Source organism: Micromys minutus (assembly GCF_963924665.1).
Source record: "Micromys minutus genome assembly, chromosome: 1".
Lineage (NCBI taxonomy): Eukaryota > Metazoa > Chordata > Mammalia > Rodentia > Muridae > Micromys > Micromys minutus.
Genome location: NC_137969.1, coordinates 58,820,823 through 58,960,471, shown reverse-complemented (window position 1 = coordinate 58,960,471; position 139,649 = coordinate 58,820,823). Strand labels below are relative to the sequence as shown.

Genomic DNA, 139,649 nt, shown 5'->3' with positions numbered 1-139,649 from the left:
ACTCACCCTGGCTTTGCAGAACCAGTAAAAGAGGTGTGGCCCGTCAACTCAATGTCTGCCCAGTCCGATGGCTCTGATGGTTATTGAATTAATCTACTAATCTGTTTTAAGAAGCCAAGTCAGTCCTCAAGGTGCAGAATGGGCTCCCTCTGGAACTGAAGACAAAGATTGGAACTTGAAGCCCCCAGGGGCTCAGATTTAGCACAGGCCCTGCCAACAAGCCTTTGTTCTTCTGCCCTGCCCCCTGCGCTCTGCATGGCCAGTGTTCCTGCCAGGGTTTGGCACTGGGCCCTGTGAGAGATCTTAAGATCTGCTTTCCCTTTGGCTGGGATGTGCACTGAAGTGATTTGGCTCAAGAACAACTTTGCCTCCAAATTTAAAAACAAAATCCAGTATTTATTTCTCCACATTTCTCTAAAAATTATTAAGGAAGCTAGAGACTTTTTTTTTTCCCTAGCTCAGAAGCCATTTTGGCTTTTGAAAAACAAAACAAAACAGGGAACCTCCAAAATAGAACCTTGATAAGGATACTGAGCGTGTCCTTTCCTACACCTTGAACCTGACCTACATCTACATTTTATCACAAAATAAACTTCCCAGCAAGCGCTGTTCAAGCTCCAGATACTGTCTTTTCTATTTCTCTGCTCTCTTGCAGAGGCAGAACCAGGAAAGAGAGTCTAAACTCTGAACTGGGACTGCCTAATTTGAGGTTGCAACCCCACAAGGGGGTCAAAAGACCCTTTCATGGGGGTTGCTTAAGACCATTGGAAAGCACAGATATTTATTACTAAGAAACACAAAAGTTCATAGCAGTAGCAAAATTTTAGTTATGGAATCACAATGAAAATTTTACCGTGGGGGCTGGGGGGTCACCACAGCATGAGGAACTGTATTAAAGGGTCACAGCATTGGGAAGGTTGAGAACCAGTTGACTAATGGACTTGAAACATGGTTCCCTGGACACAGTGATCCCTGAGTCAAGATCTGAGTTCCAGTCCTGTTTCTTGATCACAGATGCCATTTTGATACTTCTCTGAGCAGACACAGGTTCTGGGCAGAGAAACAGCACGCAGGGGTGGCGGTGGGGCAGTCCAAGGTAGTAGAGGACTCACTTCGTTGTCCTGCCTCTTCAACGCTGAGACATTAGATGTGTGCTTCTATGCACAACTCCAATGGTAACATTTCACTTCCCCTGCATGAGAGTCATGTCCTAAATTCTTACTCCCCTCTCCCCCTACAGATGGAATCTAGAGTTCCTATGGTAAGAATTCTGCCATAGATCTTTGCCATCCCCAACAGGCAGAAAATAGTTACTATAAACTTGCCTTACCAGATAATCTGATGGCTACCCAGAATCTAGTGCTTGCTTCACCCCTACCATTGCTTCTGCAAGAATATACCGAGCAGGGGTATGTCAGCATGCCAGTACAGACTGACACTCAAGGACCCACTCGGCTGTTCCAGCCTTCCTCTCTGGGGGCCCAGTTAGCAGAGGTATTTCCCAACCAAGACAGAGACCAGAGGCTTCTTAGCTTGTGGGAAATGCAGACTCCTGGCTCCACATTTAAGTCAAAGGTTCTGGAAAGTTCTCATTGGTAACAGATGGGAAGGCTGTGGTTCCCCACCCTATAGCCTGTTCTGAGGGATTCTAGAGAATGTAGCCTTTAACACTGCAGGTGTGTGTGTGTGTGTGTGTGTGTGTGTGTGTGTGTGTGTGTGTGCGCGCGCTAGGGTGGGGGCTCCCTCCCCCTGAAGACAGAACAAGAGAAGGTATAGCCTTTTACACAGAAAAATTAGACAAGCTGCCGGGACCTTTTTATTCACACCAAAGGCTAAGGAGGGATACAACGGAAGGGTCTAGAAGCCACTAATGGGAAAGCTAAGCTCTTAAACTCAGTTGCAGTGGGGTATGGGCCCAGCTCTGCTGGAAAGCAAAACCAGAAAAGCAAAAAAAAAAAAAAAAAAAAAAAAAAAAAAGCAGTCTGCAGCAGGAACCAGGTCTGGAAAGTCCCCTACAGGGATGTGACCACACAGCATACTTCAGGGGCTGAAGTCCACCTTGTAGCAAACCTGGCAGAGTCCCAGGACAGCCCCTGAGAGACTTTGACTTTGGACATTTTGAGTTAATTCTTAGCCAGATTTTGAGAGACACCGGGCCAGATGGTGCTTTGCTTTGTTGCTTTTACAGTTTGGGAGGTGGGGAAGAAGAGACCCCAGGGAAGGAAACGTTGATTGCTCACCCCTTTCTTGAGCCACACCTCTATCTGGCAGCATGTTGTTGGCTCCCTGGGGCTCAAGGGATCCGGTGGCAGGGAAGGCAACCTGCAACCCTGCCTTTCTGCAGCTAACTGCATGTGGTCCTTTCTCCTATTCACCTTTCCACTCCCCATCCTAGGGCTAGCCAGCAAGCATCACTCTCCCAGGAGTGAGCCCTAAGCAGCTAGTGCTACTGAGCTAAGTGGAGACTATTTCCCTAGGGACTGGGCATATTCAGGACTCTCCAGAGTAGAGGTGTGTCTAAATAGGCAATTGGTACTGTCTTTTCCACCTGTCCCTCTGTCCATCTTCCCACCCTACCCACCCACCAGTGCCTAATGGTTGGAGTCAGTGAGTGATATATGAGCATCATTGGCTTTGTGTGTCCCAGGAAGCCTCAGGCCAATAAGCTGACACAGATGCTGAAGAGTGGTCCCAAAACCTTCTCTGGATCTTGAATATTCTAGAAGCAAAGCTGGAATCCTGGTCTGCTGCTTGGGGTTGGCCAACGGTCATGATGAGAGGAACCTCTCTGTGAGGTACTTTAAAAACAGGTGTAACACACTAGTACAACTTTAAGAGTTTCTTCTCTACTTCTCCCAGCATTCCATGGTAGTCCATGAACCATCCTTGGTGTGTGCCAAGCCTGGGACTCTTGCCTACACTAATCTTCGAATCCAAGAGAGATACAGGCCTGAGAGGTGTGAACTCAACCACCATGATGACTCTGGTCCTCCAGCTTTCTCTGGTCCTACATACAACTAGCCCAGCCCTCCCAAGAAAATCCCCATCGCAAGCAGACATGCCTAGCTCTCAACCTTCATTGCTTTTCCAAAGTCTTTCTTGGCCTTTTCCTTTCTTCATGCCTACCTTTTACTTACTGGTTCCTTCTCTAAATATACAAGTCAGTTCTCATTCAGAGTCTGTCTGTCGCTTTGTCTCTGTCTCTCTTGTCTCTGTATCTGTCTGTCTCTCTCTCTCCTCAAACAGTGAACTTGTGTGACCAGCCACATCTGCAGGAGTCCAGAGAGTCCAGGAATACAATAGCTGGCCCAGACCCCTGCTGGCCCAGGTTCCATCTCTAAAAGCACCTGTTGCTGTCTTCCAGCTTGTTTCTGACCCTGACCCCTCCCTCCTTGCTAGCTGCATGCTTATGAGGATGGGTGAAAATGATACACTTTGACCTTCTTTCAATTGTCCCACACAGCTGTGAACTCGGGTTACAAAGCATCATGGTCTTTAAAGATGGTTTCTTTGCATATTTTTTTTCCTCAGACTTGTATTTAAAACTCCCAGGTGAGTTTGAGTAGAGAAAAGAGATGGGGGAGATAGACTTCCGAAACAAACAGCACCCTCGCTGTATTCGGTAAAAGGATTAAGGGAGGCCTAGGCTACTGCCATCAGCCCCAAAACCTTTTCAGAAACTAGCAACCATCACATTAGAGGTCTATGTCCTCCTCCCTTAAATTCACCCACTACCCACATGACTCAGACCCTAGACCTGCCATTGGCCTGCCTGCCTATATCCCCAGAAGGCTCTAACTAGCTAGCACAGGAAGCAAACTAATCCTAACCCCAACCAGACCATGGTCTAATTCTCTGCAGAACTCCTGGATCTCCCGAAGTCCAAGAGCTGTTCAGCGGATGAGTGGGGACGGCTCCTGCCACATAGTCAACCAGTCCAACAATAGCACGCGAAGCAGGGTTCCTCTTCTGAGTTCCCATGAGTCCCAGTCTCAAGTGCTGGTGGATTCACACTGTCCCCTGGCCAGAAGCATTCTGGTGTCACCTGCTCCTGCAGCTCTGGTTAGCGCACAAAGGACACCACACTGGTGGCCACTCCAAATGGGGCGGAGTAAGCTGCGGCAAATCCTTGCAGGCCAATGACAATGTACCGGCATCCTTTGCTGATGGCCTTCCCGAAATTCTATTTTTAGGAAAAGAAAAGGCAAACGTTAGGAGAGGCAAACTGCTGAATCTTGCATGGGTCATCGTGACGGGCAAAGAGAATCATTAGAATCGTTTACCCTCGGGTATCCACCAATCTATCGAGCCCCAGTGTCTTCACATCTGTAGCATCCTAGGTCCTGACCCCCGCTTACAACAGGCTTTCTCCTTGCACAGCATGTGCAAGCACAGCACATTTCCAGATAATTTGCAAGCCTTCTTAGAAACAGAATGGACGCTGCCAGCCCCAGAACTAAAACGACTTTGTTGTTTTAAACTAAGACTCACCCCACTGCTGCGCCATTGTAGGCCGGTTCGAATTTTCCTTCAGGCATGTTGTCAGACAGCCCAGTAGGTCTTTCCTATGTACCTAGTTCCTACTCTGGTCTGACCCACTTTTGTAACCTGGAAGCCTTTTCGTGCTTCCAGATCAATCTAGCATTTCTTGAGGGTAAGGGCCAGGCACTGTTTTCTGTCTTCTGTTCCTCTTTGGTCAGGGTGCTGCCGGGAGAGGGGACATCCCAGGAAATCAAATGGAATCACATCAAAACTTTGAGACCCCTAAGCCTTCAGGCCTGTGATTTTTTTTCTGAATACAAAAATCTACAGCCTGGTTCCACTGAAGATCCCCAATCGCAATCACACGATACAGTGATACCCCGGGCTACCTGATGAAGCCAGCCCCCTTGCCCAGGCTAGCTGATCTCTTTTGGATACAGCCCCAACCTCGAAACACACACAGATGTTTATTGCCTGAATTTACATATCTTTGGAAAATGTCCATCTTTGCCCATTGTCTCCATAAAGCCCAGCGCTCCGCTCCATAGGGAATCAGCCGGTTTTCTCTGGTCTTCCCCATACTTGCTCTCGGTACCATTCCTTGCTTTCTCTTCTCCGGTAGCATCCTTCTGTTCCTCTAGGTCAGCCACATCCCCTTAGCCTGTAGCACTCTGGGGGTCACCTTGACACTATTTCCTGCCCCGTGTCACTGCTCTCCGAGTGGAAAAGCCACCAGGTGCTGACTGCACTCCACACTTCTTCCCTGGCATACTGGCTGCTCCCCACATCCATTCAGGGACTGCCTGGTCAAGGGTGCCTACAACCCCAATGTTGCCTGATCCAGAGAGGGTTCTGTCCCCCCCCCCCCCAGGAGCTCACTCTCAGTGTTTTACTCTGTGGTCACTTAATCCTAGCTCCTCCTGGTTCTCTCCTATGTCACAGGGCACTCCTCCTAAATGCTCTGTTGATTTTTATCTCCTCGAAGAGTTTAAATCATACAAGTCTTTGTATCTCAACCCTGGGTCCTCTTTTGCTCTCTACCTAGAACACCTCTGACTTGGAATGTTTCTTAGATGCTCTTTGGCTCAGTCAGATTCATGCATTCAGCTCTCTGTTCGGGGTATCCATGTTTTGGTGCCCCATAATTCCTGTCTTTCCTTTACATGAAGCTGGTCTAACTCAAGTGATGGCTACATCCTAAAGGGATCGGCAAGAAGAAAGCCCTGGGAATTAGAGATCTTTGAGATCACATGGCCAGCCAGTATGGTGTAGAGCTAAATCCTCCCCCAAAGAAATCTGAGTTCAGAGTCGGAGGCCTTCACCCAATGTTGCACTTCTCTGTCTAATGAAGGCAGTCTGTAAGTGACCAAGTGCTCACAGCAGGAGTGGATTCCAGTCCCACCCCTTCCTGAGTGGTCCTTGGCCTCAGTTTCCTTGTGTATATAATGGGAATATGTGGTAGCCTTTTTGTGTGGAAAAGAGGACCACCGAGGAGTTTTTTCAAGGGAAGGACTGGGAATAGTGCTATCACATGCTGCAGACAGGGCTAGTGCACGTGTCAGCTCCTCAGAGAACAAGGACTTCTCTCTGCTACAGAGTAACTTAGGTTTGTGGTGGTAATACACTAGTCTGACATATTTCTTATTTCTCAGCAAACTTTTATTTCTCTTTTATCTTTATCTATTTATTTATTCGCTTATTTATTACTTTTGAGAAAGGATCTCACCCAGTGGCTAAGCTGGCATGGAACATACTATGTAACCCAGGCTGGCTTTCAACACGTTGATTCTCCTGCTTTGGGTCACTCAGTGCTGGGATTATAGGTGTGAGCCACAATGCCTGGCTAGGAAAAGTTTCTATAGAGCATCTAGACTTGCTTCTCAGTTGTCTTGAGTTTTTCACAGTGTGGATGTCAGTCTCCGTACCACAGAGTGTGCCCGATGCGGCGCCCCTGGCCTGGAGAGACTCTTTCCCTCAATTCCTGACTAGGTCATGACAAACTTTGGAAGAAACTGGTACATCTAAATCTTCTCAATACCATTGTATCCACTTCTCAAGGAGAGAGAGAGAGAGAGAGAGAGAGAGAGAGAGAGAGAGAGAGAGAGAGAGAGAGAGGGAGAAATGTGTTAGTGGGAGATTTTTACATGTTTAAAACAACAAATACTATGTCCTCAGGGAAAAATTGCAGCCAACACTTTATAAACAGTGACACCAAAATCAAACCGCTTGCCTGAAGCTTGATATTAGTGGTCTTTGTATTTGTACATACATTTGTATGCTTTCCCATAACAGATTTTTTTAAAACTACTTATCTTTACAACTCTTGACTACCACAGCAGTGCTATTCAAGGGAATGGACTTAGTATAAAACAAATCTCTCAGAGGGGTGCTGAGGACGGGAGTGTGGGAGAGGGTGCCAGGCTAGCCCGCCAGATTCACACCTTACTTTCAGAGCCTGTGGCTGTATTTCCCTGGAATAAAGGACTTTGGCAGATGAGTCAACCAAGGCTCTTGAGATGGGTGGATCTCCGGCATTTTAGGCCAAAAAGTGGCTCTACCTGGGTAAGTATCCTAATGCAGAGGGATGCAGGGGGAGTCAGGCAGAAGATGGAGCAGAGAGAGGGAAGGAAGAGACTGGGGTTCAGGGGTGATGGTGGTGGGACACTTCTGGCTTTGACAGGAAAGATGGGCTCTAAGAGCCATGAAGGAACAGCCCTGACGATTTTAGCTCAGGACTGCAGAGGACATTACATCCAGTCTCCAGTGGTACTAAGGACTCCTTGTCTGGTTTAGAAGAGGAAACCATCTCTCCTCAGACACCACTGTCTGGTCACAAAGGTCAGTCCTTCTGTTAAGCTGCTCTCAGGTCTGGTGCTAACCTGAGGTGGGTGGTCAGATACAGATATGAGTGGATGAGAACCCACCCATCTCAAAGGGTCACAGCCCACAGCTCCAGGACCTCAGCCAGGTGCCCTGGCACCCAGAATTTCCATATGGATCAATTTATTGACTCTGGATACTGCCTGCTATGTGTTGGTAAGGTAGTGTGTGCTGGGGGGGGGGCAGACTCAATGTCCACCGTCTTCCTAAATTACTTATTGATTTATTAGAGACACGATCACCCTGTATATCTGAGTTCACAGATTCTTCTACCTGTCCGCCCTCCTGTCTTCCTCCCCAGCACTAGAATTATAAAGTACCACCATGCCAAGCTTTTACTGGATTCTGGAGGCTAAAGCATAGGTTCTCATGCTCAATTGGCAGGCACTCTCTAAAACCCAGCCTCTTTGTTGTTGTTTGGTTGCTTGGTTAGTTTTTGTCCTCCTTAACCCCTACCAAGACAGGGTGGGTTTCCCTGTGTAGCTCTTGTTATCCTGTAACTCACTCTGTACACCAGGCTGGCCTTGAACTCAGAGATCCTCTTGCCTCTGTCTCCCTCTGTCCACCACCACCACTCAGCCAATGCCCTCATCATCATCAGATGGTGTAGAGGAAGAAATGGAGACAATTCAGGAAGGCCAAGCCCAGGGTCACAGGCTGTTGTGACAGTCATGCAGCTCGTACATCTGGTAGACCAGCTATTGGCCCCTACTTACATTTCTCCTACTCCCCCACTCTTTTTTTTTTTTTTTTTTTTTTTTTTTTTTTTTTTTTTTTTTGCCAAAACGTACATGCTAAGCAAGTGTTCTACCAGTTAGTTCCACCCCCAATGCTCACATGTTTTTGTTCTTGTTGGTATTTTTGTTTGTTTGTTTCTGAGGGTTCTACTATGTAGCCCAGGTTAACCCTGAACTCTTTCCTGATTCTCTTGCCTGTTGCAGTAAATATTAAAAACTAGATGCTTATCTCTATCAGCACAGTGCGCTGATTTTAGTATGGAGCCATGCGCACAGACTCTGTGAAACAGTCTGAAAGCCGTATCCCCGGCATGGCTCCCTTCCCTGGCGGTTCACTCTGCCCCGGCCCTGGTGCTTCTGCCCCTGTCCCGGGTGGAATTACCACCCTGGCGTCTTCTTTTCTCCATCGCCTGGCACAAACATGACTCTAGGGCCCAAAAGCTTTTCATACAGGTTTATATATTCAATTCACAGTCCACAAACCCTCTATTCAATAAGATTTCATCCAATAGGCAAAGATACAAACTGTCCTTCCATATGAGATAAAGAACCTATAAATTCCTTCAAATGTTCATAGCTATCTAATGCCAATTAAGTCCACCTGGATCCAGCTCATCCTTACTGAACTCCATCTTGGTCCTTATCTCAGTCCCCTTCTCTTCCCTTCTTCTCCTCCTCTCTCCACCTCCCTTCCCCCTGCCCAATCACCAGCTCTCACCTTTATTTTACTAATTAAAATGGAAAGAAGGTTCTGAAGAAGTCACCGGAATATGTATGTGACCAGGTGGCCCTTCTTAGGGAAGTGGAATTAACATCAAAATTCAAAGGGCTTCAGGACAATCTACAACACTTACCTAAGGTATCCCACACCGGTTTTATCCTCAACCATCTCTTAGCTTCCTGATTAACAGGACTTAGTTCTTTTTCCTACCATACTTCCCTTGTGCCCCTCAAGGGTGCCTGCAAGGGCGGGCCATGATTCTCAGCTAACTTCTGAGGCACATTCCATCCTTCTCACCCACAGATCTGCAGAGGAGGGGGTCAGGCCAGCCTCCCTCCCCCTCCTTCCCAGCTCTTAGCTGTCTGACTGTGCAGCCTCAATCTCTTTAACCCCAGTCTCCTTCACTGCAAAGGGGTCACAAACCCAGCTTCCCAAGGTTGCTGAGGGGGCTGAGGCATGGAACATAAAGAAGTTAACAGCTCTTCATCTTCCTGGCAGAACCCTTCCATTCCCCAGCGTCCCGCAGACAGCATTTAAACAGTAATAGGTGCACTGTAGGAATGCAATTATTACTTTACAATCAACTGGGAACATTGGTCTCTACAAGAGGCCTAAGCACAAAGGCTTCCAGAATGCTGGGCCAGAGCATTGGGGGCTGGGCCCCTGGTAGGCAGGACCATGCTGGTGGGAGTGGGTGGGGCAGCAGGGGAGTTAGCCTGCTCTTTCATGTTGCACAAAAGCCAACAACTTTCCTTAAATAGAAGCAGGAAAGGGCTTGTGTGAAGGATCTGAGAAGTTAACAGGAATGAGAACTAAAAACACATTCCGTAATAACTGATAACTGGAGCAATTCATTTTTAAAAGAAAGCTTTGCCTGGCAACGGAGAGGAGCACACATCACCTCCCATCCTCTGAAGGAGCCTTGGCTGCTCCTGTCGGCTTTTCAGAAAAGGGGTTCTTTGGTTTTCTTCCTTCTTGTTGAAGCCTGGTACCCTCTCAGCTGGCCAGAGAGAGTGGAGGCCAAGCTGACCCTTTTGACTCCTTGCTTGGGGCTCTAATCTCAGACTTCTTGGGTATACTGAGCTAGTACACAAGATTCCAGAGCTTTCCCATAGCTCTCTTCTCTCTATTCTAGCCAAAAACCCCTTTCCGTGTCAAAATCTGTGTCTTTCTCTTTCTGTTTATCACACACATGCACACACACACACACACACACACACACACACACACACACACGTAACATAAAACCAACCAGTTTGCTGGAGAGTTGGCTCAGCAGTTAAGAGCTTTAACTACTCTTTCTAGACGACCTGGTTGAGTTTCCAGCACCCACATGGTGGCTCAGACCATATGCAGCTCCATTCCCAGGGGGAGTGATGCCCTCTTCTTCCCGTCTCTGTAGCCATAAGGCAAGTGACACAGACATACATGTAGGCCAAACACCTCTATACATATTTAAATAAATGATCTTAAGGGTCTGTCCATCTCCCAAGCATTCTTATTCCGGAAGGAAGCCACAGACACAGCAGTCCTCTTTCTGCCTCTGCCCAGTCCCTTAAAACCACCAAGCTATGTCTTGTCTAGATTTTTCTAGTTCATATAAAGGGACTCATGGAAACCATATATAGCCTGTGGATCTGGCTTTCCTAACCACATGTTGAGGCACATGGCTAATATGTGCTTCATTCCTTGTTATGAGTATTGAAGGTCCATGGTGAATGTCCATGGTGTGTCTCACTCACACTGGTTCATCTGCCCATAGACACTGGGTCATTTTCACTTTGTGGCCATTGGTGATACTTCTGCAAAACTATTTCCTTCACAAACACTTATGAAGGCAAAACACCCACACACATGGAAAACTAAAAATATTTGCTCGAGTAGCCATTTTCAGTTTTTGTTTTAAAGTGAGGGTCTCATGGAGCCCAGGCTCTAGGGTAACCAAAAATCATTCTGAACTATTTTTCCAGATTTGTTTGTTTGTTTTCGTTTTGACAGAGGATTTCTCTGTGTAGCCCTGGCTCTTTTGGAACTCACTCCGTAGGCCAGGCTGGCCTTGAACTCAGAGATCCTCCTTCATCTGCCTCACAAGTGCTGGGATTAAAGGCATGTGTAGCGCCACCACCTCCCAGCTATTTTGCCAAAAAGTGTGAGTTACATTTATTTAGTGCATTTATTGTGCATGCATATGAGTGCACACACACTAATAGGTGCCCACAGTCAAGTACAGTTTGTGGGAGTCAGCTTTGGAAGGCTCTGAGGATTGAACTCAGGTGATTAGGTTTGGCCATGAGCACTGTTACCCACAGAGCCAGATCTTGAGCCAGATCTTGCCTCCACTTCCAAAGTGCTGAGATGACAGGTGTGTCTCCCTCATGCATATTCCCCTAGAGCTCCAACCAGGATTTCAGACACGCTAGGCCAGCACCCAACCACCAGAACCACATCCTCAGCCCAGCCTTTTACTTCGTTTGTTTGTTTGTTTATAAACAGGATTTCTCTGTATAGCCCTGGCTGTCCTGGAACTTGCTGTCAGAGATCCGACTGCTGCTGCCTCCCCAGTGCTGGGATTTAAGGTGCGCACCGCCACCACCAGCCGACTGACTTAAGTCTTTTGTAGAGTAGCCGTCCTGATGAATGGAGTTTGGTACCTCAAGTTTCAGCCAGCGTGAGCTCTTTGTTAATAGGCCCTTGTTATATAGCCCAGGCTGGCCCTGTATTATCAATCATCCTGTCCCACCTGGGGTTACAGGTGTGGGTTTCCTAGCTTTGGCTTCATGCTGAAGCCTTATCGTGTTCTGCCCAGTGTCCATGTCAGGGCGATTTGAAAGTGTCACTAACTCTACTTGCCTCACCCGGATGAGTAATTGCTAATATTAATACTCTGTTATTGAGTGAGGGAGCAGGGTGTTCCAGCTCTGCCAGCTATCCCTGGGGTGGGGGTGGGGTGGGAGGTCTCCCCACCCGCTGTTAGGAATCCTATTTGCACCTCTAGTGTATGCACAATGCCTGGCACAAAATGGCCACTCCCAAAACTTCTCTAAATGCAATCGGCCAATTAAGGAACCCGAGTGTCATCGGTTCCCTTTCAAATGGCTTCGTGACTCCCAAAAGTCCTACTTCACATCAACAGTGTATTTTATCATTGCCGGCTTGTGAGGAAGATCGAGCCACATCTTTTAGAATGATAACCTAAACTCCTGGCAAGGGACCGAGTGTCTCAGGTATGACAAAGGTCACCGGCCAGAGACTGATAACTGGACAACAACTCTGGAGAGTCCAGAGGACTTTGGCCAGGACACACACAATCAATGTGTTTTGTGATTCCCCTCCACCCCACCTCCCTAGTCTTGTCTAGGTCAAGAGCTCAATTCTGCTCTTCCAGGGCAGAGGCGCCTAGAAGCCAGAACCATGTGCCCTGAAAATGAAACTCATTCCATTTCCCATCCTTCCTACCTCTCGCCTTCCACCAAAGTACAAAAGGCAGGCAGAACATCTTAAGTTTCGGGGTGCAGAGATAGTTGATTAGACAAGGGGAGGGGCAATAGGTTCTAGGTATGTACTGGCCGAGTTAATAGGCCCTGCGGGTTAACCTCGGTTGTCTAGGACTGAATCACCCAACTTTCCCCTGTGGCGGGGTGCCCTGGAGCGAGCCTGGGAAATAGACGGACCTAGACTGCAACTTGCTGAGTCCGGGGCTCCACGTCAACTAGCCTCACCACAGCTTCAGCATTATCACCAGCTCCAACTGGGAGCCAGGGAGGGTCCTGCCCGCCTAAGCCTGCGCGCTCCGCGACACCTTCCTAGTGACGGTCCGGGGTCAGCGGGGATGCGGGCACAACTCCACCCAGCGCAACTCCCGGTTCTCTCTGGACCGAGACGGCCTGGCTGTGGGGACCTACCTTGCCGTACTTCTTCAGTTTTCGCCGGTACCTCTTCTTGGGCTTGTCACCTGGCGCAGGCTCCTCCAGGGCGTCGTAGCGCTCCGGTAGCGCAGCCAGGTGTACTCTGCGTGCGCTCGGGGTCCCCGCTCTCCGTCCGCTCTCTTCGCGCTCACAGTCCTGGCTCTCCGGGTCCTCGTCCTCGCCCTCCAGGTGCTCCACGATGGCATCTGTCTCCTCGTCACCGGCGCGGCGCGATCGCCCCAGAAGCCCTCGGCCCGCCAAGCTGCTCGCCGCCTTGCTTCGGAGCCGGGCGCCCACCGTCATGATGCCGCGGAGATGCGGGGAAGAGTCCGCGCTATCAGGCAACCTTTGCTCCACGCCCCGCCCCGCTCCTGCCCCTGCGGACCGCCCAGGCACGGGGCGCTCCGGGAACCAGCGGTCACAGCACACCCAAGCGGTGGGGTCCAGGACTACTACGGGCGCAGAGACAGGAGCGGGCTTAGCCAGACCGGACATAAGGCTTTCCGGAGAGGAACTCTGCAGCAGCAGTCAGAGCTCAGGGCAGGCAAGGCCGGCTGTACTGGGAAGAGACTCCAAACAACAGACCTACAGGTTCCCGCACTTAAAACTGGTTTTAGCACACACCTTTAATCCCTGCACTTGGGAGGCTGAGGCAGGCAGATCCTGGCTATCCCGGTGGACAAAGCATGTTCCAGGATAGCCAAGGCTACAAAACAAAACAAAAACAAACAAATGGTAGAGATGGTATCATTGATCATGAAGATTCCTCAGTGCTGGCGAGGATGTACCGACCTGATCATGAAAATATATTCAGGCCTGGGGACGTAGCTCAGTTAGGAGAATGCTTGCTTAGCATGCACAAAATCCTGGGCTCCATCTCCAGCGCCACAGAAGCCTCAGCAAGGTGGCACATGCTTGTAATCTCAGAACCTAGGGAATGGAGGCAGGAGGATTAGGGGTTTATAGTCACTCTTGGCTACAGTGAGTCTGAGGTCAGCCTGGGCTACAGTGATGCCCTGTCTCAAGCACAAATAAGAAGCGCCGTAATTAAGAAGACGTTAAAATGCTGAGTTTATTTCACGCATGTTTTTGTCTTCCCACTGTTTCCATGCCTGACTATCACCATTTCTGTCTCCTAGCAAAACATTCCATACATACTTACAACTTACTAAGTAAAGGGTGGAGTCCGCCCTTGAAAAGCCGAGCAGGCGTTTAGACAGCACGTCCTTGGCAGTGGAACTTCCCCAAAAAACTCATGAGTTTTATATTTTCTTCATATTCTGTTTGTGCAGCTTTCATAGCTACTGTGTGCTGACCACTTACATGTGTAGAAAAACCGAAAGAAAGAAAGAAAGAAAGGAAAGAAAGAAAGGAAGAAAGGAAGGAAGGAAGGAAGAGGAGGAAGGGAGGGAGGGAGGGAGGAAGGAAGGAAGGAAGAAAAGAAAGAAAGAAAGAAAGAAAGAAAGAAAGAAAGAGGAGGGAGGAAGAGAAATGCAGTGGGTTTTTTGTTTATTTATTTGTTTTGTTCTTTTAGTTTTTACAGACAGGGTCTCACTATGTAGCTCTGGCTGCCCTAGAACTCACGGTGTAGACCAGACTGGTCTGGAACTGAAACCAATGGGTTCACAGAGGTGGACCACTCACCTCTGGCATCCTGAAAGCTGAGATTAAAGGCATAGGCTCCACGCCCGGCTAGGGTAGGTTTGTTGTTGTTGTTTTAGAAAAAAAAAACATACATTATATTTACCATTCTAGGAGTGGTAGCCCACACACACCTTCAATTCACAGCACTGGAAAAGCAGAGGCAGGTGGATCTGAACTGTTGTCCAGCCTTATCTACACAGGGAGTTCTTGGGAAGCCAGGGCTACATATTGCATAATGAAACACTTTCTAACATGTACATATGCACATATGTGTGTGTGTGTGTGTGTGTGTGTGTGTGTATAATAAAATCATCTATATTTTTCTAGGAAGTTCCTAAAAATGCAAGGCCATGTGTTCACAGTGACAGTGAGAAAGTGAAGCAGCATCATGGGGGCAGGAGAGAGGATTTCTGGAGCATACATATGATATCATACAGTACAATTGTAAAACCTGGGATTTGCACATAGCATCTCCAGAGTGCACCAACTCTTAACATGCTTGGTGTTTGCTTACTGGGTGGGTTTTGTTGTAGTTGTTTGTTTTTAACACAGGGTCTCACTATGTACTTCTGACTTACATGCAACTCACTGTGTAGAACAGGCTACCTCAAACTCATAGAAATCCTCCTGCCTCTGCTTTCTGGGTGCTGCTTGTCTGCTTTCTTCTTATTGTTACTGTTTTTTCACTTTCTGGTTTGTTTAACTCAGGGTGTCTTACTTAGGGTTTTACTGATGTGAACAGACACCATGACCAAGTCAAGTCTTAAAAAAGATAACATTTAACTGGGGCAGGCTTACAGGTTCAGGGTTCAGTCCATTATCATCAAGGTGGGAACATGGCAGCATCAGGGCAGGCATGGTGCAGGCAGAGCTGAGAATTCTACATCTTCATCTGAAGGCCACGAGAAGACTGGCTCTCTCATGGCTATGAAGAGGGTCTCATTGCCCACCCCCCACAGTGACACACATCTTCCAACAAGGTCACACCTCCTAATAGTGCTGCTCCCTGGGCCAACCTTATTCAAACCACCACTCAGGGTCTCTCTGGAGAGCTCTGGCTTTCCTAGGATTTCTTAAGTATCCCAGATTGGTTTCGAACTCACAGTAAACTGTGCCTCTGCCCGCAACCAGGTGCTGAGACGAGCAGTATGTGCCACTCCACCTGGTTGCTTGTTTGCCTTTGAGATTTCAGTCTTGCTATGCCCAAGCTGGCCTTGCATGTCTAGGCTCATCCGCTCTCTCACTTCCACCTCCTTGGTAGCCAGGACCTAGTTTTTCCTTTTTTAAACTTTTAATTGATTGATTGATTGATTAATTAATTAATTAGTGTGACTTTCACATCATCCACCCAATCCCACTCATTTTCCCATCCCTTCATATCTGCACTCTGTGAAACTCTACCCCCCCACCATTCCCCCCGCCAAAAATATCTTGCTGTGGAGGTCTCAATGTAAAATCTTGCTTGGAGGCTTCATCGTGACCCACAGTATACCCTTTGCCCAAACAACTTTTCTTGCAAGTGGTCATTGCAGTGAGGCATTGGTCTGGCTAGAGGTTTTTGCTACACCATCAATGCCGGATCCTCACTGGACTCCTCTCAGATATCCTGTTGTTGCCCTGTATCATGGAGATCTTGCAGCATTGGTTCTGTAGGACTGGCCACTTACTCCAGCAGTTCCATAGATGGGTAGATGTTGGGGTGAACCAACTCAGAGCCCTGGATGTAGGCCTGGGTGGAAACTGAGTTGGTCAGCTAATCAGCTCTCCTGTGTCACCAGGGCCAGCTCTCCCATACTTCCCAGAGAATGTGCCAGGCCTGCTCTGCTGTAGCTGGTGAGGGGTGGGGCCAGCTCTCCCTTGCTCATGCCCTGTGGTCAGCTCACCTTCCTCCCATCTCCCAGGGCCCTCTACTGTGCTGCTCAGGTAAGGTTCAGGCCTGGACCTCTGCATCCCATGAGGGGCAGGGCCAGCTCTCCTTCACTCACACTTCAGATCCAGCTCTTCATACTGCTCATGAAAGGGACAGGTTAGCTCTCCCCAGTGTGGTGGCCTGTAAGGGGTGGAGCCCACTCAGCACAGTGCTCAGACACCAACATGGCCTCAGGAGGCAGCCTAGACCAGCAATGGCCTTTGTTGGTAATGTGAGCCTTGGACATCAACTCAGACACTGGCTGTGATACAGGACCATGGACCATGGATCCAGACATGGCTCTTGGTGGCAGCCCAGGCCAGGCCATCCCATGGCTTCAGGTGGTTGTGCAGGCTCCTCATAACTGCCTGTTTCTGACTGTTGTCACTGCCCAGTCTTCAGTTCCACCTCTCCACTGTACAGGAAACACTCACCTTTGCTTTCTCTCCCATCTCTCCACGGCTCACCCCATCTTTCTGTTCTCTCCACGGCTCACCCCATCTTTCTGTTCTCTCCACCACATATTTCCTCACTGAAGTGGTGCCCACCTTGGGATTGGACTGGGCACTTGGGTATCTTTCCTCTGGGACCATGGGATGCACATCGTTTTTTATGTGGGTGTTTATCTCTGAATTCTGGGGAATGCAGAATTAAGTATGACACAATCACACAAGAGAAAGCAAGAGATATGAAAAGAGGAAAAGAGACGTAATATTCACACTTATAAGTGACATGCTCCTCTGTTTACAAGACCTGGGATGGTCCATCCCAGACTTTGGACAGTCATCTATAAAAGACTGGAACTAGATCCACATCTGTCCCTGTGTGTGTATATATACATATACATATACATATGCATATACATATGTGTATATGTATACATACGTACATCTACACACACACGCATATATGTACATATATATCAACTCAATGTAAGTAACGTAACCCTGAAATTGCTACAAGAAAACAGTTCAAGATAAAGGCATAGGGGCAGGAGAGGTGGCTCAGTGATTTAAAACACTGGCTGCTCTTATGGAGAGCAGGTTTAGTTACCAGCACTTGCCTTGAGGCTCACAACTCGACAGCTCTGTGGTCTTATATTCGTTCCTTGCACTCTTACAGTTCCCACTTTCACAGTGTTCAGAGGGTCTCAAGACAGACCCTCTGAAACTGTAAGCAAGCAACCAAACCAACAAACAAACCCAATTTCCCCTCTATGTTATTTCCATCAGCGAGTAGCCACAGAGCAAAAAGGAAAGCCCAAAGTACCAGAGAAAGAATCCTCAGGATCTAGCCAGTGAGTGTCTGGAAGAAAGACACAAAGAGGAAAAGAACTCAGAACAGCAGGGAGACTTCACAGAGGCTAAGGTTTCTGCAGGAAGATAGCGCATCATCCGCATATAGGATAATTATTCCTCCCTGCTCTGTGGTAAGGCAGCCATCACGAGGGGAGTCTCCTAGCCAGATGATTGACGAGTGCACTTGGATTAACTATTACATTTTGGGTAACTTGGAATGTTAGAGCTCCACCCAAGGGCAGACGTAGGTTCTGTGCTTTTGATCAGGAGGAAATAGCTGTCCCTTAGTGTGGCTCACCAAACCTCCACCAAGGCTACTGTATCCCTGCCCACTTTGAAGAGGTAACCCCAGCATCATTTAGGAGATGGGCTGAGACTGAGGAATAGATATATTAACTTGTGGACAGAAGGAACACTCAGAGATCCATTCCCAATGATGTTTACCCAGAAGGATAACGTCTGGCCTAGAGCATCTCTGCTCCGTACTGGCAGGGCTCGTGCTAGGAGATGAGAGATCGGAGCTCCCTCTGTCCTTCGTGGCTAGAGAATCACAGACATTCCTCAAATCGTTGCTTGCAGGGTTCTTGCTGGTCTTGTCTGTCAGTGTCAGCAGGTTTGGGGTCCCTGTGAGACTTCTGGTTTTGGCTTAGGTAGCCGATTGCTTTCCCTGTTCACATGTGGCCAGTCCTCAGTGTTTCTTTCTCTTAGAAGGGACTCTCACCCTGTTGCCTCAGGGTCCTGCCTCTGTATTCTCATCTACTCTTAACTACCTCTCTTCAGTTCCCTCCTCTGAACAGAATTGCATCCTTAGGTACTGAGGGTTCTGGCCTTTGTACATGAATCTGAATGGGATCCCGTTGAGTTCCTTACAACCTTGGCAAAACTTGGGCACATTTGTCATGTCTTGGTATCGTTGACACTTGAGACCAGAGACTATTAACGTTCCAGCACAGAGGACCCTGGGAAATATACCCATTATCAGAAGCATGGCCGTTGTGTGCCCTGCCTTTCACATCTTAGAGAGCTCCAGGTTGATTTATGTTAACTTACTCGAGGCGCCTGGTGCAAGCTGCCCACTCCTCCTAGCCTCTCACATTAGACAGGTAGCAAGGATACGTAGGGGAAAACACATTGTTCACCACTCTGAGAATCTCTTCTCCTTACTAATATGAAAACTGTTCTCCAAAGAATCCCGGACATTGCACAGCTAATTCAAATAGAAACAATTTCTGTATAAAAACTTCATGTTTCAATCTTTATAATAAAGTCATAGGTTTAGAAGGAGAAAGATAACACAGCCTTGAAGTTACATTGCTTATGAGCTTATTCTTATAGGATAGAATTCAGAAAAAATTGCATCTGTGGAGCTGATAAAAGAAGGTTATACGGTTGGAGAGATGGCTCAGCAGTTAAGAGCACTGACTGCTCTTCCAGAGGTCCTGAATTCAATTCCCAGCAACCACATGGTGGCTCACAACCATCTGTAATGGGATCTGATGCCCTCTTCTGGTGTGTCTGAAGACAGCTACAGTGTACGAAAATACATAAAATAAATACATTTTAAAAAGGTTATAATGACACAGAATAATGGATTTAATTTTGTGGAAACTGAAACTGAAGGCACACACACACACACACACACAAACACACACACACACACCCAGGGGAGGGTATTATGATCAGAATCTCAAGGCTGAGTGATTTTTGTTTTTTTTTTTTTTTTTTTTTTTTACTGGCTGTCTTTCCAGAGCACAGTCTATTCTTTTTTTTTAAAGAATTATTTATTTTATGTATATGAGTACACTATAGCTGTCTTCAGATACACCAGAAGAGGGTATCAGATCCCGTTACAGATGTTTGTGAACCACCATGTGCCTCCTGAAAATTGAACTCAGGACCTCTGGAAGAACAGTCAGTGCTCTTAACCACTGAGCCACTTCTCTAGCCCGAGTCCAGTCTATTCTGCTAGCCCACACTGTAGCTAAAGCTGCCTCCTTATCAGGAAAAAGCACTAGTTTCTAGTTAGACTCACTCTTCATATCCTACACCCAGACCAGTAGGTATGACAACAGCCCAGGACCGCTTTGCAAGGTCCCACCATCACTGGAACTGCATTTCTCAAGGCTTCCTTAGGACTGCTACATCCTTTGACACCATTCTGGACTTGATTTTTATGGGTGAGGATTTACCTCTGCGTTGTTCCTGAACTGAGGAATCCTCAGTGCAACCATTCGATTCCAGAAACAGACCCGACACTAGTGGTTCTCAACATTCCTAATGCTGTGGCCCTTTGAGACACAGTCCCTTAGGTTGTGGTGACCCCCCCACCATAAAAATTTTTTTTGATATTTCATAACTGTAGTTTTGCTACTGGAATGAATCACAATGTGAATATCTGATGTGCATGGTTATTAATAGACCTGTGCACACGCACTGGGAATGTAGTGCAGAGGGAAGCGATCGATTGGTCTTTATAAACAACATGGTTCAGATAAAGCACGAACATGTCTGAGACATTTACTGCCTGTGAGGAAGGGCACAGGAGAGGCTAGTGCAGAAGGGTCCCAGGCTCGGCTTGTGTGTGGGCCCACCTGGGCCAGCCCAGGCTCCAGCCCGGGGCAAATATTAGGAAAGGACAACGGTTCCATGTACCACGCCACTCTACCTTTGCTACTTTCTATCCCCAGCAGTGGCAGCCCTCTTGGCTTGTCTCTGTTGCAGACTCTGCTCACATTGCCAGCATCTGCCCCCTGTGGTTATTATCACAATTCCCAGTAACTCGAAAACATCAAAACTCTGGAAGCTTGTAATTTATCAATCAGATTTACATCAGTAAATTCTCACCCCACAAAATGCCCACACAATAAACTCAGACCCAGTAGACATTGATATAAACTGCCCACCTAGATAAGACAGATTGTCCTGAAATTATCCATCCCTTATAAGATATCCATAGCTACACGTGACTATTTAAAGCCAATTGAGGGTAGATCTTTTCCTTCCCCCTCCATCTTCTCTTCTTCCCCTCCCTCCTTTCCAAAACTCTGCCCTCACCTATCTTTTTAACTGCTCAATCACAGGTCTTGCCTTATCTTGTGCCCGCCGTCACCTGCATCTTGACCTTGACTACACAGGAGATTGACAGGAGAGGACCACTCTTGCACTTAGGTTTGGCTGGGATATGTATTTGTGTGGCCCTTGCTAACCTGTGGCCTATGCTACTCCTAGAAATCAGTGTTGTCATCCTGTTACAGTTGCCCAGGGACAGTGGAATAAAGAAAGGTCAGCGGGTGAGGAAAAGTGCATTTTATGATTAAAAACATCAACATTGCCCTGGCAATGGGCAAAGGGACATCTTGTTGGTGGTGTTGTTCTTATATCAGTCAGGGGCAGGCAGATGGCAGTTCTGGGTTCATCCTAGCTAAATGCCTGGCTTGGTCGCATTCACTTGGCCATTTACCTACCAGTGGGATCACCGGATTATATGAATTATATAGCAGTTCTTTTAACATCTGAAGAGCATTCAAACCGTTTTCCAAAATAGCTGCATGAATTTCCAGACCCCACCAACAGTGTGAAGGAGTTCTCTTTCTCAACAACCTTACCCACACTCACTCAAGGTCTTGCATCTTTTTGGCAATGCTCAGATAGGATCCTCTTGTTTTCACTTCCCTGGGACCGAGATTACAGGCTTGCCTCCATACTGCTTCCTCCATAGTGTGGCTTGTAAGTGCATTTCTGATCTGTGATTTTCAGCACTTTCTCCATTTGAGCACTTGTTGGCCATTTGGGTGCCTTTTGAGCAGTGGTTAACTTAGGTTTCTTGCACATCTGTAAGCTGAGCTTTCTTGCTATTGAGCTATCTGAGTTCTTGTATATTTTAGATACTATCAGATAAATTATTTACCAACACTTTCTACCGTGTTGTAGACCATCTCTTCATCCTGTCAACTACTGCTTCTCTGTCCGCTGGCTTCTTACACTAGTACAATACTTGAAGCATCATTTTCAAAACATTTCTTTCTACCCCCTGCTGGTTCACTAGCTGTAACTGCTGTGTTTAATGGTTGTGTTGAATGCACATTATACCTCTAACCTACTCTACTCCATCTTAAAGTGATAGCAAACCATACATGCAGTGTAAGCACTCTGTGAAGAACAGCTAGGCTTGTGTGTTGTCACCATGATGTTTTGCTTTCATGGGTCACAGGCTGTGATGGCAGATCTTGTCAGCTTGACACACTTGGGAGAGGGATCTTCCTGGAGGAACTGCTTCCATCTGGTTAGCCTATGACCTTGTCTGTGTGGAGCATTTTTTCCGTTGCTAACTGATGGGGGAGGGATCAGCCAACTGTGGGAGGTGCCGTCCCTAGGCAGGAGGGTTTGGGCTGTATATAAAAGAAAATGTTGGGATTGTGCCAGTAAGTAGTGTTCCTCTGTGGTCTCTGCTTCAGTTCCTGCCTCAGTTTCTCTTTGATGATGGACCCTGATCTGTAAGCCCCCCACTGTTTTTGGTCTTTGTTTTCTGGTGGCAGCAGAGAACACACTAGAACAGTGCTCTTCATCCAGCAGTTAGTGACTTTACACTTTACACATGGTTTGATTTTTTTCTCTCTTGATCCCTTCAGGTAGATGCAGAGTCCCATCTTGTACTTGCTGCTTGTGTTTCAAAGATCCCACTGCACGTTTCTTGTAAGTCTGCAAGCACTGCAAACTGCTCTGTGTCAGCCATCTTCATCTTTGTGTGGAAAGCTGTTTTGTCTGGGTAGAAAATCCCTGCCTGGTTGTTTGTTTATTTATTTTCAGTATTTCGGACAAGAAACTGGTCCTTACTCTTTCTTCTTATTTTTATAACATCTTTCCCATCCTATGGCTGGTTTTGCTTTAAGTACTGTTTTTGAGTAACTGTGAGGAAAATTAGATGTAGTTTTCTTTGGTATTTGTTAACCAAAAACTACAAACTTATGATCTTGAGCAAATTTTTTAAAACCAACGGCTATTCTGTCTTGAAATGTCTTTTACCCCCTGCCTCCTTCCCTATGGGCTCCTCCCAATGTTTGATTTATCTTCTGTTCCACTTTGGAATGCTCTCTCCTGCCACCTTCAACTCCACTGCCTTTTCTCTGCTGTCTAATTTTCCACCCATGGAGTACATTTTTCCTTAGACACTGGAAACTATGTGTCTTAGTCGGGGTTTCTATTTCTGCACAAGCATCATGACCAAGAAGCAAGTTGGGAAGGAAAGGGTTTATTCAGCTTACACTTCCATATCGATGTTCATCACCAGAGGAAGTCAGGACTGGAACTCAAGCAGGTCAGGAAGCAGGAGCTGATGCAGAGGCCATGGAGGGATGTTACTTACTGGCTTGCTTCCCTTGGCTTGTTCTTATAGAACCCAGGTCCACCAGCCCAGGTATGGCACCACACACAATGGGCTGGGCCCTCCCCCCTTGATCACTAATTGAGAAAATGCCTTACAGCTGGATCTCATGGAGGCATTTCCTCAAGGGAGGCTCCTTTCTCTGTGATAACTCCAGCTGTGTCAAGTTGTCACAAAACTAGACAGTACACCATGTAACTCTCCAGGCATATGGATTATGTTCGCATTAGTCATTTCTCCACTCCACAAACTCTTGTCTCTTTTAGAACACATCCCCGAGTCAGTACTGAACTTTTTCCTCCTTTTGTTTTGTATTTTGAGACAGGGTTTCTTTATCTCTGGCTGTCAGGCTGGCCCCAAACTCAGAGATCTGCCTGCCTCTTCCAGCTGCAATTAAAGGCCTGCATCGCCAGTGCCAGACAGTCCAATGTCTGAGTTGTGTGTTTCTCTGCATGGGAGCACAGCCACAAGTCCAGGGCTAAGAGGACAAACCCTTTTCGGGATGGCAGGAGCAGTGTTCTTGCCTCGGATTTGATGACCCCTGAGCTATTTTTAGGCATACCTGTCACTGATGGTAGTGTTTTCAAGGTCTATGCTGATTAACCTCTGGCCCTGGGACTCTTCTCTCCCTCTGGTTTTTGCTGTGTAGACCTGGCACATCCCTTGTGTGCACATGTGCACGTGGAGGTCAGAGGTCAACCTCAGGTGTCATTCCTCAGGGGTTGTTCACCTTTCGTTTTCAGACAGGGTCTCTCACAGTAGCCTGGAGTCTCCAATCAGGCCAGTTGGTCAGCAAGCCCCCAGGGCCCCACGTCTGTTTCTCCTGAGCACTGAGATTACAAGCATGTACCACTGCATCTGGCTTTGTTTTTTCTTTACGTGGATGCTGGGGACCAAATTCAAGTCCTTCTGCTTACATGCAAAGCACCCTGCCAATTGTGCTATCTGTAACAGCTCAGATTTCTTTAAGCACTATTATTTAATGTGGATGACTGCTTTGCCTGCATATATGCTACATATGTGTTCTATGTGTGTGCTTGACAGTCACAGAGGCCAGGAGAGGGCATGAGGTATCCAGGAACTAGTTACAGATGACTGCTACCAGGTGGCTTCTGAGACTTGAACTCGGGTCTTCTTGAAGAGGAGCCAATACCCTTAACCTGTGAACCATCTTTCCAGAACCCTAGCTCAGACTTCTAAGCAATGGAACCCAGGATGCCCCCTTACTGTAGTGCAGGCTGGCAGGTCCGTCTGTCACGGCAAAGCTGGGCCATCACAAGGTGCACTGTCCTTCACTGGTGCATACCAATGTCTGCAGAAACAGCTAATATGTATGCTACCACCACGCACACCCCTCCCACGGCATCTTGCTCTACTTGTTGCAATGTATATACCTTATCCTCCTGAAATAGGCCTCCTGGCTCCATCCCTTAAACCTCCCTATACATTCTCTCTATATGTCTATTAGATATAGATTTTGTTTCCCTAGAGCCCAGAACCTGATGCATATTCACACTCACTACATTTGCTGAATCAATGAGCAAACAGATTACGTGAAGTTGAGGCTGTCAGCCCATTCTGTAATCTTGTCTGTTTGCTGGTACAGACCGTACCATGTGGCTCTGGCTAGCTTAGAACTTGCAGCTACCTTCCTACCCGTTTCCTTACCGCTCTGTCTTCATCTTCTCTCACGATCCTTCTCCCAGACTGTCTTTCCCATTCTGACTTTCTGGGTTTTCCTTGCTAGTATCACCCAGAACTCTTACCGGCATTTCCAGATCAATTATTACCTTTTTTCCACACTTCCAATGCTACCTGGTTTTGCCATTTTGATGGTGTATGTGTTTGTGTTGGCTTCACAAATGACCCGCAGTGCTGGAGAAGCAGCAACTGTCTGTACAGCTGCTTGCTAACCCCAACAGGCCAGGAACATCACTTACTCACAGGAATCAGTAGCTTTGTGCTTAAAATCCAAGTGCACTCCAAAGAATATTATTGGGTCAAGGTTCTGAAGGAAGTTTCATCTTTTTCTTGCTATTTTTTATTTTTGCTGTTTTAAAACAAAATATAACGTACTATTTTCTAACAAATGATACAAACTGTACTTCCACTGGGCCAAGGAAACCCTGCTATCCTATAGCTAGGTGTTTAGGCAAATATATTAAAATACTTGAGTCTTCAAAATGTTATCATGAACATATAAAACAGAGGATAGAAAGTAAATGTCAAATCTAATTTTCAGTTCATAAAAATTAGGAAACAAAATTCCCTTCCATGAAGCACAGGGTTTGGCTGGAGTCAGGAGACGTTAAGTACCTCTGGCCCCTCTGCCTTCGAAGGTGCCTGGGGCCTCTGTTCCAAAAAGTGTTTCAAGGACTGCGATTCCTGTAGGAAAGTAAACTTTTTTCTGTGATTTCCCGAGAACCTACATAGACCATTCCTGGCTTGCTGAGTGGACTTAGAACGCAGGGAACACTTGGAGAGCTCTCTAAGCAGCAAACAGGCAATACACAGCTCGAGAAAGAGCAAAAGACAAATGCTTTATTATGAGATCTGTTCAAGTAAGATTTCAGTGTGCACCAGTGAGTGAATGCGGATCTGCATTGAATGTTTGGAATGAACACCAGGTTGAAAAGGGGCTACACAGTTTTGCTTTGTTGTTTCCCCCCCAACACCGCCCTTCCCTAAGGCAAGAAAACACACCATTTAGAACAGAATGTTACAGAAGAAAGCTACATCACACTACAGTACAGAAGATAAGACCATCTCTGCCCGGAGGCCACTGTGGACCAGCGCATCTCCTCTCCAGTGCAGGTTCCAGTGACAAGCGCTGGACACAGCATTACTGTTCTTTCAGCTGACAAGCTCTGAGCACATTTTCTGTATCTCAGGAGTGTGCCGATGGGGCCCATATGCTGACACGACAGTAATTACAGCATTAAAAACATTGCACAGTCAACCTCCAAGGCTATCCCGTAGAAAATAATGAGTATTAAAAAGATGTGCCTTTACTAGTGGTTTTTACGTCGCGGACGTCACTATGAAAGAAGGCAAATGACCAGTTACAAAGCTCCACATGACAGGAATAGTGATGTGGGAGAAAGATGAGAACTTGGGCAAAATGTTGAAAACAATGGAGTTCTGAGCAGAGTGAACCACCAGGCAAGTGTGAGTCCATAGTGAACAGGCACGGAGAGCACACTCTGCTCACAGGCCTCTCTGGTACCAACAGACACTAGAGTGGTGGGGGTGGGTGGAGGCTGGGAGGACACTGGGGCAGATGCCCCCAGTGCGGGTCAATTCCTGAGGCGGCATCATATCTTAGCCAACGCGATCATCAACACTGTATGGATGAGCTTGTGCTATGAGACATCCCGACACGCTCCTGTTTCCACGGTTACCCTTCGTGTTCCGAAGGCAGCAAACCCAAGCGCCGGTTTGCTTCACCACAGCCAGGTGAGCTGTGGATCCTCTCGATCTCTGCTGCTAATTAGCAGATAAAAGCCAGAGGGCCAGACAGGCTTGGTAAAGACGGAACTCTCCCGTGGTGCTTCTGAGTTTGCTCAAGGCAGACCTGTGGCTTGTTTCCGCTTTGAATAGGAAGTCTGGGTGCCACACCATAAACTCTCTAAGTCCTAAGCACACCTTGTGTCACCCAGGCGGAAACTGAGAAAGCAGGAGGAACTGGGGGACACCGACCCACTGTCAACTTCTGGTTTAAATTAAATATGATTTTAAAACAATTTCTATAAAGTTCATGCTACAGTTTTAAAGACTATTTCTGTGCGCTTTTAGTCTTGGACACAATTTTCAAAGTGGCATAATGGAGTTGAGGACTTACACACCGCACCGGAATGGAAATAACAGGGAATTCTTTTCAACTCAAAGCACTAAATGTACATTTCTGTGTGGAGATCCAGACAACTATACAGGTTTTAAAGCAATCATATTTTATTATACAACTCTATGAACAGAAAATGAACAGAAATACACAATATACTTACCTGTACATGTGAACCTACTTTGAAGCTACGATTCTTATTATAGCTCATACTGACTTGAATTTTACAGCTCGTAACTATGTATAACCTTATTGCATAAGGGCAGTTTCTACATGGGAGATTCCCAGCTGGACCACATTAGGTGTCACCAGTACATTCAGAAACTGGACTTGATGTGGGGCCTCGTCCCTGATCCTGAGCTTATGCATCTTTACAGCTTAAGCTCATTTGCTATTTTGGATGCAATGTTCTTGAAGGCAATAGATGTCCCAGATATTCGCTTGAAGCGGACCCCATTGAGTGAGAGCCGAGGAAGCTTGCAGACTTCCATCTCCCACTGTACGAGGCTGTCCTGCCTAGCATCTCCGTGCACACAGAAGAGCAGGAACCTCTCTTTCTGCTCATAGTCACAGGTGTTGGCATCCAACACTTTGCGGATCTCTCTCACCATGTCATTGGGGTCCATTGAACTAGTGGTCTTCATGCTCCATGTGAACCGCAGAGACCGTGGCTTGGCCTCCTTGCCCTCTTCCTTGTCTCTTTCTTTTGGCTCCCCTGATGAACCTCTAGAAGGCAAAGGGGAAATGAAACCAAAGTTCTACTCAGCAAGGAAACTACATCTATGAAATATGAGTGACAATTCCATGCCTCATAAATTATCCAGTTTGCATGCAGTCGGCCCTCAGAGGGACTAGAGATTTACGTAACTGTCATTTTGTAAATAGTCCTGGGGCACCATCTACTTTGGCATTTAGCATCTTCAGTCTAAAGCGCAAACTGTCTTAAATATATCTGTTCCTGGGAAGAAATTTGCAGCTGAAAGTGAAAATGTAATTGTTTTTTTCTATATTTTTGGGGTCAGTTCTAAAAACCAGATTTGCCATTTACCACAAAGATAGACATATCCCTCCATATGGGGATGTGTGCACTTGCGCACGCACGCGTGCACACACACACACACACATACACACACACACACGCACACACGCACACACGCACACACACACAACTTTCAAATATACACATATATACACAAACACTTTCAAATACACACAGACACATACACAGAAGCACACACCCTTAAAAAGATACACACAGACACACATCAGGCACCTCTAGGATTCCTCTTAGAAAACATGGTATTGAAGTATAAACCTTTTTTTGATATTTGTCCATTTATTTTTACATTTCTCCTTTCATTGCTTAAGAGTCGAATTGTTGTGATAGTTTTCTCAGGAAATCAGGTGAAAAAAAAAAGGAAATTGAAAAATTGAAAATTTTTAGAAGTTTAAAATTAAAGCCTTGACCATCACAAAAACATAAGACATAAATTTTACTATAAAAATCACCTTGGATAAAGGATATAAACCTTTATGCAAGTCATTCTGAATAGTTTTTTGTATGTATTAATATTATTGTAGGTCAAATAATTATGTTCAGGATTGATCAATGCCTTAAATATTTTTATTTGCATGTAGATTTATGTCCTGATTCAATGATTCATCATGAAATGAGGAGAGTTTGTGGCACATGTCTAATCTGTGCTGCATAGGCCTGGCTAGCGACCCCTGCTTGAGAGGTCACATGGCATCTTATACTGTGGACCTCAGACCTCTAGTGACGTATTCATTGTCAGGTTTTTTGTTTTTAATCGTCTTTGTTAGGAGCAATGTCACCACAGTTCTGTCAGGGCATCGTGCAGCATGCTTGCTCTGGTCTTTGCCATTTCTCTCTGCAAACTGGCTTGAAAGGCACCTGTGGCCTCCACCCACCCCTTGTCTCTCACTCTCTGATCTCTCCTACTGGGACACACTGGCTTCCATGCTGTTCCTGACCTCAGCTCTGTGCTCTCCTCTCTAAAGTCTGCACAGCCAGGAGGCTTCCCTTGGCTCCATGTATAACATTCTCCTGCTTTTCCATCTCTGCTTCTTCTTTCCTCCATCATGGTCCCCAACTGCCCCAACTCCAGACCTAGCATGGCCACTGTCCTACTCTACTCTTCCTTCCCTCATCACGCCGTTCACACGCACTGACCACTTACTAGGTAGGCTTCTTACTGACCAATCACCTGACAGTTCCCAGATCATAAGCTCCAGCATGCTTGCCCGTGTCACTCCTGATGCACCCCAGGCATCCAGAACCACACTGGGCACAAGAGATGGCTGGCAACTGAACTTCTGGGTAGATATCTCACAAGTAGCACTGAACCAGAAAACCATCTTAAGTAACCAAAGGAAGGCGAACTGAACGGATTTCCATGGTATAGGGTACCTGGTATTAAACACATTGAACTGTTGTCCCAGTACGATGACTTGCAACTGCCTATAAACATTACTCACTCATTTGTGACTTAAGGAAGAAATTATATCTTTGAAAGACATTTTTGTCTCTTCTAGAAATATGTACATATATGCATTTACATACAATATATAAAACATATTATAAAATATAAAAAGGAACATAAAGAATTTGTTCCTTTCATTTCCAGATATTTGAGCCTCTAAAGTGCTAAAAGCTGCAATCAAGAAAACACATGCTACAGACTGCTAAATGGACACAAAGTATTTAGTTCATTGTCTTCTCTGTTCTCTATGGGGAAAACCCAGAAAGCATAGAGTTTAAGGATAGGGTGCAAGACTGAATATTCAACTAAATACATTGCTGTTGTCAAATCCTCTGTGTATTAGTGACCTCAGTGCTCTGCACGATCCCCAGGAGGCTCACCTTAGTGACACCACATTAGAGAGAACAGTACACTTTCACCTGTTAACCCCTTGCTCTGTCCTACTTTTCTGACAGAACAAAAAGGCCAATTCTTTATCAAGTATGCAATTCAAACTTGTTAGTTACAAACTGAAAGTTGTTAAACTTGAATTTAATTACATGCTAGGTGACATCAGGGAAACCCACCACACTTTGAATCTAAGGGCGAAAAGTGCAGATGCTATCAAATGATCAATCACGGTGCCCACCATCACCAGGTGTGGGAGCACCTGGCTGGCACCTGTGGCTCACCTGGCTGTGTCGGTTCTGCCACTGGCTTCGCCTTCACTTGGATCCCTCAAAAGTAAAGAAAAGGTTGAGATTTAACAATTTTAAAAGCAAAAAGAAGATCAAGAAAACCTACAACTAAAGTGAGACTGGCGTCAGCTTGGTTATCATTGCTGGGTCTGAATCCTTCTTCGAGCTGTCACCATCCCACCCGTTACTGCCATTGCTTAATCATCTATCTACCAGATATTGTCGACAGGAGGTGTCGAGGGAAAAGTTAGTTGTTTTAAACTCAATCTTCAATTCCGAGCTACAACTATAATTTAATATTTATCTTTTGGCTTAGTTAAGTATAATCCAAGGTTAAATAGGGTTTAATGATTATCAATATCAATATTAAACTTCAGATTATTATGTGTACTTCAAGAGGTTGTTGCTCAGTTGAGCAAACATGTTAATCTTGCAGCTAAATACAAGGCTTATGTTGTGCAGCTAAGGCTGTGCTCAGGAGATAGTAGGCAGAGAAGACAGATTAGTGGGCAGAATTTTTTTTTTCACGAACAAGGCCCTGACTCATATAAAGCAGTGCACATCTTCTGGAGACATCCTGGGGGTTTAGGGGTCAATTAGGCTACACCAAGCAGTGAGCCCTGAGCTCAAGAAATAAGGGAGTGACAGAGGAATGAAAACACATGCACACACAGAGAGAGGAGAGGAGAGGAAAGTAGGGGAAGGGTGGGGAGGGGAGGGGAGGGGAGAGAGAGACCAGTGAGCCCAGGGCTGAAGAGGTGGCTCAGAGAAGAGCACTGGCTGTTCTTCTAGAGAACATGGATTCAATTTACAGCACCTGCATGGTGGCTCACAACTGTCCCCAATTGTAGTCCCATAGAGTCAGCTGCCCGCTTCTGTTGTGTAGACAAAACAGCCATACACATTAACAAATCTTAAGAAAGAGAGGGAGGGAGGGAGGGGGAGAGAGAGAGAGAGAGAGAGAGAGAGAGAGAGAGAGAGAGAGAGAGAGAGAGAGAGAGAGAGAGAGAGAGAGAGAGAGAGAGAGAGAGAAAGGGAGAAAGGGAGAAAGGGAGAAAGGAAGGAAGGAATGAATGAAAGAGCCATCATGGTAAGTACTAATTCTTAAATACAAAGTGAATTATTTTAGGATGCACTGTAAGTCATCAGCCTATGCAAGCAGGTGAGGCTAAAGCTACAGATTGAATTATGAACAGAACAATAATCTTACCTAGATATCCATCTGTGAAATAAAATCAGAAAAATTGCTGTCTTTACATTGAAAGTGATTAATATTTTAAAGTCTTACAAAATTCTAACTACCTTGACCTTTAAATATGAATAAACTGAGTCAAGTTATAGCCTCATATTCAAATATTAAGAGGCAGTTTATGTGAGAACAAAAAAAAATACCTTGGGAAGCTAGGAAAAAAAATCACATTTCAAATGCTTAAGTTCTTTAAAAAAGTATTTTAGCCTTTCCATTTTTATATTTTTATGTAAAATGCACACACCAGGATTAAAATCAGCACACCCTCCTCTCATCGAGTGCATTATCACAGAGCTGTTCTATACCAACTTCAGTCTGGACACTAAACACTACAAGCATCTCAAGCCTGCAGGGCTCTATAGGCCCTTTTCCATCAATATATTGTGGAAAACCAACCAACCAACCAACCAACCAACCAACCAACCAACCACCATTTTTCAGAACCAAAGAGTAATAAAATGTATTTGCATTCTCAAATAGGGTTTCTTAAATTTGTTTCTTTTAAATAATTGCTATTTTCACTAGGCAGGATATTAAATACTCAGTGCCATCTGTAAAAACTATTTTATTATTGCAAACTGGAATGAACACATTTCTGGGCAGGTCTGCCATGCAGCGCCATTCCAGCTGTGTGAGGTGCTGTGGTGCACCGCACGGGAGGGCAGTGCTCGGCCTTAGCGGCAAAGTGACCCCACTGACCATGCAGAGGAGAGGAGACACTTGTATTCAGAAGGACTGTGCTGTCCTATTTGTGGACACAGAGAAGACTGCTGCTGAGCTCACACTCCACATCCACAGTGGGATCTTCCTTATATCTTAGCCTCTGATATAAAGAGTTGAAATAGCAATCTGCTCACATGCTGGTCCAGCCTACTGAGAAGAGGGCACAGAGTCGACAGACTAACGAGTTGGGTCTAAGTGGGAGGCAGAAAGGGACACAGAAGCACAGCTGGCTGCAACAGCTCATGCAGCTTAGCATGGTTCTCTGATATGAAGGCAAATACCATATATACATCAATTTGTACTCAACCGAATATACAGGCTATTCCCTTTCACTTAGGAAGACAGCAAGCCTGGTGTAGAAGCAGCAGCAAATAATTAGCAGGCATTTGAAGCACAACATTCCTAGGAGAATGGACTTCAGTACAAACTCCAGTGGGTGTGCAGAGGTACCTTTGAGGAGGGGAGAATCAGAGAGGAAGAACAGGCATATGACATGAGCCTTGTATGCCCCTATAATTAAGAGCCCCCTTTCTTCCTGTTTCTTTTTCTTTTTGCAGTGTCTGGGGATCAAACTGAAGGCCTTGCACATGCTAGGCAAGCTACACACTCAGGCCTATTAGATGGCTTTACATTAAGGAGTGACTTATACATTTATACTGCCAAAAGTATGTCTGAGAATGAAGGAGACCTGGAAGGGGGTGAAACCTGACAGTGGGTTTTGATTGTGAGGCAGGGCAGCAAAGATAGAAGCAGCCACCCTGACTGGGCATTTGCAAAGGTGAGAAGGAAGCAAAGACAACTCCAAGGTGATTGGGAGGACAGTGCTACCTACCACTTCTAGAGAGAGAAGAACAAGGGGGAGACCTATCAGAAGCTGAGACTGTCTGAGGATGTAAAGAGGCAGAGCTTGGGGCTACTGGATCCACTGGATGAAGCTCTGGGAGATCTGAGTTCAAGCCTGAGGCTGTTAAAGTGAGTCAGTATCTAGTGCCACATCTGCAGATCATCAAGAGAACACAGAAAATTGGCAGAGAAATAGTCCAAAGTCTGTCCTGCATACTCTGATATTTAGAGGTCTTGGGGAAAGGCAGGGAAACCTAGAATTACCAGACAACGAGCCCTGGAAGTTTGTGAGGCAGGAAAACCAAGAGAAAAAAAGAATCCTCTTCATTGCTATCTACTGTGCCAGCGACTCACAATTGCACTAGCACCTTGCAATGGCTGCCAGCACCATCTTCTGGCTGCCTGGTGACTGTTGGCGTCTGTCTGCACACCTGTCTGATCACATAGGGTCATGGTCTATTTGAGGATTTAAGGGTTGAAACTCAATTGTGTAGTCTCTACCCAACCAAGTTTTCTGTTTGCTTGTGGTGAGTTGCTCTACTTGGAATAGCAATCCACCTTCTTCTGTGTTCTGAGATTAAAGATGTGACCCACTGTGCCCAGCTTTGTTTACTCTGGAGTACCAGGAACACTAGAGACACTGCAAGTAAACATCAGTGTTTAAGCAATAGACACTGAGCAATGAGGTTGTTCATCGAGTTAAGGCTTGGCTCATACGAATGTAATGTACGATATGGACCCTTAGACCGTGCCCCATCCTAACACTTTCCTTGTTAGCTGCATTCTGCTTTAGCCCATGACTTACTGCTCACAGATTCTTTTCTTCCATGACTCTAAGACTTGTAGGACACAGATCCCAACCTCTTTGTTTTTATAGCCCTCTGCATAGCAGACTGATCTTTATGTGGCAGGGCTCAAGTTGCATGGCTGACATTAATGGGTTGAGTTTCCAGTCTGCCTTTGCTAGGCATTCATGTACTCTATGTGCAGCGCACAAGCGTGGCTACTCTGTATGAAGTACAGTGATACTAGATTATTTTACTCACACTATCTTGTGTTTATCTTGACATTCAGGTTTTTACCTTTTTCTTGCTTCTTATTTTTATGTGCACTGGTGTTTTGCCTGTTTGTCTGTCTGTGTGATTGTGTCAGATCCCCTGGAACTGGAGGCACAGAAAGTTGTGAGCTGTCATGTGGTTGCTGGGAACTGAACCTGGATCCTCTGGAAGAGTAGCCAGTGCTCACAACCACTGAGCATCTCTCCAGCCTCTGATGTTCAGTTTTAAGTAATCATGTGACCTTAAACTTATCATACAAAGACAAAAAAGTTAAATAGGTGTGATCTGAAAGGATTTTAAACATGAGTACATAATATAATACATATTTAATGTATATAATATTATACATACACAGTAAGCATATATAGTGGGTAAAATGCTTGCCATTACTCACAGCCTGATGCTCTGAGCTGAACCCCTGGAGTCACGTAGTAAAGGAGAGCTGACTCTGACAAGTGTCCTTTGATCCCCACTTTCCACACGCTACATGTGCTTTTCCCCACTTCAGTAAATAAGTAACATGAAATGATTTAAGCTAATTATTGTTGGCCAGTGATGTGGTAGACAGAGCAGTGAGTAGGGTTAGTTCTTGTATCTTTCAAGCTTATATATATATTTAATTCCTTCTCCTAAGATTTTAATCCCCCACTTTCCTTTTATTTTTTTGGAGACAGGGTTTCTCCATAGCCTTGGCTTTCCTGAGACTTGCTAACGCTCTGTGGACCTGACTGTTGGGATCTAGGGTGTTTTTTTTTTTTTTTTTTTTTTTTTTTTTTTTTTTTTGGTGAAGTTTTTGCTCTGTTCTACAGAAGCTGTAGATTTTCTTTTGTAGTTCATCTGCATCCCAGGCTGGGTGCAGATCTGATGGTCTTGGTCTTTCACTCTTTTTGCCCCCCCCCCCCCCCCCGCTTCCTGAGTGATGGCTTCTACAGGGCTGGCACCGGACCTTGGGCTTTGTGCATGACCAGCAAGACTTGACCAACTGACCTACATCAACCCTTAAGTTCTTACTTTTATTTTCTCTCTCTTAAGGAAAAAGACTATTTCTTCCTGGTGTTTTACTTCCAATTACTGTAAAAGTTAGTGAGATGCCATGAAGCCATTCTAGAAAAACCATAGCACAGGCGACAGGAAAGAACCAAGCTCCCTCTTCAGCAGAGAAAGCAAGCACAGCCCCAGGGAACTAACCTGCGGACAAACTTGGAGGTGATTTTGCTGATGATCCCAGTTGATGTTCCCCTTCTGGTATGTGCAAGTGCACCCGTGTCATGGGACGGGGAGGCAGGTGGTCCATTATAAGCCGCACTGCGCCGTTCTCGGAGCTGCTCCCCATGGAAAGTACTTCGGCTGGAGCTCCCTCGGGGGAAGCGGGTCCTGTCGGGAGTGCCAGCACTGATGCTGTGAGCAGATGGGGAGGCAGCAGGCACTCTCTGAGCTGTGCTGCTGGAGGAATTAAGATGTTATTCAGAGGAATGACAGGAGCAGCTTTCACTCAGCCTGAGAACTGGAGAGGGGAAAGGTGTGGCTATTTCTGTGTCCCAATGACTTTTATTTACATTAGAAATGAGGTTCGTGGGAGAATTAATTTACTATATTGTTATACAAGGAGGAGATGGCAATTTATTTCTTTAAAGACTTATTTATTATTTGTTATGTGTTAAGTGCACTGCAGTTGTCTTCAGACACAGCAGAAGAGGGCATCAGATCTCATTACAGATGGTTGTGAGCCACCATGTGCTTGCTGGGAATTGAACTCAGGACCTCTGGAAGAGCAGTCAGTGCTCTTAACTGCTGAGCCATCTCTCCAGACCCCAGAAATGCCAATTTAAAACTGTATCTTGTAACATTTCTGACATGAAGACAAATCTGTCAAAATACGAAATGCCAACCTGAGTGCAGCATGTGGGTTTTTTATTATATAATGTGCATACCTGAAATTCCAAATGCTTTCAAATCCAAACATTGTTTAAGCACTGATGTGACACTACACATAAGAAATTCCATGCATGACCTCATGTGACATCCATTGAGAACACACTATGAAATGATCCTTAGGCTGTGCGTGTCAGGCACACTAGACATCTAAGTGAATTTCAGGCGATAATTCAAGTTCTAGCCCATCTATTTCATTATGCATGCAAATATTGTGGAATTAGAAAATGTCCAAATCCAAAAGGCTCCTAGGCTTAGGAATTCCAGATAAAGGGCGTTCAGTCTGAATGCCTTTAACACATGTTGCTTAGCAATGTACAGAATGAATTTTATTGTTTCTCAAAAAGCCTTTTATAACATCACCCCATGTTTATTCTTGAGACCTCAGGGGATACGGTGCTGCATGGACCCAACAATTCGACTGATGGAATCCAATCACCGATGCAATAACATGTTAAGTTCCCCGAGTTTCAGATATCCTACATGCAATGAAACTTAGTAGTGTGAAATGGACGTTTATCCTGAGTGGCTCGTCAGTGTGCCTGTCCCACTGCTAACACTCATGGCTATGGTGCCAACAGATTTGGTCCTGTGTCCCATTTTTGCGAGGGGGGGTACGGTTTCAAGACAGGGTTCCTCTGTGTAATAGCCTTGGCTGCCCTGAACTTGCTTCATAGACTAGGCTGGCCTTGAACATACAAAGTTCTGCTGACCTCTGTCTCCCCAGCACTGGGACATGCACCACTGCAGCTACCTTTCTGTGTGTCTCATTTTACTTACCTTTTATTTCAAAATGATTAATTTATTTGTGCATGCCACGTGTGTGGAGGTCAGAAGCCAACTCCTGAGAGCCAGTTCTTTTCTTTCTCTATCTGGATTGTAAGGATAGGATGGAGGCCATCGGCCTGGTCAGTAAGCACCTTTACCTCATGTTGACCCGTCTCGCCATCCATTAAAATAACTTAAGTAATAAATGAGGCAGCAGTGCTTAATGGGTGGATTAAAAATATTCTTCTGGAAAATGATTTCAAGTAGTTTTAAATAACTGCTAACACACACACTTCTCAGAGAGCTCTTGAGGAGATTCAGAGCAAGGTAAGCAGGACTCACCCAGGCCGATAAGCTTCAGAGCCATCTTTAATGGTTGGCAGTGTAACTTTAATAGGGTGGCCAGAGGTTGACATAGACTTCTGGTGGCGGGGACGTGCTGAGGGGCCAGCAGAGGCCACGGTGGAGCCTGCCGAGGACATGCTGCTGGCAGACATCTCTGTGAGGCTGACATAAGAAAAAGTACAGTTAGTGAAACCTGAGAAAAAGATTTCCTAAATCTCAACCAACTGACACCTTCATGGCTGAAACACTTGAAAGCAACAAACACATTCTTGGTGATCAGTGAAACAACTCTCCACTTAAGCGTGTCCTTGGAAAGCTCTTGTTTGTGCTTGTGAGTCTGAGAAGGCAGGACATATCTGAGGATGTGTCAGCTACAAACCAGATGATTACTGTTGGAGTCTTATCCACTTATTCTAAGGTTAGTTTTGTGCAACGCATTACTGTGGATCTTTCTACATTCTTTAAGTATTAAGAACTCATAATTATATGGAAACACCATTTCTGCAGACGGCACCTCCTTCAGCTTACGTCATAGTGCCATCTCATGCCATGAGCAACAAGCTAGCCACTATGGAATAAGGAGGTATAGATCAGTACTTGCTATAGGGGACACAGTACATTTCAACCGTCAAGCCCACAGGATGTCACAGCAGAAAGCTACAGCCATCCTTGTATGCTGTCTCCCAGCACTCAACCTCTGTGCAGACAGCTGAGGGAAACCAATGTGAGAACTGACTGTGCCGCTAGATGGTTAGAGCTGATGTTCGATCTCACAACAAGTGTCTCACCCTTCTGATGTAATGTCAATGGTTTTCCAACTACACTAAAACTCAGTAAGAAGTCTGTGATTCTACCTTCAATTGAGATGACACACTTCTTTAGAGGAAGGGAAGGAAGCTCTTATTATTTGGGCTGCTGAAGGGTAAGGGGCAGAGGGATGGCAGAGGCAGGGAACATGGAGAGAAGATTCAGTCTCGAGGACCAGGTTTGGACTGTACAATATTTGGTACTGAGCAATATTCACATCTACATTTTATTTAGACAACTGGCAGGTACCGCCCCCAGTGCACTGGCACCCTTCTCCTCTGGTACCGAGGCAAACAGTCCAGTGAGAACGGCTACTGCAGTCTTAACTGCTCCGATCTCCTTCCCTATGGCCCACACAGCCACAGATATCTCAGCAAAGCTAATCTGTAGCAATGGCAGAGCCACTGCCGGGCTCAGTGACCTTCACCTGCTGTCTCTTCCATTCTGCAAGGCTGTGTACCGGTCCGTGCTCCTCTCACACACATACGTATTCCTCCTCGCCATGCTACCACCAGAATATACATTGTTCTTTAAGAAGAAGAAAAAAAGATCAATTTAAAAATTGTAACTACATTAGTTCGAAGTCAAAGAAATGTGTTTAAAACTGTTAATTATTAGAAAAACTCCACAGCAGAATTTTAGTTGATTAGAATCTCACATAAGCAAGATCCAGTTTTTCTTCTTTCTCACACTTAGATGTTAGGGATAAAAAGTAAAGCAAAACCAAATACTGTTGAGAGCTTTTGGTGCCCTTTCTAGAAAGTTGGCATTTGTCACTGGGCTGGGACAAGGAAGTAGGCTCGGATAAGAATATGAGAAACAGGGACCATGGGTTTTGTTTACTGCTTTGCTTGGTTACCACCAGGAGTGATCTCGCTGTTTGTTACCTCGCTTGATTACTTGTCTTTGATTTAAGAGCTCACCATGTTTTTTGGATGTATCTAGAATGATATAAAAGCAGGCTGGAGAGAAATAAAGCCGCTTCAGCCTCAGCACTGGCTGTAGTCATGTTATAATGCTATCTAATCGTCTTTTTCTTCTTTTCAATCCCCCCTCCCTCCCTCGAGACCCTGTTGACTGAGCTGGTTGGACAAAAAAAAAAAAAAAAAAAACCAAAACAAAACAAAAATAGGAGCCCAAGTCACACAGTTATACCCACCACTTCTTTAGTTTACAATTCCTGCCAGCGCTGGGAAGTGACAGGAAAGTGACTTCCATTTACTCTGTCCAGAGAGAGAGCAGAGAGTAGTCTGCCCTCAATCTCAGCATGAATGGGCAGTGTGGACAGCGTTCCCTCCAGAAGCCTCTACAGCCATGAAGGGCGTAAGGACTAAAGCACGCGGGTGCTGCCTGGCTGAGGGCTGACAGACTGTGCAGTGCAGCTTAAGGGCACGACCTACACTCCCACGTCAGAGTTAGGAGACAGACAGTAAAGAAGGGTAGCTAGGATGCATATTCTCCTCACCACACAGAAGACCTTGACCTGTACACCATCATGCCTGCTGAACCTGGACTATGTTACCAGTATAAAAATGGACAGGGATGATTTTCTGCTTTTTGTGTTTTTGTTTTGTTGCTGTTTGTGGTACTGGGAATCCAACCCTGGGTCTCATGATAAGCAAGCATCGAGTTGCACCCCAAGCCCTGGAGAAGTAACTTTCTAAAGGGACTCAAACAATTGTCTCATTCTTCCATGAAAAATATCTTCTTATCCAATCTAGCTTTTATAAATCTTTAAAATACAGTCGCTCTAACATTTGTTTAGCATGAATAGTTAATAGCTATTTCCTCAGAGTCAGACGCAGAAGGGGAACATTATAAGCAAAGTTGTGCAAGTGCAGCTTTAAAAGTCTTTCAGTATGCGAAGAGACCTCTCAGTGGCCTGGGTCTGAGTCTCAGCATCCTGCTTCTCAGGGACTCACAACTTCTTGTAACTCTAGCTCCTGGAAATCCAATGGCTTCTTCTGGCCTATAAGGGCATCTGCACACATGTAGCAAGCACTCACAGACACACACAGAAGCACAAAGGAATAGCAGGATTGTAGGAGGATGCACAACACTCCCAAAGAAAGGCTGAGTAGATCATGACACACGTGTCACTGATACTTATGAAACCCATGCAATTACTACACAGATCTCTGTGCTCCTGTCTAGAAGGCCCCCATGCCACCCTAAGAACAAAATACAGTATTGTCCTGTCATAAAAAGAATGAAACAGCTATGGGATGCTATTTTTGCTTATTCTAACAAAAGAAGCCCCACAGAAAAATCCACCCCAAGTTATTTTACAGGTTCAGAATGTAAAGTAAGTAATAGACAGCAAAGACAAAACTTTAAACTTTGGCAGAATCTTCTGGCTTACGGTTTTTAAAATCATGTTAAATAACATAGTATAGTTAATTTGAATGTGGTGCTTTTTAATGTAAGTAAGCACAGTCTGAACACTCATTATTCACCTCAGCACTAAGACTTCTGAGGAAGTCTCTGTGTCAATAAACAGAGGCTGCAAGCTTGAGGAGACAGTGAACAGACAGCGCATCACCCGGATGAGAGCCAAGTGGGCGCGGCTATGCGTAGCCTGGAGAGATGTGATGAGCCTTCACAGAAGGTTTGTCTGGGGACGCAGGACTTGGGATTTGCAGCATTGGGATTAGGATGCAGTATCACATAAGGACAGGCAAAGAGAGGACAAAGCTGAGTTGGCCGTGCCAAGAAGGTTCAATCTGGGGGGGACAGCAGGCTACTGTGAAATGGTGGAAACCATAGAACAGTTGGTTTTTACTGCTATGTGGGATGCTGACCTTCCAAACTCTAGCTGACAAAGAATAAGTACTGAAATAAAAAGTGTTTTTATCATTTCCAAGTAGATCAAGCAGAGGACAGTTTCACTACCATTATTTATTCTTATTTTATGTCTGAGTGTTTTGCCTTCATGCATGTAAGTGTATCATATGGAGGTCAGAGGCTGTCAGATCCCTTAAGCTAGAGTTATGTATAGCTGTGAACCACCATATGGGTCCCAGGAAGCAAATCTGGTCCTCTGTAAGAGCAAGTGTTCTTGCTCACTAAACCATCCCCCCAGATGTAATATACTACCCATGTTTAAAGTGGTACGCACACTACTTTTTAGGCTAGAAGTGCTAAGCTGATTATATATTTGAAAAAAGTATTGTCTCAATTACCACACAGAATACTGGCACCAGAAACCGTAGTCCATTTGTGATGAAGTGTTGGCCTTGCTTTGGTATATCACTGCAGATTTTCTAATTTGAATAGTCTCCCTCCCGCTACATACTAAATAAAGGGTTCCTCTTCCTTCTGTTAATTTAAAAGTTATTATTCTATTTATCTCTTACACAGTTCCCCTTCCTTATGTTCCTGAATTAATGTCTACTCACCTATGTTGATTTCTTAACCTTACTCCCATTATATGCCCAACAAGGCAAGTGTTTTTGTTTTAATTTCTGCCCTGTTCTTACTCCCTGAACACTGAGAATTTTTGTGTGTCTATGTCTGTGACAATGTGCCCATGTGTAAGATTGGTACTCATGTATAAACATGGTAGCAAGCATCCTTATCTGCGGAGCCTTCTTACTGGCCCTTGCTAGTTATTTGATTACTTTTAGCTTATATAATTTACAGCAACATGCTATGCTTTCTTCCTGTGAGAGTACTCTAAGTATTACGTTGTTTTAAAATAGGCACTGTGCAGCCAAGCACAGCTTACACATCTTATGCTTAAGAATATAGATATATTTAGATATAAAATTCTAGGCCTAAAGTGTTTTTCTCCTCTAATAGGTTCAAAATGTAATTGCATCTTCTATTATGCACACATATTATGAAATATCAGAAAACAATCTAACTTTGCTCCTTTATGGTCATCAGCTCTCCCGCAGACATGGCTAACCATTTTTCACCTTGCTTTCGGTATGTCTACACGACCCACTTTAACAAGTTCAGGAGCACACATCTTTTCTGGTGTCTGTTTGTCATTCTGGGTCTTCCCTTTTTATTGTTATTATTCCTTCAAATACCCACTGCTCTCATGAACCTCAAACTCCTACCGTCTCAGATGTCACCACGTGGTCTCACTCATCCCCACCTCCATCCTCACTTTCTATCTCTCTTTTCTTGCTATCTTACAGACAGTACTGTGGCCTCTCTTCTAGTGCCTGATTTAATTTCTAGAGTTTGGCATTTTAAGAGACCTCACAGGAGGAGAGTTGACAAATTATTAATGAGCTTGCCCTCAGAGAGCAGTTTATAATGTAACATCAAATAAGTATCACACAGCAGGACAAATGGAGCAGGGATACAATGCCGTACTCTGAAGTGGGGCTGGGCTTTAAGAGTGGCAGCTGGGAGTAGCTGTCTTGCCTGTAATCCAACACTGGTGAGGCTGAATTCACGAGGACAATGACAACGACACAGAATTCTCTGCACGGTTTCTTCTATTACATTCACAAGATGTTTGTCCCTCTTTTCATGTGTTTTAAATCATGATTCATTTTTGAAACATTTAAAACGACAAAAGACAAGATTTTACAAAAACCCTCTCACGCGTGAGTTCAAGTATTGACAGAGGAGAGCTGTGACTCACACTTGGGCCAGTTGAGGACTTCTTCCTGTCTGGCCCCACCAAGGGGCTGGCTGTGACTTCACTCTTTGAGCCCACGGTGGTGCTGCCAAGTCTGCGGGCTGTGTCTTTGTCCCACTCCTCTTTCTGCTCACTCTCCACACTGTTGGCCTGAGGCCTTTTGGTGTATGAGACAGCAGGGGGGATGGAGGGACCAGCTGCAATGTATAGAAATGGCAAGGTTAGCTGGAAAAGAACGGATATACTTCCTGCCAACAAAACCCTCCTATGCTAACAATATCCACATTTGTGTGTTTTACACTCTAGACTAAGATTAAATTGATTATAGGAGTCTGTTTGGGTCCCCACAAAAGAGACCCTATGATCAATCACCCAGCAGTGCCCATCTGAAGAAGCCCCAGGAGTGAGAGGAAATGAAGTGTGTTGAGCAGCACAAACTGGGCACCCTGTTTCTTTCTTAAACTTGCTCCCCACCATGGTCACTGAAGCGCCTCTGCTTCTGGTTGGCTGAGATGCTTCGCTGAACCTTCAGGTGAGCAGGTGACTGAAGGGTGCTGTTGTTCAGGTCACTGCTCGGCCGGGAACGCTGACACAAGTTTCCACTGGACAGTGACTCACCACCTTCGAACTGTGAAAAGAGAGATCACCGAGACTTTAAGACAGAAAAGTGTATGAACAAAATGATTTGAAGTTATATGAGGAGCAATCAAAACTAAAAAGAGCCTTCAAACTGGCAAGAAAGAAGAGAGGGAGCTGGATATTAGGACGCTTTCACTAGCACTCAGAATCTGCTAACAAGCACGTGACAGCCTCAACCTACTCACTGCATGGTAACTACACAGCAGACATGGTCCTGGGTGTTTTACACATGTTACTTGTTTAACCATTGCTACAAACATGTGATGCATTAACCTGCACTTTCCAGGTGCAAAAACCAAGGTCAAGGACACCACTGGGATTCAAGCAGGATGAAATCTAAAATCTCACATACACACATATATGTATATACATGTACATGCATGTATGTTCACAAACTATTAAGTATACTTTATACTCTGAACTTAAATTAAAATGCTTTGTTTGCTTTTCTACATTTACAAAACACAATTTATTTTATTGGCTCTGATTAGAAAATGACTTCCCTTAGCCCTGACCATGGTAAGATGGGAGCTGACACACAAACTCCCTGTGGTCTGAAACTGTGTGCTGTGTTGAAGCTCTAAGTCAGGTCCTGGCACTGCTGTAGATTCGGGACTGGTTCTGCTCACTACCGAAGCAGGGTGTGCAGCAGTGACCCATTAGCAACTATTCTAAGGTGGTGTCTAGGAGTAACATGTTAAACCTTTTCAATGAACCTAAGCACAGACAGAAAAACCGAGGCACAGAAAATGAAGGGCACAGCTGATGGCTCTAGTGGGGACAGTGAACCTGACTTTCTCTAGTCACAGTAGCTTCAATAGTTTACTTCCAGTATAATCCATATTTAATTTTAGTATATGCCTAGACTTTGCATTTGAGTTAGTAAGAAAATTAAAGTGCCCAGAGGCAATTTGAAGACAGGTAGGACAGTCGCAAGAGGACATTTCCAAGAAGGAACTATGTGGGCATTCCCTCTGAGTCTTGAGACCAGGTCTCATGGAGGCCATATACAAACACTCAGCTGTCAGCCCTCAAGACTTTCCCTCTCCCAGCGGTTCTTATGCCTTCTCAGTAGGTTTGTTGAGAGGGTCAGATGAGTTAACAGTTGTGACAGCTTAGAATAGTTCTTAGCACATAATCATATACCCACCTCTGAAAACAACCCCCAAACCTTAACTAAACCCTTCCTCCAAGTCCAGATCTTTAGACCCAATATTCAACATCACCTCTTCCCACCATCCTGTATTGGGCTTGTCATCCACCCCTGAGAAGCACACACTCTTCTGACAGGTCACCTTACCCAGGCAGGCATCAGTGGAAATCAGGCTTACCCCACTTTCCCATCTACCCATGCCACATGGACCTCCTGGGTGAACTTGACCTTAGCTTGTTGTAGGTACCAACTCTCTAACATGGTCTCAGAGTATCTGCAGCACACACCACAATGGGCTGGTTACTTAGCTCTACCCCAAGGGTTGCTGGACAAGAAAGACTTTTTAATTTTTCCCTCATGGTGGTAGCATAGTTTTTGATAGAAGGCAGGTTTAATACACTTCAATTGGAATGTATGATTTTGTTCATAGTAACTATTTAATTATGAGTAATTATAGTCTTTTTAAAGAACACTTCCCACAGATGTCTAACTTTCAACTTTCAACACTGGCATAAAATTACCAATGCTCTGAAATTCCTATTTTGATTTACCCCCTATAGCTGCTTTCCCAAAGAACCATTTACTTGTATGGTTCTCCATGTTCTACAGCTGTTTCCTGCATCTGTCTCCTTAGCAGCCCTCTGCTGGCCATGAGAATTCCCAGCTAAGTGCACAAAAGCCACTTGACACAAGGCCACGACCGTGCAGCATCCTTCTCCAGGGTCTCACTTGTCCACACTGCTTCAGCTCCACATACTTCTTTTTGCCTTAGTGCCTTTTCTGTACGTTTATGATAATCTCACTGCCTTTGACGGCACAGTGTACCCCATACAGCTCTGAGGACACTATGCTCAAAGTCAACAGTGTAGGAGCTGCTTGGCCCTAATGAGATCAGTAAACAATTTAGCCCCTTGATTTCTGATCTCTAATAAGACAGTTAGGATCTTCATGTTATTTTTGATCCTACAAAGAACCCTATACATTTACTAATATATCTTTATCCATTTAATTCAAAATTAATATATACCAATTTAAAAAGACAAAAACCACTTACCTCAGGTGGTTTTCTACCTAGAAGAATATAAGTAGCCATAACTTCATCGTATTTCTGACTTACTAAGGCATCGTTGATTTCATCTCGTGCAAAACCCATGGTGACCATAATATCTAGGGGGAAAAAAGGAGAATTTTTCTTAAAATGTATTGATTTAGTAAATGATCAGCAAAAACACAGATTTGCTAATACTGTTAGAGAAAACTAGTTCTTAAAACACTTAAAGTACGTTTTAACTATGAAATCTTTTGGATTATTAGCCTACAGGTAGAGAATGTTCAGATATTATACATTTATCATTTTAAGAGATTTGTTTATTTTTATTAAGTGTTTTGTTTTCTGCATATATCTATGTACACTACATGACTATCTGGTACCTATGGATGTCAGAATAGAGCACCACTCCCCTTGGACTACAGTTACAGATGTTGTGAGCTACAATCTGGGTACTGGGAATTGAACCTGGGTCTTCTACAAGAGCAACAAGTGCTCTTAACTGCTGAGCCATCTCTCCAGCCCCCATTTCTAACTTTTTTGTGTGTACAGAATTATTTATGTTATAGATTTAATATGCTAGCCATATTTTTCATATTTCAGGACATTTCTGAGCTGACTTGCTTTGTCTAAGCCTCACACAAAGCCTCCCTCGCTAAGCTCTTCTTTCTTTCTCAGAATAGCCTCAGCTACTCATGAAGAGGCCACATCTCAAACCAAGAGCCTGCTTCATTTCTCATCTGCAGGTCAGTTCTTCTAAGAGGCTAGACTCCCACAATGTTTCCATCAAGTTCTTAGTGAGGACTGGGGACAGGGAGAACTCTGCTGAGGAACGAAAGCAGAAATGGGGAGGCCATGTGCCCAAAGCTTAGAATCCAGTGTTTTGACCCTTGCTTTATTTTCCAGTCTGCTCAGTGCTAATAGTTACAGTCGTCACTCTTCCAGTGAAGGAGTGTAGAAAGAAAGAGTTACAACGCTGTCTCATGTATTTTATTCTTTCTTAGGTGCCAACAGTTGAATAGGATCATAGAGACACATGAGAACAAACTGAGAAATTAGATACTTTACATTTTAAGTCCCATGTAAACACTGCCGTGCTACCTAACAGATGCCCATGTGTGGTCATGGAGTGTCTCTCACAGAATTTAAATACTTACCTATTCTTTTTGCATCATTGAGATCAAGCTCGGGCTCAGAATATGGCTTTAGCTCTTCTTCTTCATGACCAACATTCATCCATCGGTCTTTCATTATTTGCTAGGAAATAAACTCTAAGTCATGTCTGGTGAATTACAACTTTCAACCCCACTCCTCAAATGTGAATTGTATTGGTTCCTCAACAAGAATAATGTCACACTTTCAAATAAACATTTTCTATGTACCTTAATTAATGGTCCAACAGGAGGTGTGGTCTCTAGGTCACCCATAATCTTATCACAACTATATTACCCACTGCCCTCCAAAGGCAATGCACAAATAGCCCTTCTTTTTCAAATTGCTTCAAAAGGAATATTTCCAAACCACTTTAACCTTTGCTTCATGTGTGTGTGTGTGTGAACTTAAAAAGTTTATTTTTTTTTTTGGTCATGCATTTATTTTAAAGTCCCATACCTTACAAAAAGGAGATTTTGGGGGATTGAAATTAGGGCTAATCTGCCCAAGTAACTGAATAATATGGGAAAGAAAGAATGGTGGTAAAAATTAAAGTCTAGAGTCAGAAATCAGGTAACCATGAAAGCAAGAACAGGTATTGTGGTGAATTATCCCAATCAAATAACCTGATGTTGTGAACATCAGACCTGGACTGTTAAAGACAATCCTGTGGGGACAGCTCATAGAGTGATAGAACACAGCTACAGTTGGGTAAGGAGGCAGTTTCCGGAATATGTAAAGAAGACCTATAAAAACCATGTCACAAACTACACCTTAAGACTTTCATTATTGGCTAAAACACTATGCTTATACACAGAGGAGTGTTTTGAAATTGCTGTTTTAAAGAAAAGTTTCCAGATCCCCTCAACACACACACACAATGTGAAGCTTACTAACTGTAACTTGTACAAAGGGCTGGAGCGATGGTTAAGAGCCCAGGATATTCTGGAAGAATTAATTTGATTCTCAGCACCCACAGATGCTCACAACCAGTTCTAGAAAATCCAGTGCTGGCCTCCATGGGCACCAGGCAAGCACGTGATGCACAGACAACCATGCAGGCAAAGGGTTCACACACATAAAAATAAAAATTCTTATAATTACAAAAAATAAAAAATTAAGTTGCAGCTACATCTGCTGCCACCTGGGTCCTGGTCTCACAGGGCACTTTGGAGAGCAGATAGGCTCGTGCACAGCTGAGGTAGCCTGGCCTCAGCCACTGTCCAACCCTCCTGTGGTGGTCTGAATAGGTGTGACCTGCACAGACTTGTGTATTTGAATGCTTGTCTACAGGGAGTGGCACTGTGAGGAGGTGTGACTTTGTTGGAAGTGTGTCACTTTGGAGGCAGGCTATCTTCAAGCTACATCTAATGAGAGACAGTCCCCTTCTTCTACCTTCAGATCAAAATGGAGAACTCTTAGCTCTGTCTCCAGAACCATGTCTGCCTGGACTTTGTCATTCTTATTACCATGATAATGGACTGAACCTCTGAAACTGTAAGCTAGCCCCAATTAAACGTTTTTCTTTTAAGAGTTGCCATGGTCATGGTGTTTCTTTGCAGTGATGAAACCCAAATTAAGATATCTCCTAAACCCTGCTGTCTGCAACTATGGCCCTATACTCCTAGTATGTGGGCATCAGCAAGGGTCACAGAGTGATAAAGACTGGGAGGGGCTGAGCAACTTGCTACTCAGTTGCTAAGGCTGGCTGTGATCCTCATCTCCTCCTCAGGAGCTGGGTTTATTCGCCTAAACTATGAGGTCTGGATCACTTTCATCCTTTTAATGTCAAGAATGAAAGAATAAACATCTGGCTATTCTAGTCATCATTTAAGTCGGTAAATTTGTCGACTTTGAGAAAAAGTTATCTTTATCAGAAGCCCATAGAGATTGGTAAGCACTGTCTCCCCAGGTGACTGTTCCTTCTACTCTGCCCTCTGGGAATGTTACTGACATGCAGCTGAAGGGGCTTCCTGGATACAGGTGGATCCCACCTATACCTCTAGCCTCTTCTAGCACTAGCACGCACGCACAAACTTACATACATATATGTTGCAGGCTTATAGGCATATATACATAATAGAAAAATGGTAAAAGGCACCATGTCACACTAGTGCGGGTAACTCTCTGGCCCCAGTGGTCTCGCTGCCTCCGTGGCTAGCCCCATGCAAAGACTGCTCATGTCATGGCTCTCTTGCTTCGAACTCTGCTAACATTCCTGGCCATCTGCCCCCTGTGGTTATAGTCACAATCCTAGTAACCTAATAAATCAAAACTCTAGAGGCTTGTAGTTTATCAATCAGATTTATATCAGTAAATTCTCACTCCACAAAATGTCCACATAATAAACTCAGAGCCAATTGATATTGATATAAACTGCCGACCTAGATAAGACAGATTGTCCTGTAATAATCCATATTTTATAAGATATTTATAAATATGAAGCCAAGAGGATCTGGGTTGTCCTTCTCTTCCTCCATCTTCCCTCCTTCCCTTCTCCCTATCTATCCCACCTCTCAAAAACTCTCAGCCCGCCCTCCTTTTCCACCGTCCAACCACAGACTCTAGCCTTGTCTTTCACCTACACTCATCTGCACAGACAGCAATCTAAATCTAAATCTTCATGACTTAAATAAGTCTTTTTAAAAAGTGGACCCAGAGCAGGAATGGAGAGGGTGATGTTCTATTGAAGTTCCAGCCCTTTAGAACTGACGAGTCAGGTTTTCCATTCTGAGTGATCAATGCTTTTCTGTGAATGGCTGGAAGAAAGCTGGGAAGAGTGTAACACAAAAATGGGCTTTCACTACAGACGTCAACACTAGCATGTCTTTTCACCCCAGAGGGAAACCACAAAAACCCTGAACTAAAAGCTAGTCATGTTTAAACAAACAACACAGCTAAAATACCAACTGATCAACTTCAATAAAACCCTTAGTACTTGCCCAAGTCTGTAACTCCCACCAAGCAAAAAGTATATGTAGAAATAGAATTATGGAGCTAAGCTGGTCTGAACACGGTGTGCAGGGCTGGCTTCCCAGGCGGCGCCCACCTCACAGCGGATGTGCCAGCAAGCCCACACTGCACAGCACACGAGCTCCTCAGAGTTCCCTGTGCTTCCAATGCAGGTAAAAAGACTTTAAAAGTCCAAGCCAGGAGCAAGTACTGTGTCTCTGACATTTCCTTAGTACAGGCCAAATTATTCCTAAAGACAGATGATGGAGCTAAAAGGATGTCTTAGATTAAAAGCACGTTGCTAAGGTTTCGTTCCCAGACCTACAAGGCAGGTCACAACTATCTGTAACTCCAGTTCTAGGGATTTACCACCCTCTTCTGGCCCCTGAGGGTACTGCATGTATGTAATTCACCTACATATAGGCAAACCTAATAAATACCCACTCAAAAATAAACAAATAAACAAGCAAACAAACACCCCAACTTTAAATATCAAAAAACCCAGATGGGAAAAATTCTTAAGATTAAGATTCTCGGTTATCTTAATTACAGCGTAAGAAAGGATCTGGGTTACAAGAACCTCTGCTGGCTCTGTAAGTTAGACCGTGTAAACCGGTGCTGTATAGAATGTGTGGGCCACAGCCATGTGCTAACTGGACAGCACCGTATGCTCTACTCACGTATCTGTGAGTTTCTGTACTCAAGTTTCTATTTGGTTTCACATGCTTTCAGATAGTGAGGAATTAACTGGGTTAGAACTTGCAGTCAGTTTCAAACCTTCAAATTTCTTTCTGGTCAGCCTTAACCAACATAAAGGTCTTTCATTTTGGACCAGGCAGTTTCTGACAAAGACTAGGTTTATTGTCTTCAAAAGTTGTTTGTCTTTACTGTGTCAGTTTTAATAGCTCACCAAATGACCAAGAAGGCATAAGCATTTGAAAACCTTACTCTGTTTTCTGAATAAAGAGCCATGGCTTTTCCTGATTCTGAAATTAGATGCAGGTTAAACAGAACCAGGAATCAGGAGCCCTGGCTCTGCAGCAGCTCGGGCTCGCTCTGCGGCATCTAGCCTGCGTTCTCAGAGTGCACACAGAACACAGCTCACTCACCTCCAGGCTGCCCCTCTTTATGGGGTTCAGCACTAAGAGTTTCTTCAGGAGGTTCTCACAGTCCGTGGACATATAGAAGGGAATGCGGTACTTCCCTCGAAGGACTCGCTCCCGAAGTTCCTTTGACAAAGAAGGAAAGTATTTGTTAAGTAGTGGCTGACATTACAGCTCCTGTGGTAAAGGGCTTCAGCACCAAACAGGCATATACCTTTAGATTCTGGCCATCAAAAGGCAGGGAGCCACTGACCAGCGTGTAGAGAATGACACCCAGGCTCCACACATCCACTTCCGGCCCATCGTACTTCTTGCCTTGGAAAAGCTCGGGGGCAGCATAAGGCGGGCTTCCACAGAATGTGTCCAATTTGTTCCCCACTGTGAATTCATTGCTAAAACCAAAGTCAGCAATTTTAATATTCATATCAGCATCAAGGAGAAGGTTTTCAGCCTAAGAGGAAAATAATAAAAAGGACAATGTAAAAAGCGTACACAAAATAAAAATGCTATACCTGTTTTAGATTCTAAGCTCGCTAGTGCATGCCTCTCATTTTAAAATGTAACATTAAATTTTGCAATGCATAACTGTCCAAGCAACATCTTTGGAAGCCTGAATTTTGGCACTTGAAAAGGAAAGCTCATAGGAGCTATAAACATATTTACCCCCAAGGTTTATTTTAAATGTTTTTAACTTCATGGTAGGAGGCATCTTGGAACTGTACCTTAACAGGACCTAATCTAAGGAACAAATATTGAAATCACTGCTTCGCCTCAGGCTTAACCCAAAACTAGCCAGAGAGCACCATTTTAACAGGTAGTTGATGCTAAGCTCCAGGATCTGTCTAAAATGGCTGCCCGTCCGGCTCTCCAGTTCCTTTACTCAGTCCTACATCCTCTCTGACAGAACGCTTCTTCCTCAGCGAAGTGCTGTTTAGCGAGAGGAAACAAACTGGAACAGTTTGACTCCCACAGATTTATTTTCAGCAATGCTTGCTGTTCTAAAAGTAGAGTCCTGTCTAGAGTCACGTTCTGTAGGAAGCAAAGCCTGCTCTCATGTTTGAGAGGCTCTTCCTAAAATTCTACAACAATCATCCAATGATAAAAATGGAAATGTCTTCTATAAATGCAAGCAACTTAATGAACACTTGCTTTGTGCAGTTTCATTTCAGATTCCATTTTCAACTGATGAATAAGTAGACCAATAAAGCTACAGGTTGGCTTGTGGATGTTCTTGGTCAGAGTCCAAGAAGGAGTAAACTGATAGACGAAATCAGAGAACCTTGTTTTTCACTGGAGAACCTGTCATGTGTCTCTCCCGCCTCCAAGTCTCCTCTTTCTTTTTCCCTTTCTGGTGTTCTAGCTTATCTCATACTTGTGAAAAGTGTGACTACAACAGTGGTGGCGAGTGTTAATGGTCGGTCCACTTGACAGAGTTAAGAGCCACTTGGGGAGGCCTGTGGGGGACACTGGCCCAGACCATGCACATGCCTATAATCTCAGCCTGGGGACCTGAGGCAGGAGATTGCAAGTTCCAGGTCAGCCTGGGCTAGCCACACAGTAAGATCCTGTTTCAAAACCCCAAATCCAAACCAAAGCATCCCAACCCTTACCCCTAACCCACCGCCACCCCCTGTCCAAAAAGAAAAAAGGAAAAAAAGGAAGAAAGATACAGAAAACAAAGAGAAACCAGAAACCCAATCAACAAATAAAAGTGAATACAGATACTAGGAAAATGAACAAATCTGGGAGAGTCACATTAAATCAACACTCATTGACTGAGTATGATATAAGGACCCAAGTCTTCTTGGGCATCTGTAGTAAGGTGGACATACCCAGTTTCTCCAGAACCTTCTAAAGCAGTGGTTCTTAACCTGGAGTCCTCTAATAGAGATACTCATGCTGTGGTGACCCCCAACCATAAAATTATTTTTATTGCAACTTCCTAACTATAATTTGCTATTGTATGAATCATAATGTAAATACGAGGTGTGCAGGATGTCTGATATGTGACCCCTGTGAAAGGGTCATTTGACCTCCAAAGGGGTCACAACTCACAAGTTGAGAGCTGCTGGTCTAGATGGAAGTCTAAGTAACTACATTGCCTCCAAAGAGACCAGGACTGAACACACAGCTGTCGAACATGATTTTTTTAGATATAAAAATGAGCTGCTGAGCTATGAATCTGTAGAAATGATTCCCCCAAACCTCCCGAGGAGAACTGCTACACAAACATCTGGAGCAGTAACAGGTGAGAAGAATGGAACCAGAACATAGAATTAGATTTCTGACAGCTGTGTGAGGCAGCACATTTAAACAGAATCCAAGTTTGATGCTCACGGATAAAAGTAATAAGAAAGGTTAAAAAGAAAAACAGAAGTAAGATGGTGGAGAATGAAGAAGAGGAAAAACAAGCGACAGAAACCCATAAGCCCAAGCTCTTGATGCTTGTTTGACCGTACACATTTCTACCATGCATATTATTCTCATCTCTAACATTCACTTCCTATTGCTGTGATAAACACCATCAACGGAAACAGCTTGAGAGGAGAGGGTTCATTAGCTTCCATATCCCTAGTCAGTCCACTGAGTCAGGGAGGAACTCAAACCAGGAAGCTGGAGGCAGGAACTGAAGCAGAGGGCACTGAGGATGCTGCTCACTGCCTTGCTCCTCACGGCTCACTCAGTTGGCTTTTCTATGCCACCTAGAACCACCTGGCCAGGAGTGGCACCACCCACAGTCGATGGGACCTCCCATATCAATCACACATCCGGAAAATGCCCCACAGACTTGCTTACAAGCCTGACGAAGGCATTGTCTCAATTGCAGGCTGCTCTTCCCAAAAGGCTCTAGCTTCTGTTCCGTTGACAGAGCACTGACACATCAGTACATTAAACCCCGATTCTTATTTTGAACTTTGGTGCTAAGAGCGAGCCCTAGTTCTTACACATGGCAAGCACATATTTGTGCTTTCTGCTTGGACATTACTTCTGTCTAGATGGGACCTTGAACATTTTTAGGTGAGAACAGAATTCTATATTTATCTATTTAAACTATGGAGTTAACAGTCAGTCAAGTCCTCTGACTCTGATTTACACAGCGCCATGCCCACATTCTCGTGTGCTTGGTGCATACGGTGCCTTTCATAAACTATGGTGACAATTCAACAAAAACCACCCCATCCTGTGCCACTGAGTCAGGATGGGATAAACAAAGAAGTAGCCCTAACACATGTTCAGTGTGTCTGACAATATGATGTGTGCCTGTGTGGAGGCCAGAAGAGGACACCCGGCATCCTGCTGTCTCACCTCTGCTTCACTCCCTAAGACACAGTTGGTCACTGAACCTGACACTGCCCAGCCAGTGAGCTCTCAGGACATCACCTCCAAATGCGGGAGTCTCGGGCATGCATAGCCTCACCAGGTCTTTATTAGGTGAGTGCTGGGGATTTGAACTCAGGTCCTCATGGTTGTGTAGCAAGCGCCTTGTTCATCAAGCCTCCTCCCCAGACTCCTTGTTATTACATGTCTTCATAAATAAGATTTTAATTTTAAAAGCAGCAGCTTACCTTAAGATCACGGTGAACAATGCATTTTTGATGGCAATACTGTACAGCAGATACAATCTAAAAAAATATTTGGATAAAAAGTCAAAATTATTTTTTAATTAAATACTTAATTTTAATATTTATCATTTTCAATTTGGACAAAGTACTAACATTGATTAAAAAATAACAGCAATTTCATAACTCCTTTATTTTATGCTATTAAAGAGAAAAAAACTTTTAAATCTTGGAAGTAATATTCTTTTGGGAAAACATTTTTTTTTTTTTGGTCAACATCCATGGAAATTCTTTATACAAATTAAATTTCTCTCTTGACATGAGTCAAAGTATAAAGCAAAGTTATTTGGGATTACATCACTTTTGCTCAAGGCATATTTCCTTAATTTATCAAGAACTAATTAGTGAAGTATTTAATAACATTTTATATTTTCTGCTCAATATAAAAAAATAGGAAAAAAGCTAATCCTCAAAAAAGAAACAAATAATTAAGAAATGAGATACAAGTTAATCTGATACTTGCCCCTAATTTTGCTGGAAAGTACTGTGCACTGCACATACATTTTGCAGCTATAGCCTTAAATTAGTGTGTAGAACTCTGAGGTAGGGGCCAGACGGGGAAGTGCCCAACAATGTAAAGGCTTCAATACAAATACTCAATAGATTCTAAGCTTTCATATGATGATTCTTTAAAAGACTCAATAGCAATAGATAAGGAGCTACCCTGTGTGTTATAACTGGTGCTCAAACGATGATCATTTAGTACTGTGGAGTCCATTAAGTGTGAGCCCAGTGTGCATGTGGGTTAGCCACTCACAGATGGAGACAGAAGAGAGATCTCCGCAGTCTAACAGTGTGTGAAGTCCACTGTGCTAACAGAAGGAAGGAGAGGCAGATCCAAAGCACAGTGAAAGTGGCATCCCAGTGTTAGAAAGTTATTCACATGTATGTTAAAGTGGCTCCATGACAAAACATGAATTAAAAAAGACAAAACTATAATACATAATGCAATTAAATTCCTTTTAATCAAGTCAGTTTATTGAGTACCTGGGAGGAGTGTAAACATCAACAGTGTCATTAAGAGGGGAGAGTGAGTGACTACAATCCAGGTAGAATCACAGGTGCAGAGGTGCAGGAAGTGAGGGGCTACAGAAAAGGATGATTGCCATCAGAAATGCTTCTCGGAGGAGGTGCCACTGGGAAGGAGCAGTTGAGATCGCTGGTATGGAGAGTGGGGGCAAAGTGATGAGCTGTGTCAGTGATGAGGGAGGGTGACATAGTCACAAAGCCGCCAGAACCAAGCTTTGGGAGACAGCTTGGTAGCTGTCTTTGGATTCCATCCAAGCAAGCAGTGCACAGGCACTAAGAGTTTGGGGCACATGATAACGCTCTGAGCACCTTCAAGTATGAGTCTCTACACACAGCAGAACAAACAGCAATGTCTGTAAGGTTCTGGAACACTGTTCTTCAAAGAGTTCAGACAGTTGACTTTCACTACACTATGTCCATAAGTCACAGACAGACCTGCTGTCTAGCTTTCTGGATATACGCTATAGGTGACAGTGCTCAGAGGACAAGGCTACTTTTCTTTGGGGTGACAAATTTGCTGGTAACAGAGCTGTCTTGTACAGGTCACATACTTGTATGCTACAGTGGTTTGGCTGCCAAGTGTGACCAGAGGCCATGAGTTCACACCTGACAGGATCATCTCTATGGAAACAGTTTCTAGACATTTCTGGAATAAGAATTTCCCTGAGCTCCAAAAATCTGACAATGGACACTAACACGAGAGAATGCTGCATGAAGCATGTGTTCTTCCCACAGAACATGACCTCTGAGCTAGAGTCCAACAGGGCATTTGCAGTGCCACACACTGCCAACAAGGGGTCATGTTGGACATGGAAGATACTGTGGCTTCTGACTCACCACATGAGCTGTCACTCATACGCCTACATCACACTGGCCTACAGCAGACTGTGCCACCTGAGAACATCCCACAAGCAGGCTGCAGGAACTTCTTTATAACCCTTCCACTATGGACCTTGAGAATAGCATCTACAAGTAGGCCTGCACTGACCAGAAACAACTCACAGGCCATATAAAGCTCAAAAAAAAATAAAAATAAAAAATAAAACCAAACAAACAAAAAACAAAACAACCCCCCCAAAACAAACAAACAAAAAAGTGAAAGCCTCAGTCCTTCTTAGAAAAAAAATGTATAGCACCCTCTCAGAGTGTGGTACACCTGGACCTTAAATCATTAATAATCCAAGAGCTAAGAATATAGCCTTGTGGCAATTTTTGGTATTCAAAAATCATTATGTTTAATGTATACACACCAAAAAAACTCTGTTTCCATGTTACGTTCTGTTCTACATGTACTTTATGCTTATGGTAACTAGTAAGATTTCAATGCATACTATCAAACCTCTAAAAGAATTAAGTACTGACAAAAATATATTCATATAGTTTTATGCCAAAATGCTTTTAAAAATCTGTACATGTATCTCTCTTTTTAAATAAAGTTGTATGAATAAAAAGACTAACATATATTTAATCATAGTTGAGAGTAATACAATAATGCCCATGGCAAGCTGGTAGGAGTTGATAACAGTCCTGGCCACATACAGGACTGAGCATTTCTTCTCTGCCTTGGTCTGCTCTGAGATTTTAAGACTCAAAGGTAAACATTGAGTTTAATGTATAAAAAGTTACCATTCGTGATCATTTCAAAATAACCATGTGTAACTACTATTTTAAGGTAGAATTCTGGAAAAATGGGTTTCTGTGCTAGGAATTTTCCATTCTTAAAAAGTGGAAGGAGTTTTTCTTTTAAAACATGCCACGTACTCTTCAGGTTGTTTGTGATACAACCCACTGCACATCACTAGGAATATCAGAGACAGAGTGGAGACGCACTTCCCATACCTGCCTGAATTTGGCACGGGCCTCTTTCTCTTTCATTCTCCCGTGGGCAACTAAGTAATCGAAGACTTCACCTGAATCAGAAAGGCAAAGCAGGCAGTAAATACACATTGGTTTTGATTAACAGTATGCACAATGCCAAGTTATGGCTTTTCTTTTCAAGAATCACTTGGTCCACCATTTTCTGCTGTTTACACAAGTCACAAACTAACATAGAAATAGGAAACAAATTACATGTGAAACTGAGAATCTTTAGCAATTTATGACTTATAAAAACTCTTTAAATAACCAAGAAAATGTGTTCTCTACTTTCAAAGCTACATGAAATACAGTTAACTCTTTATTACCCATTCTCATGAAGGGAAGCCATTTGGCTTTGGTGTGCAGACATTACACAGTTGTCACAAGCATTCTCTTAACTTCCACCCCACACCCTGGTCCAACTCTGTCGTCCTTCCTATGAGTTGTTACGTGCACTATGTGGACTATGAATAATGCTTCTGATCTCATGCCCTCATACAGCTTGGCAGTTACCCACAAATGACACAGAAGCCTGTCACCCTTTTTTGAACTCTGCTGCCCCAACCTCATCACAGCTGCACCATATATGCATCTGCATCTTCAACTCCATGACAGAACAGTGGACATGCAACACATATGTGCAGAGCTCATTAACAGCAAACACTGCTGACATTTTCTATTGAATCTATGCATCTATATCTCTGTATGCTTTATATAATGCAGATATACATGTAGATGAAAAACTTACAGGACAGTTTAAAAGGTCTTGCACAGTCTAGCCAAGTTATTGTCATGCTTCAGGATCTGACTGTTAGGAATGTACCTTGCTGTAGCCCCTCGTACTTGGTAGGCACTTAATACCAAGGGACATTAGCAAGACTTTTTAACCCCATAGAGATTGTGTTTCTAACCAGAGTCTGCTTGGACGCTGTGAGGATTACATGAAACAATGCATGTGCTTGGCGCAATGACATGGAGTACTCAATAAATGACACTTGTATTTAAGTAAATAGATGTATGACATTTTTGCAAATGAATCCTATCATGTATGTAAACCATGAACAATAAAATATGTAATGGCTGTCTGTTGATGAAACTAACATGTCTACAATGAGGGACACAGTGCATTATGAAGCACTGAGTGACTGATAATGGGATGATGAGAACAAGAAATGAATGGATGCTCTAGTTGGCTGTCAGAGCAGCTGCTTCTGAATATGTGCTCACAGTGTTAACTCCAGTTAACACACTGCAGCAGTAACTCTGACACAGCATGCTTCTGCCTTTCCCCTCCCACACTGTTTGTCAAAGCTTTGCTTCTCAGTTATTCTGTGATCTTAATGGCCAACTATCTTTGCTCACCTGACATTCTCAGCAGTAGAAAACTACCCTATAAGTGTTTATAAGTATTATTTGCATGAAGAAAAGGAAGAAGAAATACTGTGTTGCAGGAGACCCCACATCTACTTTAACATGCTTCCCTCAATTAGCCATGATTCAAAAAACCATAGAAGAACCCCAGCTTTCAGATCACCGAAGATCTTCACTCTGTCATTATCCATCCAGAGCCCCTGGCAAAGAGGCCATAGTCTGACTCTGATGCTCACTAGTGTGTATATCACACTCAACCTGAAACTAATTGGAGACTGCCAAGAAAAAAATCAGTGCTTTACTTCCCTGACTTGCCTCACCAGCAGTAGATTTAAAAAGATCCTAGATACACTGCCAAAGAACCATGGTTATTTTTGTTAACTAAATAACTACTTTGTGAGACTCAAAACAAACAATCCACCAAACAAAACAACAACAACAACAACAACAACAAAAACCAACAGCATAATCTACTCTCCTGGAATCAGAACAGTATCAAGGGTCAGCAGGTTTGGTCTGGTTGTTAGTCTCTGTCTCTGTCTCTCCCCGCCTCTCAACACATAGATAAGGAACCATCTCTCTATCTCTCTGCACTGCTCCTCACCGCCCCTGCAGATGTTGCCCTTTTCCTCACCACCACTACAGAGCTGCCATGTGCTATCAGCAGCTGAATCAGCTCCTACATGCAGAGTCTTGGGGCAGATCAGACCTTTATAAAAGCCAAAAGGTACCCACTGGCTTTTAGAGGCCCACCATTTCTTATATAAAGTATGTCTAAGCTCTTTCTCTAAATTTTGGATCACTGCAATGTAGAAAAGCAAACAAACATAATAAATAAGTTCACTGAACTGAAAGTAATATTACACAAAGTGCATCACCACACACCTGCGGACTTCATTCATGCAAAGGCTCCTTACTAAGTTCTATGCAACACTTTCCTATCAGTTAGTAAAAACCTAATGAATCAGTGAAATAATCCTTTCCTTATTTTTCAACAGCTTCACCTTCTATGCTTTAAAAACACTCCCTTTAACTATTTTGCTTTTAGTTTTTCAGTGATATAACTAGAAAAATTGTGAACACCCTTCAAAGAAGTCCCAACAAGTCAAGTATCTTTCATTTAAGAGAAGTACAGAAAAGAAAAGTCACTCTGTTATTTCATCAATTAAAAAAAAAGAGTTTTCTTGTGACCCTGTAACAAAGTATATGCTGTATTCAGTATTACACATGAAGTCTGCCTCCTTCCATCAACTCCAGCATAGCTTACAGAACAACAGTTACTTAAATCCAAAGTACCTTGGTAATATACATGTACTGAAGATCTGTCACATATGAGTAGGCAGTTAAATATCTGACCTACAGCATGCTTTCACCGTATACTACATTAAACCCATTCTGTACTTGGGATTTTCTGCTTGTAGCCAAGGGCCATAAATCAAATGTTATTTTAATATTTAAATAACCAAATCAAAAACAGTCAAAAGACGACAAACAAGCCAAATTTAAAAAATTCATGAGTAATTTTTAAATAAGCCAAAAGTTCTATTTATATTGGAGGCTCTCAGCAGGCCTTGAAAGCAAACACTGAATTTTCATGAAGATCTCACTAAAGGATATGTTAGTCAACTATAGACTGCAACAAAGGCATAAATGTTACAGTGAAGTAGCAGGAGCCACCAATTCCGTGTCCACCAAACAGGACATGCTTCCCGGGCCCGCTCATCTTACCCCCACTTGCGTATTCCATGATTAGGTAGAGTGTCTTCTCTGTTTCAATAACTTCAAACAGTTTCACTGAAGAAAAAAAGGGGGGGGGGGGAATATCACTATAACCAACAGCATCAAATGGTGTTCTTCCTGTAACCCTAGGCAACAGTAGAATATTACAATACTTGCTAAACTGAGGAATCCTAACTTAAAAATAAAAGTCACTCAAGTCCTTTCTCCTATGCAAGGAGACTACCTACCTACACCTTACCACAAGATGATCTGGAGTCTATTAGAGTTAAACCAGTGTTTGGGATAAAAAAGCCATAAAAAAGAGGAATATTTTTAGCATGTACCTTTAATCACAGCACTTGGGAGGCAGAGGCAGGTGGATTTCTGTGAGTTCCAGGCCAGCCAGGGTTACATAGAGAGGCCTTGTCTCAAAAAAAAAAAAAAAAATGACAACAAGAGGTATGGGGTGGTAGGATCCCACAGTCAGGAAGACAGAGTCTGAATGAAAACTTACAGACAGTGCAACAACAAGATAATATAATGTGTTGGTAAAAAACCAAAACTTATATTTATGTAATATTAAAAATAACTTCTAGTAAAAATAGAATTGACTTACACAGTGAAGATTATTCACTAGAAATAATCACATTAATGACTACAGAGAAAAACTTTAAAGATGCAAGAAAGAATGTTTAAAAATAAGTAGATTAAAAATAATTTTTTTTACTATTTAGAGTCAAGTGATTTTTATATGGCATATCTGATCAATAATTTTATTGTAGAAGGGACAAAATCAAGACTTACTAAAACAATTCAGTAAAACTGAAATCAGTATTTAAACTCAAGTGCTTATTAGTAAAGTATGTGTAATCTCTATTACTAGCTGGGGACATGCACTCTTTCAAGGAGAGTCTGTGTGCAGGAGCCCAGTTGTACTGAGGAGAGACATCCAGCAGGAGAGGTCAGCTGCAGAGGTCAGCTGCCATCCTCCAGGACCAGGCTACTGCACCCAGTCACCCTCACTGACCTTCACCTTCTTCTCTAATAGAGAGCAACAGTAAAACTGTCCACATTCAAATGCCTTTCAATGCAGGGAAATGCCCTGTCATTGCCTGTATGTCTGGGTTTCATACCTATGTTAGGATGGTTCAGTATCTTCATTATTCGTACTTCTCGGAACAACTGTTAAAAAAGACATATTTCAGTTTAAAGGACCGAAAACTCGAGTAGACGCCAACTGCACTTCCATTTGATAATCACTTGCTTACAGGACTGTCGATCGTGGCAGAGAACCTAAGCAGAGATCTTCTTCTTGGTTCTACCCTTGTGTAATGAGCAATGCAGCTCTGCCCTCCGTATTAACTTCATGGAGACCTGGCTTCTCAAAGACCCCTGACTAGATGGACTGGAGAGGCTTGTCTCTGTTTGTATGTGAAATTACCCATAATGAAACTTGGGCAGATTCCTCCAAGTCATCCTTTTTGGTTGACCCAACACTTGGTGAAAGATTCAGATGAGCTTTTAAGTAGATTTGTAGGATAATATCAAATAAAAATAAAGTTGCCAAGGGCAGTGGAACATGTTCATCCATAATCCAAAACCATGCAGGCTGAGGCCAAAGGGTAATGAGTTCAAGATAAGCCTGGCTATAGAGAGAGATTCTGTCTTGAAATATGGGGAAGAGGAAGACGAGGAAAACGAGGAGGAACAGAAGGGAGAGAAGAGGGAGGGCTATTTTTAAAAATTTATTTAGTTTTCAGTTTGAGCTACAGAACAAGTTCCAGGACAGCCAGGGCTATACAGAGAAACAGTCTCATGAAAAACAAACACAAACAAAAACCAGAAGTCTTTATTTTATGCGTCTGTGTTTTGCCTGTATGTATGCATGGCACTTCATGTCTGCAGTGCCCATGGAGGTCAGAGAATGGCATCATATCCTATGGAACTAGAGGTACAGGGGGTTGTGGGTTCTGGGAATGGAACCCAGGTTTTATGAAAGAACAGCTAGCACCCTTGACCACTAAACCATCCCTCCAGATCTAAAAGGAAGACTATTAAGAATGCTAAATAAAACAGAATAACATGAATGTTTTATTTCCCCTTAACTTTAAAACACCACATGAACAATTTTTCAGAAGCATGACTTGTCAGGCTAGTGGTATGGTCACAGTGGTAAGGTGCCTTCTGTCAGTTTTGATGACCAGAGTTCAGTCTTTAGTACCTACATGGTAGAAGGAGAGATTTACTCCTACAAGGTGACTTCCACAAACACACCATGGTACATATGAACATGCATACAGATAAATAATAAAATATTAAAAAAACATGAAATTTTAAAAAGCATGATTTGGTATTTTTTCCTTTATGTTGTTTGCATAAATGTTAGTCAAAATCAAGCATTTGTTCAAAAAAAAAATAGAACCAAAAATTAGTAACACAAAATAAATCTGTTAAGACATGTTTTGTCAGAATAAAATCTAAAATTAGTGTAACCACAAGCAATGTTTCTGTAATGATCAATTAAAGCCTAAGAGAGCATGAAAAGATGCCCAACACAATTAGTCATTAGGGAATAAACTCAGAACCTCAGTGAGGACATCTGACACTCATTCAGATGACCACTGTCATATAAACCAGGAGAGGACAGAATAAACCTGCGTAAGAGGGAGAACTCAGAACCCTCTGGCACAGAGGGTGGAGTGTCAACTGAGAGGATACTGTGGAAGAGACACAGCACATGCAGAAATGGTATTCCCACAGGAATTAAAAAAAAAAACTGCCATGCAATCTATAGACCATATGCCCAAGAGAACTGAAAGCGAGGCCTCAAACAGACCAGTGGATAAATAACGTGAGAATACCAATGGAAAATCAACACATAACATGGATGGGTCTTTAGGGTATCATATAGATGAAACTGTATGTCAGCAATGATTGAAATGATACATTTTAGTTTATGGTCATATCACATATAACAAAATGAAGTAGAATAAAAATGCATCCCAATTGAAAAACTACTTAGGTTTAGATGCTAAAAAAAAGCTTGTCCTAGATATCTTTAGTAATTCCTACACAAGATAGAGAAAGTATGGAGGTCTGTGGTGTGTGTGTGTGTGTGTGTGTGTGTGTGTGTGTGTGTGTGTTTGTATATGTGTGGTATGAGTGTGTGTATGTGTGTGAATATAAAAGCCACACACTCATTTAAATTCATTTTTAAAGGTCTATAATACTTAACATTTAATAATTAGAAACTGGTGGTTAAGTCCCTGGGAGCACTGGGGGAGGGGGAGGGGTCTGCTTGATTGATATTGTTGTTTTTCCTATGGGGTTGAAAACCCTTTCAGCTCCTTTAGTCCTTTTTCTAACTCCTCCATTGGGGGTCCTGTTTTCAGTCCAATGGTTGGTTGAGAGCATCTGACTCTATTTTTCAGGCTCTGGTAGAGCCTCTCAGGAGACAGCTATATCAGGCTCCTGTCAGCATGCACTTCTTGGCATCCACAATATTGTTTGAATTTGGTGATTGTATATGGTCTGGATCCCTGGGTGGGGTCGTCTCTGAATGACCTTTCCTTTAGTCCCTCAGAGCTCTCAGAGACTAAACCACCAACCAAAGAGTCCACATGGAGGGACCCAAGGCTCTAGCCACATTTGTAGCTTGATGCCCTTATTGGGCATCAAGGAGAGGAGAGGCCCTTGGCCCTGTGAAGGCTCAGTGTCCCAGTGTAGGGGCATGCCAGGATGGAAAGGTGGGAGGGAGTGGGTGGGTGGGGACACTCTCATAGAGGCAGGGGGAGGGGGAAGGGATAAGGGGATTCTAGAGGGGAAACTGGGAAAGGAGATAACATTTGAAATGTAAGTAAAAAATATCCAATTTAAAAAAAGATAAAAATATAATTTAAAAAACAAGTAAACAGGACACACAAGTTCACTATGTTCAAGACTGTGCCTGGCCTGACGGAAGACAATCTTGATGTCTGGCCTTCCACTGACCTTTCGTCAGAACACTTGAGGGCCTGGAGCCTGCTCTCTTTCAGCTGCTTCTTTCCTCCTCTGACTTCTCAGTTTTCTGCCAAGCCCTCTTCCTGTCAGTGTTCACAGGAGCTCCTGGGCCTTCAACGCTTAGCATCCAACCCTGGTCTCTCTCACCCAGTGTGCTCTTCCTGGGTGCTTCACTATGCTTCAAAAACCATCAGTTTGCTGAGAACTCTAGACTCATTCAGAATGATGTTTTTACACTCAAATTATGGTTAAGTAATTTCATTTGGCTGTTCCACAAGAATTCAAGGCCAACACTCAACAGTGCATTCAGACATTTCCCAACACCTTTAGCATGTATGACCAAGGCTTTAAAAGTAAGCCTTATCTCGGGGTACTCTGCCTTAAGGTAGATATCACTTTAGCATCCAGCATTCCTCTGGTTCCTGGAACTAATGGGTCCTGTCCTGCTCAGCTCCAGAACAAGTTCTCTGAAGAGAATCGGTGTTCTATCTTTTTGTTTGTTTCTGATGGGCACATACAGTGAACTTATTGACATAAATTTTAAGTTACTATTTTTCTCAAGCCAGTACTCATAACCTCCAGAGAAGTGGGTCACAACCTATGGGTCATGACTCCTTTGGAGGTTATATATTAGATATTCTGCAATCAGATATTTGCACTACAATTCATAGTGGTAGCTAAATTACAGTTATGAAGTAGCAGTGAAATAATTTTATGGTTGGGGGTCACTACAACATGAGGCACTGTCTTAAATGGTTGCAGCACTAGGAAGGGTAAGAACCACTGCCCTACGGTATAAGCTATCATGACAGTTCATATCACTTAATACAATCAAGGGACTAAGATCCCTTTATCTCCCTCAGTCTTTTGTCCATCATCTGGGGAAGGGATGACAGGAAGAAGTGACTACTGGGAGGCTGGCACTACTGGGAATTGCCTTGGAGTCTGTCTGACACAATTACATTTTACATAAACCAATGAGTCATGAATTTGTAATACAATAAAGTGAATAATTTGAAAACACCAGATACAAGTTACTAATACAATTGCTGCCCAGGGTATGGGTTAAGTAAGTGTAAATGATTAAATTAAATACAGGGTTTTATTGGCAGATTGCTTCCTAATTGTCATTATAATTTCCTTTTATGAAATAAAACACAACTAGAAATAGTAACAAATCTATTCAAACTTTATGAGTATGATCCATGCTAAATAAAGTACCATTCGAACCAGAAAACTTAAGCTACAGAAGTGTTCGTCCTACCTTGATCAAAGAATAAAAATTTATGTATTCAATTTACATGTTAAATTCTGTATTGTTTTCAAGCTTTTACTTACTTTAGCCTACTCTTTCAGTAACCACTTTATTTCCACTTCACACAGGAGCTGCTGCCCGGCTCTCCAAGTGGCACGGGCCCTGCCTGGGTGCCAAGGGATTGGTCCACAATCCATGGCATAAGCAAGAACCTTGGGCTTTGATTTTACCTCCTCTTCTCTCTTGAGATAGTGTGCCAAGTTACAAAACAAGACAACAATGCACACAGAGAGCCCCAGTTACTCTCAACAAAAATCACTGCCAGGTCAGTAGTTTTTCTTAAAAGTAAACTGACTATGGTATGTCAGGCTGATGGAAGTAGATTAATGTCTGCATATTTCTAAAAAATACTTACTTTATGTGTATGTGTCTGAATATGTTTATATGTGCCTCCTGTGTACAGGTTCCCATGGAAGCCAGAAGAGGGTGTCTGATCCCCTGATTAGAGTTACAGTAGCTGGGAGCTGCTCTGCAGGGGCAGCAGTGATTCTCTCAGAGTCACCCTGCCAGCCCTGATGTCTGTGTCTCTGAGAACGGCTTGCTTGAGGGAACTGATGAGTTCCTCCACAGTGATGATTTTTTGTTCATTTAGCTGTTTTGCCTTTGTTTTTTTTTAAGCTAGGTTTTGGGGGCTAAAGATATGGTTCAACCATTAAGAGCCCTGGCTGCTTTTCCAGAGGGCCCGAGTTCAATTCCCAGCAATCATGTGGTGGCTCACAACCAAATGTATTGGGATCCAGTGTACTGAAGACAGCTACAGTGTACTCAGATACATAAAATAGATAAATAAATATTTTTAAAAGCTTGGCTTTGTGTAATATTTTGGGTTCATCAGTTTGTAGTCTTTGATTGGAACTTGGAATGTAGTTGTTTTATCAAAAACAGATAAATCTGGAACAGTAATCTTGTAAAAACTGAGACATTTAATCAAAATAGTGCTTTAAAGGAACACTCCAATTCCACCTGGAGATGATGTATAAAAGATATTTATAGGTAGGGCCCAAGTTCTGATCAGAAAGCAATTAAAAAATTAAAACAATAATATATAACTATTAGGGCTCCTACATCTCAAAGATACCTTAAACATATTGTTTTAACATTTGATTTGAACAAAGAACATTTTAACAACTAAGAACGTGGAGGTATGTCATGGCTGGGAGCATGCTGGCTAATATAACTGTTCTATTGCTGTGAAGGAACTCAATGAGGTAACTCTTGGAAAAGAAACCATTTAATGGGAGGAGTTACCTATAGTTCAGAGGCTTAGTCCAGTACCATCATCACAGGAGCATGGAGCACACAGGCAGACACAGTGCTGGAAAAGTAGCTGAGAGTTCTACAATCTGATCTAAGGCAACACGAGAGACTAGGCCTGGTATGGACTTTTCAATCCTTAAAGCCTACCCCAGTGACCCACTTCCTTCAACAAAGGCACCTCTGAGTCCTTCTAATCATTTCAAAGAGTTCCACTCCCCAATGACTAATCATTCAAATATATGAGCTCATGGGGGCTATTCTTACTCAAACCACCAAAGTTAAAATGATGGCATTCATAGAAGGATCATGTGATGTTTGGTATATTAATTATAGAAAATGGACTGCTAGAATCCTTCCCCATCAACCATCCCTCCATCCAAAGACACACGTGCTGGCTGCATATGGTCCACTATCTGATATAGACTAGAGTGTGTTCCTGGCTCTCAGTGTACAGTTCTTGGAAAAAGGGCTCTAAAGAAGAGAGTTCAGGTTACATGAGGTCCTAAGGGTAAGACCCTAGGCCAATATGATCAGTGTCCTTATAGAAGGAAGAGCTACACAAGGATAAGCTAGGGCCTGGAAGGCGTAATGTGTAGACACTGAGAAGACAGCTATCTGCAAGCCAAGGAGAAAAGACTCAGAAGAAATCAATCTTGCAAACACTTTCCTCTTGGACTTTCAGCAGCCAGAACTGATAAGACTTTCTATTTAAGCCTCTTATTCTGTGGGATATTGTTATGGTGGCAGCCCTAAAAGACTAATTGTTTATCCTGAATCTAGAAAATTCTGGCCAAATGAGCACACTGTGTCAACAAAATCTAAAAACGTTCACCCCAGTATGCCTAAGGCTCCGTCTCCTAGATGGGCACAGGAGAGGGAGAATGAGAATGAAGCTAATGGTGGCGGTCTTCTGCAGAAACCCTCTGAGCTGGAGGGAGCAGGGCAGTCACCAGTGAACTGGACAACTTTTAACAGAGAGCGGCTCACTAGCAACATGCCAGTTTTCCCAGTGCTTGCCTGCCTTTCCTTAGAAAGCGGGGAAGGGAGTAGAACCTTCTGAAGGAAGTAAGACGGCACTTGATGGACAGTTACCACTAACATCATCCCTCTGCATGCATCATTGACAGGGGACAAGTAAGGAAAGTGTGTTCGAAAGGATTTCAGCTCTAAACTATGTGAGTTTCTGACCTTTCTTTCTTTCACGTTTTCAGGCTATGACACTGTGATATCTCCAGCACACGTACATTATCGAGAGCTCTCAGAGCTGGGTCTGTACAGGCCTCATGTTTCAGGTCTGTGTGAGCTAGATGTTAAGTCAGTATTTGTTACAACTGTGTTACAAGAACTAAAGAAAGCCTTGGCTATAAAGTAGGGCCTTTACTTTGCGGACTCAAGACAGCTACTCTAATTGTTCAGGGCCTTTGTTACTTCCTTCTAGATTCCTGGCTTTGCTCCAGGTAGCTGAAGTCACCAAAGATCCCTTTGGATACTGTTCTATTCAGTCCTTCCTAGTCAGGCCAAGGTCAGCATTAGCAAAGCTCCATGGTGTCAATCAGTGCTTGCCTCGGTTAGGAGAATTTCCTTTTTCTTTTCTCAACCAATTTCTTTTTCTTCCAATTCCTTCCATTTTTCCCACCTATTATTCATTTGTGCTGTGTGTGTGTGTGTGTGTGTGTGTGTGTGTGTGTGTGTGTGTGGAAAATCTGTTGTATTCAAACTAGTAGATTTAGGATATGGCCTAGTAGTCAGTTCTCATCAAGGTCAGCCAGAATGTGACCTCATTTCTTATTTCTATCAGACATGCAGCCTTGCTTCCTGTGGTCTCCTCATGCCAGAGGATGTCCCTGTGGCTCACTTAAGTCAGAGGATGATTTTATAGTCACTTGCTTTTTCCTGGTTGATTTCAGTTATAGTAACCAGAGCTTGGAAATGGAGGGGGCCATACAACTTTGTCTTAGCTTTTCAAGAGCTTCATTCTGGTGTGACTCTAGGAGGGACAGAAATGCATTTGTAATAATCCTGTCTGCATCCTTGGCAGCATTTTTAAATTGAAATGTGGGCTTGTTTTATTTACTCTGCAGGTGACATTCGGTTCCTAGATTCATACGGAAGCCTCATTCACTGAGAAATCATACGTATACTATGCCTATGTTAACAGAACACTGTCGATTAAATGTTCAGCTTCATAATTTTGGGGATCATTACATCACTTCATTTTTACTGGGACATCCATCAGATATTTTATACAACTAGTAGCACTATAATATTTAATGTCCCTTTGCTTGCTTTCTTTCTGCTCTGCTTTGGTTGTTTAGAGAAGGGTCTCACGTAGTCCAGAGTAGCCTACAACTCACTATAAGGCCCTGGCTAGCTTAGAACTTCTAGGCAGAGCAATGGCCTATCCTGCAGCTCAGCGAAGCCAGTAGCAAAGGAGATGGACTGCTTACAAGGTAGGAGGAAGCAGAGCCTATGTTATGGGCAGGGGAGAGGTCCTGGAGGAAAGTGGAGCCATATCCAGTAGGGTCTACTTGGACACACAGAAAAGGCCCAAGCCACAGGGTAGGCCTATGGAAAGGAAAGAGGGGCCTTAGCTGGAGGCGTAGGGGAAGATGAGTGCAGACACAGCAGGCCTCTGGGGTGGGAAGGAAGGGACAGGCCTAGCTGGTTGCATGTGGAGGAAAGGCTCTTAAAGGAACTAAATGCGCTGTAAGTTGTGAAACAGGCAAGGTAAATTTTATAGATGATGTTAAGATCCCTAGCCTCTTCCACGTCCCCCAAGAGAAAATTTGTCCACAGTAGAAGTAGATACACATCATAGTTAATAAAGGTCCAGTAATCAGAAGTTTTAAGGTTTAGAAAATACTGCCATACAAACAATGAAACTATTGCTAAAGAACTGAATAATTCCTTAATTATGATGCCTGATCCTAGTATGGAAAGGGGATGGAAAACTGTTGTGGAGAACAGGAATGGTTTCTCTGAGGAAGTGACTTAGACTGAAACATATACAAACTAAGTGAGGAGGAGAGTTAGTATTGGGCAAAAGTGGGGTGGGGGAGCTGCAAAGGTCAGGTAGCTAGAAGGAGAGAATGGGAAAGATTAGATGAAAACTGAAGTTGGAGGGATGGGGCATTAGGAGAACTGAAGAGCTGTGGCGTTGGTGGATCTTGTGGGCATTATGCTAATGAGGCTGATTTTTAAGCTACCAAAAATGGAACTCCTAAGAGTATAAGCAAAGGGTAGCATATTAAATACACGTCTGCTCTGCAGGAAAACAAAAAACAGAACAGAACAGGTCACATGGAAGAGGGCAGCCACCCTCAGGTGAGCATAAAGACAAAGGAGCAATTGGAGTGCTTCTAAGGTTGACTGCTTACATACATGATTTTGGGGCATGCTGCTGTTCATAGAGAGGTCACAGATTATGAAATGAGGGGGCATTAGGTAGGCAAGGAGAGTTCACAAGTTCAATTCTGCAGTTGGGGTATCTTGAAGAGAAAATTACAAGATTTAAGGGTAGTCTTAGGTAAAAGGACAAACTCAGAGTTCACCAGTAGGCAAAGCCTGAAACCCAGTTGCCTCTGATCAGTCTAAGAAGACAATATAGAAGAGGTCCTATGGAAGCTGCACAGAGCTTCACATGTAATGGTCAGCAACAGGACAATGACCTCATTAAAAAGAAATGGGAAGGGAGAAGCCAAGAAAAACAGAAAAAAGCACATGGAGAGACACAATCTTTGAATAAATATTTGTGGAACCAGGAATTAGTTAATGAGCATGTGTATGTGGCTCTGTAACATTTGGTGTAAACTGTAAAACAAGTTCACTCCAAATTACCACCTTTGTCCTTCACTTAATTCCACTTCTATCAAATGGAAACTTCATAATCACAGATCACCAGGGGACAAACTATACATGGGGTGACATGCCAGATAATCCTAGAGACATGAGGGCTGGATCCAGTCTTACAGAGTAATTTCTCCTGAAGACCATGGACAGCTGCCAGTAAGCCCTAGCAAGCTGAACTCATCACACCCAGACATTCAGACATGGAATGACTGGAGTCCTCCTCTTCCTCCTCTAATTGTTCTGTTTTTTTTTTGTTGTTGTTGTTTTGTTTTGTTTTGTTTTTTGTGACAGGGACTCTTTACATAGACCTCTTCTGGAGCTCACTATGTAGACTCTGAGAGGGTGGAATCTTAATCTGAGGGACACGAACAAACAGATGCTCAGCACACACTCATTAGACACATTTACTCTGTAAGTATTTTCATAACTGGATGCAGTGTGTACACTGTGAAACATGTCAAAAACCTTCACTGCACACTCTCCCTGACATCTAAAAGGACACGATAAACTTAAAGCACAGTTTGAGTTCAGGCCTGGCCTTACTGTGCCATACACAGCTCATATTTAAGGCAGATACAGTAATTTTACTGATAACACTTTTTAGAACATCTGAACACTTTCCCCCTCAAAAATCTATCACAGTGCACACTTCCTTCCGTGTGTGGAAAAAATGTAATTTTCAGTAATAATCATCCTTGTTTCCAGTATCTTGTCTAAAACCAAATCAAGGTCTGAGACGCGGTACTGATTGCTAGTTCCACGGTGGACTGAGGGTGAGTCAGTGGGCACCAGGGGTCATCTTGCTAATGTGTGGCAGCAGCATCCAGCACATGTGGGGGTTCACTCAGCTATAAATCTGATGAGCACAGCAGAGTAGTTGACATTTTAATATGTCTGACGGGTAGGCCTACTAAAAAACACTGCTGAAGAACTTCTGGTTTTTTGTCTTGACTGAACTATTTGCCAGTAACACTTTTGATTTCTACTGAATACTACCTGGTTCTGTCTTACTCACAGTGACCACATTCTTCAGAGTGGTAGTGATTGTGTCACAGAAGTTCTGGGACATTTACTCAGCCTACCAGAGAGAGCTGGGCATTACTGCAAACGCTCAGCCATTGCTCAGATCACAAAATACTGGCAGCAAATGGACACGCTATTCAATAAAGAATGTTATTAGGATTTCAGTTATTGACATGTCTACACCTCTGCTTATGTAAAATATATGTCTGAGCACAGAGATTCACATCTACATAATTTTAATGCAACCTATTATTTTACAACAGAATTCTGAGTTATGATAGCCTTGCTTTTATTTTAATTAATTAATTAATTAATTAATAATGAATTGTTGATAATGTGGTTTCACTGTGTTGCCCAGGCTGGGCTCAAACTCATGAAGCTCCTTCCTGCCTTACCCCATTAGAACCTGACATTACAGGCATGCACTGGTTCTTGTTTTGTGATGTGCAATACAATAAAAATGAAAGTAGAGGCTAATGAGATGGCTTAGTGGTTAAAAGCGTTGCCTGCTCTTCTGGAAGATCTGGGTTTGACTCCTGGCATCCACATGGCAGCTCACAACCACTGAAACTCTAGTTCCAGGGCATTCAGTGCCCTCTTCTGGCATGTGGTGCACAGGCATACATGCAGCCACACACATCCATATACATAAAATAATGCAATTAAAAACTAGAGTGTAAATACATAAGCGATGCATGGGAGACATGAGTGCCAGCAGAGATAGACATATGCTGATGACTCGAGTGAAGAAACCATTACCATCAATAAACTACTGTGCCCACTTTCAGAAAGGCCATTTCTGAGAAAATGAAAATTCTACAGTTGAAGCCCATCAGTTATGAACAAAATCATCCCACTGATTTTCTGCTCACTCGTCATTACAGAGAGCTTAAGAGAACCCCGAGGCCACTGATGTGGGTCACAGAACACTCGCCAAAACCCGACTGTGAGATGATTCTCACACTACATGGAGGGAAGAACTGAGTAAGATTCAGTTCTTTCTGGACTATGACACTCATCAGATGAACTCTGATTACTTGCAAGTGACAGAGGCATGCTGAAAACAGTGAAGACACATTTCCAAAGACCAGACCACTTTACAGAGCTTCATATCTGAGAGGTTTTTAACAGGCAGTACCTCATATTTAGATTCCTTCAGTATTGGGAATGTTGAAAAAGGAAGGGGTATTTCCCATAAAGAGAAGAGAACAAATGGGAAGAAACGGGCTTACAGGCAGACCTAACCAGAGTAAGATTTGGTCAAATGCATCTAACAACAAGACCAAGACAAGCCTGCATCTCACCTCCACCTTCTGTTTAACAGCAATGTCCACATCAGAGTCACGCTGACTACTTTTGCCAGCAGGACTTAACCAGCAAATGGCTTGCTCTTTGCACTCTGATTCTGAGATATGACTGACTGGGAGATGCTGCTGATGTGATGGTTAAGGACACGTCTAAATGTTCTATAAACAGAACCAGGCAAACAATGAACTGGATAGTTTAAAACACTTTCACAGAGAGTAAATCTATGAACAGGATTAGAAGATACAAGCAGCACTGTCTGTGTGTTTAGAAAAGTAACACTTTAGGCAAAGATTAGCAGGCTTTAGGCTAGAGAGATGGCTCAGTGGTTAGTGAAGCAGTTAACAGCACTGTCTGCTCTTCCAGAGGTCCTGAGTTCAATCCCCAGCAACCACATGGTGGCTTACAACCATCTGTAATGGGATCTGATGCCCTCTTCCATAATGCAGGCATACATGCAAATAGAACACATATACATAAATAGACAAATCTTAAAAAATAAAGATTTGCAGACTCTTCACAAATACTTTCATCAGCAAGCATATCTTTAGTTATTTAGACAAATATAGCAATGATCAGCTTCAAGGCCAAATGTTCCAACTAGCAAAATTTATGTTATATGACTTTGCCTGGCTCTGCTGGAAAAGACCAAGTGTGGGTGCCACATTACTGAGTGACATGGCAGAAGTTCCAAGTGTCAGCTGACATCACTCCATTTACTAGAGTAATCTATTGTGTGATCCAAGAAAAGTACAAAATATGTGTGGGAGGTGGGCAAGGTCCTGAATGCAGTCTGGCAACTGGTGTGCCTCAGAGTCTCTGGCACATGAGCATCTTCAGGTGATTCATCGGTCCAGAGGGAGAACTGTTTGTCACTCACACAGTTGATCCAGGTTAGATGAAAGCGGGTGTTATGAGAAGAGACACTCCCCAGAGACCATAGCAAGTCAGTACTGTATCAGCTCACAGTCTCAGGAAAAGAGTCCAGCAAACCCAAGACCTCACTAAACAGATGCGTCACACTCTGCAGTTTCATTGGCTGCCAAGTTTAAAAAGAACCCACATAATGAAGAGATGGCTCTGTATAGAGACAGGGATAAGACACAGAGCTATCTGACATGAGACCAATAGAAAAAAGCTTCTGATTCACAAATGCAAGTTTCAGTCTTACATGGGAACCATGAAGCTGTAAGTAAACATAGCAAACTGAGAATTTCTTATAAGATTTTCTCTTAGGAATCGAAGTCATGTATGTAACACATCTATAATCTGATCCTATTATATGCTACTGAAATCTCAGTGGGCATTATTTCACCATAAAGAAACAGCATATACAGCTCATACAATAAAACAGCTGCCTCATTTTTAAAAAAACTATTTTAAAGATTTATTTATTTTATGCATGAGTACACTGTTGCTGTCTTCAGACACACCAGAAGAGAGCATCAGATCTCATTACAGATGGTTATGAGCCACCATGTGGTTGCTGGGAATTGAACTCAGGACTTCTAGAAGAGCAGTTGGTGCTCTTAACTGCTGAGCCATCTCTCCAGTCCCTGTCTCATTTTGAAAATGCTAAAGGTTTATATCTGAGAAGGCTTCCCGTTGATACCAGACACTCCCAATCCTATTTTCTCTCTCCCTTCCTGCTTTGTTTTCTTCCTTGATGGAGCACTGTCTACTCTGATTTAACGTCTAAGATGTATCTGCATAAAGAAAGAGCCCATGTAGGAGTGAAAGAGGACACGCCTACAGAGACTATTACTCAGAACTAGGTTTTCACCTAAGAATTCTACATACCTCAAAACTTGGGGCTGAAGAGATGGCTTGGGAGTTAGCAGCAGTTGCTGTTAACAGGATAATCACAGAAAAGAGTCTGGATTCCAGCACCAACAGAGCATCCTGCAAATGGCTCTAACTCCAAAGACGGGCTTCATACGCTCACATAGGTATGTACAACCCACATACATGTGTGTGCATACACTGACACAAATAAAATATTCCACAGTATTTGATATAAAATCCAATTTGGTACAAATTAAAGGCAGTTCATATGGAAGACACATCTTACTAAAGTCTATGCAAATATTCCCAAATCAAAAACTCAAGTCCCAAACTTCAAGTATTTTGCGTACATGAGACTCAAGCTGCATTAAACACATTTCAAACAACTTTATGTCATAATCATTTTATATTAGAGCCTGTCTTTTCTTCATGTAGTGATAAAATACAGTGTTTACCTAACAAAAATTTCATTCATGACTTTATAGATAATTATATATTAACAACTCTCACATCACTTATTAAATTAATTAAATACCTTTTGTAGACTGGTAGGATTTAGCTGAGTTTTGTCTATTATTTTCACAGCTACCTGAAAAAGAGAATCATTAAACTACATTTGAGATATATAATTCAATGCATAAAACCCTGCAAAGGAAACAGTTTTGTTCCACTCCTAGCCACGTACCACTTCCATGTAATCTCACACAACCAGAAGGTGTGGTCTCCATAACTTGGAGCCTCAGCATAAATTCATCTATTGACTTGTCATCAACCTCTGATTCTGCACCAATAGAATCATGCCTTTGCTAGCTCTTCCATGTTTCTTCTTTTAACACTGTAAAAATCATGCTATCATCATCTTTTTCTCAAAACCTTGACAGGCAACATTATAGGGGTGAGTGGCTCATTTTTCCCCTTCTTTCTTAAGACAGGGTTTCTCTGTGTATTCTGGCTGTCCTGGAACTCACTCTGTAGACCAGGCTGGCCTTAGACTCAGAGATCCACCTGCTTCTGCCTCAGTGCTAGGATCATCACCCGATGGGAGAATGGGTTTTAAACTCGTATTTTTAGCAAATAAAACTATTACACAGGCAGAGGAACTGGATACACAGACTTTAATAGAAAGCTACCAAGAGGGATTTGGAAATCTTTGAAGGTGTTGCCTAGCGTAGCCCATGTCTGAACAGCTCTCAGGGGAAGAATAGACAAGGAAGATACTCAAGGGTATCATGATGTGCACAGCAAGCAAAAGCTTACTAACATTCTGTGGTTGAGATTTAAGAGCAGTAAGTAACAGTCCTAATACAAAACCGGGTATTTACTGAAATAATGTTTAATACCGCTACATACACTATACATTTATAGTGCACATACATGCAAATATATACATTTTTATTGTGTATAATTTCAAATACATGAGGTAAGTGGGACATGCTTGTGCAAACCAATAATCTTAGCAGTTAGAAAGTGGAAGCAGAAAGATCCAGATTTCAAGGTCAGCCTCAGCTGGTAGCAAGTTCAAAGCCCTGTGTTTCAACACTTCTCATCAACCAACCAACCAACCAACCAATCAACCAACCAACCAACCAAACAAATGGTGTTTTAGATGCACACTCTCTTGTTATCTGAAATAAATGATCTACATAGTACCAATATTAGCTTGATGTTATAGCTAAACAGATAAAAGCTAGTGGGTGATTTTTCTGTACATTCATATCTACCTTAGCTTAAGTGGTAATTCAGAAAAACTTATCCCACCCTCATTCCAAAGGCAGAGTAGCAACAGTAACCAAGAGTGTTCTCATGGTAGATAGCTGAAGACAGCTGATCTGCATCTCTGAGGGATACTATAAGGCAGGACCAGTTTTTCCTTAGTGTTAAAGGTCAGGAGTTCTGCCACAAAACAGAGCTGTCTGCCAATGCTCTATTGCATATATCCCAGTGTGCACCAGGTACCATTCACTCCCCAGTATCAACCACGACAAAGCAAGACTCTGGAGCAGGGTCCAGGCAAATACCACAAGGCATTATGAAAACTTACCTCTCTACCTGTTAGAACATGTCTTGCCAATTTCACTTTGGCAAAATTTCCCTTCCCTATTGTTTTCTGTAAGCGGTAGTTTCCAATGTGAGGCTGTTCATCTGTTGCTGAAGTAATGGAGTTTCTACACCGGGGAATGTTCTGTCTGCTACTTGATTTGGTAGGCGGGATATGTGTTTCAGTATATCCATCCACAGATGTGTGCTAGGAAAAAGCACAAGAGCTCACAGTCACTTAGACAGTTATAAAAGGACAATTAAAAGACTACAAATAGGTGTTGGTGGAGCATGCTTAATCAGAGCACTTGGGAGGCAAAGTTCTCACAGAGAATTCATCTCTGTGAGTTTGAGGCCAGCCTAGTCTACTGAGCAAGTTCCAAGATAGCCAGGGCTACACAAAGAGAAAACCTGTCTGAAAAACAAACAAAAAAACAAACAAAAAGACTATAACTAATATTCATTAACACTTCATCTTTAATGAAAGTGCATCATACTATACAATTTTAAAATGTAAACTGTTGGTCATTTTTTCCTGACCAGCGGGTACAAAAATTTTTATTCCACATCTTTAAGCTGTATTTTGACTTTCAAAATAGTTAGATACATTGCTGGGTACCATGACACTAACCTCTGTTCCTGTAAAAGCTGTTACCATTTTAAGTTGAGTGGCACTATCCATGTCTGCCTCATTAGAAGGGAAGTGTCTTTACTACCAGGACAAACATCCTCACAAATACAGTTGTTACTCTCATCCACAACTTCTTAATCTTTCTATTTGCTGACCTTAATCTGTCTGTCTGTCTGTCTAACTGTTTAGAGGGTCTTCTGTATCCTGGGCTGCCCTACATCGTTTGTAGGGTAAAATGACTTTTAACTTCTGCTCCTCCTGTCTGCACCTGCTAAACATTAAGACTGCAGGCATGTCTCACTACATATGGTTCATGCAGTGCTGGCAACCAATTTGACAGGGTCTAGGAGACAATTCTCTTAGCATACCTTTGAGGAATTATCTAAATGAGATTAATAAAGGTGAGAAAATCCACCTTAACTGTGGTTGTCACCCCATGAGCTGAGGTCCCAGACTGAATAACGAAGAGAAAGTGAACTGAACACCAGCATTCCTCTCTCTCTGTGTCCTGACTCAGGATGCAACTGTGACTAGCGGCCTCACGCTCTTGCCAACATGCCTTCTTTGCCACGATAAACAGTACTTCCTTGAACTGTACGACAAAATACAATAAATCCTTCTCCTATGCTGCTTCCCGTCAGGTGTTTCGTCATAACAAAGAAAATAATAACAAATATGTACTCTAACCCAGGGCATTCTAAAAATATACAAATGTACATTCATGTCGAGAAATGGTGGTGGAAAACATATAAAGTCGCCAATTTCCATAACTATATTATGTTTCTATCAGAGAAGAAAACCTGTGTGCACATCAAAACACTGTAATTTGCAACATACAATAGTCTGAACTCCAAGCCGGGGTTACGAGCAGCATTAATTGTACTCTGTGATGTCATGGCATACGTGGTGTAAAGTGTGGGTGTCATGTGTCCAAAAAAACAAGGTTATAGTGATGCAATGCATTGTGAAACATGTGAGTGCTGTTGTGGACACCTCAGATTGATTTTAAACTAATACCTCGCCATTAAGCTACATTATAAACTCTATTGGATCATCACATGCTGTTTGTACTTGACCACAGTGGACTCTGGGGCCAAGGTGGGCTCCTTTATCTCAGATTCAAGCATGTTTATCTTGAGTGCTCTGAGACACCTTGTGCTGTGGCAGGTTGGCTTCCTGTTGCTTTAATAGGGAGGAATAAGCAGGCTGGAGAGATGGCTCAGTGCTTATGAGCATGTACTGCTTTGAAAGAAGACCCAAGTTTGGATCCTAGGACCCTCATCCAGTGACTTTTGACTACCTGTAACTCTATTTACAGGGATATGATGCTCTCTTTAGACTTCCATAGGCACTGTGCTTACATATGCAAACACACGCACACACACACACACACACACACACAAAATAAACTCTTTTTATAAACAAACAAACAAACAAAACCAACCAACCACCATGTCCTTGAGAATAGCTATAAGGTGAAGCATTCCCAACATAGGTCAGCAATGATTTATCCCAAGGTATAAAAATGTCTGTTGTAGAAACAAGAAGCCACAATTTCATCCATAGAGAGAGGCCTAATCAGAAACTCCAGAATGACTTTCAGCATGGTTCTCCCAGTCATTTCTTCAGGAGATTGTAAGTGCCTGACTTGATGCTGCTTTGTTATCTATCTGCTGCTGGCTATCTGGTGTTCTACTTGGAAGCCTCACCCTTACCAGAGGGAAACACTCTGCTCTGCCTGGGACTCTCAGGCAGGAACTCCAGCTAGCTGCCTCAATGGGGCTTCCTTGGTCTTTTCTGCGGCAAATTGAAAGTGCCTAATCTGATGATGTTATGTCTGCTGCTTGTGATTTGCGCTCTTCCTTTCCTGTTCTCTCAATTGGAGTACTACAGACGCTTTCCAGATGTTGTAAGTGGCCACCTGATGTTTTGCTATCTACTGCATGCTATTTGTTCTTCCGTTATTGTAGAACATTCTCTGGATAGAACATGCACATTTTAAAACCCCCATCAGCCTAATGCTCCTGGAGTTCTACAACTTCTAAAGCTAAGCATAAAAAGGCCCTTCATACACAGTAACTAAATAGAAGTTCAGGGTCCTCACTGTCTTAGCACTCATACAGAACAACTTCTGAGGAAGGAATGCCAACTACCTGGTTCTGTGATGTGTTTAAGAGGAGTATGAACTAAAATACGTGAGACAAACTCACATGCCGAGGGCAAGGGTAAATGACACAGTCTCACTGAGCCACAACAGACTGACTAGTTCCACACTTACATAGTTCTGCCAGGTTACTTCCCAGCGCCTTTCCACTGAAGGTAGGACATAGTTCCCCATTTCTTCAGTTCTGGTTTGGAATTAACAGTACACAAACCTAAACAAGTTTTTAAGAAGCCTTACTATGTTTTAACCTGCTCTTTTAGAATTATGCCATCACCTACAGCCAGCTGAACTTGACCAGTAAACTACAGAAGGTTGAACGAATCATAGTCACAGAGTTAAGTCCAAATTAAATCAACTGACTCCCAGTTGCCCCTCTGACTTTAGGAGAAACAGGCAACTGGTTTAGCTATTTACTACTGGAATTTGAGTATGTGCTACATAGCAATGTCAATGAATACATAAACCTAGCACTACTTCAATTAATTTTTTGTAGTACTGAGGAATGAACCCAAGATTCTAACAGACAAATATTCTATTACTGAGCTAAATCCTTGTCCATATCAGTACTTTTAAAACAAGAAGTAAATATAAAGGAAACACTTCTGAATAATTAATTCTTAAGTAATATTCATATGCAATAAATTCACTAAGGAGATATCTTTGTTTGGCATAAGTTGCATAGGGGCAGAATTCTTGAATATTTGTCTCCAATAGTATATGATGGATGGATGGATGAGCAGATCCTGGAAAAGATAGTATCCATGGGCACATGGACTGCAGTCCAATCAGATAACATGGAGGATCAACAGATATTGGAGAAGACAATACAGTTTACCAGTAATCTCTGATGCAGAACTTCATACTTGGGATGATCTTTTCTTCTTTCAAAAGGACTAACTCTCCAGGGGAGCTGGCCCTGCCCTTCCCTGACTGTTGGGAGAGCAGGCCCTGCACCTTGCCTGGGCAGCACAGTGGAGCTTGCTCTGGAGGTATGAGTTTGGGTGAGCAGACCCCAAGGGCATGAGAGCTGATCCTGCCTCATGCTGGTGGCAGCACTGAGTGCCCTAGTTAAAGCAGTGTTAGAGAGCTAGCCCTGGTGGTGTCTGGAGGGAGAACTGGCACACCCCCAAATCTATATCATCTGCAAAGGGCTGGGATGTGTGAAAGGGCCACACCTGCTTTCCAGAGTTACAGGATCTCCATGACACAGGGCAACAACAGGATAACTGGGAGGAGTCTCCATGAGGATCCGATATTGATGGTGTCACAAAGGCCAGAATCTTAAACCTGACCAGTTGCAAGTGAAGATGTGTAGGCAGAGGGGTACACTGTGGGACACACTGTGACACACTACAGCTTCCATGGTGAGATGTTTTCTATGCTTTGTTTTTGTTACTGTTGTTGTGTGTTTGTGTGTGCTTTATTTAAAAGGGGGAGGTTTCAGGAGTGAAGGGCTTATATGAGGTGATGGGAGGTGAGCAGGACTGGAGTGCGTGATATGAAACTCACAAGAATTAATAAAAAAGTAAAAATGAAAGGGGAGGGTTAGCTGTCAACATTAAACACAGTCAATCAGTAAGTCTTCCAACTTGCATAAAACACATGCATAGGAGTCTTACATAAGGAATCGAAATACATAGTTCTGATGAGAGACATTCATCAACAACAACTATTATAAAAATACATATTTTTCCTTAGGCTTATCAGCATCACTCCGGAGTACATCTTTCCTTAAGGGTTTCTGAAAACTATTTGTATAGTTTATCTTTCTTCTTTTTGATCAATGGCTTAATTCTCTAATAAGCATCCTGGCAAGACTATGAATTTAATTCCTGCTAAACAATGGATTCAGTTTAGAATTCAACCTTAGGCTGTTAAATACAAGATATGATGGTAGCCTAATTACAGCATTTCTCTAGGCTTTAGTTCACACTTTTATTATAACAAACTCTAATGCTATTCTTCTTTCTCAAGTTGTCCACTCAATCCAAAGAATCCCAGTTTCTGCAGCAGGACAGTATAAACCTAAAGCTGCCCAAGAGTCCAGCAGAGTCTAGAGGACCAAAGATGAAGATCTTACCAGTTTTCATACCTGAATCCCGTGGGTCACCAGTATCCCAACAGCCAACTACTAAGACCCAGACCCTGTACCACTAGTTACAATAAAGGTCTCCAACTCAGGAGCTGCTCATACTTGGGCACAGTTTTGTGTCCTCAACTGGGTGGTGGAGATGTTAATAACATAATTGTTTACCTCAGAACTTCCTCGGTCTGAGGAGTAGGGAACAGTCTGTGAAGGTGTGGTAAGCACTGTACAGTAATGAGAATGGGACAAAGGAGCAGAGGGGTGGAGACAGTCCTCCCTGCAGTCCACCCTGCAGCCCAGACAACCAGCCCTGTTCCTGAGCATCTGGTACCTGCAACCACCTCTGGAACTTCTGTAAAAGTCACATTTCTTTTCTGTAACAGAAACAGTTTTGGCTAGCTAAAGTAGAAAAAGAATTTTAAAGTCTGTGAGTTGCTGAAAAAAGTCTCCAACAAAGAAAACTGTATTCAGAGGAAAAAAAAGAGATAAAAATGGGCAAATAGGCAAAATAAAAGTTATGTATATTAATAAAAGGAGACAATGAGATAAAATGAAGTAAGCGGAGGGGACACAGCACACGCCTTAGGATGGACGAGGAGCACGCACAGTGGAAGAACACTCAGGCAGTGAAATGAGAGCAAGTCAGGAGTGCTTGCTGAGTTCATGGAAGGAAGACACAGAGGCAAACATAGATAAAAAGGGCATCTTTGTCCCAGGCCCACAACTTGAAAATCCAGTTGTCCAAATAAAGATCTGAAAGGTTCTGCTATCAGTATTCAAATGGTTTCCAGCCACGGGTATGATGCCTGCACAACTGGCCACTCGAAGTCCGTTAAAAGGCAAGGAAGGCACAAGACGCTCCGACAAATAGGTAAAGAACAAGCAAGTGGAGACCTAACCAAGCCAATCAGCAAACAAATGATAAAGCTACTAAAGACAGGCCACACATCTCTCCCATAATTATAATAAAGCTGAACATTATGCCTAAAGGTGCTGTGAATGCTTAATGGGCACTGACTACTTTATTCTTATAATTACTCCATTGAGAAGCACAGCACGACCCACATTTCAGAGGAGGAAGATGTGGTTTGGAGAAGTTATGGCATGTCTGACTCTTTTGGGTTCATCCAAGTGTTTGTGACATCAGCTGAGAGAGAGTCTAGCGAGATGGCTCAGCAGTTTAGACCAATTGTTCTTGCAGAGAACATGGGCTTGATTCCTAGCATCCATATAGCTAATAACCAAACATAACTCCAGTTCCAGGAGATTCAATGCCTTCTTCTGGCCTCCCAGACACAATCATACATGTAAGGCAATATATACATGAAGACAAAACATACATATAAAATAAATGAAACCTGAAAGGTTTTAAGGTGGGATTGATGGCTGCTGAGTACAGGAATAAAAGCTGTCTGTGGATGCTTCACTGGGCAGCCGATCTTCCATTGCTTCCACTCTTTCTGACTGGACTGAAGTCAGAAGGTACCCTGGCAAGTTCTGGACAACCACAAGCAGTTTATAAACATCAGGGGGAATCAGAAGCCTTAAAAGTCAATTGAGAATTATGCTTTCACAACTGAGCTCAGTACAGTCACACCATACTTAAATATATATATCAAAATTAGACCCCAATTTCAATGGCTAAATTCAAATCCTCCCACAAGGTTGTGCCATGTTTGTGTTTCTGTTTTTTGTTTTGTGGTTGTTGTATATTGTGGTAGGTCAGGAATACTCTCTTCTCCACAGCATCTCTCTTCATTTGCTCAGCTGTGGTTTCTTTTCATTATTTCATTAATCAACTTTTGTGGAGCCCAATATTAAAGGAACAAGCAGCCCATCCTCCCACACCCACAAACAGAAATAACTGAGGTGGAAGCACTCTTCCATTCGGTCCTCACAGCGAAGTCAAAGTCCCGAGTTATTCGCAGCTTCTGGCCTCAGCTTGTTTTCTGAACCCCATCCTCCGACTCCCCTATTCAATGATCCATTTGCTCTGTCAGCAGAACTTTATTTTGACCTACTGTCCTGTATGAGTGGCTAACTATACGACTCCTGCTTTTGCAGAGGGAACCAGAAAGAGAAAGAGATGGTGAATATGTGGCCAACAAAGAACCAAGTAACCGTCCATGAACTAGCAGAACACTGAAGCAGGTTAGGTGCAAAGCAAGGGCTGCCACGAAGGGTTGGTCCTTAACAGAAGACCAGAGTGAAATGAACGGCTAGAGTCAGAGAGGAGAGATGTGAAGACATCAACTAGTAAAGAATCTCTTGATAAAACAAGCACTTCAGAGTCTTTCTCTTCAAACACTGAAGTTGTAAAAATAAAATCCCCCTTTTTATGGCCTCTGCTCATGTTTATTCATTCACACCTGAACCTACAAGTTTTGCTCTTTTTCAAGACATGTCAGGTTGAAGGTGCTCAATCAGAAGGAAGACCACACTCGTATCAGAAGACAAGGGGCCTATTTACTTCCACAAGACTATGATCTTCTTTGTGAAATCCTGGCAGCAGCTGAGGACATGAGACTGGCAAGAGATACTCCAGTAAGAAAGAACACAGCTCCACATCACCCCAGCGTGAACAGCAGCACCGCAAGCACAGTTGTGTCAGTTACAGAACTCAGTCTAGTATCAAGTGAGTACTGTGGTGTCCTCTTACAGATACAAACCTTAGTGAGTGGATATCCACACTTCCTGAGAAGTAGGACCACATAGTACCACACTGCAAGGTAGGGCTACTGTAGCTCTGCCCCAGACTCTGTACTGTGCTACTTTCTAAGTAAATTACACCAGTAAAATTACAGGCCCTGGTTACTGAAAATTAATAACCACACTTGCACTTTACTAAGTTACGGTAGTAAAAGAATCAAAAAATTATTATTTCAATAACAGAGGAATAGCTTGTACTGGAGAAGCCTGCCAGCAAATGAGAAAATATCATTTTCTAGACAAAACATTAAAGGAAATTCTTAGGCAGCATAAAAGAGCTAATGCAGAAAGCATGCAAAATTGGGAGAGAAGCTGAGGATGTAAGAAAAGAATCTTCACTAAACAAAATCACCCCTTCCCCAAAAGAAGGCCTCTCAGGACCAAATGTGTAGTACACACAGTTTCCATCTGGAAAACAAACTCTGGCCCACTTAGTTCCAGACAGCTTGCATTCAAGTGGAAAAAACTCTACAGCTACAGGATTTTGGGGCACAGCTGGTGCTACAGAAAATGGCTAGAAAGTAAGAGAAAAATCTCAAAAAAAATGAAGTCACAAAGAATTATAGACATTTTCTACCAACTACAAGAACTTTTCTATGTGATGGAGAAATAACTGGAAAAAAATAAACTTAGATCTCTCAGTGTAGAGTACTACCCCTTAGCTCAAGATAAATCTTCAATAGGCTGAGGACAGAGGGGACACACACACACACACACACACACACACACACACACACACACACACACAGAGAGAGAGAGAGAGAGAGAGAGAGAGAGAGAGAGAGAGAGAAGCCATAAATGTACTCAAGGAAACAAGCAGCAAGCATATAACTGGCTTTTCTGTTTGTGTGTACGTATGTTTTGCTTCATGTTTGAAATGTCTAAGTGTGACAGAAAGCAGATGCCATTAAAATGATAAAACTTAAGACCATTCACTTTAAAACATCAGATGGACAATGTCTTTGTCCTCTGAGACAGTCTTGCTGCACCCAAGGCTAGAGCGCTAACTTAAGAAACAAAACAAAAACTCTCCTTAGAGCAAAAGTACAAGTTACTAAGCTGAGAAAAAGTAACTGTAAAATACTGGGCAGATGGTTGGTTTTCTAATACTAAAGCTGCCCTGATTCCATCAAAGCATTCAGTGACAAAAGGCAGGCAGAGGACATGCTCAGATAGCTTGAAAACAGAGATGCTTGACTTTTAGATTTCCGTGGACAGCCAGTCATGACACAGAAGCTATACACGGAGAGCTATACATGGGAGCTGCAGTGTTAACTACAGCTGTTAGTAAAGATTGAATTTACACAATGTTAGCTGGTAATGCCATGCTCCAATTGGGGAGATAATCTTTAGATTATCCATTTTATTTTTAGTTCTTTACCCTACAGACACAATCACAGGGACACCTAAAAATGAATGCCAAAGAAACTTACTGCAGCACTGTCTCTGCAAGGTAGAAGCAGCGTAAACCTCTACCAACAGGAACTGGTTCTGTGTGGATGGCGTGTCCTTATCTGTGTGCACATGCATGAGCAAACATCAGTGCAAATGCTTCAGCAAGAACAGGTCCCTCCAGATAGTTCCACAGAGACAAGATGTGAATAATGACCTCTAGGGACATTAGCTAGGAGTCATAGAAACACTGGAGCTTACAAATACTTTATTTTTCTGTTGTATGTTTCAAATATATATGATATTATTATAACAATATATATTAATCAGTATAATTAAAAGATTATTATAAAATGTTTTTAAGACAATGGATTGTTACCTATTAAGAACAATGACATCATGAAATTTACAGAAAATATCATCCTGAGTATGGTAACCCAGACCCAGAAAGACAAATGTGATATGTACTCACTTATGAGTAAACATTAGCCAGAAAGTACAGGATAACTGTGCTACAAATCACAGACCCAAAGAGGCTAAGTAATAAGGGAGGCCGGAGGGGAGGCCTTGAATTTCACTGAGAAGAAGACATAGAATAGACACCAGGGGTGGATGGAAGGAGGAAAGTGGGGTGGGGAGGGATGGGGGGAGAAACAGGAGGGATCAAGTGGGGGCGTGGCAGAAGGAAAGAACTAGAATTAGCAAGGGGACATCTCTGGGATGAGCTAGAAACCTACCTCAAAGGAAATTCCCAGGAATCTATGCAAGTGACCCTAACTAAGGCTCCTAGCAATGGGGCATTCAGAACCTGAAATGGCCATCTCTTGTAACCAGAAAAGACTTCCAGTGGAGGGAACCTTAGATCCACTATTTGTCCTGGCTACAAGATGTGCAGGGGTAAAGATGGAGCAGAAACTGAGGGAAGAACCAACCAATGACTGGCCCAACTTAAGATCATGCCATAAGAGAGAGCCCACCCCAACACTATTATTTATATTCCTCTGTGCTTACAGACCGGAGCCTAGCATAGCTGTCTCCTGAGAGGCTTCACCCAGGGACTGATGGAAACAGATGCAGAGACCCACAGCCAGACGTCAGGCAGAGCTTAGGGAAGCCTATAGAATAGTGGAAGGAAGGACTGAAGTAAGCAGAGAGGTAAAGGAATCACATGAAAACCTACAGAATCAATTAACCTGCCCATAGGAGGTCATCCAGTGTGAACTGCCAACCAGATCATACATGGGACTGACCCTTTGCATATATGTAACAGATATGTAGATCAGTCTTCTTGTGAGATTCCTAACAGAGGGAGCAAGGGCTGTCTCTGACTCTGTTGCCTACCTCTGGATCCCTTTCCCCCAACTGGCTGCTCTGCTTAGCCACAATAGAAGATGTGTCTAGTCCTACCACAAGTTGACATGCCAAGGTGAGTTGATATCCATGGGAGGTCTCCCTTTTTTCTGAGAAGAAAGGAGGATGAGGATGGGAGGATGGGGGAGGGGTAAAAGGGAGGGATTGGTAGGAAAGGAGAGAGGGGAAGATGCACTGGCCCAGGGCTACAAGAATAAAACCATCTAAGTGCCTGCCCTGACTTGCTGTAGGCACTACAGTGATGTATGAATGTGTGTTGGAGAGGTGGAAAGATGAAGCACTCAGTGGAAAGGTGGGAGAGACAGTAAAGCCAAGGGGTTCATACACAGGAGAAAGCTGGACTGGAGACCAATCAGCAATGAGGAACAGGCCATGGGATGTCCTGACCTGGGCAGCTGCCAAGAGCCATGTCTGGGTCCATAGTCCTGTTACAAATGGGATCTGTATGGATGTCTGTGGCCTGAGTTATGAGCAAAAGCTATGGGATATCCATGATTGAGGATGCCACCTGAAACCATGTAGATGTCTGAGAACTTCATAGCCATGGGAAACATGCTGATCTAAGTGCCCTGCATTGTCACCTAAAGCCATGGTAACATCCAGGTCTCTGCTGCAGCTGGGGGCCATGGTCCTATTGTAGCTAGGATCTTTGTTGATATCTGAGGCTCCTGTTATCACCAAAAGCCAGGCATATTCCTGGTCTGGGCTGCCATCCAAGGCTATGTTGATGTCTTAGCACCATGTTGATATGGTTCTGCTCCTTACGGTGGGAGAGCTAGCCCCAGAGCCATGAGAGCAGGAGAGCTGTTCTGCTCCTCACCAGCTGTTTCACTCGGGAGAGTAGGCCCTACAGCTCATCTGGGCAGCACAGTAAAGCTAGCCCTGGTGACAAAGGTGAGCCAGGAACGAGAGTGGGAAAGCTGGCCAGTATTGCAGAGCTAGCCCTAGTTTGAGTGTGAGAGAGCTGACGGGCTGACCAACTCAACTACCTCGCAGGTCCAGATCCAGTGCTTTGAGTTGGCCAGCCCAATATCTACCCATTTATGGAACACTTGAATGGGTCGGTCCTACAGATCTAAAGCTGCAGGATCTCCCTGACATATGGCAACAACAGGATATCTGAGAGAAGTCCTGGTGGGGGTCCAGTATTGATGGTATAGCAAAAGCCAGAGGCCTCTAACCTCTGCAATAATGACTCAATGTAATGAACATTTGCAAGTAAAGATATATGGACAAAAGGGTATGTTGTGGAACACACTGTTAACACACTATAGCTTCCACCATGAGATTTCGTTTTGTTTTGTTTTGTTTTGGAGGGGAGGTTGCAAGGGCAGAGAGCTGATACAAAGGGACAGAGAAGTGAATGGAATTGAGATGTATGACGTGAAATTCACATAGAATCAATAAGAAGGTTAGGAAATGTGTATAAGAGAATGAACAAAGGAAAGAGGAGACAGCAATTACTTAGTATGTACCATGCAGTCAGGTTGAATAACTTACCCAAACTGAGTCCAATAACTAGTTGCATTACTGGGATGCATATTCATTGTTTATTGCTAGACAGAGCTAGACAGATGTCCTTACAAATTAAGTTGGAAACAGAGTTTGGGGAGCAGAAGACAACACAACAGCACGTTTGCATTACTTCTTCCAGACCCTCCAAGGTTAATAAAGTCAGGGGAAGTGAGCTCCAGCATCAGAAAGGATGCAGCTACACCTCCTCCTAACACTCCAAGTTAATAAAGCACAAAGTGAAGAGTGCAGAGGACTTTACTGATATCCCCTGAGGAGGACTGGTGCACAGACCAAACAGACTTCCTGAGAGAACATATGGCCAGATCACCTCACATTTCCCTGACCTCATTCTGCTGAGCACAGAGGAATGCAAATGTGCTCATTCTAGAAGGAAAATAAAGGCCAGAGTCTATGGAACACTCACTCCATCACGGACTAGGTGAAGACACTCTAATTGGGGTTACCTGAGGCACTCTTCCCAGTTACCACCACCGTTCCCTACTCCTCACCGCTCACCCATCTCACAAGCTGCCAAGGAACAGCACAGACTTGACTCTGACACTTCCACCGAGCTGTCACTTCATGGGAGGTAAGTCAAGGAGAATCCTCCCACACAGTTCCCAAGCACATGCTACCTCTGCATGAAAACTTCCCATCTGAAGCGTGAGCTGTGTGGACTCGATGACAGCAGCTTCTTCGGATGGTCAGAGGTGCTAGAGTGGGGGGAGGGTACAAGGGGAAATCATGGAGGAAAAAAACCCAGGAAACATGAGTGAGCACGTGTGCAAGCATGTGCAGAAACAAACTCTAGAAGGGTAAACTTAAGGTCACCAGTGGAGGAGCAAGAAATTCTTTAAAGCCATGTTAATTCTTTAAACATTTTTTTAAAAAATAAAAACTCCCAAATACCTCTCCCAGGCCTAGAAATAGGTAACCTCTTTTGAGTTGTTAGCCAACAGGGTCCTAAAAATCCCTTAAACATTACAGGCTATTGCCAATAGTGTTGATTACTCTCTACAGCTTGATGGTAAGACACTATTGGTAAAGACACTATACTTTTATGTCATAGAACATGGGGAATGTAGTTGGTATTCATCTGGAAGATTCACTTCTAGTGGATAGCATTCATAGTGCTGGGAAGTGCTCTACACAATACTGGAAAGAAAGCAACCATAAGTGTCCCCACCTGTCAACACTGCAAGCTACAGTAATGGCCTGCCTGCACGATAAGCCCGTGTGAAACAGTGGCCCAAACCTCATGGGAGTAACCAGCAGCTTTTCTCTTTTCTTTAAAGTTGGATTTAAGGCCAGTTTCACAAGACATAACCCATACCCAGCACTGCTGAAGTGGCCAAGAAACTGACTCTAGGTCACGACCCTAGAGGGAAAAATCTATGATTCTGCTAAAGGAGCAACAATAAAATGACTTGTAATAACATTCTGCTGTACCTACAGATGAGTACATCAGAGGGGAAAGAAAACTCTAGGAAAACAGTTCTCCCAGACGTAACGTGGCAGACGCATGCATGAACTCATAGAGGCCGTGATGACATGCATAAGACCTGCACAAGCTCAAGCCAGCAAAACCCCAGCACTGAGGAGGGAAGATGGGCACAAAGTTTCACCCACAGCCAGGGAGCTATTGGCAATTGACAGCTTCTGAGAGAAGGGAAATCAGTGTTCTCCCATGGAGTAATTAATATTGGGAATATCAGCCACACTCTAGGACAGGGCAGGCCAAAGATCAGGAGTAGTTAGCACACACTAACACCACTCCATGGTCTCTCTCTCTCTCTCTCTTTCTCTCTCTCTCTCTCTTTTTTAAGAGATAAAGAAGACGAGGTGGAGAATCTAGGGTAGAGAGTGAATATGATTAAAATATATTGTATGAAATTCTCAAAGAAAAAAATATCTTAAACTTTTTTCTCTTGAGATGAAATAAAATTTATATCATCCCCTCAAAATATCCCTATAGCTAAGAAAAAAATTATTAAGCAAGTTTAAAAAGTTAATATATTTTTAAAAATAATGTGATTTCCTGACTCATCCATGAGTCACATGTGACCAAACAACAGGGGTATTTTCTCTAGAAAAAATGTTTGATCCAAGACTGAGGGGTGGGTGGCCATATTTACAAGGTCAAACTGCAGAAGCTCAGAAGACTCAAGCTTAAGAGCCAAACTAAAGAGACTCCCAGGGTCACTAACACCTGCTTACAATCATTACACTGGACAGCACCTCAAGAGGAAAGGAGAGGAAATGTCGAGACAAACATGTCTTCTTGGCTCACAAGCATCTTTCAGCAGCTGCTCTTGCCTTTCACCCTCCAACTTCCCCTGGCTTACAGGCTCTCCTCCAGCCGAGCTTGCTGTCTTAGATCGCCTGTTCATTTCCCTTCTCTCCCAGCTTTCTGAAGTAAACCAAGGATTTTGACCTTAGTGCCTTGTTTTCTGTCATATTACATCAACTACTGGGACGATTCTCCTTGGTTTCAGAGCTTTAAGCAGCATGTATGCAGACGAGCTCCATCTCCAGGTATATCTCTTGAATTTGAGACTTATATCCTGTACCTTGACATGTCCACTTGGATGCTTGTCAACAACTGAACCTCAACACAACCTTACCTCACAATTCCCCACTTGGTCTCTGTTCCCAGCCCCTCCATTTTTTCACCCCACATCCAACCTGTCAGGAGATGGAGTTTTTACCTTGTAAGCCTGTAACAGCTCTATTCTGAGCTCTAGCACACTGAGAAGCTTCCAACCTTGTCCTTCACCACTTCCCTGTCTTCTGTTTATTCTAAATACAGCAGACACAGTATTTCTTTTAAAAACATGTCATTAGTATCCAACTGCATTCTAGCTTCAGATCCTCACACACATGTTAGTGCAGTTTTCAAACCACATTAGAGGAGTTCCAGTGTACAGTGGATTGACAACTGCTCAAAGTGCAGTGTCAGTGAGAGCGTAACCACCATGAGACATCTACATCATATTTGCTGTCCCCAGTGATTAGGGGCACTGAGGAAGAGGACAGGAAGATTATTAGGGGCCAGAGGTCAGGGATGACAGTGCCTTCTAGGCAGGACAGGACTCTTTGCACTCATGAACTCACAGCAGCTGTGGTTGCCTGGAAAAGACCAAGCTAGTCAATATTCCATCATGAGGTGGGAAGAGGCTCAAGAATGGCCACTCCTAACTGAGAATCTATTGACAGTAGAGGGCTGCTGGGGGAGGAGCAATCACTTTTCTTTAAGGGTGTGGCCCTGGGCAGGTCAACCTCACTGCAGTGGAACCGATGCATAAGTACATGGTCAGCACCAATGGGACGCAGTGAGTTTAGAAAATAAGTAAATATAAAAAGGACATGACGATGGGAGGGAGGTAAGGGGTGGAAGTTTATCTTGAAGGAGTTAATAGGGGGAGGAGTGGGGCTGAATATTATCAAACACATTGTATTATGAAATTCTCAAAGAATTAACAAAACATTTTATTAAAACAAGGAAAGGACACATCATGAGTTTCTTTTGTTAAAAGTCCTGCATTTTTTTTTTAAAACAAAGAATATCTTGCATCAGGGAATACTATAGAAATAAAAGAAGCAATGAACTGAAAAGAAAGTATAAAGCAAGCAACCAGAAGGCACGCTGCTGAAGTCTGGACGTCTGAAATGCTACCTCTCCCAACTTGGACTTATCATCTTCATAATGATGGCAACTACCTATACATCAAGGGCCTTGAATTCAATGAAAATTATGGGAAAGAAAGTACTTATCAATAACTGACCATAGGCCCAATATCAGAACCCACAGTGACTGATTGTGTCTGTCATAGGCCAAAATGGATCAAGTACCATCTGATATTTTTGATATTAAAAGAAAATTAGTGTGGTCCCAGTTGTTTAAAAGTAAAGCACCAGTCCTGCTTTCAGAAGTTACCCAGACATCTTTTCTTTTTTAAAATTTATTTTTCGTTTGTAGAGACAGAATTTCTTTATGTAGCCAGGTTGGCCTTGAACTTAGAGATTTGCTTGCCTCTGCCTCCACCACTGAGACCTCTAAGGACACCGGCAGCATTTGAATATCAGGCTTACCAAATAGCTGACAGCTCTTTCAACTATACTGTTCCTTTCCTCAGAGGCAAAATGAAAGCTATGTTCCATCAGAACCTTCTGCATGTTTGCTTTATGAGCTTCATCTAAGAATTCTGTGTAGAATAAAACTCTCACATGTACAAGTGTCATGTGGCTTATATATGTCAAACTTGTTCATTTTAACACAATATTTAAATTTACAGAAGCAGGGCTGAGGAGATGGCTCAGCAGTTAGAGCCCTGGTTGTTCTTGAAGAGGACCTGAGTTCAAATCCAGCACCCACATGGTGGCTCACAACCATTTGCAACTACAGTTCTGCCTTGCACAGTCATGTGGCACACATACATACACACAGCTAAAGCATTTATACACATAAAATAAAGAAATCTTGCTGAGTGGTGAGTTCAAGGCCAGCCTAGTTTATAGAGCATGTCCAAGGATAGTCAGGGTTACACAGAGAAACCCTGTTGCCAAAAAAAAAAAAAAAAAACCAAATAAATAAATAAGTAACAAATCTTTAAAATAACTAAAATTACAGAAGGTGAGACACAACCTGGAGCCACTGGAGAAAATGTGCTTAAATACACTCATAAAGTCGGGTGCTGAGGAAGTAAATAAGATAATCACATGTGCAGTGATGTCATATAATCCCTGACATATACTCAGAAAAGAAAATAATATGAAAAATCACATGCTACCCTTTGTCTCAGGAAGCTTCACATCTGTTTATGCCACCCATCTTTGGTTTCTATGGATACAGATTCCAGGATCATCATCATCAAAGGCACAGAAAGCTCCAGATTCCCAAGTTCCTTCTATATAGAATGGTGTCATGTTTGCTCATGACTTACCCCCACTCTCTTACATCCTTCAATCACCTGTAGGTCACATATAGTTCCTGTAAATGCAAACGGTTCCTACACGACACTGCTTAGGGAGCAGTAAAAAGGGAAGAGTCTACAGGCACCCAGTTCAGATGCCATTACTGTTTTCAAAGACTCCTTTTAGAACATCCTTGGTTTAATCTAAGGCCACAGACAGCCAGTTCTATGTGTTTAGAATCCCTCTCCTCGGCAATCCTAGGTTGGAAAAAAGAGTTTGTTGGGAACCTTTTGAACATTAAAACTTCTCATTTGTCTGAATCTATCATCTGTCATAAAAAATACTTAAAATATCACAAGTAGTTGGTTCCTATTTACCATGGTAATTACCAGGTTATGCCTGAACTTACCAAATGCCTACAGACACTTCCATGTGCTGACATTTGCCATTTTCCGTGTGTAATGAACTGTACACACATTCAAATTCTACTTACTGGACCTGGCATCTAGCACATTACTTCCTTAAAAAAAAATAAACTCTCTCAGGGCAATGGTTTCTTTCACCTGTTTGACTAGTAACAGTGGCTTTGAGCACAACTCCAGTCTATAGAGAGAGAAAATTTGTGGTTGCGAGTACAGTGAAGCAGTATGACTCAGTACCAGCCATTGCTGGACCACAGCATGGACCATACTTCATTTGGCTGCTTCTCCCCATGCCGTCTGAACTCCCACTATGAAGAGAGTATTCTCACAACTATGCATAATGCCGCAGACTAGGAATGCTGCTGCTAGTCCAAGAATAATAGCAAGAACAGTCACTCAGCAAAACTGACACTGTCTTCTGCATTGAGTGCCTGTGTAAACATAATGTTATTTAATCACTGTAAACTTGAGAAGCTGATAACATTATCTATTTCAAATAGGAGACAGCAAAACTTAGCAAGTGGGCTTATAGCTAGCAGATGGCAGTGTTGGCAGCCAGATTCCGATGAGCCTTATCATGAAGACCTTCACTAACAGACTACTACTCCTAAAACCTTGCTGCTACCTCAACATTATCGGTCTCTAGATGTCCAAACATTGTCCTGGGACTCGTTCAGAGCAAAACATCTACAGAAAGCTCACCTTATCAGCCCTCACCCAATGTGGTAAGCCTCATAGGGCTGGACAGAGGTTTTGTCAATAACCAATAACAACTTGGTAAGAGGAAGAGACCAAAGACCTGAGCAGAATTCTGCAGGATGTTCTGAAAGTCTGGGCTGGAATGTCTTCTAAAGGCAGGGATGTTGAGGAGTCTGTCCCCAGTAGATGGCACCACAGGGAGGTGAGAGGAACTAGGAGGCAGAACCTAAGTTCAGAGAAAGGCCCAGGGGCAAGCCCTTGAAAGAGATACCAGGATGGGTCAAGCACCCACCCTTTATCCCTGCACTCAGGAGGCAGAGGCAGGAGAATCTAGAGGTCAGTCTGGTTTACAGGGTGAGTTCCAAGACATCCAGGAACAGACAAAGAAATCTGTCTTGAAAAAAAGAAAGAAAGAAAGAAAAAAAGAAAAGAAAAAACAAACAAAACCTCCAAAAAAGCCTAACTGTACTGAGACCCTGTTGCCTTCCATGTTTTTTTTTTTTTTTAAAAAAACCAGTTGTGATAGGTGAGAAAGCGCTCCGTTGTGTCCTTTCTACTATGGTGTTCTGCCTCACCAAATGACTACAGAGACTGAAACTCAGCCAAAACCTAACTTTCTCCTTCCAGCTGACTTTCTGTGGTATTTTGTCACATTGACAAAGAGCTAACTAACTGAATGCAAGGGAAGATACCGTCTCACAGCGCCCCCCCACCCCCACATGAGCAGTTTCTTCTGGTTGCCTCTACAGCAAGAACACTTGGCTGAGGAATCCTGGGTTCTCTTCATTCTGAGTAATTGTTGTAAGTGTCCCCCTCTGGAATAAATCCAACATCAAAGACGTACCACACTGCAATATACAACACTTCAAAAATCGGTGTAATAGAGCCAGTGAGCTGGCTCAGTGGATAAAGAGGTTCACTACCACACCTGATGACCTGAGTTCGAGTCCCAGGACAAGCAACACTTACTAGGACTTTTAATTGGGGCTGCCTTACAAGTTCAGAGGTTCAGTCCATCATCACCAGGGCGGGAACATGGCAGTGCCCAGGCAGGCATGGTGCAGGAGGAGCTGAGTTCTACAGTCATCCGAAGGCTGCTAATAGAAGACTGGCTTCCAGGCAGCTAGGATGAGGCTCTTAAAGTCCACGCCCACAGTGACACACCTACTTCAACAGGGCCACACGTTCTAATAATGCCATACCCTGGGCCAAGCATATACAAACCATCACAGGAATAAATAACAGAACGCCCAGAAGTTAGCTCCGTGACTGAGTTTTCCAGTTCTTGTCACCATTAACACTATGACCGCAAACAAACATAAAAACATTCTTCATTATTTGTATTAAATGAAAGTACAAAGAACAGAGAAAAATGAAATTCAAAGGCTGTTTAAAAGCCATTTAATGTGATGGTTTTTGCTCCAATTCTTAGCAACTAATGTTTCAATGACTAAGCATGCACCCTTCAGCTTGGCAAGTATCTGATTCCCAGTGCTCTCTGACAGAAATGCTGGTTTACAATGAAATGCCTCAGCTGGAGAACACATGTGGAGAGGAGGCACATTCTGGGTTTAAATATGGTTATCAGGTTTTGGGGGAATAAATGGTGAGCTAGCTCCAAATAAAATACTTTTATTAAAATATGGTTTGATCCTTCATTTCCACACACAACTACACAGTGGTTAAAGAAAGGGGTCTGGGGAGATGGCTCAGCAGTTAAGAGCTCTGGCTGTTCTTCCAAAGGACCTGGGTTCAATACCTAGCACTCACATGGCAGTTGACAACTCTCTGTAATTGCATTTCCAGGGGATCTGACACCCTCACATAGAGACAGAGCACCAATATACATTTTAAAAATTAAATAAGAAAAAGAGGTGTAAAGTTTGGCTACCTGTTTGCATTTTGGAACTTTACCAGTCCAGTGTGTCCTTTAAGATAGATACTCCTAGTTACCACAGTGGAGAAATGAACATTAAATAATATAAGCATCACTGGCAAGGCAGAGGCAGGAGAACTGAAGGAATTCCAGGCCAACCTATTTTACACAGCATATGCCAAGAATATGGGGGTTAGCTGTTGCATGTGCACACACACAGACACACACACACACACACACACACACACACACACACACACACACACAAAACCACTGCACTCTAAATCTGTCAATCCCAGATTTCAGAGCTCTCACCCAAATGCAAATGTCTTCTCTGACCATCATTTCTAAGTTTCCCCACCAGCTTCTGTGCATCTTTGTCTATTCTCAGAACTTAGCACTGCCCACACTACCTACTTATCTGTGTGTGTGCTGCTATATATACACTTGTGGTGATCTGACTTCTCCTGTAAGAATAAGAATCTTCCTGGTTTATTATACATTCCTGATTCCTGGGAGCAATGTCCAGTGCACATGAGTATGAACTCAAACTTTTGTGTGTCCATAGGTAACACAGTGAGGGTGCTCTGAACACTGGATAGCTGTTAGAAACATTATTCAGGCATTAGTATTCATGCTTCTATTTCCAAACAGTTTTCCTCATCATCTTTGCAGGTCTTCTTTACATCACTCCAGTGCTGCACTGATTCACTACTCCTTGAAGGAATTCTCTGTTTTGGTGTTAGGAACCACCATTGATGTAGATGATTCACTGAAAAGTTCATCACAGACATTTCATTTTTTAAATTTGGTTTTCTTATTTTGAGACAGGATCTCATGTTGTCCAGGCTGGCCTGACGTCCTTATGTAGACCAAGTTGGCCCCACGTTCAAAGAGGTCTGCCTCAGCCTTTCAAATGCTAGGATTCCAGGAGTGTGCTACCCCCACAGCTATTTACTGAAGGATAGGTTAGGAACCACATCCTGCTGACATTGCACTGAGAAACAGTCTCTACCAGTCAGGAACTGTCTCATCACAGGGTTTCTGTCTGCCTCTCCAATACAGTATGAGGGAGTCACCTCTCTAATACAGTATGAGGGAGGCCTGAATAGCTGCATAATGCTACAGGATTAGGAAGGGGACTTTGCAAAAGGTCTTGGGCGCTTACTAGAAACCTCAGCAATCACACAGCTCATAGGGGCCTTTTAAATTTCTTAACTTGTTATGGCTGAAGTTCTACTTCAGCTACTATTGTTTGCTGAAAATAATAGCATCCCCACAGGAAAGTAGCTTACTATGAAAGTTGTCACAGACACAAATCAGATGTTTCCAAGACAGTCCCAGTGCAAGAGAGGATTACCTATGTCCTCCACAAAACAGGAAAAACAGGTACAGTGCATATAAACGCAAAGGTATACAGTGTTAGCACAAGATGGCAGAGTGTTCTCTTTTAAAAGGATCAGTCTTTAAAACCATGTCCTCCTATCATTTTGCTATTAGGTAAGTACATCGAGTTCACAGTGAGTTCCCCCTCCACGTCAATATTTGAAAAACCACTGGCAATGCTGGTCCACAGCCAAAAGGCTTTTATTTTTTAAATTTTGCAAGTCATATCTGTTCATGAGATTTTAAAATCTAGGATACACTGTCTTAGTTTCGGTTTTATTGCTGTAAAAACACATCATGACTCTTATAAAGGAAAACATTTAATTGGGGCTGGCTTACAGTTTCAGAGATTCAGTCCATTATCATCATGGTGGGAAGCATGGCATCATGAAGGCAGACTTGGTGCTGGAGAAGCCAAGAGTTTTACATCTTGATCTGAAGGCAGCCAGGAAGAGACTGTCTTCTGTAGGCAGCCAGGAGGAAGCTGTAGATCGCACTGGTCAGCCCTGAGCATATATGAGACCTTAAAGCCCCGACTCCAAGGTGACATACTTCCTTCAACAACCACACATTCTCAACAAGGCCACACCTCCTAAGAGTGCCACTCCCCATGAGCCAAGCATATACAGACCACCAAAGACACACAGACAAGAAGAGCAGAGAAGCTATTTAGCCAAACTCCACATGCAGTGGAATTACTCTTTATTTATTAACAACTGCTTCTTCATTTAATAAAGGACAATTTTCTTTAAACTACTGGACCAACAGTTGCCATGCAAACAACATTAAGAAAAATTTCTTTGTGTTTGAAAATAACATGGGTCTTACACAGGAATTACTTAAATTTTTTCACATCCACTACTATGAAATAATACGTGACTGTGTTGGGATTCTTTAGCTTTGCCTGTCATAGATAAACTGAAAGCATTCAGAAAATGTATTTGATATGTTTAATTCTCACCCACAGAATCTTACAGTGGGAAATTCATAGCTGTCTTCAACTCCCAAACTTCAAATACATCGAGCCTTCCCCATCTCACCACCATTCGTCCAGCATGGCCTTTGGACCCTATATTACCAAACATTCCCCAGGAGCACCTCTGCAGCCCTTGCTTTATGCTCTCTCTTCCGTACTTGGCCATCCCCACCATCCTGTTACTGTTCTACACACATGCAAAGAGACTGTGTCTCTGCAATTATGCCAGAATGGATACAGAGACTGAATGGGTTCTGCAGCATGGCAGGAAATAACAATGCAGACACCAACAAAAACACACCCAGTGGTTCCTAACATGTATGGAATACTAGGATCCTTTTAACAGTCTACATTTCTTTTGTTTGATCTTGTGTTTATATGTGTGTTTTGCCTGTATACATGCCTGTGCATCACATGTGCCAGTCTAGTGCCCACAAAGGCCAGAACGGGGTGTCAGATTCACTGGGACTGGAGTTGTTATCAACCATGTTAGTGCTGAGAACCTAACCTCGGTCCTCTGGAAAAGCAGCCGGCTGTATTTACTGCTGATCCGTCGCTCTTTTTAAGTGGAAGAGTAATGTATATTCAGATGCATTTCGTTTGACCAAATTTTTTTGAACTATTTACAGAGAAAAAATCCCTATGTTCTTGCTTTCTTTCTTCCTCCCTTCCCCCCTCCCCTCCTCTCCACTTGTTGTTTTGTTTTTTTGAGATTTCTCTGAGTAACAGAGCCCCAACTGTTCTGAAATTTGCTTTGTAGACCACACTGGCCTTCAGTTCACAGAGAACTACCTCCTGAGTGCTGGGATTAAAAGTGTGCACTCCCGTGCCCAGCCCCTCTGTGCTTTCAGTAAAGATTTACAGCATTACTTTCTGTATGAGTAGTTAAATAAAAACACAGCCTCAGTCAAACAACGTTCAGACTTGAATTACTTCTAAGACTAGAGCCTTTCAAATACGGGGAAATCAAAGAAGGATATTGCTATACACCCTCAAAATAAACTGTAAACCTCCCTAGCTTTTCCACAGAGAGAACTGTGACAATTTACTAGGGAAATTATGCAGAGAGATATAGCAGGAAATCCAAATTATCTCCAAATTAACAATTCCTGGAGACCCTAAACTCCACTGCATTCTCCTGCCTAGTTCAGAAGCTTCTGGAAGTCAAGGGCTGGAGTGTTTGTAGCCCAGGTTTAGATCACAGTAAAACCAGTTGGTCCCTAAACCCAGCCTGTGGTTACTTTCCCAGTTCTGAACTACATAGACTCAGACTTGCCAGATCTAAAGAATGATTGTCTGGCCTATGATTTCGGGTTATTATACTAGGAAAGAGCAGGTAGACGTGATCAGAACAAGTGTGGCTTACTCACACAGGAAGCCACAGGCAATGCTGCTCTCTGGACACACTGGCTGCAGATTACTGTCACTGTAAAGAATTTAGAATTTATCTCAGTGGGAAAATAATTCTCTAGCAAGCTCAAGGTCCTGGATTTAGTCTCCAGAACCAGAGAGAGGGGAAAGATGGAAGGACAGTAAGTAATACAACCTTATCTCCCTCCACTCAATCTCCTATTTGGCCTGTGTAGAGCCCAGATGATTCTGAGATAATGTGTTTTCAAACTTAGGCTGTGCTGTCTAAATGCACACCTGCTCTTCTGTATGTGGTTTTCTTCCTGGATCAAGAGGACGCAGCCTGGCACCCTGTGTGTAGCTGCCGACCTAAGAGTGTGTTCTCGGTGCATGTTAGTAAAGAGCATGTGAAGCTTTTGCTTCACTCAGGAATCTTCCTCATAACTGTCACACACCTCTCCAGCCTATGTCACCACCATCTAGTCCACGATCATTCAACCTCAGCACTGCAGGAGTTCCAAACCACATCATTCTCACAGAAACTGCCCAGTGCCTATTCAGGCCAGGATGTTTTACAGAACATCTGGCTACTGCCCACTAGATGCCGGTAGTTCTCCACTCCTACTTGGAATAACAAAAAATGTCTCCAAACATCAGCAAATATCCTTTAGGAGGCACGATTTCCCCAACTGAGAACCACGGCTTGCTTTTCTCAAGGCATCGTGCTCGTCCACTTTGCCATGCTGACTGGATCTGGAAAACATTATGTAACAACTCAAGATCCATCATAAGAATGTGTGGGAGCACGAACTTCAGACCCCAGGGGCCTGTGTGCGTCTGCACTTGTCTGTCTGCCGCAAACAGGCATCACCTGTGCTGTGCTCAGATGAGGCACACGTACAATACAGGTAACCCCAAGGTGGCCAGTCTTAGGAGGAGGCTGGAACAGCAGCACTCTGTGACAGGACTAAGCTGCCGTGGGAAGGAGGCTCTGCTCCTGGACTTGAAGGCTGGATGGGGCTTCAAGCAAATGTCAGTGGCAGACTGAAGCCCCCTGTAGATTCAGGCTCCTTCAGTGATTGAAAGCACAGACCTGCAGGCTTTTGGAGTAAGGGTCCACTCTCTTTTGTTCTGTTAGCAAACAGGCACTGAGGTATGGGCCATAAACCTCCCAAACACAACCCTGCCTAGTCTAAATTCTCAAAATACCAAAATCCTAGTAATACAATTATGAGAAAAAGTTTAAGTATTTTTTCTTTAAAAAATACTCATTTACAATGAAAGGCGATTTATTTAAGAAACAATTTTAAAAGACTACACTTTTAGTGTAGGAGGGGGTGGAGGAGAGAGCTTAGTGTATATAGTATTACTAGTCAACTACTTCAGCCTTGAGTTCAAACTCCCAGGTGTCCATAAAGAAAGCCAAGTGTGACCACATGCACCCGCAACCCCAGCACTGGGACTTGAGGACAAGCAGAACCCAGGGCTCTCTGCCAGGCAGTCTAACTCATCAGCATGTGCTGGTTCAGTGAGAGACAGTAAAGGAGGATGCCAGCCTCAACTCCTGGCATCCATGTGCATCCTCATGCCAGAGCACAGAAACATGTATGCACACTCACATATACGCATGCACAATTCCATAGACCACTCTGCAAATCAAAAGGCAATATTAGCACATATTTTTAATGTACAAATACTCCAGTAAACTAGTGAGTTACACAAGTATAATAGTTTAGACTAGCTGAATCTGATTGTTCATAGAGTAGTGAATAAACATGTCACAATCACTGGTAATTGTGTACACCCATCTTATAAATAGATCTACTAGAACACTGTGACAGACTATCTTTGAAAAGATCCAACAAACCCCCAAATGGGCCCAAGGCATCTAGATCTCAAGATAGTTCTCTTTCACAGAAAGCAGATGTATGAAAAGGACACCTTTCATTTGCTGAGCATGTCTCCAGGCTTTTAGTACACACAACATTTACACACAAAGTCAACATTATGAAAATGTACTTTTACAAACTCAAAACAGAAGTATTAGAAAAGAGAAATTAGAATTCTACTAATGGCCTCACACAGTTTATACCATCAGCACCGGAAATGGTGTGAGGATGAGATACTCAGCATGGCAAACTGTAAAACCCATGCCAACAACAAGACAGTGGAGCAAGAACTACAGCGACAAAGTCAAAGCTGAAGAAACCCTGACACACAGAGCATGTGACAGCTGAACGTGCACCATTACTATGTAGAAGGCAGCAAAGCACTGGCCGAGGCTCACCGTCATTAACTGCGCCTTGAGGTAACACACCTGATGGACAACAGCTCTTTCCAGGAGCATGGCTTCCCTCAGAACTCGCCCTTACATTCCTTTCCACCTGCACTGTTGGGTACAGATCACAAATTTGATGTAGACAATACAGCAATACTGTCTTCATAAAAAGATACAATACATAAAGACAATAAAGTAACAAACAGCAATGTTGTGTGTCAAGGTGTATGAAGCTTTGACTCACTAATAGTTCCTCCAGACATCAGCTGGGACAGGACCATCCTCTACCCTGCACCTTTCCCACATACAGAAACCACAAAACTCTCCCTAGAATTTTTATCTCTACTTCTTTTATCAATAGGTTTCCACAATGGAAAATGCAGTTTGGAGATTTCAGCTCTTGGGATTAACATTCAGCATTTTAATCTTCAAGGACTATACTTGGGGGTTTTAAACTTTAGAGATGTCACTATCTAGGATGGCAGCATTCCTGAAGTGTGTCTTTCGGGATTATAATTGTCATTGTTCTTGGCTTGCTACTAGAGAGCAGTAGAGGCTCATCAGTTCACCACCTACATACTATTTACTGCAGGATTCCCATTAAGCCCTGGGGCTCATCTGACTGTCCAGACAAAAACTGGGCATCCACAGTAGTGTTTCATGGCAAATGGACACAGTATATTTGAGGGCTTGAGCAGGCTCTAAAGGCACAGATGCCCTGAACTACTACTCTGTATTGGTCCTTACTGAGTCAAAATCCCATCTACAGCTTCATAGGGGAAGTTCTCTATGACCAAGTCATAACATAAGGAGAAATTTAAGCCTTGTTTATAATTGGTTTCATATGTTATACTGATACTTCTCCCTCCCCCAATGTAGACAGGTAGGACATTGCAGCCAATACTAAAGCCTCAGTAGGAAGAAGCATGGAAGCAAACTTACCCAGTAAGCTGTGCTTAGAATGTTTCGCTTGCCTGGTTATTCTCTTACAAATACATAGTATGTGAAGTATGAACCTATAGGCATTCAGAGACTATAGGGACTAAGGGACTAATGGCTTTGTTGAACAGCCACAGACTTAGAAGGTAAAAATTATTTTAAAATTAATGAAAAGCAAATATAAACACATGTCCATGAATGAGTGCAGCGTGTGGACATAACTGTGTCCCATCAACACCAGTCTTCAAAAAATAGTTCACATCCAGTGATCAGCCACCCTCTCTCTAGCCACCCATTCTTGATCATAAGGTAGTCCAGGTAACAGAGATGAAGGTTGTGTGGGCCTAGCAACACAGATTAGCATTCTCCAAAGCTGATCTGTCGATGGCAGAGAGCAATACTAGGCTCCCCAGACAGCACCATACATTGTGGGGATGGGGAAATGGTGTCGGTGGCTTCCTGCTGGCACACTAATCATTGTTGGGCTGTGATAGACTTTTATCTATTCTCAGCATTCTTACTAAATAGACACTTTCTATGGATAAGGACTTGTCTTCTTTCCACAGCACCACTACAAATCCTCTGCTGGAAGACAAAAAAACCTCCTGTCGTGGTGTTTTCACTACCACAGCACTGCTTTTAAGCAAGAAATGTGTTTTGCAGCAGATGAAGCATGAAAATGAGCTCATGTTTGGAAAAATCACCAGTCTCACTAGATTTCCCCAGCTCTGGTGCAGCTGGCTTGACAAAACGCTGGGATGGCCTCCTGGAGGCTGGGTTACAACACCAGCTCAGTGACAACGCCTTGCAGAGCTGGAATAGCATCTCCAGGATGCAAAAGGTACTCCAAATCTATAACTAATACATGTGTCCTGTCTAGCGCATCTACAGGCAAGAACTAAGGCATTGTGTTAGGGGTACCTTCTGTAATGATAACCCTAACAGATCACTATAATTCTGGATAGGGTACTTCTATCAGACAGCAGAGCAACAGGGTCCACTGAACTACAGTTGAGATTTCTCTGTGACAGGGGATCAACAAGCAATGAGGTTTACTGTACTAGCTGGAGTCTAGCTGGACTGATCCTGTCAAGGGGAAACAGCTCTGTCACAGAGCACCTGTATGTGGGCTCTAATGAGCCCCTCTTCCTGCTCTCAAGTCCTGAACAAAGTAAATGGAAAATTATATCAAACCAACATAAGCAAGACTTCTGATGGCGCAGACCCCTGAAGAATGCGTTTGTTCCCTCCCCCAGGCAAGGAACTATAACCAGCTGACTATCTGCTGAGGCCAAAGGAATACAGTCTTAGTAGTAGAAAAAGGTTTACAAATATATTGTGAATACACACACACAACCAATACAGAAACAAGGACTCTAAGATATAGCACATTTCTTCCTTATTTTGCTATGAATATATGTGAATGCAAATTCTTTTCTTTCTTTGTTTAAAGTTCTCCTTCCCATTTCCCTACCATCCAAATTAAAATGTTAACATTAGCACACTTTAGCTTCTGTCTTAGGAAAGAATTAGGATGTCTTTTGTTATTTAGGACTGGTATTTCAAGGTAGGCAAGAGAATAATCTTGCTATTGTCCTTACTTTCAAGTTAAATCTAGCTTAGAGAAATATAGAGACATTCCATACTTTCAAAAGATGGTCAAATTGACAAGGGATAGATAGGCTATTATAGTTTTTAGTGTGATAACTGAGTGAAGCTAGAACTCAGTTTCCCAAAATTCCTTCCTCCCTGTGGTCCTAGGTTAGAACTGGCCATGGGAGAAATTACACAGGATTTGGAAGGCAGAAATGAGAACAGTAGCATTCATATGTGCTAAAGGTCAGTGTAGAGCCAGACACAGATGCAGGGTCTGACACAGCTGATGTGCACACTTGTCATACAGGCTTACACATACATGTGTTATGGCCAGGCCACACAGTGCCCCAGCTCCCTCTCATCACCTGCAGGTAACTCAGTCACCCCGTACAGGTGCTGTCTTAGGAGACAGAAAGCAGTGGGCAGAGCTGTTCCAGTGTGTCCTTGTAGATCCCCACGTGTACTGAATCTCCCCATCTTATTCATCTTGTCCCCACATGTACTGAATCTCCCTCATCTCATTCATCTTGCCTTTCTGACTCCTGGCCCCAAGTTCTAGCCACCTAATTCCCATGTGTTAAGCAGCAAGTATACACAGAATTCTTAACCATCTCCCAGGCCATGCATGTACAATCCCACAGTAAAAACCTTATTCTGTATTATCACTCATAGGCCCCCCACTTCCCTGAATTCTGAATACCAATGCACTAATATATGTCAGACTCCCACATGTCACTGATATGTTCTTATATAAGCTTGACTAAGATAAAATTAATCTTTCCTAATTAAAAAAAATCTTCAAACATTATTTTTAGAAAATAGAGGAGAAATGTATCAGTTTAAGAAGCAAGATACACATGGAATACAAATAAACAGTTTCTCACAATAGCCCCTGAGCCTTGTTCATCAAGCTACTACCAACAATTCCTAAGGAGTAAAAATATAAATGATTTGGAAAGCATAAACTCTGGCACACATGTGACACTATCAAAATTAGCTTTAACACTTAAGTTCCCTGTTTTTATATGAGGGTCCAGTGAAATCATGAATGTCTCAGTAGGATTCTACAAGCATGCTTGAAGCAGTGATTAATCCAAACGCATCTGCATTCAGCAGAGGAACAGTGTCTTAGTTAGGGTTCTACGGCTGTGAACAGACACCATGACCAAGGCAACTCTCATAAGGATAACATTTAATTGGGGCTGGCTTAGAGGTTCAGAGATTGAGTCCATTATCACCAAGGTGGGAAAATGGCAGCATCTGGGCAGGCATGGTGCAGGCAAAACTGAGAGTTCTACATCATCATCTGAAGGCTGCTAGTAGAAGACTGGCTTCCAGGCAGTTAGATGAGGGTCTTAAGCCCACACCCACAGTGACAAACCTACTCCATCAGGGCTACATCTTCTAATAGTGCCACTCACTGAGCCAAGCATATACAAATCATCACATTCCACTCCCTGGCCCCCATTTACTTGTTCAAACATATAAGTCAATGGCCATACCTAAACATAGCACAATGAAAAATACATTTAGTCTAACTTCAAAGTCCCCATAGTCTATAGCAATCTCAACAATGTTAAAAGTCCAAAGTTCAAAGTTTCTTCTGAATCACTTGACTGTAATCCCCAAATAAAGACAAGAAACCAGCTAGGCAAACTCCAAACTCTGCATCACCATGTTTCATGTCAAAGCAGTCTTCAGGTTTCCAACTCCTCTTTCATCTTTGTTGACCACAACAAACTTCTTTCTCCTGGGCCGGTTCCATTCCCTGTTAGCAGCTTTCCTCAGCAGAAATCCCACAGCTCTGGCATCTTGAACATCTTGGGTTTTCCTAGGCAACTTCACTGTTACAGCTTATTGTTTTAATGTCTGGGATACTCACATGATCTTCTGGGCTCCTCCAAAAGAATGAAATCACTTTTCCAGCTCTGCCCTCTGTAGCACTCTAAGCTTAGATTGATCCACTCTACTGCTACTGCTGTTGTTCTTGGTGATCATTCCATGGTACTGGCATCTCTAACACTCTGGGGTCTTCTGCTGAAACTGGGTTTTACCAATAGCCTATTATAGGTTCTCTTCATAGTGTCAAGCCTCAACTCCTTTGCATGACCCCTTCAGTCCTGGGCCATCAACTGCAACCTTCACCAATGGCCTTCCACAACCTCTCACAATGCCAAGCCTCAGCTGTGCTTCATGGCCCCTTCATGCCTTCAAAACTAGTACCACATGGGTGACTCTTACACTTTACCAAGTCCAGCTACTGCTGCAGGTACAACCTTGGCTATCTCTGGAATACAGCTTCTTTGTGCTCTCAAAAAACACTTCCAAGAAGATTTTACCTCAGTGATGCTGCTCTCTTCTTAATCACCACTAATTTCTTAGCTCCAGCTGACCAGCATCAATAGTCCCAGTAGGTCCTTCTATTCTGGACTCTAAAGCCAGAGCCACATGGACAAAGTTACCAAGTTCTGCTGCTTGAAGAAGCTGGAACACGGTCCTCTCTTTCTATTACATTATCACCAGCTTCCTCTTTTTCAACTCCTTCACTGCCTAAGCTTGTCTGTCCTGTAACTTGCTCTGTAGACTGACTTTGAACTCAGAACTGCATTTCTGTCTCTTAAGCACTGGAATTAAAGGTGTGGTCCACCAAGCCTGGATTAAAGCTTTTCTTTACCTGGAACTTGTTTTGTCCCAGGCTGGCTCTGAACTCAGAAGTCTGTTTGGCTTTATCTCCTGGGATTAAAGGTATGTACCACCATGCCTAGATCTAAATTTAGCTGGGTAGGACCTTGCCCCAAAGTCCCATTCCCTTACTCTCCTATCTCCTAGAACACAGAATTTGGCTCTATTTCACTTCCTGGTGCCCCTTTTAATACTCCAACCATATATTTTATATTTTTTTCTTTCTAAGCTTGCTATCCTTGTTCAAAACACTCTTCATGAGACTTAACCAGAGATCAAAGTCTCTGCTAGGCTTTTTTGAGGCTTCCTTTGTCAATGCAATTAATATAAAACTCTTTACCTTAGCCTCAAGTAGACTCTTCAAACAAGGACAAAACCCAGCCACAGTCTTCACCAAAATACCACAAAAACAGTCTCTATACCACATAGAGAGATTCCTCTCCTCTGAAACCTCTTGGGCCAGGTCTGCACAACTCAAATCACTCACAGCAACTAAGTCTTCCATATTTCTACTAGGATGACTCATTAAGCCCCACTAAACACATTCCATGGCTTTCCAAATCCAAAGTCCCCAAATCCACATTCTTCCAAACAAAAGCACAGTCAGACCTATCACAGCAATCGCCCAGTCTCTGGTACCAACTTCAGTCTTAGTGCTTTACTTCTGTGAACAAACACCATGACCAAGGCAACTCTTGTAAAGGACAACATTTAATCGTGTCTAGCTCACAGGTTCAGAGGTTCAGTCCAGTATCATCAATGTAGAAACATGGCAGCATCCAGGCAGGCATAGTACAGGCATGAGAGTTCTCCATCTTCATCTGAAGGCTGCTAGTAGAAAACTGGCTTCCAGGCAGCTAGGAAGAGGGTCTTAAAGCCCACACCCACAGTGACACACCTACTCCAGTAAGGCCATGCCTAATAGTGCAACTCCCTGGGCTAAACATATACAAACCATCATGAACATGGTCTATATGTGAAGAACAAATGGGGAAAGGCAAATAAATGTAGAGAAACAAGGGGCAGAAGGAGGTATACTCACCAGCAGCTGATTCTCTGTACCCTGGCTCTGGTTCTCCAATTCTTTGGTTCCTGTGCTGAGCTCTTACTATTGAAAAGTGTGTTACATGAGCTTAATAAACCAACAGCCATCTAGTTGGATATGCCTTATCCTCAGGGAAGGAAATGTGCCTAAAGTCACACACCTTATGGTAATATATACAGAGGTGTTTGCTCTATAAAGTGCAGGCTCTTAAACATCACATAACATCAAAAGTGCACTCATTCCCACCAAGGCCATATTTGCACTCCACAACTCTCCTCTATAGAAGGCTTGGATTCACTGCTCTAGCCACTGAACCTCCATTTGGGGTCTCTTATATTCAACGAAGCATTAGCAAACCAGAGAGTTGCAGCTCATATTATAAATTTAATGCCCCTTTGGTGTACAAAGAAATATAAACTCAACATGCAAAAGACAGAAATTTCTTGAAAACTGAAGATGATGTGTAATCCTGTAACCCTGAGACAGATACAGTGAAATGCTGGCTTATTTACATGCCCAGCCTTTATCTCCGGGTAGTCACTGTACTGCAGCCAGAGCAGCGGCGGCAACAGCAGCTTACGGAGCTTCTGTGTGTAAGTGCTCAATCACAGATCTCAATGCCTCAGGAGACAGGCTCTCTGATCCCCTTAAGCCTGCGGCATAAAGAAGTGACTTCTCCAGGTTACTGGGGTCTGGCTTTTACAGACCAAGGAATTATTGAGAGCCATTCACTCTGGTCCCCCTCACACACCAGCCCTCAGGCCAACATCAGGGAGTAGCTGAGGTGAATTTGTTGTTCAGAGGATCTCCTCTCTCAGCTACTCCTATACTCACCAAATCGTTCCTCGGGGAGCTCTTCACTCACCACAGCCTGCCAGGAGACGATGAAGTTTATAAAACTGAATCTCCAGAGAATAAATGAACACATCTGCCTAAATTAATTCTAAAAATATGGTGTTAAATTCCTTTGCAAACTTCATGGTTTTATTCCTGCAGTACCAAAGTGTTATAGCAGATTCACCTCAGAAATTATAAGGTTTTTTTTTTCTTTAAATCATTATATTTGGCTAATACTATAGCAGTCAAAATTTATTCTAGGACCTTCAATTCCGTTACACCAAGCAAACCTACCAACTCCAATAATTATTCAATGTGAACATCATTTTTTAATGACCTGGAATTTCACTTGGTGACTTTAATTATGTACAGAAACACAGTGAGAGAGGTCTCTATCCAGCATGCCTCCGAAGTTTACAAAAAATAATAACCAGAACTTTCAAGGTTGCGTCTAGGGCTGTTGAGATGGTAAAGGCACCACTGCCAATGCTGATGAATTGAGTTTAATCCCTAGGATCCGAGTGGCAGAAGGAGAGAAGCACCTCCCACAGTTGTCCTCTGCTCTCCATGTGCTATAACACATCACTTCTACAGTGTCCCTCCCTGCTGTGTTGAGACATTCTAATACGTCTGCGTGACACTACCTAAGAGTTTTAAATCCTTCACCATTTCCAGAAAACAAGTAGATATTAGTTGCGTGCATTTACTAAGCATTTCCAGCATAGCTATTTGGTACACAGCACACATGCACGTGTGAAGGGGAGAAGGCATTTTTTTGGTGTGTTCTGGCTGTTTCTAAAGCAGCAAGGGCATCTCTGCAAGCTGTAGTCATCGCTGCTTGATTGATGTGGCAATCCTGAGGTCTTGGTCTCAAAGAGTGCATGTAGAACAAGCTTACAAAAGTCACACTTCAGTCTGAAGCCTGTCATAGATTATGGCCACAGTAGAATCAGCGAGGCAAGTAAGACTGGATTCTGGGAACAGAGTAACTTCCTCCTTGACACCTTCATTCGCCATCTTAATTCTTCTCCTCTCCTGGAAGGTGTCTTAGGTACTGTGGCTCAGAGTTTACTGGGAGGCTATGGTGCAGCTCAGTACAAAGCACTGGCATAGCAACATTAACCCTCAGTGGCCATTGGTGCATACATTTCTTTCTAATGTGTGATATCCGAGCAGTTCTGAATAAAGAATCCGGATGAACCAATGCCATGAATTAGTACTGCTATTCAGTTACAATTTCTGTGAAGTGTCCAAGATGTCCTAAGTATGTACCAAAATGAGAGGTAAGGGCCTGAAGAGAAAAAGTTACCTGACTTGCTGGAGAAAAACTAGCTGATAATTCATTTGCAACCCAGTTTTCTGATTTCTATTGCTAGGCTGTTGAAAACAGACTGGGAAACTGTCCTTGTAAAGCAATGATGCCACTCTTAAATTAAAGAAAATAAGAGATAATATTATAAACACAAATCCAACTCAGAGAAAAAGCAGTAGGTGAACAATCTTCCTCCTCAGGCTGACTGGCTAAAAGCAGAAAAGCTGACAACATGTTGCCAACTTCAGCATGTGTTAACCTAGCCCTTCCCAGGCTAGTGGTTCTCAACTAATCCTGTCACTGGTCGCCTAAGGCCATCAGAAAACACAGATATTTACATGACAATTCATAACGGTAGGAAAATTCCATTTATGAAGTAGCAACAATAATGATTTGATGGTTGGGGATCACCGTAACATGAGGAACTGTATCAGAGGGTCACAGCATTAGCAAGGTTAATATCGCTGTCCTAGCCCCTTTTCATCCGTTTGTGTTTGTCTTTAAGTCTGAAGAAACTACCTCCTGAGCACTAAGTAACTGAAGGTGGCTGGAGGTTCTCTAGACTTTCTCTTAATACACACCACCACTGTGAGACCTATTTGGAATTTCATTATGAAATGGAAACCATCTCTTAATAAAGGCAAAGAAAACTGTATTTGATTCTTATGTTTCCGAAACTAACCTTCCTTGGGAAAGAGCAGACCAACTGCTTATCCAATACCAAATGGTCAGCCTTGACAACACACGTTCAAGTAACACATGCAGACTGTATTGAAGAATGTACATACGCATGTGCATCTAACAGCAATTAAAGAAAAAGAGTCCCTGGATTTGAAAGACAGTCGGGAGGGGTGTATGGGAGGAAGGGTGTGTGAAAGGGTCTGAAGGGGGGGGTCAGGAAAAGGGAAATGGGGAGATTATATTATAATCTCAGAAATAAAAGAAATGATGTTTTAAAAGAAGAAATCAATAAAGAAGACTTTATTCAAAGATCACTGTAATGCTACAATCTGGAAGAAAGGCTATGCTCAACAGGAGCATAAAGGGTCGAGGGGAAAGAAGACTAAGACAGAGACAGCAAAGGAGAGGGCACATTACTGAGTAGTGTGTCACTGATGTCCTAGTGAGGTCCTGTGTCAAGCTGTCACTGACATGGACTCTTCCCCATGCCTGCTTCCCAGTGTCAAAGGGTCTCAAAAAGGGGGCGGGTGACACTAAAAGTTTTCCGTGGGCAGTAACAGAGCTGGATTTCAAGTCTGCGGTGTTCGTGGCACAAAGGCTCCAAGTCTGCAAGTCTAACTAAGCTGACCTTCAACTAAACTGTCCCCAGGCTGGGTGGCCCCAGAACTAGTTCTCGCTAAGGATATTGGGACCCTCTACTCTCCCTGTCTACATGCATCAGACTCTGCCTCCCGACTGTCCCCTCCTTCTCACCAGTGTGACTTCCACAGAGCAGCTTGGCAAGGGAGTCCTCCTCCAGCGGCCTTTGTTTCCTGTTCTCCTCAGTCAGATGACAGGGCGCTGTAACTTTCTACTGCACTTGTTTGCCTCTGTGTCCTGCTCCCTCTGGGCTGAGTCGCTCCAGAGCAGGGCTCGGGTTTCATTGCTTTTGTCGCCTAACCATTTTCAATTATGATGAAGCAAATAGAAACAGCAATAGAAGAAAACCTCTTTCAGGCAGTGAAAGCTGCACCTCTGACCCCAGGAGAAAGGCAGCCATGCTAACCCTGTTACCATACCCTTTACCAGCAGGCCATGAAGATGCTGGACAGTGCCTAAGCTGTTTACTCCTCAAAATAAGCTGATAAGATGGCCAACACACCCAGGGCTGTTTGGGTGTTTCAGGTCTTTTATTTCTATGCTGTGTCCAGTCTCCTATGGCTAGCCACATAAAACTGGGGAAGCAGAGGGGGAAATGTGTGTTCTTCCTTAACCCCTTTGATCTGGGAGCTCCAGGTGCCTCATGAAGCTCCTGTGTGACCTCCAAACCAGACAATCACCTGCTATTCTCTATTGCTGTCACTGCTTATGAAAGGACAGTCATCATCTTTACCTCTCTACTCGCTGAAGCCACTAGCTACAATCCTTCACAATGTCTACAATGAAAGACGGACCTGTGCAGTCTCCATTGGCACATGAACCAGCGCTTTTTGATCCCTGCAGCAGGAGGGTTGCAGGTAAGTATCACCAAACCTTAAACTACTAGTAATCATAGTACTAGTAGTACTAATAATCACCATACCAGTAATAAATGAAAATGGACTTTGATTCATTAAATCATTGATATAAGACTATAGAAAATATTAATTTAGGAATTATACAGAAGCAATGCTAGCATGCAGCCCCACTTTAGTTAGAAACAGAGTTTGACCACAGGCAAGTCTGGAGCAAGACTGAACTCTGACAATGGTTATAGCATAACCTCTAAACTTTAACTCAAGGACCTGTAAACTAAACTATTTCATTATGGACTCCCATAAGAACAGCGACTTACAAACTACATATGAAGTCCCTTACAGGTTATGAACACGAGAAAGCAGTACAATAAAACAAAGAGTAAAAGCATCTAAGTGTACTGATTTACAACAGGGCAAACTTTTCTGTGGTGGGCAAACAACAGAGACAGTACACAGGTAAATGACTTGATGTGGTCTAGGGTTAGTAACAGGAGACAGAACACTGAAGTGCAGAAAGCTGTAAACTCACTTTCTGGGAATACCTGATTTCAATGAGAAAGCACCTCACAGAAGTGGGTTTAGTAGGCCAATTTATTTATTTACACTTAATTTATTATGATATTCAGATTTTAATAATCTATCAACTCTAAATGCCAGTGAAAGTTCTGCTAGCAAACGTCTACCTTCCTGATGACAAAAAGCAATTTCTGAAAGCCAACCATTTAGTAACTAAAACAAATGTTTTCCAAAACTCAATTATGACTTTAGAAATGACAAGCCACCCTCTCTAAGGTTCAAAAAAGACAGAGGAAGCAGAAACAATTTAAGAGCCAGACAACAGGAAGAAGGGCTATGAAACACCACACTCTAGACACAGCACTACACTCACTGCAACTGTGCTCAAAGCTGCCTACCCTTCTCTGTTAAACTACTGGCAGGGTCTGGAAGAGGTAAGTCACTGTCTTCAGTTGTGTCCCATTGATTAGCTCATATGCTCTGTAATATACTTCTAAACCCAGGTCACAAATGCAACCCTAGACTGCCCCACCTGGGGATCCTTCCTGTCTGCAGACACCAAACCCAACACTGTTACCTTCACCAAGAGGCATTTGCTGACAGGAACCAGGTATGACTGTTCCTTGTAAGGTTCTGCCAGCAACTGACCAATACAGATGTGGATGCCATCAAACTGATCTCAGGGACCCTGGCCAGGAACTGGAGGAAGGACTGGAGGAGCTGAGGGGGATTGCAAACCCATAGGAACAACATCAGCTGGCTAGGCCACCCAGTGTTCCCAGGGACTAGACTACCAACCAAGAAATGAACAGGGAGTAATCCACGATTCCAGATACATATGTAGCAGAGAACGGCCTTGTCTGACATCAATGGGAGGGAGGCCCTTGGTCCTGTGGAGGTTTGATGCCCCAGCTTAGGGGGATGCTGGAGGGATGGAGAGGGAGAAGGTGGGTGGGTGGCAGAGCACCATCATAGAGGCAAAGAGGAGGGAGCAGAGGGAAGTTGTGGGATGGGGGGCCTGGGGAGGGGTAACCTGGAAGTGGGATATCATTTGAGATGTAAACGAATGGAATGATTAATTTAAAAAGGGGGGGCATTCCTAGCTGCCACACAAAATGACCTCAATATAGAAAAGTTTCTGTAGGGAGAAGGGGAGTTGACAGGGCAGGAGGGAGATTAGAGAGGGCAGTAGAGAGTAACTAGGATGTATTATACACATGCACAAAATTGTCAAAGAACACGTTACATTTAAGTTTTTGAAATAAAAGATTTGGAAACAAAAATTATATCAATTTTTAAGCATGCAGTAGAAGTTTCTCAGAAATGACACATTTAAGGTTCATAAAAATCACATGAAACTTTTCCAAAAACCTCATTCCTGGCTTCTTTCTCTGTAGAAGAGGCAAGAAATGTGAAGGCTCCTGGGGGAACAGGAAACACATACTTTTAATGAATTGTGAAACTGGAAGAAAAACATCTAAAGGCAAAACAAAAACAAGCAAACATTTTAAAAAAACAAACAAACAAAGACAGACCAGTAAAAAGTAACCACCAAGACAGAATTGCCCTGGGGTCAAATTCTAAGCCTTGTGCCACCACAAGGCCAAACTGCTTGACTGAACAAGGGTGTCCCTGGTCAATAGGTTCCCACGGGAGCACATACAGGACTCTAGGAAGTCATCCCTCAACCCCCAAGTTTCACTCTGATAAAATTAGGCAAAAAGGAATTTGTCATCAAAAAAGGAAACAGAAAAACAACAAAATCAAAAACAAAAACGAACCAACCAATCAAATATAAACCAAAAACAAACCACTGGAGTGACAGGCATTCATGGGTACAGATAATAAATAAATGTCCAGGGGCTTCAGATGACAGAATTTCCAGAAACAGAATGTAAGTGCCTACATATCAAATGTTTAATAAAATAAAATCATTAAAAATAAGCAAGGACTAAGAAACCATTTCAAAGACAGTACTTTGAGGAAAACCTTAGATCTTTCAGAAATTACAAATAGAAGCAATGAGATTAAAAGTAAGCAAAGGAGGAAAGGGAAGACTGGGATGTGGGTCAATGCTCTGACGGGGACCCATGCGGCTGGAGGACTGGCTCAGATGCTGACAGAATGTGGTATTCTGTGGTTGTCTCTGTGAAAACTAATGAAGCACACAGGAAGAGAACAACAGAGAAAAGGACAAACAGGTCTGACCGAAGAATTTAAAATAGCATCAGTCGTTATTACATTATGCAAAGGATCAAACACTTCAATACAAAACAGATCCAACTACATGTTGTGGATAAGAGCCCTGCTTTACATCTGAGAGCCTGCAGGCTGACAATCAGAGGTTGGAGGAAGACATCCCACCTAAGCAGTCACCGGAAGAGAACTGGGGCAGCCATATTTGTGTCAGAAGATATGGAACTTAAATGTAAAAATCTGCCATAAAAGACAAAAAAAGGACATCACATAATGACAGAATGGTCACATAAAGAACTCATAACAACTACAAATATATATGTGCTCAACAGCAGAAGTATAAAGTATAAATTTACCTGTATAAAGTAAACATTTACAGAGCCAGAGACAAAACCAGGCGGCAACACAATAGTGACAGATTTCAATATTCTACATGCAGTAATGGATACAGCATTCAAACAAAAGATCAATAAGGAAATGACAATTTGAACAGCATCACAGACCAAATGGATATATCAAGAGCATCCCACCCTGATATAGTGGGACCCATCTATAATCCTAACAGGTAGGCTAAAGTTGGAGGCTTACAAGTTTGAGACTAGCCTGGACTACATGGCGAGACAGTGTCTCAAAAAACAAAACAAAACAAAACAAAAAACCAAAAGAAGAAAAGGAAAACATTCCACATATCCAACAGCAGCCATCACTCATTAAGTACATATAGAACACTCTTCATGATAAATAATATTCTAACACACACACACACACACACACACACACACACACACACACTAAAGCACAATTTTAAGATTAATATACCACATATTTTTCCAGCTCTAAATGCATAAAACAGAAATAAAGGATGTAAGTAAAATTGGAAAATACGCAAATTTGCTGAAATTAAACACATTCCTCTGAGAATTGAAATGAACCTACAAATACTCTATTATGGAGACACAGAAAATCTAAACAGAGCTACTGTAAGATCAGAAACAGTCTGGTAGAAAGGCCAGGCGCAGATGCTTCACTGCCAATGTCAGCAGCCATTTAACCAAGAATTAGCACCTGTCGTTCTAAGCGCTCCTAAATCTGAAGAGGAGAAAGTACTTCCTGACTCACTTATGACTCCAACATTCCACTGGCACTGTAAGAAGAGAGCCACAGGCCAATGTGCCTGGTAAATACAGACAGCAAATACAAATACAAATACAAAGGATCCTTCACAGTTACACCTGAAATACAAAGTCAGTATAACAGACACCACAGCAATGCAAGGAAAATAAACTCTATAATAACTTCCATCGATTCAGATTTGACATGCAGGCATTTACATTGGGTAAGATGCAGTACAACAATCACCAAATGGGGAGGAAAGGAAACTGCATCAATGTAATATCGACCACTCATGAAAAGCCCATGGTTCACATCACAGCTAATGGTAGAACAGAACAATCCATGTTTTTCTAAGATCAGAACAACAGCCAATGAGCATCCTCACCACTTCTTAACGCTTAACCAAACGACAAGAAAGAAGGCGTTCAAACTAGGAAGGAAGGAGCAAAAATATGTCTATAGATAACACAATCTTATATGCAACCCCTACATATGTCCTAAAATAACCTGTTAAAAGTTAATATACAAATCCAAAAGCTTTCCAGGATTCAAAATCAACACACACACACACACACACACACACACACACACACACACACATGCATGCATGTACACAATCATGTGTGTTTATCACTAACAAGAAAGTATCTGAAAAAAATAGACAATTTTTAAAATACCAAAAGCAAGGAAATATTTTGGAATAAACAACCAAAGAAACAACATATTGCTAAAAGAAATTTTAAAAAAAGAAAAAAGGAAAGACAGCCCATGTTCATAGATTTAAAAAATTAATACTGTCAAAATGTCCATAGTACCTAAATCAATCTATAGATCCATTGTAATTCCTATCAAAAAACTTAATGCATGATTTAGTAGGAAAAGAAAGCTATCCTTGGACTCTTAAAGGATTCTGAGTATCCCAAACAACCTACAATACAAGAATAAAACTGCACTGTCACCCTACAATAGACATAAAAAAGGTTCAAAATAGATTGAAGACTTAACTACAATGCTCAAGCTGTAGAACCCCTAGAAGAACTGTCAGGAAAAGGGCTTCATGACGTAGGCTTAGCCATGGTTTATGAGTGTGACCACAGCAGCCAAAGTAAAAGTAGGTAAAGAAGAGAACAGACTCCAGAGAAGACAGAGAGAAGACCTGCCGCATACATGAGAGACAGTATCTGCAGTCACACATGTCACCTGGAAACACCATCCAAAGCATGATATTGGGAAATCCCTACATTTCAATAGCAAATATGTAAACAACCTGATTGAAGAATATGCACAGGGCTTAATCAATATTTTCCCAAAGACTATAAACAAATGGTCAACGGGTATTAAAAAAAAAAAAAGGCGCAACACCAGAATCCCAACAAAGTACCACTAGTTAGGGTGGCTACTACTGAGCAATGTTTGTTTGCTCATTTGTTTGTTTGTCTGTTTGCTAAGCAAGTGCAATGAACTACATCCCTACCTGGAACTGTTATTGTCAAACTGAGTTGAAATAGAGAAACCAGAACCTGTGCACGTGGTTGAAGATGTAAAAAGCTGGAGTGACTATGAAAAACAATATGGAAGTTCTTCTGTTAAGCTTATAACAGCATGTAACCAATCAACTCCCACTTCTTGGTATTTATAAAAGTGAATTGAAATTAAGATCTCCAAGAGATAGTTTCATTTCAATGTTTCTTGAAACCTTTACCCTAGTAGTAGAAACAAACTAAATATGTATCAACAGAATACCAGATAAATAAAATATGCTATATGCTCACAACCAAAATATTATTAACTCATAAAAAGAAATATATTTCGTCATACATTGAAATACAAATGAACCTTAGGGACACCACGAAAAATGAAATATGATCTCAAATTGGTAAGTACCACATGACGCCATTTGTATGAGTAAAGCAGTTAAAATCATCAAAGCAGCATTGGTGTTTGCCAGGGAACAGAGGAGAGATAGAGAAGGCAATGCTGGCCAGGAGGTGCAAAGTTTCAGTTGTGCATGAAATTACTAGGTGTTTGCTCTAATACAATGTTTACAGGTAACAATACCATACTACATACCTAAAGACTCACAAAAGCAGATCTCTCCAGCAAAAGGTATTTTTTAAACAGGATTTAAAAAATAAGTCAACAGATGGGTTGGGAGACATTTAAATGCAATTGAAAACAAGACATAGCTAAACATTACACAGAGTAACTGCATTGCAGATTGTACTACAGATTGTACTACAAAGAAACAATGAGGTAGGGAAGGAAAAAAAATATGAGTCAGGGTTAAGACATAAGGAGAACAGAGTCAAAGTTTAGTATAGCTAAACCAGTATCTGGGAGGCTTGAGAGAAAAGGGCCAAGCCAAGATGCAAAGAAACCACAGTGGACACATTTCTAAAATGATGAAAGTTAGGAATCTACAGTAGGCAGAGTGTAACAATTAAACAGCTCATGGCTTAGAGAAACAACAAACTAGTAAGGAAAATGGAAATGTAAAAGATCTTGGAGAGCCAAGGTCACCGAAGCCAACTAAGTATAAACAAGGAAAACACGAGGGGACCAGAAGGAAGACAGTGATAAAAATATAATGGTTGAGAGGCACCCAGAAGTTATGAAAACATGAATTCATGAAAGCAAAGAGCAAACACCTAAACACACCACAGTAAAACTGCAAGAGACAGATACCAATAGAGACGCTAATATGGAAGGGGGAAATTGCACAAGGCCACAATCCTAAACAAAGGACTACAGACAACTAAGGAATGCTGAGAGAGGGAAAAACATTCCCCAGGGAAGAGTCCCCCTATTGGTATTCAATGCCAAGAGGCCAGTCCTCAAATCATATATATACAAACAACATAAAATGGACTGAGAAAGTTGTGGTTACTATATCACATACACACTCGGTTGGAATGGGGGGGTAGATAGGTAGATAATTAGATAATTTCTCTTCTCTTCTCTTCCCCATCCCTCCCATGCACCTCATGCCCTCTTTTTGATTGTTGTTATATACATATACACACGCCTATTGCTGTCTAATTATATTTTAATTGTTAAAAGGCCACAAAACATAGGCTGCCAGTTATCAGATTATTCCTACCAGAAACAGTGTGATCAATAGACAATGGGAGGCTATTTTCTGATCCCCCTCCAAAAGGGATTAAACCAACCATCTAGAGCTATAGTCTGAGAAAAACTATCTTTCAATAACAAAGGCAAACTATTTTTATATTTAAACAAAAAAATTTACAAGCAAGGTTTAGTGGCACGTGTCTTTAACTCTAGCACTCAGGAGACAGAGGCAGGTGGATCTCTGTTAGCTCAAGGCCAGCCTAGTCTACATAAAGAGTTTCAGGACAGCCAGGGCTACATAGCAAGACCCTGTCTTGACAAAACGAAACTACAGGTGGCTATCACTAACCAAAAGAACTTTTTCTCCTTTTGAGACAGGGTCTTAATCTACAGTCCAGAATAGGCTCAAATTTGGGGTTTTCCTGCCTCAGCATCCTGAGTGCTGAGATTACAAGCATACTTCACCATGGCCAGCATCCCCAAAACAACATCTAAGGATGTTCATCAGAAAAAAAGAGAGTTTCTAAGGAAAGCCTCAGGCGGACACAAGTAATAAGGATTATTATTTAAAAACGTATTTGTAAATTAGCTAATTCTGCACACGTAGGCTTTCAGAAAACACAAGAAAGCTACCGAGATGACTAAGGACTGGTCACCCCACTCACCACTAATACTGACAATCTAATGTCTGGAACGAACTCACACAGAGGAGGGAGAGAACCAATTCCTGAGAATTGTCTTCTAGCTGCCTGCCACATGTGTGCCCATGCCAGTCCCCCACAAACATGTAAATGCAAGCAAAGCAAACCAAGCAGATTGAATAATAGCATCAAGATCAGAGATGATACTGTTACTGGTATTTCCTTCCCCAGTGGACTGTCCGGACACCCACTCTGGAGATAGGGAGCCTGGACTTCTTGCATTCACCGAGGGTCACCTACAAAAGCAGCCATCTCAGGGGTCTTGTTAAAAGCCAGCAAACCAAGCCACAAAGGATTTGTGTTTGATAAGGGGGAAAGGGCAGGAACTCCAGGAGCCTAAGCAGCAAGGGACCAGAAGTAGTGAATAAGAGCATATCCAGTTCTTCCTCTACTAAGGCACGTTCGTGTTCATTTAAATCTCTAAACCTAAACCAAATAAGCCACCTCCTAGAAGCAATGGCCAGTTTAAGAGTTCAGAAATCTAGTGTGACCTTGGGCAGGTCACTGGACTCTCTGAAACCTTCAGCCTTGGGTGGTATATTAATGGCTACCTTTGCATATATCACACATGTGCTCTGATGACGAACTGATTCAAGAGGGAATGTTACAGCACTGATCTCTTACGAACACTAGTCGATGAGCCAGGCAAGGACAACAGAGGAGACAGACCAGGCAGAAAGCCACACAACAGGTACTAGGATTCATGCAGGGAGCAGAGCCAAGGGGAGGGTAAAGGCATACAACCCACTTGTTTTTCCATCTACACCTAATGAAGGCCACTGAACAACCTGCCTCTAGCCACCTAAGTTACTGTAACAGCTTGTTACAGTTGCCACATGGATTTCCAGTCTATCGAAAGATATGCCAGTAAGAGGTTTATTAAAAGGCTTTTGGACCTAGCCAAATTTATAATTTTAAGACGTCCCAAGAAATAATCACACTGACTTCCTCCATGCTGATCTCTAAGAAGGAACACAGAATTGTTTTCCAACACAGAAAATCAGCCAGGGCATTGTTGACCCACCAGCAATAGTGTCAGCAAAGGTTTTTCCAAAACACTTACAAAATTGTTTCATTGAAGAAAGAGACACATTTAGTAATATACTTTAGTATAGCTCCTATACACATACTAGCATTATCCAAGAATGGCTTGACAATAAAAAAAAGAAAAACAAGTTTTTCAAATATGTTTTTATTTTCTTAGACTTACTCTTTACAACATAAAGTCAAATGCATTATACAGAGATTCTATTTCTTTGTAACGTGTTTCTTCTTCTTCACTACTAAGTGTTTACTGCCTTAAAAGCTAATCACTGTTTCCTGTTATATTTAGTCAGTTGAGGCCTATCAACAAGGCACACACAAACCTTCATCTAAGATCACACTGAAGATGAGACAGCAGGGTCACACATTCCTTCCTGGAATTTTACAGTATATATATATATATATACATGTATACATATATATATATATGTGTGATTAAGAAATGTTTATGTTACCTGCAAATAACAATATCATACTGATTTTTGAAATTACTGTATTTGTTTAATTTCTAAGAGTAATAGCGTTTTTGGCTACTTCCTTCCAAAAACACACTAAAAGTCAGATGAAGTAAACATTTTTATAGATATTTTAAAAATATGTGAATACTTTAGTATGGATATTCTTAATAAGTACGGTTATACTTTAAAATGTCCTTTATTAATGCGAGCAAATGAATATTTTGGCCACCATGCTAGCTGTAATTCATGCACTGACAGCAAGCTTGATACTCTGTTTCACTGATGGGAGGTAGGGAATTTGGATAATGCCATTTAAGACTCCAGTGGTCATTTAACAGCCTCCAGCAGTGGCATCTTCCATAAACACCTGGAACACTTACAAAGTCAATTTAGCCCTAGCTACCTGGGATTGCATTTTCATCTCCAGTCAGCTCTGACTGGGGAGAGGCCTGGTCTACTAAATGTCTGCTAAATGTCTGCATCCCCTTTCAGGTCAAAATCAGAGTTCAGTGCATACTCATTGATTAATTAACAGCCATAGCAGAGCAGACATTTTCCACGGCAACGAGGAAATAATTAGGAAGTAGATAAAGTGAGTTGAACGGAGAGACGGTTATGTTGTACCAGAGCAGAAACAAGACCACGCAGAGGCTCTGAAAGAACATGCTCAGAAACAAAGCACATGAGTTTCCCCAGCACAACCATTCTCAGAAGGTACAATGACATTTATAATCTATGACTGCTTAGCTTTAACATGCCCTCGCTGTTCTTTTGTTCTTTCATGGGAAGCTGCATGTGCTACAATTCCTTTGTAGAAATACACATTTCTACAAACCCGTCTCATGTCTGTATAAAGAACCCTATGCACACAAGCCTGAATACGAGATAGAGTAGTCAGAACCCAGGGCACAACTAAGCAACGGGCTTCTCCACACTCAGTTAACACACAGAACTCTGATCCTAAAACAGAGGTCATTGTCTGCTTGACTCTTCATTGTCACTCTTAAATGACAGGATTTGATTTTGGGTTTTTGTTTTTTTTTTTTTTTTTTAAATAATAGTTCTTTACCATTAAAAATCTGCCACCAAATTCTTTACCTTTTTCTCCAACCTCCTTTAACCTTTCAGTGAAAATTATGCAGTCATTTCATCTCTAAAACAACAGTCACGGTGCGAATTGAGCAATAAGGTACGGCGGTGACAGCCCTGGTGTCTTCATCGTTTTAAGTATAGGACACAGGAGGACAAAGCATGCCGGAACAACTTCCTAGTTCTTCAAACAATGGTCTCTGTAGAATCTGGTTCTTTTCCCTTCAAGTAAATATATTAAATGTGAACCCTACTCTCTAGATGAAACACCACGTTTATGCCTCATTTGCCCCTTCAAAAAGTGAGCCTGCCTCCCTCTCCTCCCCTATCTTTTGTCTCACAACGCCACAGCGCTTGAGTGTTTTTACTTTACAGTCCCCATGAAGTCACATTAAGCACTGGAGGGCCGATGAGGGAAGTAGACAGTCAGAGAGCTCTGGTCCGTCAAGCAAAACCTAGAAGCCCCTAGCTCCTTCAAACTTGTCAGCAATCAGACCAGCCCCTCTGGAGCCTCCGGGCCCCTTTGCAGGTCACTGAGGATTTTTAAGAACAACAGTGACAGAAAGCCACCTTTCCTGCAAAGGAACCTGAGCACACATGAACCCAATCGTCCGTTTCAGAAGACGAAATTACAATTGGCCTTTCTCTTGATTTGTTAGAGTTCAAACACCGAGAGCGGACACTTCAATCTTGATTTAAATTAAGAAAAAAAAATTAAACCAAACAAAACTAAACAAAGAAGCTCCTAAGAGCAATTTGATCAGACACAGAAAAAATCCTCCCTTCAAAGAAATGTGCCTTGTGACACTCCAAGGAGGAGAAGCACTTAAAACCTGTCCCTGAGTCACGAACACTGGACTAAGGACGAGAAGCCAGTTGGTCCCTTGGGCTCTTAAACCTTTGCTTTCTCACCTTGGGGCTACAGAAGCTGTAAGTGAAATCTTCCTCTCTTCACTGAGAGTATTACAGTGACATAAAGTCACACACACACACACACACACACACACACACACACCTCTACTTCACTGCCCTCTTTATCCCTAAGGTGCCCGTGCCCCCCACCCTCCAATGTGGACCTGATGTTACAAAAAGCTAAGTCATGGGGCAATGCGGGGGTGGGGTGGGGTGTATGTTTTGCAGAGGACTCAAAAAATCCAGAAAAGCAAAGGGCTGAAAAGATCCCAGGACAGCCGAGGTGTAAGAGGTTCGGCTGGCTAGTGGGCTGTTCCCATGCAAGCATCCATTCACTCGGGTGGGGGCTTGGGGCGACGACCAGAATGCTGGGGGTCCTCACGAAGACACCCTGGAAGCCCACCCTCTGCCCTCTATCACCTTCCGCATCCCCTCAAGCAGGACCCCTCCGAGCAGAGGGCCGCCCCGGGCTCCCCGAGTGGGGACAAGAAGGACGGGGAGGGGGGGGGGGATCAGGCCGGGCTCGCCCAGGTGGCCGCGCTGGAGGCTCGGGGGAACTCACATTCTCCGTGTCCCGCTCGTTCACCGTGGGCAATGGCGTCCGCGCCGACATCTTGCGCGGGTGGCGGGGTCCGGCCGGGGTCCGGCGGGTCGCGGGCCGCGGAGGGCTTCGGCGAGGGCGGACGCGCGCGAGCAGGCCGCGCCGGGGAGCGCGCGGTTCCCGCAGGCCGCGGGCCGGGAAGGCGGGCGAGGACGCGGGGACCGAGCTGCGGGGAACGCCGGGCGGGCGCGGAGGGCCGCGGCGGGCTGACTGGAGGGCGGGCGCCCGGGAGCTGCCTCAGCGCGGCGCCCGGCGAGCGCGGCCCTGACAGCGCCTCCCGCGCGCCGCCTCAGGTGAGCGCCGCCGCCGCCGCCGCCGTCGCCGCCGCCGCTGCGGCATCCGCGCCGGGCCCCGCGGCCCCGAGCCCGCGCGCCGCTCCGCGCCGTCCCCGCCGCGCTCAGCCGGAGCCCTCCGCGGCCCGAGCCGGTGCGCGCGGAGCGGCGGGCGCGGCACGCAGCGCCCCGAGGCTCTTGGCTGCCGCCGCCGGGTGGGCGGGCGCCAGCCGAGGGGCCTCTCCATTCATTCCCTCATTAGGGATGCGGGGGGCCGCCTCCGCCCGCCGGGCCGGATTTCATTAATGACTCGCCCCACCCGTGGATCTGGCTGTCCCCTCAGAACCTCCGGCGTCCTGCGATTTGATGCTGATTCTTGTTCTGGCTTTTAAACCAGCACTGGGGACACATGGGGTTCGTGCGAATACATAAGAATCCCCTCCTTCTTCCTTTTTATGTATTTTATTTGTTTCCCTGGAGGGAAGCATTGGGTACCATCCTGGTCTGCACTTGGCCCATCTTTAAATTCTCCACTGGTTTAATTCCTGATTTTCCTTGAGCCTTCTTTCAGCATCATTCTGCCCTGAGGTGGTTCAGGGTCAGGGGTGGACAAAGGCACAAAAGTCTCAAGCAAGAAGATGGCCCAGAAAGCATGTGCAAGAGGGCTCCCCGCACCCCACAGCATCCCTGGAGAGGGCGAGACTTGATGTCTACATTGGCTGATCGTCACTTCCTGGGATACAAGGAAGTGTCACTTAGGCCAGCTTATTCAGGGAGAAGACGGTCTCTGTGGTGGGTCGGGAAATGTTCCTTCCAAAAGGAACAGTTTTCGCCCTTCCATCCACCTGCCCCCCTAGGTCCTGTGCATATTTGCCTCCATGCAATGCGGTCATTCCCACTCTGATATTTTGCACACTTGGCCTCTAGGATAAAACTTTACCATCTCCCTGTTCCTTTTCTTTCTTCAACCTCTAATGAGAATCTTGGGGTGATGGGAAATTCCTCTTCTGTCCTAAATGCATCCATTTGAAGGAAGAATTCATACGCCAGATGGTTTTTATCCTGACTCATTAAAAGTCTTTTCTGAGAACATAGCACTTGACCCTTAAAACATGGACCAGAAGAACCTAAAAATAGCAAACCCATATCTTGAGGGAATATATATATATCAGTATGTAGTCACTTCTAGAACACCAGCTGCATATTTCCTTCTCTAGCATCCCATGTTGTAAACATTTCTCAATTCCACAGGGAAAATGAAGATCACAAGACCCCCTTGGTAGCCATCTGTACTCTTCAACTAGCACTTAGGCTTTGGAACTAATGACAAGGTCACAACCTGAATTATGGTGTGCCCCTGGAACTGCCACTTTTAGGGTCCTTCAGAAATTGGGGTTCACCAAGATACACTGAAGCATGAGTTTGTACTCTTCTTATCAACTAAAGGCTGCACACTCAGCAGCCGACTAATACAGAAGTCCCCTGTGTTACAGCTATGTCTACATTAGCCTAAGAATAAGCAAGCGTTGCTAAGAAGGTGCTCCTCACCCTGGGATATGCATCAAGTCTTCCATCAGTAACTTAGATTTCATTCTTCGAAGGGCTATTCCCATATTGTCCCCTGTTCTCATCCTTGTGGAGATGCTGACAGGGATCTTTGTTTCCGCTGAATTGACTTACCATCAGAGCTACCTCAGGTTAATGAGACACAGAGGAAGATGACTGGAATGTACGGGGGTGTTCAATCTTGTACCAGTCACAAGACCTATGAGCTCGGCCCTGTAAGGGCTGGGGCTAATTAGAGACAGATCCAAGAGGAGCCTAAGATCCCGGCCCAGTGGCTTCCACGTATAGGCTCTTAGCTACACCTGCTACTCTGTGCTCAAATGCTGAAATTGAAATGAGTACTTATTATTTAAAGAACACTTTTATATGGTTGCCGAGGAGGTTTCCTAGCAATGGGGGCTACATTCAAAGGGAACGATTTTTAATAATCCAGAACTATAATTCTATCTATTAAGATAGACAAGAAACAACTCTACCTTTAAAAATTGATATTTAATTCATGGTAATACCCACAGTCCTAGGTTTGGTATATAGCGAAAATGAACCTTTCGTGGGCAAACAAACAAACAACAAAACCTCCATTTTTTTTTTTTTTTAAGAAGTTGCATGCTCTTCTGCTCTAAAAAGGGGGATGCTGGGATGTTGTCAAAACTAGCTAACCTTAGTCCTTAATAGTGAAAATGCCCACAAGCAATGCTTTCCTATGTGGCTTTTTACAGCTGTAACCTTGTGAAAACAGCAGAGGGAATGTTTTAAGGTTCTTAGCAATTCTCTTTGGGTATATTTTAAAAAGTGTGACATGTGTAGTTTAGAAGCTCCTGGAGTGGGGTGGTTTAAAAGTTTGAGAAGAAAATTGAAGTTCTGACAGAACAAGAGAAATGAAGATTTGCAATGTGCCAAACCCAGATGAATGGGGGCTAAAGATTGCTGCTACCCATCAACCCCATGGCAGAAATGTCTTAACTACAGTGGCCAGAACTAAGAACTCGAGAAGTCATTTGAATTTTTATCGATTTCCTCATAATTTAAATTCGGAAACAAGTTTGATTCCATGTTTGGGCATTTTAAAAGTTATTTAGAAAGAATGTAGTGTTGGTATCTATATTCTTAACTCCAGATTTTCTGAAACCTAAACAAAAATCAAGTATGTCTCATGGAGATGTACAACCCAAGGACTGGAGAGGTGGCTCAGCAGGTGAGCGTGCTTGCTAGACAAACATAAAGCCCCGAGTTTGAATCCCCAGCATCATTGTAAAAAGCCAGGTATGGCCACTCTGACAGTAACCACCTACTGTGGGTGTAGGGACAAAGGAGGCTTAGCTGGCTTAGCTCTAGGTTCATTGAAAGACACTTTCTCAAAGGGCTAAGGTACGTACTATACACATGTAGTATTCACATGCATCACACACGTTCTCTCTATCACACGTTTGCGCGCGCGCGCACACACACACACACACACACACACACACACACACACGAGCTTGAATGTAAGTAGTAAATGTACAGGTTTTAAAGAGTAGGAAAAGAAAAGATGTATGGCGTCTCGTCAACTAATATGGATCACATGTTAAATTGTAAATATTTTGATATATTAAGTTAACTAAAATAAACAATTAAAATCAATTTCAGCATTGTTTTGCATTTTCAGATGTAGCTACTGAGGCATGAATGCTTATATAAATGGCTTACATTACATGTCTGGTGCATAACCCTTCTCTGTGAGTTCAAAATTGAGAAGTGGATCAAATGCTGAAGAGTCAAAGATCTCGATTAGAAGCTATTAATTATTTATTCTGTGGGAAAGTAGCACCCAGCACACATCCATTGAGTAGCACGTGTCCAACAGACACTGTTCAAACAAGCTGTTCTTCACCTAACACTTCCCAGCAGTAAACAGCACCACCCTTTTAAAGAACTTAGTGGGAAACATGTTGAAAACATTCAAAGAAGCATGAACAGATTATAGCCATCTGTAAACAAAGAATTAATCGAACGTGACAGAGACGGCAGCTTCACTAGGAAATGCATAAAACTACAGATATACTAAATCAGACCCACTAACAATACATGATGTGGAGACCCACAGAATGGCTCAGTGTGCAAAGGCTATTATGGCACGAGGTAGGCAACTTAAATTCTACCCCCAGAACCCACATAAAGGTGGAGAGAGCAGGCTCCGCAGCATAACCTCTGACCTCCACACCTGTGCCCCACACCAATCAACCACATGCACGATAATAAGTTAATTAAAATTTAAAATAGATCTAATACCCATCAGACATGGTTGAAAAATATTTATTGAGGGCATATTTTGTCTCCCATTCTATGGGAGACTTAGGCCTTTCCATTTAACCCCTCAAGATAGTGACAGGACAGGAAGTTCTGTATGGTGACAAAGAGTGAGCAGGCCCAATGCCCGCTGAGAAATAATCATCATTTCTTCTCATCTGGGTCCTGATTGCATCCCAGCATCTAGCGGGGCATGTTGTCCCGTGTGTTGATGCTCAGCCCTCAGCGTGGAAAGGACAAGAGTTTCAAGAGAAAAGATATATTGCACTTTAACGACTGTGGGCCTGGCCTTGGGAGGTAGCTCAGTTGGTAAAGTGCTTGCATTATAGATGCAAGGGCCCGAGTTCACGTCCCAGAACCTACACAAAGGGTGGTGTATGGTGGTGCACACTTATCCAGTCACTGGGGCTTGCTGGCCAGCCAGCTGAGCCAGGTCAGCTAGCCCCAGGTCCTAGTGAGAGATCTGTTTTTTGAAAAAAGCTGTGGGTGAACAAAGTGGTTGGCTCCAGAGCTTGGGCTCCAGTGACACCTAAGGATGACCTCTGGCCTTCATCCATATGCACACGCAGGCACACATGCATGCGCGCATACAAGTTAACATTTAAAACCTCTGAGGCTGAGATTAGGTGCTCCTGTATCCCCAATGTTGGCAAGGTGAGGGCAGGGTCTCCAGGGCTGGCTAGCCAGGCAGCATAATCGATTGATGAGTTCCAGGTTCAGTCCGACCCTATCTCAGAAAAATAAGGTGAAGAAGCAATTGTAGAAGATACCCCATGCTAACCTCTGCCCGACACACACATATATGTGCACACACATCCAGGTATATAGGTGTGTGCACATAGACACAATATTCAATTTAATGTTTAATTTAAAAGAACTCAGCAGTTAAGAGCTCTGCTATTCTTTTGGAGTACCTGGGTTCCATTCACAGCACCTACATGATGGTCACCCAGCCATCTGTAGAGATCCAACACCCTCTTCTGACCTCCTTGGCCACCACATACATGGCATACATACATGCAGGCAAAACATCTGTACATATAAAATTAAAAGGGAAATGAGAAAACTAAAGCACTGCTTCTAGCAGCATATACATCATCACCGCCTTCAGAGCCAGCCCTAGAGTCAGCCCTGGCCCTCACCACCATCAGCGCCAGCCCTAGAGTCAGCCCACTGTGCTCTTAAGTTTGCTCCCGTCCACATTCAAAACCAGAACCCATAGCTCAGTGACAGGGCTCATCTTCCATTCATCCACAAACTCTCTAGTCAGCAAAAGCTGGGCTGTCTGGAATTCCCCAGTCACACTGTGCTACTTGACCCCTCCATGCCTGGGGCGTCTGTTCCCCCTCCTGGAATGCCCTCCCCATCTTTCTACCTCACAGTCTTGGGCTGACCTTTCAGGACCTTTTAGAAACGCTCCTGGGACCTGCTCCTCCTATGCCCACAGCTGACCTTGCCAGTGCCTGGGCCAGCTTTGTCAACGGGACAGTCCTTTCCACTTGTTTGCTTGTACCGTGTCCCTCACTGATTCCCACAAAGATGTGAGCTAAGTAATACTACTTTTTAAATTCTCCACCCCACCCCGCCCCCAAGGCCTAGTATGATGCCTAGAAATTGGTATATGCCCAGATTCGTAAATGTTCTATGTTTGGAGAGTCTCTCTTCTATTTCAAGGGCCTCTTGAATTTTGAAGAAGCATCACAAAGGAATTGAGAATATGTTATAAAACAAGTATTAAAGATTACACTCAGGAGACAGGAGTAGATAAGATTTCACACACTGTACAGAGTCCCCAATAAATGCTGTTGACAGAGAAACCTGCCTCTGTCCTGCCTCCCATAGACAGGTAGCCTTAACATAACGTTGGAGGTTTTACTGTCTGTGGTCTTCCAGCAATCCTTCTATCTGTACTGAGAAATTGCTAGTCACTAATACGTTCAACAGAACATCCCTTTCAGCAAGTTCCTACGTAAGCCAAGCTGTACCGACACCAAGCAGCTAGTTGGGAAATAGCCCTTCCAAGTGGGCTGTACAAGTTAAAATGGAGCTATACAATAAGTGTATGTTAGAAGCCATAGAGCTGGGAGATCAACCCCAGAGAACAGTCTTCGAAACCTGAATGGCCCAACGGTTAGTGCTTGTCCACATTCACAAGGCCCAGGATTTTACACTCAGCATTGGAGACAAAATTAATACAACCAGATGGTGCCTCTTCTTAAAATTTGATCAACAGCCTAAGCATCACAGCACCACACAGCAGTGAACAACCTGGGACAGGTGAAAAAAACAAAACAGAAACCAGGACATGGCCTGTGGATGTGTCGGCCTTTGACAGTGCTGGGAAATGCGGGTGGAAACTTAACATGTGTAGCAAGACCTTCAAATAAAGGGACAGCATTGCATAAAGATTCATACAAGTGCAGATGTGGAGGCGCCTGCCTCATGACAGCCTCTAAACCGTGGCCTTGGAGTAGTGTCACAAAGAAAGGGGTAAGGCCCTTTGGATGGTTCAAGGCAGCCACCCTAACATAAGCCATTGGTTAGGAGTTGGTTATCCTTTGCTTGGCATTTGTGACTCCAAATGGAACATAATCTACTGTTAAAAGCCTCGCTACTTTAATACTCAACAGACAGCATACTAAGTGAACTATTCCCTTGTGTTTTATACTAATTTTGTTACTAGAAAATATTGTATTTGGAGGTTACAGAGGTGGCTAAGTAGATAGGAACACTTCCTTAGCTGGCCTGAGCACCTGAGTTTAAATCCCCAATAAATACACACTTATGCACACACACACACACACACACACACACACACACACACACACACACACACACACGAGATCTTGCCTGCAATCCCAGTGGTATGGGGGCTGAAGACGGGAAGCTTGCTGAAGCTTGATGACTTTTAGTTCAGTGAGAGCCCTGTCTCAGGAGAATAAGGAAGAGTGACAGAGAAGGACACATAGCTGACATCCTTCTCTGGCCTTTACATACACACAGGCATCTGATTCCTCATACACATGTGTACACACACACACACACATACACACATGTGCACACACACACACATGCATACACACATAAGCTTTGTGGTTTCCTTCCATAAACTTTATCCAGTTCCCCCCTCCCCGACTTTAAATGTTTTGCCGCTCACATTTCAGTGGCTTTCTTACTTCCCTGCATGTGAACATTGGCACCACGAATCATGTTACCTTTCATTCACTCGCTTAAAAATCTCCAGCCTGCTAAGGCTGGGGGTTCTTCTAAGCACCTCTGAAAGAGCCGTGGAGGACAGACAGAAGTTCTCACCCACGCACAAGATTACATTCTAATTGGCTCATCCTGCACCCAGACAGTTTAAGTTCTGAAGCTCCCACGAGGCCATTCCCTGGGCATGCCTTGGTCATTTCTTCTTTTAATTAAAGACTAGTACCTGGTGACAGTTCTAAGTTATATGGATTGTACTAAGGATCTTTGCCCCAATCTAAATGCACTTGCTGGTGCTTTCTCCCTTAATATTCTGGCCTTTCTCCAATAAGCTCTTGTATAAACAGCTTTAACTGGTTCCACCAGTAGCCTGGGCACTTTAAAACCATAATAAAGATGGCCTGCTGAGCAGGTGGCCCATACTTGATCTGCATTCTGTAATCCTACCCCAGCTTCATTATACTGTCAGCAGAAACGGCCCACGTTCCTTCCTTATGAACTGTTTTATCATCAGTTACTGGTACTTCCCACATGTCTGTTTCTTCTAGATAAACTATTAAGATTTAGGATTTTAGTAGTTTATCAAGAACCACATGCTAAATATGAAACTATGTTTTTGACCATTTTCAGATAAAGAAATGGTTTCAGAGAGGTTACATCTCCTACGGTTGCATCCAGCATATTATACCAATAAATCATTAAACGATACAATTACTTTCTTTTTCTGTAAAGATATTGTGATGATAACCACCTCAGAGAACAGTGAACATCTGTCTGGTGTGGGGTCTCCAGCACTGGGAACAGTGTTTGGCACAGAGGATATCCTTGGAACGGTGTTTGGCATAGGGGATAGCCTTGGTTCCTTGGCCGGGGAAAAAAGTGTAGATTTAATCTGAAGTTGGAAATATGTCCTCAGATGCTGTCCAGTGACCACAGGATGATATGGTCACTTACATGTGAAGAACCCTGAAGCTTAAGTTTTTCCCCCTATTTGCCAGTCAGTGCCCTTCCTTTCTAGTTCTAAAATGTGTATCTGAAAAGTTGAGCTATAAAGCTCTCTCTCTCTCTCTCTCTCTCTCTCTCTCTCTCTCTCTCTCACTCTCTCTCTCTCTCTCTCTCTCTCTCTCTCTCTCTCTCTCTCTCTCTGTCTCTCTCTCTCTCTCTCTCTCTCCTCTCTCTCTCTCCCCCTCAACATTAGGATACCAGACCATGCATTTCAGAAGGGGCCAGGTTCACATGTAGAGGAAAACATCTCCTCCACACTGTTTTAACTACTCTTTTTCTATTTAACCTTTCAAAAGCATAACACCAGGTAACAACTGCCTCCCATTGAACACCTACTATGTGCTCTGATCTATGCTAAGAGGAGCTAGACATAATGTGTGATGCTAACATGCTGTAGTTAGTCTTTCGTAAGTATCTTCAGACACAACAAAAGTTGAGGTGAGTCTTTAAAGCAGGCCCTCTAAGGAAATATGCATCTAGTCCTGTGAGGGTGCGCCCTTCCATTTGTGAGGGAGCCTTCCATTTGTAAGTACCTCGTGGCTTGGAACACAATCTGCTATGTTTTCTAAGTGGCAAAAAAAAAAAAGTCACCTTTTGGTGATTTGTTTGGACTAGAGCATCATTCAGACACATCTGTGACAAGGAGCATAAACACTTAAATAAGATAATTCCATATTTGTTCAAACAAAAGCAGAAGGTTAATATTTTCTTGCATTCCTGAAGCTAACTTCCTTACAGAAAAATTTAAAACAGTTCAAGAAGGCTGGACATGGCTCACACCAAGGTGAGGCAGGATGACTCCTGTGAATTCCAGGTCAGCCTGGGGTACAGAATGAGCCATCATCTGGATTCATTAAAATACCGAAAGGTAGTGTCCTTTCAAGCCGAACACCATCAAATGTGACTCCTTGGAGGGATGAACTCACTGTTCTTTAATCACTTCCGCATACTGCTCATAGTCCATCCAGCTCAGGGACGATACAATGAAAGGGAAAATAAGCATCCGTGCTAACTGCCAAGTTGGGGCCAGAGCGTCATGCGGGAGCACTAGCACAGGAGCACTAACGAAGGAGCACCAGAGCACATCCTCACTTCTTCATCGAGAGTTGATGTCTATGTGGCTTTTGTAACACCTTTTGGTATGGTGTCTTCAGTAATCCAAGAAAGATTGTACAGAGGAATATTCATCTAACTCATAGATTCACCTACCTCTGCCTCTCATGAGGGAATTAAAAGCATGTGCTGTCATGCCCGGCTCAAAGAAATATTTACTCCATTCCTTGAAGAAGAAACCAAGGTTCAAAAGAGAAATGATTGCCTAGTGCCACAGATGGCATGACTAATTAATCTAGAATGCTGAGACCTCTTTCCATTCACCTTGTGTGTACATGCAGGTACCCACATAATGATGTCTGGTTCTCAGATTTACATCCTCCATCTGCCTCTCCCTTCCCTCTCCATTCACCTTGTGTGTACATGCAGGTACCCACATAATGATGTCTGGTTCTCAGATTTACATCCTCCATCTGCCTCTCCCTTCCCTCTCCATTCACCTTGTGTGTACATGCAGGCACCCACATAATGATGTCTGGTTCTCAGATTTACATCCTCCATCTGCCTCTCCCTTCCCTCTCCATTCACCTTGTGTGTAGATGCAGGCACCCACATAATGATGTCTGGTTCTCAGATTTACATCCTTCATCTGCCTCTCCCTTCCCTCTCCATTCACCTTGTGTGTACATGCAGGTACCCACATAATGATGTCTGGTTCTCAGATTTACATCCTCCATCTGCCTCTCCCTTTCCCTCTCCATTCACCTTGTGTGTACATGCAGGTACCCACATAATGATGTCTGGTTCTCAGATTTACATCCTCCATCTGCCTCTCCCTTTCCCTCTCCATTCACCGTGTGTGTACATGCAGGTACCCACATAATGATGTCTGGTTCTCAGATTTACATCCTTCATCTGCCTCTCCCTTCCCTCTCCATTCACCTTGTGTGTACATGCAGGCACCCACATAATGATGTCTGGTTCTCAGATTTACATCCTTCATCTGCCTCTGCCTTTCCCTCTCCATTCACCTTGTGTGTACATGCAGGTACCCACATAATGATGTCTGGTTCTCAGATTTACATCCTTCACCTGCCTCTCCCTTTCCCTCTCCACCCCCCCCCCATTTCCATATGAAACCAGAAGTGTAACAAGGCTCATGAATGACTGAACTTACTCTGCTATAAATGAAGTAAAACCAAGTCTGGCCCTAGAGGCAGGATCTAAGCCAACCTGCATTATGTAGCTTGCCTGATATTTTTATGTGGATGAAATCAGATTAGAATCAAAACCGATAGCAAACAAGAATTATAAAGGAAATAGTGAAATATGTAATTTACAGCTTAGAAAGTCTATGTCAAAAGGAGGGTAAGAGAAGATACTTCTGTGGAGCAATGGAGGTAGCATTCTGGATTGACATCTGGAATACAGCCTGTGGATTCATCACACTGCTAAAGGCATTCAGCTTTATGATGGGGAGAGGTCTAATTGCCTAAGCAACTGTCATTCTAGAAATAGTGCTAAAGTGTGCACAACCACCACACACTTAAGAACAGCTAGCTGGTACAGCAAGGCGCTCACTCGGCTGGGTCTGAGCTCACACCTGGACTTGCTTTGCAGTTCAAGTGTGTGGTAGTTTGAGAAAATGGGAAAACCAATGCATGGGGAAAAATGGCAGGTAGGATAGGCTGAGCCCCAGAAGATATAGGAACCAGTTCTCTTCTTTCTCTTGCCACTGGTCAGAAAGAAAGAAATTTCCAAAGGAGTAATGATCAGCTCCTTACCAAACACTGAGCTGGTTTCACATGCGACCTCTGTCCACACAGTACCTTGTATTCATATCTAGTTTAGCAGAGGTTGGTTGCTTCAGCTGGTCTGAAACTACATAATTCTTGGGGAAGAGGTTTGCTTTGTCCCTGACTTTACTTGACTTTTTGTCCTGATTGCAGAGTATTTCAGAAGTTGAGTGAAAAACTAAGCCCAGGGCAGGCAAGATGCCTCCATAGCTAAGGTTGCTTCCCACCAAGCCTGAGAACCTGTGTTCAGTTTCTGGGACCCACATGGTGGAAGGAGAGAACTGACTCCCACAAGTTGTCCTCTGACTTCCATATGCACTCTGTATATACTGTACCATCCAAATAAATAAATAAATAAATAAATAAATAAATAAATAAATAAAATAAGCAAATGCAATTCTAAAAATTAAAAAGACACAAAAGAAGGCTTATTGTGGGTGTACCTGCCTTTAATTGGGAGGCAGAAACAGGTCTCTGAGTTTGAAGCTAGCCTGGTCTACATAGTAAGTTCCAGGCCATCCAGGGCTCTACACTGTAATTCTGTCTCAAAAAAATTGTAGAATATATACTTCTAGGTACCATAAACTGCCCTCTGCATTGCTCATTACCATTATTGCACCCCATTGTTATTAATTATTATTGTTGCTATGATAATGGTGATGTCATGCTCCATGACTAAAGGAGTATGGGATGACTCAACCCACGCCAACTTCACAAAGTGACTCCCCTGCCACTGGCACAGGGAGGACAGTAGTGAGAGACGGGGTGAGTCCTAAATGCTGGCATTGGTTTTAATGCCCACCCGTCTACCTCAGAAGGACAAGTGTGGACCATTTCTCTAGTCACTGCTGCTTCACGCCAACACAAGCAACTAGCACCTAAGCATTGTGCTGGAGTCACACACAGAAGTTAAGAGGCTCCCAGGTTGCAGAGATGGCTCAACAGTTAAGATTGCTGGCTGCTCTTCCAGAATATCCAGCTTGGGTTCCCAGAACTCACACGAAGGCTTGCGGCTATTTATAATTCTAGTTCTAGAGGTCCAACACCCTCTTCAGGCTTCTGGAACCAGACGTACAAGTGGTGCTCCGACATCTGTACAGGCAAAACACCTCTACATGTAACATATCATCCAGTTTAGTCCTCAGCTGTCCAATGGGAGTTGCCCAAAGTCACACTTACATGTTTGCCACTCACTAATGTCACCAGGGGAATTGGCTCTGCTCTCAGTGAGCTCGAAGGATATGGAAACTGAACTCTGCTAAGCTGTGTTTTGCCACCTCAACATGACCTGACTCCCATACATACACACAAATGCACTCACACATATACATGTGCACACACATGCATACTTATATAAATAAGCTATGCTTCTTTACCACTATGACCTGATACACATACACACACACAAGCTATGCTATATTAATTCACCAAGATCTTACCCCCAGACATATGTCTGTATACACATATACCTTACAAACTACACACACATTGCATATACATGCACACATAAATCATATACATATACTTGCACATATGTGCATTTACATCACATATAGGTATGCCTGCATGCACATGTACATCACATTCTACATATACAACATACACACACAGTACACACTGTATATACAGAGATGGACAATATACATACCCCACACTACACATGCACATAAATATGGCAGAGCTGAAAGCACTGATAAGCAAAATAACTACATAGGAATTCACAGTGGAAATGTACAGCCTACGTGTCAAGGAGACTGCTTGAAGGTACATGGGGTCCATTGGAAAAGACTCTCTGGGGCAGCTGAGATTTACACTAAAGTTTAAGACAAAAGGATTTGTCTTTTAAGTGGAGTGAATCGAATGTTTTCCTGGAAAGACTGTGTGTGGGGGGGGGGGGCAGAGGCATGAAGGTGAGCAAGAACACACTGTGCACAGGAGATGACACGCAGTTGCTAGTAGCTGGAAGGGATTCAAGCAAATCTGAAGGATCACTCATGCAAAGACGTTGAAAGACTCGACTGTGTATCTGTCTGTGAGCCTCATCTTTCCTCATATAAAGCATCACCGCTGGCTATAGAACCACTAGTGTCTACCGAGATGATGCCAAAATGATGCTCAGACCATCACTGACTTTTTGCACTTCCTTCATTGTCTCCCAATAGGACCACTCAACTCCTGTCTCTAAGCTGCTCTGAATTTTATCAGTAATCGCTCACAGGGATCTACAGTATCCTACAGACCGCTTACATAGTACATTAGTATCTATTGGCTTCAGGAAAACTTACAATGGCCACTATTGTCCATTCCCTGAAGTGTGGAATACAACCATTATTTGTAGTAGAGATGTATTTTATGCATTTTCTGGCATTTCCTTCCCAACAGAAGACCACAACTATTTGTAGGGAAAGAATACTGTGCAGTTTGACATGTCGAAACTTGCTTTTGTAAGATCTGCTAATACATTTCCAAGGAAATGTTTGCTTTGCTGCCTGCTATTTTTATAGACCATTTGCTTGTGGGACTAAGACTTTAAACAATAAACTCTCATGGTCCCAGCCCCCCCCCCCCGGCATCTCCTCTGGGGAGGAAGCAGGGTCTGGATGTTAAACCACATCAGACGATGAGAGTGCTTTATCTGACTCATGTGTCTCAGTTACACATATTCTCTGGGCCTTGATTTCTTCATCCATGATGTGGAGATAGCCATTGCTCTTGATCAGAGCTGTTTAGAGTATGCTGGAAGCCTGGCTGTTTCCCTTCACATTCCCAATAAGCCAAAGACAAATATTTTTAGTAATACAAAATAGCAGCGAATTCACAGAAAAATTAATACAAACATACAAAATAAAATAAAATGTATTATACTTAACAGACAAAGGGACAGAAAAAGTGGTCTATCTGGGTGGCAGTGTGTTTGCCAAACATATGCAGGGACCTAAGGTCCATCTTCATTACAGCAAGGAAAAAAATATTGCAAACAAAAAATTTTACATTTTCAATCCATAGGCTTTTAGATAGTGTTAAACTCTTCCCAGCCCATTGATCATCAACAATGAATAAATGATCCAGCTTTGGATAGTGCAGGGTCTCTGTGACCACCAAGGCCAGCAGAGTGATGATCTGAGGGGGAAAAGAAGGTACTTCAGGTTAGCATGACTTGGTAGCCTGTGCACTTAGATTTTTCAAAACCTACTTTAATTAGGGTTCTTTAACTCTTCAACCTCCCTTCTAGCCCACCTACCAGAGGTAGGGAGAAAGAAAGGTTAAAAGGAACCGGGATTGTAGATCTGTTTAGAAACAGTTCTTTGGGGGAGATTCCAATCTTTGTTGTCAGAAGATCAGCAGTCCAGAACAGTCCAGTTCAAAACATCAAATATGAATCAGTAGTGACAGTCCAGTCTAATGGCAAACACCAAAAAAAAAAAAAAAAACCCAAAAACAAAACAAACAAACAAACAAACAAAAAACCGAATCAGTGGTGGTGGCTAAATCCACAAGAAACCTTGAGCCTCTGCTAAATCAGCATGAGCCTTAGGAGGAGGCAAGAAGCAGCCAGAATATCATGGGAAGTTCTTCGGTGAGATGCTGTTTATGAAGAAGTTACAACAAACAAGGATCAGCAAAGCCTTGTGAGCCAATGCAACAGTGCCATCAGCGAAGACTAGCAAAAACAGAGCAAGGCAAACAAATGCGTAAGCTTTGTCACACTGTCTGTGGGGTTATATTTCTATCCTTTCTAAACATCACACATCCTTTCCTGTGTCTGCCACAGCAAAAATTCCTCTCACCTGTGTCTACTTCAGTAAGATATCACATGACATGAGTCCCCCAAAGAGACCAGAAATATCCACTTCACTAGCTAGCGCTGGTACAAAGAGAATCT

The 139,649-nt window shown here is 43.2% G+C and overlaps 2 protein-coding genes across 3 annotated transcripts; both read right to left on the bottom strand.

Annotated features, from left to right (window-relative positions):
- Positions 1-2,599: 2,599 nt before the first annotated feature.
- LOC308431911 (required for drug-induced death protein 1) lies at positions 2,600-13,047 on the bottom strand. The gene is made up of 2 exons (XM_080931511.1): positions 12,723-13,047; positions 2,600-4,183 (listed from the first exon to the last, which is right to left on the bottom strand). The coding sequence occupies exons 1-2, from the start codon at positions 13,026-13,028 to the stop codon at positions 4,064-4,066; spliced, it is 426 nt and encodes a 141-aa protein (XP_080787637.1). The 5' UTR covers positions 13,029-13,047; the 3' UTR covers positions 2,600-4,063.
- Positions 13,048-25,693: 12,646 nt separating this feature from the next.
- On the bottom strand, positions 25,694-124,854 carry MARK1 (microtubule affinity regulating kinase 1). Of its 2 annotated transcripts, none has more exons than XM_080924195.1 (18): positions 124,537-124,854; positions 76,521-76,724; positions 75,015-75,068; positions 61,080-61,128; positions 59,956-60,021; positions 56,839-56,909; positions 53,917-53,973; positions 50,565-50,801; positions 50,357-50,476; positions 46,301-46,400; positions 45,150-45,262; positions 42,778-42,931; positions 42,307-42,500; positions 38,131-38,231; positions 36,894-37,058; positions 35,040-35,294; positions 29,973-30,017; positions 25,694-27,523 (listed from the first exon to the last, which is right to left on the bottom strand). In XM_080924195.1, the coding sequence occupies exons 1-18, from the start codon at positions 124,585-124,587 to the stop codon at positions 27,169-27,171; spliced, it is 2,391 nt and encodes a 796-aa protein (XP_080780321.1). In that variant the 5' UTR covers positions 124,588-124,854; the 3' UTR covers positions 25,694-27,168. The 2 variants fall into 2 exon arrangements, with proteins under 2 accessions (XP_080780321.1, XP_080780322.1); XM_080924196.1 differs by having other exon boundaries at positions 35,040-35,291.
- Positions 124,855-139,649: the final 14,795 nt, after the last annotated feature.

Coding starts and splice junctions, on each gene's coding strand:
- LOC308431911 (XM_080931511.1), bottom strand. CDS start 13,028: ATGACGGTGGGCGCCCGGCTCCGAAGCAAGGCGGCGAGCAGCTTGGCG. Junction 4,184..12,722: donor AACTGAAGAAGTACGGCAAG/GTAGGTCCCCAC, acceptor TCCTAAAAATAG/AATTTCGGGAAGGCCATCAG.
- MARK1 (XM_080924195.1), bottom strand. CDS start 124,587: ATGTCGGCGCGGACGCCATTGCCCACGGTGAACGAGCGGGACACGGAG. Junction 61,129..75,014: donor ATCCTACCAGTCTACAAAAG/GTATTTAATTAA, acceptor CTTTTTTAACAG/TTGTTCCGAGAAGTACGAAT. Junction 27,524..29,972: donor GGCAGAACCGACACAGCCAG/GTGAGCCACAGG, acceptor TTTGCCTTCTAG/AGGTTCATCAGGGGAGCCAA.